Here is a 144,179-nt window from a genome sequence, read left to right as displayed (position 1 = left end):
TGTCCACAGTACCCCAAATTTGAGCCGGCAAGGTCGATTTAAGCGCTAATCCACTTGTCAGGGGTGGAGTAAGGAAATCGATTTTAAGAGCCCTTTAATTCGAAATAAAGGGCTTCATTGTGTGGATGGGTGCAGGTTTACATCGATTTAACGCTGCTAAATTCGACCTAAAGTCCTAGTGTAGACCAGGGCTAAGGTGCCATAAGTACTCCTTTTGTTTTCACAAAGAGTGTCACTCCCCCAACAGGATGACCTGTTCTATCCTTCCAATATATTTTGTACCCTAGTATTACTGTCTCCCATTGATTATCCTCATTCCACCAAGTTTCTGTGATCATAGAAGATTAGCGTTGGAAGAGACCTCAGGAGATCATCTAGTCCAACCCCCTGCTCAAAGCAGGATCAACCCCAACGAAACCATCCCATCCTGGCTTTCTTAAGCCAGGCCTTAAAAACCCCTAGGTAACTCATTCCAGTGCTTCAACACCCTCCTAGTGAAATAGCTTTTCCTAATATCCAACCTAGACCTCTCGCACTGCAACTTGAGACCACTGCTCCTTGTCCCATCATCTGCCACCACTGAGAACAGCCTAACTCCATCCTCTCTGGAACCCCCCTTCAGGTCGTTGAAGGCTGCTATCAAATCCCCCCTCACTCTTCTTCTTCAGACTAAATAAGCCCAGTCCTCTCAGCCTCTCCTCATAAGTCATGTGCTCCAGCCCCCTAATAATTTTTGCTGCCCTCTGCTGGACTCTCTCCCATTTGTCCACATCCTTTCTGTATTGTGGAGCCCAAAACTGGACACAATACTCCAGATGTGGCCTCTCCAGTGTATATATGGCATAACTAGAATGCGTGTTATGCTACATATGCCATGTAACATATCTCTGTAAAGGTTATGGTCTACTGAATCTATTAATCCTATTTGTATGCATGTATCAGTTTTATATACAAAGTTATGAATATTGGCTGCATACTTGTTTGATTCTGAGTAGGTTTTCGTGAAGCAGTTGGTCAGCTTCCTGAGAAAAGACTATTCTCAGTAAGCGCCCAGTCAAGAAGCCCTTAAGCCAACAATGAACTTGGAGATGCCAGTCCACATCTGGGCTTTCCCAGGAATGTGGCTTGGCTGGTAAGGAACTCAGTCATGCATGGACATGTGACTTGCCCAGGTGACTCCAAAACTCCATTTTGTAGCTGGACTTTGCACAGGGGAGAGGAGGGGGAGTCTCCACCCACAAGAGAAAGTCTATTTAAGCCCGTGGGAGACCCCTCCATTTTGTCTTCAGCTGGCTAAAGAGAGCCTCTCCACCCCCAAAGATACCTGAAGGAAACTGGAACAAAGGACAATAACTACAGGGGGCGTGAGTGATTGCTGGACCCAGACTAGAAAGAGACTAGTCTGTAAAAGAGCTTACTGGAACTGGTGAGGATTTTATCTGTATTCAATTTGATTAGACATAGACTTGTGTGTTTTATTTTATTTGGTAATTCACTTTGTTCTGTCTGTTACTACTTGGAACCACTTAAATCCTACTTTCTGTATTTAATAAAATCACTTTTTACTTATTAATTAACCCAGCCTATGTATTAATACCTGGCCGGGGGGTGGTGGGAAACAGCTGGGCATATCTCTCTATCACTGTTATAGGGGGCGAACAATTTATAAGCTTTACACAGGGTAAAACGGATTTATTTAGGGTTTGGACCCCATTGGGAGTTGGGCATCTGAGTGTTAAAGACAGGAACACTTCTGTAAGCTGCTTTCAGTTAAGCCTACAGCTGTCAGGGGATGTGGTTCAGACCTGGGTCTGGGTTTGCAGCAGGCTAGCGGCTCTGGTTCAAACCAGGCAGGGCACTGAAGTCCTAGCTGACAAGGCAGGAAAGCAGGAGCAGAAGTAGTCTTGGCACATCAGGTGGCAACTCCGAGGGGGTTTCTGTGATCCAACCCGTCAGAGGTTTTGGGACAAACTGATAAACTAAACAATAATAAGTCATCCAGGGCCAGATGGTATTCACCCAAGAGTTCTGAAGGAACTAAAATGTGAAATTGCAGAACTGTAGTTTGTCACCTATCATTTAAAATCAGCTTCTATATCAAATGACTGGAGGATAGCTAATGTGATGACAATTTGAAAAAAGGGATTCAACGGTGATCCCAGCCTTCAGTACTGGGCAAACTGGTTGAAACTATAGTAAAGAACAAAACTGTCAGACACATAGATGACAATTTGTTGGGGAAGAGTCAACAAGGTTTTTATAAAGGGAAATTATGCTTCACTAATCTACTATATTGCTTTGAGAGGGTCAACAAGCATGTGGACAAGTGTGATCCACTGGATGTAGTGTACTTAGATTTTCAGAAATCCTTTGACAAGGTCCCTCACCAAAGGCTCTTAAGCAAAGTAAGCTGTCATAGAATAAGAGGGACGGTCCTCTCATGGATTGGTAACTGGTTAAACGATAGGAAACAAAGGGAAGGAATAAATGGCCAGTTTTCAGAATAGAGAGACGTAAATAGTGGTGTCCTCCCAGGGTCTTCACTGGGACCAGTCCTATTCAACATATTCATAAATGATCTGGAAAAAGGGGTAACAGTGAGGTGGCAAAATTTGCCAATGATACAAAACTACTCAAGATAGTTAAGTCCCAAGCAGACTGAACAGCTACAAAAAGGATCTCACAAAGATGGGTGACTGGGCAACAAAATGGCAGATGAAATTCAGTGTTAGTAAATGCAAAGTAATACACAGTGGGAAACATAATCCCAACTATGCATATAAAATGATGGGGTCTAAATTAGCTGTTACCACTCAAGAAAGAGATCTTGGAGCCATTGTGGATAGTTCTCTGAAAACATCCACTCAATGTGCAGCGGCAGTCAAAAAAGCTAACAGCATATTGGGAATCATTAAGAGAGATAGAGAGAGATAAGAAGACAGAAAATATACTGCCCTCTATCTAAATCCATGGTACACCCACATCTTGAATACTGCATGCATATGTATATGGGAATTAGAAAGGTTCAGAAATGGGCAATAAAAAATGATTATGGGTATGGAATGGCTGCCATATGAAGAGAGATTAATAAAACTGGGACTTTTCAGCTTGGAAAAGAGATGACTAAGGGAGGATATGATAGAGGTTTATACAATCATGACTGGTGTGGAGAAAGTAAATAAGGAAGTGTTATTTACTCCTTCTCATAACACAAGTAGTAGGGATCACCAAATAAAATTACAGTAAAAACTTTGTTATCCATCATGTTAGTTAACATGTTGGTTAAAATTCCTGTTAACTAAGAGTTATACTTATCAATGGATTACCAATTTTCAAAGAATTAGAACACAATAAAATGAACAAACTTTTCTCGCCCTTTTCAAGACATGTACAAATATCTATTTTCTGTTTTAATGTCAACAATCTCTTACTCTTCTCTCCTTTGCTTTTTGCTGGTATTTTGGATGCCATAATGGTAGGGTTGTGTTGATATTTTACGATAAACACAGGACAATACACTGAGTAATAAACCGACCGATCACAATGGCGGATACAAACAGAAAAAACAGCATTTGGCTCTTCTTGGCTAACTCAATTGTTGTCTGACTGCTCTAGGAAATACTCAGATCCTGAATAGCTTCAGCATCGGTCACGGTTACTAGACTGAAGATTTGTATTGGAAGATATCAGAAATGCTGGTTTCTAGAACTTTCTGGTTGGTAAAATGCCAGATAACACAGCTTTTACTGTAATAGGCAGCAGGTTTAAAACAAAAAGGAAGCATTTTTTTCTCCACACAGTGCTCAGTCACCTGTAGAACTCTTTGGCCTTCACAACAGCCTCTGGCAAGACTATAACAGGGTTCAAAAAAGAACTAGGTAAGTTCATGGAGGACAGGTCCATCAATAGCTATTAGCCAGGAGGGACAGGGATAGCGTCCCTAGCCTCTGTTTACCAGAAGCTGTGAATGGGCAACAGGGGATGGATCACTTGATGATTACCTGTTCTGTTCATTCCCCCTGGGGCACCAGGCATTGGCCACTGTTGGAAGACAGGATGCTGGGCTAGATGGACCTTTGGTCTGATGCAGTATGGCTGTTCTTATGTTCTGAGTGCCTCCAGTGGAAGAATACACCTTCAGACATGCTGCTGCTTTCTTTTTTCCATGTCCTCCTTTACAGGTAGTAATTCTAGGCACAAGATCTCCCACATCTTAAAGAATCTCAGCCTCAGTAGTTATTGCTACAAGATCTTTGCTACTTCAAGGCTGTGGCATGTAGATTATGGGATAATCTCTCTTCTGTGCTCAAGACCGCTACATTATGCCACAAGGTAAGATGTTGATTCCATGGCTCATGTTCTGTTGCTTTATGCTGGCTATTTGGGGATAGATATAAATAAGTCACTTTTCCCCTCTGCCCTCAAATAATCTACCTACTGAATAAGTATAACCTTCCAGTACAGCCCCACATCTGCTAGCTCAGTGTGTAAGAGCCTGAGTCAGACTCAAATCAAAGTAAAGCAGCTCTGTAAGCTGTACCAGTGGATATGGTCTCGCATGCTACTGTTCTTGAAATGGCTAGGTTACCTGAAATAAAGTTACAAAGCCTGCAAAAAGGTGATTAATTTATCTTTATATTCACTGACATGTATCTTTTCCAATGTATTTTTTTAACAATGCTCAAAAAATACACATTTTGAAGGCTTGTTTCAGTATTACAAATGTCCATGACCTATATACTACAGCAGCACCATGCATGACAGTATAGTTAAGGGACTGTCAATGTTTCCATTACTGACTCTGTTTTTCAAGAGTTGATAATGGAAGTACAGAAATGTGCTCCTGGCTGTAACTTAGTGTGTTCAATATCTTAGGCCTGGTATTTATTTTTAAATATTTGGGTTTAAATCTGTTCATCAGTCATTAGATTCTGATACACAGAGAAGTTTAATTGCTTCACACTTTTTTGGTGCTCCTTTTTAAAAAGAAACATGGATTTTTAACAATGAAAGTGAGTCAATACAAATTAAGATTCCCCCCCCCCCCCCAGTAACACGAACTCCACAAACCATTAAACAGCTCTTCTCAAAAATTTTGCTATTTTGTATTACGATCTATGGATCATAAGGGAATCTCACATTTTTATTGGGATTTTAACAGGTGTTAACATTAATGAAATTATCACACACAAAAAGTAGTTTAGAGTAACGTTAATGGTCTGACAGATACATTAAAACAAGAAAGTTCAGAGTTGACAGATACTTCAGCCAAGATTTTCAGAAGTGCCTACTGATTTTAGGTGCCTCAGTTTGGGCTGTTCAGCTGGAGACACCTTAAAGGGGCCTGGTTTCCAGAAAATGCTAAAAACTAGGCCCCTTGCAGACCTCTAAAGTTTGGCTCCCAAAAATCACTAGTCACTTCTGAAAAATCTTGACCCCCCCTTAAAGTAGGCAAGAAGTGACTAGGTACTGAGGCAAATTTATTAGATATTATGTAAATTTCAGAGACTGCTTTTACTCTCCTGCTGAAGTTTTTAGTAAGTTGAAGCAGTAACTCTTAAGTTTTCTTGCTTATCTTAGCTAAAAATCAGACCGTTACCATAACAGTGTAAATTCATTATAAAGACATACATCTGTGTAGAAGTTCTGCAGCTTTGCTGATTTCTTCAGTTATGTTCTCCTATAGACTGATGATTTTGTGTATCCATCGCCAGCAATGGACATCCAGCCGGAAAAAATTCAACTCCTTGTGTGAAAGGTTTTGCTGAACCAGACGAAGAACAACAATTCCAATATTAGACTCCAGCTGGAATTAACTATTTCATTCAGTTCTTACTATGATTTTATAAGCGCTCTGTACACCTCCAGTCTTTCTGAAACACAAGGCACAAATAGGGAACAGACATTCCAGCAAAGAATGATTGTCTGAAAATAGCAGTCCACAAGAGTCCTCAATCCAGCACTAGAAACATCTCTACTGTCCAGTTCTATGCCACATCCTCTAGATAATCTGCAACATCACTTAACTGAGAAATGGTAAGATCTTGCGTGAGGTCTTCAAGCTAGAAGAGTAAACAAAAATCAACCAGACAAGATATATTTATTTAGATTTCTAAATCTATTAAACTATACAGTCCTGCAAAAAGCATCTTGCTAGCTTACGGCCCTGTCTGAAAGGTATCAATTCCAACATATGAGATACCGTGTGCATTCAACTGCCCATTAAGTTAATGAGAAGTACCTTATAGAATTGGGCTCCTAATGCCACTGCTTTACTTTTCCAACCAAATAAAGAGCAATTGGTTCAAATGAGAAAAAAAATATTTAAAATAAAGTAGATTTGGAGTCACTTGCCCTGTTTACAATTTTAAAAATGCACTGAAAATTTTTGGAAGGCGACCTAGGCAATAGGCTGTTAGCATGCTGTCACCAAAGAACAATTCAGCTGGAAGCAGTACCTATTAATTGTAATATCTCAGAGTTCAACAGAAGCCCAGCAAAAATACTTTAAAGTCTTCTGGTTTAGAAAGGGAATATACTCTAACAATGCAGACAGAGGTACGGAAATTTGATAGCCAGTGCTGAATAATGAAAATATGAGCACAACTGAGGCAGTTAATAAAAACTCTTGCATAAGCTCAAAGATTACAAGAAAACCTCTCAACTGTTACTGCACAGTTAGATCAAATAATTGTTTTGGTTTTTTTTCTTAAAAAGAGTCAGTATAGACTAACCCTAATGAAAACTTATGCTCAAATAAATTTGTTAGTCTCTAAGGTGCCACAAGTACCCCTTTTCTTTTTTAGTAAATGAATGGTTATAAATAGAAGGCAGTTTTAATGAATGGCATGACTATATCCACCTGTGCCCAAAGGGTTTATTACATAATGACAATTGTCCAGAAAGGAGAACCCAACATCTAATCACCACATCTAAGACAAGATTAAAAGCATATCCAGACAATAAAAGTCATACTTTATCACTGGCATTCAAGTCTTCTATTTCCACAGAAATTTCCTCTATTTCTTCACCAATACTGATGTCACTTTTTTCTGAGCGATGACTGGTACTAATGACAGAAAAAAGAATAAAAGGTGAAAATAATTAGATTTTCTTTTTCTGCTGTACAAGAATTCCCACCACACTCACACACCTCTATAGGGAAGAGTGTTTAGGTTAGATAGCGCCATTTTTACAGAACAGAAATTTAAATAAAAATATTTGAAAATACACCTGTAACTAAATTAAGCTGTGAGAAATAAGCTGTGCCATGTATATTGTAGGATCCAGGCCTTAAAATGTTATTGCTCAATTGTCTGCCCTTCATGCTGCCGAGTTTTCTAGATGCAAGATTCAATTTGGACTCATATACAGACAGTTAGCTAAAAATACTAATTAAAATGTATAAAAAAGTAAATGATAAAAATGTATTGTTGAGAAGAGGCTTTTTAATTTGATTAAAAAACCCTAAAGCTTGTCAGCATCCTAAGGACAGGTTTTCAAGACACTCCAGCCTACAGAAAGTATAAGAAAGATGTATATTCACAAATGTATAACAGACAGATGGCAGCATTGTCAAACTGATCATGATAGGATGGAACCTACTTCTGGTTCAATGTAATTAGAAAACTGAATCATGTTTACTATCCATTAAATATTACCCTTTAGCAATATAAGTATTTTTCCCTCTTACCTGTTGAAATCATCAACATACTCATCTTCATCTCCAGTTCCTAAATAATGAAAAAAGTATTTTACTGAACAAAACAGATTCCCTGTGCAGGAAATATGAAGAGATCAAATTATATTTCTGTACTTGTAATGGGGGAACTGAAAAATATATTTTTTTTTTAAAACACAGTGCATGTATTTGTAATCAAAAACAAATATCATGTGAGCACTGTACATTTTGTATTCTGTATTATAATTAAAATCAATATATTTGAAAATGTGGAAAACACCTAAAATATTTAAATAAATGGTGTTTATTATTAATAGCGTGATTAATCGCAAAATTAATCACGATCAATTTTTTTAACTCACTTGACAGCCCTGTTAATAACAACAAGGGGAAGGAATGTATGACAAAATAGGGAAAAAAAGATTAAAGAAGATTTAGGGGAGTTAAATGTATTCAAGTTGGCAGGGCCTGATGAAATTCATCTTTAGGATATTAAAGAATGAAGTAAAGCAATCTCAGAACGGTTAGCAAATTATCTTCGAGCACTCATGGAAGATGGGTGAGGTCCCAGAGGAGTGGAAAAGGGCAAACATAGAACCTATTTTTGAAGAGGGGAACAAAGATGACCCAGGGAATTATAGACGAGTCAACTTAACTTTGATACCTGGAAAGATACCGAAACAAACTGTCAATTTATAAGCATGTAGGAAATATTTTAGAGAAGTTCTATGGCTTGTGTTATACAGGAGAGCAAACTAGGTGATCACAATGGTTCCTTCTGGCCTTGGAATCTAGGGTTATAAGGAATAGCCAGCACGGATTTGTCAAGAACAAATCATGTCAAACCAATATAATTTCCTTCTTTGACAAGGTTACTGGCCTACTGGATGGGGGGGAAGCAGTAGATGTGATATATCTTGATTTTATTAAAGCTTCTGACGAAGTCCAACCTGACATTCTCATAAGAAAACTAGGGAAATGTGATCTAGATTAAATTACTATAAGGTGTATGCACAACTGGCTGAAAGACTGTACTCAAAAAGTAGTTATAGAATACCAGGGTTGGAAGGGACCTCAGGAGGTCATCTAGTCCAACCTCCTGCTCAAAGCAGGACCAAGCCCCAATTTTTGCCCCAGATCCCAAATGACCCCCTCAAGGATTGAACTCACAACCCTGGGTTTAGCAGGCCAATGCTCAAACCACTGAGCTATCCCTCCCCCTAACGGTTCGCTGTCAAAGTGGGAGGGTGTATCAAGTGGGGCTGCAGGGGTCAGCTCTGGATCTCGTACTATTCAACATTTTCATTAATGACTTGGATAACAGAGTGAAATGTATGCATGTAACATTTCCAGATGACACCCAGCTGGGAGGGGTAGCAAGCACTTTGGGAAGAGGATTACAATTCAAGATGACCTTGACAAACAGAACTGGTCTGAATTAAACAAGAAAAACTTCTATAAAGACAAGTACTACACTTAGGAAGGAAAAAATCAAATGCGCAGCTACAAAATGGGAAATAACTATTTAGGTGGTAATACTGCTGAAAAGAATTGGGGGGGGGTAGAGTGGATCACAAACTGAGTATGAGTCAACACTGTGATGCAGTTGAAAAATAGCCAATATTCTAGGGTGTACTAACAGGAATGTTATATGTAAAGGCTTGTCTACATTACGTGCTGCATCGATGGGCAGTGATTGATCCAGTGAGGGGGAAAGGGGAGGGTCAATTTATCGCGTCTAGTCTAGATGCGATAAATCGACCACCAAGCACTCTCCCGTCGACTCTGGTACCCCACCAATGCGAGAGGTGCAGGCGGAGTTGATGGGAGAGTGTCAGCCGTCAACTTACCGCAGCGAAGACACTGCAGTAAGTAGATCTAAGTATGTCGACTTCAGCTACATTATTCACGTAGCTGAAGTTGCGCAACCTTGATCGATTCCCCCGCCAGTGTAGATAAGGCCTAAGATACAGGAGGTAACTGTCCTGCTCTACCGAGCACTGTGCTCAGCTGGAGTGCTGTATCCAATTATGGGTGTCACATTTTAAGAAAGATGTGGAAAAATTAGAGAGTCTAGAGGCGAGCAAATAAAATGATAAAATGTTTAGAAAACTTGACTTATGAGGAAAGGCTACAAAAATGAGGCATATTTAGTCTTGAGAAAAGAAGACCGAGGGGACAGCTGATAACAGTCTTCAAATAAGTTAAGGGCTGTTATAAGCGAACAGCGATCTATTGTTCTCCATGTCCACTGAAGGTAGGATAAGTAGTAATGGGCTTAATCTACAGCAAGGGAGGTTTAGGTTAGATATTAGGAAAAACTTTGCTCAAACCACTGAGCTATCCCTCCCCCCAACGGTTCGCTGTCAAAGTGGGAGGGTGTATCAAGTGGGGCTGCAGGGGTCAGCTCTGGATCTGGTACTATTCAACATTTTCATTAATGACTTGGATAACAGAGTGAAATGTATCACGTCTAGTCTAGTGAAATGTATCACAGTAGTTATGCTCAGGAACAGGCTTCCAGGGAGGCTATGGAATCTGTATCATTGAAGGTTTTGAAGATCGGGTTGGACAAACACCGGTCAAGGATAGTCTAGATGTACCTCAGTGCAAGGGGCTGGACATTGCTATGATTCTATGTTGATACTATAATAGGGAGAATTTCAAAGACACAAAAAGCAATTAGAGACGCCTAAATCCCACTGAAAGCCAATGAGAGTTGCATGCCTAACTTCTACTTGTGCCTTTAAAAATCTGCCCTTAAAAGCCTATGCTACCATTTTCAATAATGATCTTAAGTGAACACTAATTCTGAGATGCATTTCCATGCTGGATAAATTTACAAAGTCTTATATATTTTTGCCATAGAATTGAAAACAATGGTAACTGGACACGGATGTCATCAAGCATATATCCAGGAATATATTACAATTTCCAAAAAAGTAACTATGTAACACTAATAGCAATACGGGGAAATGCTTCATAAAAGCTAGTATCATATGGACTTAAGCTGCTTTACAAGACAAGACATTTTATTTTTTCTTACAGTAGGTTTCCCCCTGGTGTTCTAGTCAACAATACCTTACTGACAAGCAGACCAACTACAAAATCATCACCAAAATTTATGCATGGGATGGCTTGAGTTCCTGTTGTATGTTTCTACCAGAATTATTTTACACACGCAAGTAATTCCTGCCAGTTAGGAATTCTGTACACAGAATAATGAATCAAATCTTGCTTCTTACTCAAGCAAGACTCCTGCTGTCTCCAATGGAACTTTTACCAAAGTAAGACAGCAGGTTTTGGCCCAGTATCAGTATATTTCAGTGTCTCAGTTTCCTTGAGGAGCTGAAATGGAACTCAAATGTAGGCATAACAAAACTAGTATGTTTACGTTCCTTCATACTCAACAACCACTTGCCTAATTCAAGAGATCCAAATTTTGCATTCACCAAGCGTAGATCTTTCAAAACAGAGTTTCTATTTGCATCTGTAACCAAAAAAAATTTAAATCAGAAATACGTTTGTTTATTGTTTGGAAAGAAAAAGAAAAAGAAAAAAAAGAGCACACTTCAATACATCCATCAACCAATTAAATCTAGTATATTTTTCTATAGGCTAAAAATTATATTCCAATTTTAAGAGCCAATCCTGCAAACACTTACAGACATATAATTATAAATGTAGGACTGGAAGGGATCTCAAGATCATCTAAGTCCATCCCCCTTCTCTCCTGCCCTAACTCAAGATACAAAAGGATTTCAATATTATACTTACTGTCAGGCTCTTTTAGTGAAGGTGCTCCAGCAAGGGAGCTTAGCCCACTCCTTAGTGGGGGTGCATCAGAAAGAGATGCAAGGCTTCCTCCTTGTTTGTTGGACTCTGTTTTCCTAAAAAGGGAAATAATTTGTAACTAGATATGTGACTCTCTCTTCTACCATCCATTAAATATGTATGCAACTAGAAACAATACTGTATGTAGCAAAAGATCAAGCGAAGGAAATATTTGCTCTACAATCTAAAAAAGGCCAAAAACTTTCTACTGGAAGTCGGTGGTAGAAGTGTCAAGCAAGACATGCAATAAGAAAGTTATTTTCTCACCTATTCACAGACTTCTGCCTGCCTTCTATCACAAACAGATCTCTTGCATCTTCTTCAGTATCACTATTTTTATCAGATGGCCTTTAGTTATCCCCACAAATACCATGCAGCCAAGAGGAAAAGATTCAGGCATAAATAAATATATCAACCAGTTTTTGAATTATGACAGGTTTCAGAGTAACAGCCGTGTTTGTCTGTATTCGCAAAAAGAAAAGGAGTACTTGTGCTCAAATAAATTGGTTAGTCTCTAAGGTGCCACAAGTACTCCTTTTCTTTTTGAGTTATGATCACTTTTGTTCAACAAAACTAGTAACAGTTGTGTTGTAGAAAGCATGCCCCTTGAGATTGCAACAAAATGGATTTCTTTCATCGCCACATGATAAACTGGTTTAGCTGCTATTACATTTAGGAATGGAACATGAATTAACACATTATTTACAAATAAAAGATGCAACAAGCACATTGAAAGTCAAAGTTTAATCTTCACCATTCCCAGAAAATATCCTCAGTGACCAAGTGGTGATTGGTTTCATGTAATGTATTTTACGCTCATCTAATGAAATGATGTATGAGCAGAATCTAATTTTGCATTAACTTTCTATGGTTTTGGTGAGTTTAATGTATATTTAAACAAGTTTATAAGGACATTATATACATTTATAATGACTCCACATTACATGTATATACACACGAAATTTGATCCACCATGGAGGAAGATTACAAACTATTATTTTACTACACATACAATAAGTCCCCAAAATCTGTAGAACCTTGCTAATTAGCATTTTGCTAATTCATTTACCACAATCTGCACACACAAAGATGCCTTACTATGAAATTGCTATCAATATCTGCATACTACCTAAACCAAATTAAGATATACAAGTCTAAAAACGTATGTAAAATTGATATGGAAATAGATCGTTAGCATATTCCATGTAATTTGACAAACCTTGTTTCTTTTCTGCCATGGAGATTTGTTCTGTATAAGGCAATTTAGTTTTGCTGCATAACTAAGGCTTCTTTTCTTGAACTCTTATCTTTCAAGCATTTTCAGGTAGCAATAAGTATTACCATTCAAGTCATTGGCCTTTTAACAACTGATGACCACTTATGTACTAAAGTAATACTGTAGTAGTAAAATTCCTGAACAGCGGACATAGTGTACTGAGATTTCCAGAAAGCCTTTGTCAAGGTCCCTCACCAAAGGCTCTTACGTAAATTAAGTTGTTATGGAATAAGAGGGAAGATCCTTTCATGGATTGAGAACTGGTTAAAAGACAGGGAACAAAGGGTAGGAATAAATGGTAAATTTTCAGAATGGAGAGGGGTAACTAGTGGTGTTCCCCAAGGGTCAGTCCTAGGACCAACCTATTCATAAATGATCTGGAGAAAGGGATAAACAGCAAAGTGGCAAAATTTGCAGATGATACTAAACTGCTCAAGATAGTTAAGACCAAAGCAGACTGAAGAACTTCAAAAAGATCTCACAAAACTAAGTGATTGGGCAACAAAATGGCAAATGACATTTAATGTGGCTAAATGTAAAGTAATGCACACTGGAAAAAATAACCCCAATTATACATACAATATGATGGGGGCTAATTTAGCTACAACTAATCAGGAGAAAGATCTCGGAGTCATTGTGGATAGTTCTCTGAAGACGTCCATGCAGTGTGCAGCGGCAGTCAAAAAAGCAAACGGGATATAAGGAGTCGAGAAGAAGACGGAGAATATCTTATTGCCCTTCTATAAATCCATGGTACGCCCACATCTTGAATATCGAGTACAGATGTGGTCACCTCATCTCAAAAAAAGATATACACCTCTACCCCGATACAACGCGACTTGATATAACACAGGTTCGCATACAAGGCAGTAAAGCTCTGAGCAGAGTGTTAAGGGTGCCAGGCTGGGGCCAAGGGGTTGGATAAGGAGCAGAGGGTCTCGGGGGCGGTCAGGAGCTTCCCCCCCAGGGTCTGGGAGACAGGAGCTGGGGGGGCACTTCTGGGGGCCCCGCAGTCCCAGAGTGGCCTGGGGGATTAGCGGGGGATCGGGAGAAGCCTGCTCCACTTCCGTCGCTTGGGGGAGGGGGCTTGGGGAAGGGATCCCCCCGCACTCACAGGCAGCAGCGGAAGCTGAGCAGCCCAGCCCCAGCCCGCTCCACTCCGCCAGTTCCCACCCGCAGCTCCCTGCTTCCCGCCGCAGGTGAGTGCGGGACCCCCCTCGTGACACGGCTAGGGCTGAGGCAAGGAAAGCGGAGTGGGCTGGGGCCGCGTTGCTCCGCTTCCTGCTGCAGGTGAGTACAGGGGGAACGGGGGGGGGGCGGGGGTGTCCTTTCCCTAACCTCCCCGGCAGTGGGAAGCAGAGCAGCCTGGCCCCAGCCTGCTCTACTCTGCGGCACTCTGCTTCCTGCTGCAGGTGAGTACGGGGGGCATCCTTTCCCCAACCCCCGCACTCACCAGCAGTGGGGAGCAAAGCGCCACGGCTGGGAGGTGGCAGAGTGGAATGGGCTGGGGCAGTGTTGCTCCGCTTTTGAGTGCCTATCAGGAGGTAGGGGGTGTGGATAGGGGTCGGAGCAGTCAGGGGACAGGGGGCCAAAGCAAGTTCGCTATAACGCGGTCTCACCTATAACGCGGTAAGATTTTGTCTCCCGAGGACAGCGTTATATTGGGGTAGAGGTGTACTGGCATTAGAAAAGATTCAGAAAAGGACAAATAAAATGATTAGGGGTTTGGAACGGGTCCCATATGAGAAGAGATTAAAGAGGCTAGGACTTTTCAGCTTGGAAGAGAGGAGAAGGGGGGGCGGGGAAGATATGATCGAGGTATATAAAATCATGAGTGGTGTGGAGAAAGCGAATAAGGAAAAAAGTTATTTACTTGTTCCCAGAATATAAGAACTAGGGGCCACCAAATGAAATTAATGGGTAGCAGGTTTAAAACAAATAAAAGGAAGTTCTTCTTCACTCAGCTCATGGTCAACCTGTGGAACTCCTTGCCTGAGGTGGTTGTGAAGGCTTGGACTATAAACAGGATTTAAAAGAGAACTGGATAAATTCATAGAGACTAAGTCCATTAATGGCTATTAGCCAGGATGGGTAAGGAATGGTGTCCCTAGCCTCTGTTTGTCAGAAGGTGGAGATGGATGGCAGGAGAGAGATCACTAGATCATTACCTATTAGGTTCGCTCCTTCTGGGGCACCTGGCATTGGCCACTGTCAGTAGACAGGATACTGGGCTGGATGGACCTTTTGTCTGACCCAGTATGGCCATTTTTAATGTCTTTTGTTTTGAATTATTTGATTACAAACACTGGTCTATGAACTGTAGAATTTGCACTCATGATTGTTATATTTAGTTTTCAAGAACGGTAATTAACACAGATGCACTGGATGTGTAAATCTGACCTATGAATAAGATTGTGATTTAGTCACAGAGGTCACAGAATCCGTGACTTCCAAAGATCTCTGTGACTTCAGGCGCAACGGGCAGCAGGGGGGATCCCCGGTAGCTCCCAGCAGCTCCCCAGAGCTCTCGGCCGCAGTGGGCGGCAGGGGGATCCCCAGAGCTTGGAGCCACCAGCAGAGGGGGACCCTGGAGCTCCCAGCCTCTTCTCCCCTGCCCCCCTGCAGCTGCCCAGGCTACCCATTTTGTCATGGGTATTTTTAGTAACAGTCAAGGAGAGGTCACGGACTTCCGTGAATTCTTCATTTATTGCCCATGACCTGTACATGACTTTTACTAAAAATATCGGTGACAAAAACGTAGCCTTACTTATGAACCATGATGTCAGTTAAAAGCCAAACTAATCTGACAAGATAAATATGCTGGAAATTGCAACAATCCTGGCAATCTACCTGCTTCGAGAGACACTATCACCATCTCAGAGTCAATGACTGGAGGAACAAATTCCTTTGAAAGTTTCATTTTAATATTTTAAAGCCGCCAGTTTAAAGATCATGCACAATTATTAGATCTCTGACACTGGTATTCCCACCTATTGATATATCCCAGTTTATGACCTCACAATCAGTTGGCTGTAGAAATTAACATGATGTTAGAATCAATTAGTACACCTCTACCCCGATATAACGCAACCAGATATAACACAAATTCGGATATAACATGGTAAAGCAGCGCTCTGGGGGGTGGGGCTGCACGCTCCCGCGTCTGGCTCCGACATGCTGCTCTGAGTGGCGTGTTAAGGGTGCCAGGCTGGGGCCAAGGGGTTGGATAAGGGGCAGAGGGTCTTGGGGGGCTGTCAGGGGACAGGGAGGGTTGGATGGCTCAGAGGTTCTGGGGGCGGGGTGGTCAGAGGACGGGGGCGGGGTGGGTCTCTGGAGGGGGTGGTCAGAGGACAAGGAGCAGGGGGGCTTAGATGAGAGTGGGGTCTTGGGAGGGGGAGGGTGTCTCGAAGGGGGTAGTCAGAGGACAAGGAGCCGGGGGGAGACGGAGTAGGCTTAGGAGTCAGTCAGGGGGAGGGAAGTGCCTATTAATAATGGAAATGCTCGAGGCCAAAGCAAGTTTGATGTAACATGGTTTCACCTATAATGTAGTAATATTTTTTGGCTCCCGAGGACCGTGTTATATTGGGGTAAAGGTGTACTTAAGCTTTTAAATAAGCAGAAGCAAATCAAAGATGTTATTTTAATTCTGCTATGGCTACTGATAAAAAAAGAAAAAATTACCAAAAGAATAATAGCAGAGTTCTTTGTAATGTAGTTCAATATTTTTCATGAGAAGTCAGCTGCTCTTTAAATATATTATAGGAGCATATCCTGTAATTTTTATTTCCTACTAGATAACAGTCATAAGTAATCCCTTTCTGAAAGGAGTGTGCCAGTTTATTAGAAATAGAGGGGAGAATGATGTGGTTACTTTGTGCCACACCAGGATCCTTCTAGTGTAAGGATGAGCATCTGATATTGAAGGGCCAACATAAGAGGGCTTAGACCTGTGGTTCTCAACTAGGGGTATGTGTAACCCTGGGGATATGCAGGGGTCTGTCAGGGAGTAGATCAAATCATCTAGACATTTGCCTAGTTTTATGAACAGGCTACATAAAAAAGGACTAGTGAAGTCAGGACAAACTAAAATTTCATAAAATAACTTGATTATACTACTCCATATACACTGAAATGTAAGTACAATATTTATATTCCAATTTATTTATTTTATTATATGGTAAAAATGAGAAAATAAGCAATTTTTCAGTAATAGTGCGATGTGAGACTTTTACATTTTTAGATCTGATTTGTAAGCAAGCAGTTTTTAAGTGAGGTGAAATTTGGAGGGGCGGGGGGGGGGGGGGGTACGCAAGACAAATCAGACTCCTGAAAGGCATACAGTAATCTGGAAAGGTTGAGAGCCACTGGATTAGACCACCTCGCTGCCTGTTGCCACTGTAAAAGGGAAAGAGTGGGAATGGATGGGGCAACCTCCTGCTACATCAATCCTCCTCAGGTGCATTTTTGGCCCACCCAAACTTTAAAGTTGTTCTAACACAGCACAGTGGAAATGGTTCTGCCCAGAGGTGCAGCAAGATCAAGGGACTGAGAACGTGGGCTTTGACACCTTTGCACCTTTCAGTCAGACTTGCACTTCAAAATATCATTTCACTCATTGTCCGACACTACATAACCACAAAGTGCCCTAAAATGTTTGGGCCTGCAAAGCTGACATGTTCCAGAAGAACAATTAATCTACTGAAAACAAGTCAGCTTGGACACACTGGGTAATAAATGTGAACACTGATTTGTATAAAGGGAACTTTTTCCAAGAGCAAAAGAGTCTTTCCTAATACTTGTATTGTATGAAGCTGGTGTGTATGTGTGTGTGTGTGTGTGCGCTACCAATATTTTCTTACCTACTCCAGTATTGTGGGTTAGATTCTGCCAGTCTTTATGAAGTTATGCAGAGAAATAAAGGTTCTCCCCTCCCACTTGTGCAGCTACTTTAAGGTTGGCCAGAGTTGCATCTCCAGGGCTCGAGGAGCATAGGGTTTGTACCTCAGATACTCACTCCTAGCATCAAATGGGTTGGAAAGAGCAGGGGTTAACAGAGCCAAGGGCTCCACTGCCCTTCTCCAACCCCACCAGCCAGATCAGTTGTCTTAGTACCAGAAGGGAATGATGCGACATCCCCAAAAGGGTGAAAATTACTCACCAGTGCAACCAGGGAGCCCCAGAAAGTATTGTGCATTTCAAGCAGGGTGTTTTACAGTGCACCTACACACCATCTTTTACTAGAGGCTATGTGCAAATAGCACATCTAACCCAAACCTACTAAGCATAAAATAAATGTGTTAACTATGGAGCACAGTTTACTTACCAGCCATAGTTTCTCTCCGGTTTGGGTATGGGATCATCAAAAAAAGAATCTCCCTCTATGTCATCCTCATCTACAGCCGGATCACTTTCTTCTTTGGTATTTAAGTCTTTGTTGTGCAGTTCAGAAACTAGCTTTGTCTCATTGGGAAGAAAGTAAATGCTGCTTTTGCTCTTTGTTTCTCCTGATGAGATACTTGTATCACTTTGACTGGTTTCAGCAACCTTTAAAAAAAAAAAAAAAAAAAAAAATCAAATTTACAGAAGGGAAATGCCTTTCCTTGAGTGAAGTCATGGAAATAGTTTCTCATGACTGAACTGCAGTCCAATTGTTAATAAAGGACCATCTGGGAACATACACTATGCAAGTTATCCACATAATCAATTTTTCAAATTAAATGATTTAATATTTCTATTTTTGTACCCATACAATTGTATCAACTAAGAAAAAAAAAATCCTATTTCAAAGCCATCTAAAGAGCTCTTTTTAAAATAATTCTATTCTATTCCCTCTGTAGGGTATTATAATATAGGTTATATCTAGAAGCAAAGTCAAATGAACTAAAAATACTGTAGTGCAGAAAAATTTACTCTAAAATTAGTAAAAAGTTATTTTGTGTAGGCAATTTAGTTGCTAACTAGGCATGTTTCAGCCTTCCACTTCTATCTATCTTAATTCTGGTATTTCCTAATTTCTGAGTAATTGATTTTTTTAACCTTGCGAACATAGTTAACAGATAGTGTCGGAATATCGAGATAGAGAGATTAAGTATGGGGGCTCTACAGCTGGATTATTTATGGGACAGAGCTAATGACTTGTATTCTAAACTTGGTTCCAAGACTAACTTGCACACCATAATCAAGGTACTTAACCTCTCTCTCTATTTCCCATCTACAGTATTAAAAAAAAAAAAAAAAAAAGTTTATCAATATTTACCTACCACAGGGGGTGTTGCAAAATAAATGTTTATGAAGATACCATATAAATGCAAGAGACAAGGTGTGTAAGGTAATATCTTTTATTATACCAATTTCTACTGGTGAAAGAGAAGCTTTTGAGCTCCACAGACCTGAAGAAGAGCTCTGTGGAGCTTGAAAGCTTGTCACTTTCACCAACGGAAATTGGTCCAACAAAAGATATTACTTCACCCACCTTGTCTCTCATATTTGGGACCCACAAGGCAACACCACCACTGCAAACAAAATATCAGTGCAAAGTATTCATGTGCAGAACTATGTAAAGTGACTATGCTACCACAGCACTCCATGTTTCCCAATGATTTCCATGACCATATATGCTCATTTTTCCAAGTAAAATGCTGTTATTCTAATTGTTATGGCACAAAGTCAATATAAACTGAGAATTATGTTCCTTCCTTCTTATGCAACACAAGCAGTTAAGCCAAACTGTGCTGTTAGTGACAACTGCACAAACCCACTGGCATCAAAGGGGTTTTGAAAGGTGTAGATGATTGGAACTTAAACAATTAGTTTGATGATGCACAAGAAAGGATGGAATACTGTTTACTCACTCTGAGTTGCATTGGGTCTTACAAGTTGAACAGGAATAAAATACAATCAAAACTTATTAGTTAATATTCAGCAGCTATGACTCTGAATGCATTCAAGCAACAGATCCATTGATTAAGAAATTGCTATTTTTAGACAGTCACTTTTCAGAGTAGAATCGCACTTTAAAGGTAGTCAGTGAAGGCAGGAATTCAGAAGTAGAGCATGGTGGAGAAAGATAATTCCATTTTGTGTAAGTTCCCCCCTCCCCTTTGGAACAAAAATCTCAAAATGTCTATGTTCTCTGCTAAAGAGACTGGAGCCCCATCTCCAATGCAAGTCTACATTATGGACTGCCCCAGAGGGACAGACCTCAGAAACCCTAGGAGCCCAGGCTGCCAAGGAGCTGGGTGAGCAAGTTAGCAGACAGCCAGGCATGTTTCTTGCCTAGGTTTCAAAGGAATTTAATCAAAATGGAACCATCTCCATGAAACTTTTCGATTTCAATTAATCAGCAAATTCTGACAAAAAAGTTTTATACTGGAATTTTTCCAACCAGCTCTATTCAGAAGTATTTTGTTCTCAAACGACACTGCACAAAACACCAGTGATACTTTTCCAGGTGTGCAGAATGAAATAATTTGAAACAGTTACTGGATGACTGGTTATTTAGAGGGTGAGGTTATTCATGAGAAACTCTCTTACACAGTTAGAAAAACATTGAACTACTATCTTTACAACATCCTGCAGACCCTATGTAAGCATTACATGGTCTGACAGACCTAAGTAGCAGCCTCATAGGGAATTCTGACAATTCTAACACAGAAGAGAACGATTATATGCAGCCTCGATTCTGCAAAGTGTCACTAGATTTCTGCAAGATCTTTGGAATAAGGCACATCATTTTGAAAGTTAAACATAACAAAAAGCATTATAGTGATTTCCCCACATCTGAATTATACCTAGTTTTCCAACTTCCCTTTTCAGAAATACTTTGGCCAATTCACTTCAAAGTGGCCAGAAGAGTTACTGTTTGTCCATAGACAAGTCTGCATTGAGTCTGAAGAAGAAACGTCTCTGAAGGAACTTAGAGCAGTAGTTCTCAACCTTTCCAGACTACTGTACCCCTGAAGCAAGAGCCCTGCCACGCAGCACTGTATCTTAAGCTCCTTTCGCCCGGGACTAAAGCATGTAACCTAGCTTTGTGTGGCCCCTGCTTGCCACCCTCTAACACTGGCCCTGCACTTGCATCCCCCCTCAAACACATCCTGTCCTGTGGACCCTGGGGTCACAACCCCCAGGCTGAGAAACCCTGATCTAGATGAGTTGACATGCCCATTGGAAGACCTCTGTGTGCCCCCCAAAGGGTACATGTGCACCTGGATGTGAACCACGGACTAAGAGGAATGTTGAAAATTCATCTTATAATACAAATATTGTTGTAACCTTAACTATGGAGAGAGCTATTGCCATTCCGTAATACCTTCTTTAATGACAAATTTTAATACAGAATTGAAAACTCATTCATTTTACACGTACTTGAGAGGCAAGTCAACTAACAGACATGGGGTTTTAGCATTTATATCATTCTCTCCCACACACTCTTTTTCAAATTAAACATCCTAAAAAGTCAGACATTTTAAATGTGAAGTGGTAGAGAGTGGTATGTGCAGGGGAAGTTGGATCATTTTTGATTTACAGGTTATCTTCCAAAAGTGTTTATTAGCTAATCTCGAACCACATTACAAGGCAAAAGAGTGAGAGTTTGAAAAATTATTCGTTCAAGGAATATATTACAGTGGGAGAGCAAAACACCTCATGTTATCTGGCAATACTGCTAAAACTGAAGTTTTATCAATATTTCCAATTAAATTTATTTTTTAAAGGGATTGTAAAAATTAGTGGAAATCTGATGCAGACAGACAAGGTTGCAAACCAAGAGCAATTTTTTCTAAATTAAAACTCAACTGGCTAATATTTTTATAAAAAGCTGATTCTTAAAGGTTAGTTGTTTAAGATCCTATTCCCAAGCCTAGTAACTAATAAAGCACATTAAAATAAAATCAATTTTGACAATTAATCTATTCATATACTCTAATGCAAAACACACAGAAAAGAACAAAGATCGTAAACTCTGAAACGTGGCTGTGAAATTTTTTTTTCAGAAAGGTCAAATTCACAGCAGTAACTACGAATTATAGTCCTGACTTATACCATCTTTATACAGTAAGAGCCCACTTCCCTTACCAAGATTGAGTGGTACCTTAACCTACAATCACTCCCAGTTTTAATAGGAGAATACAAAGTAAAGTACTAAACATAAATCAGGGTAACAGAATCTGGTCATCATTTAAAGACAAGAAACAAATGCAATATGCAACAAGAGGAAAGGGAGAGGATGAGTAAGCAGGACTGTAGTAAAAGCACATACATAATCATTCCAAATAGTTTTTAAAGGATTTATTTTACAATTAAATATAATTTATCCCTACTAGCTTTCTATCTACCCATTATCACCTGGTGATGTCTTGTCGACAACAAGGTAAAAATGGATCTTAAGGAGGGTTCTGAAGGAGAAGGTTAATGGCTTCTCAGATTAGTTTTGGGAGGGTATGCCAAATTAATGCAACATTAAGAAAAAAAAAACCCTAGAAATTCAAACCTGAAGACAGTCTATACTTAAACTCATGCGGTTGTCATTCCCTCCACCCTTTAACAGCATTAGTTAACAATGAAGTGCCCAACAGAAAGCTTAATTTTTCAGAATTTGTTAATATGATTTATGTAGTAAGCTTTTTATGTATACAATATTCTAAGTATGGTGCCTTAGAGTGCCATTTCTATACCTTTATACTATATTAATAGCTAAATTATAATAAACTTTAGTGTTTGCATTGTCAATTTTATTTTATTTTTTAGTATAATCTGTTTTTTCCTAAAGGAAGACTAAAAGCACCTGCCAGCATCTTCTTCTCTCATGCATTTTACCTGCTCACCAGCCTTGTCCAAGCACTTTTTCTGTTTACGATGTCCTTTATACCTTGGTATCTAAGCATGAGAATAAAATAATAATAGCACAAACAAATGAAAAAAAGAAAAAAACAAAAACAAAAAAAACCCCCAAAACAAAAAATCATGAGTCGTTTAAACCACTCTAATCTGCATTTATATATAGAAAGTTTTTTTAAGCAGTAAAACATTGTAGCTAAATTTTCCCATCTTCAAGGATGTTCTCTCTCTGGCTGTGTGAAAATTTTCATGAGCACATTAATTGCTAGACCTCCTCCAGATGAGGATAGGTTGTTAAAATAATGGATACTGACTAACATCTGTCAGATACTAGTTTCTATATGAACAAGCTTCATGAGGAACTCCCCAGAGGAGCGTAACAGAAGAGTTTTTAAACTAAGGATTGAGGGAAAGCCAACAGGTGTGGAGAAGCACATGGTTTGGACAGATACATCCCTTAGAGAAGGATTTATTAAAGGGAATACTCTTTATCCTAGTAAAAAGGAGAAGATAGAAGTTAATGAAGTACATGTAGAAGCTGAAGAGAAACAATCAAACAAACAAAGTCCCATTCGATTACATCACATGAAGGCAGACAACTAAAGATTGACAAATTATTTTATAAGTGCTTGTACACAAATGCAGAAGTTTAAATGCTAAGATGGATTAACTAGAGTATCTGGTATTAAACAAGGATATTGGTGTAATAGGCATCCAAGAAATTTGGTGGAACAATGATAATTAATGGGACATAGTAATACCAGGGTACAAAATATACAGGAAAGACAGTGGGTAGTGCTGGTGGGGATGTGGCACTGTATATGAAAGAAAGCATAGAGTGGAGTACAGTAACAATCTTAAAATGAATCAAACTGTACCATATAATCTCTATGGACAGAAATTCCGTGCTTGAATAATAAGAGAATAGCAGTAGGAATATACTATTGACAACTTGACCAGGATGGTTACTACTGTGAGTGTGGAAAGCTCTGGGAGATTAGAAAGGCTACAAAAAAACAGACAACCCAATAATAATGGGGGATTTCAACTACTCCCATCTTGACTGGGTTCACGTCACCTCAGGATGGGATACAGAAATAAAATTTGTAGACACCATTAGTGACTGCTTCTTGGAGCAGCTAGACACAGCCATCTTTTAAAAACTGGAAGTCAAGTCCTAGTGAGGAAAACAGTAAGGAGCATAAACTCTGGGAAGTCAAGTGTAAAAGTATATGTAGGCAGACAAAAATGGAATCTGAAGAGCAACTAGGAAAAGACAAAAACTAACAGCAATTTTTTTTTTTTTTTTAAAGTACCTCAGAAACAGGAAGACTACCAAACAATCAGTGGGGCCACTGGATCACTGAGGTGCTAAAAGCAGCGCTCAAGGAAGACCAGGCCATTGTGGAGAAGCTAAATTATTTTTTGCATCCATCTTCACTACAAAGAATGTGGGGGAAGATTCCCACACCAGAGCCATTCTTTTTAGGTGACAAATATGAGGATCAGTCCCAGATTGAAGTGTCAATAGAGGATGTTTTGGAACAAACTAATACTATTCAATTTATCAAGTCATCAGGACAGATGGGTATTCACTCAAGAGTTCTGAAGGAACTCAAATATGAAACTGCAGAACTCTGGTATGTAACCTATCACGTACATCAGCCTCCATACCAGATGACTGGCAAATAGCTAATATAATACTGAATTTTAAAAAAGGCTCCTGAGACGACCCTGGCAATTACAGGCCAGTCAGTCTAACTTCAGTACCAGACAAACTGGTTGAATCTATAGTAAAGAGCAGAATTATCAGACATAGATTAACATGATATGCTGCGGAAGAGTCAATGCGGCTTTTGTAAAGGGAAATCATGTTTTGCCCATTTATTAGAATTCTTTGAGGGGGTCAAAATGCATGTGGACAAGGGTGATCCAACTGATAAGGCATATCTGGACTTTCAAAAAGCCTTTCCCAAGGTCCCACACTAAAAGCTCTTAAACAAAATAGGTAATAATGGGATAAGAGGATAGGTCTGCCCATGGATCAGTTACTGGTTAAAAAAAATGGGAAACAAACAAAGGCTTGGAATTAATGGTCAGTATTCACAACTGAGAGAGATAAATAGCGGTGACCCCCAGGGATCTGTACTGGGACCAGTATTGTTCAACATATTCCTAAACAATCTGGAAAAAGGAATAAACAGTGACGTGGCAAAGTTTGCAGAAGATACTAAATTACTTGAGATAGTTATGTCCAAAGCTGACTGAAAAGTTACAAAGAGATCTAACAAAACTGATGATTGGGCAACAAAATGGCAGATGAAATTCAATGGGGATTAATGCAAAGTGATGTATATTGGAAAACACAATCCCAACAATACATACAGAATTATGTTAGCTGATACCACTCAAAGATATTGACATAACTGGGGATAGTTTTCTGAAAACATCTGCTCGATGAGCAATGGCAGTCAAAGCTAACATTGTTAGGAACTATTGGGAAAGGAACAGATAATATCCTAATGCCACTATATAAATCCATGGTACGGCCACACCTTGAATACTGCATGCCTCATCTCAAAAAAAGATATATTAGAATTGGAGAGTACAAAGAAGGGCAACAAAAACAATTAGGGGTATGGAACAGCTTTAATATGAGGAGAGAGACTGGACCGTTCAGCTTAGAAAAGAGACGACTAAGGGGGGATAGGATAGAAGTCTATAAAAACCATGAATGGTATGTAGAAAGTGAATTGTGAATTGTTATTTACCCCGTCACATAACACATTACTAAGGGTCACCCAATGAAATTAATAGATAGCATATTTAAAACAAACAAAAGAAAGTACTACTTCACACAACACAGTCAACCTGTGGAACTCATTGCCAGGGGATGTTGTGAAGGCCAAAAGTATAATTGGGTTAAAAAAGGAATTAGATAAGTTGATGGAGGTTAGGTATCAATGGCTGTTTGCCAAGATGGTCAGGGATGCAACCCCATGCTCTGGGTGTTCCTAAGCCTCTGACTGACAGAAGCTGGGACGGGACAACAAGGGATAGTTCACTTGATAAATTGCCCTGTTTTATTCACTCCCTCTGAAGCATCTGGCATCAGCAACTGTCAGAAGATAGGATTCTGGGCTAGATGAATCACTGGTCTGACCAGTATGGTCATTCTAATGTTTCTTATGTAAAGACTGCTATCAAAGCAATCAATCACTTTATGTGTACAAAACAAAATTTTCCACAGAAGAGAGAGAAATACTGTATGTCTTTTCTATCAGATTTCTGATCATGCAAAATGATTCCCTACTGTCAATTTACTGCAGCTTTGTCCAGGAACACTTAAAATGGAACAAGAGAAGGCATTTCTACCACTTCCCTTTTGAAATTATTTCACATTGTAATAAACCTAATTGTAGAAAGTTTCTCTCAGAATGCTTACTTTTTCTTATCCTTATTGTGGTATACTTTCCTAAAAATTCTTATTCTTGATGCTTACAATTTTCAAATATTTGTGTACTATACTGTCCCTTTCTTAGCTGTTATTTCCCCCTCATATGTACATTAATAAACAAATTAAGTTCAATAAATACAGCTATATTGCCCACTCACCTAGCTTGATTAGGTCCCTTTGAAATTCCTCACACAGTCGTCTCTAGACTTTATTAACCTAAATAAGAAATGGTTACTAACCTCTTCTGAAACTGTTTCTTCAAGATGTGTTGCACATGTCCACTACATTTCAGGTATGTGTTCACTCAGTGCGCAGCTGCCAGAGATGTTTACTTTAGTGATACCCATCGGGACAACATGTGCACCCTCTGCTGCTTCATGCCATTGCGTGAAGGTACAAAGGTACTCTCTTTCCCACCCCAAACCAGTCTGCCAGATGGTTTTGAACACCCAGAAGGTGAGAGGCCTTGAGATAGACTGAGCTAGTGATACAAAACTCCCACAGCCATGTTACTTCCTGGCATAGCAGAGTTGACTGGGGCCCTCCTGGCCTGTTCACACAGGACATGGCCACTGTGTTGTCTGAGAGCATGAACAGATTTCTTCCTCTGACATAGGGAAAGAAGATTTGACAAGCTAAGCTGGATGGCCCTGAATTCTTTGACATTTACATGCAAAGTTAAATCCTGAGCCAACAATAAGCCTTGAGTCTCCAGGGATCCCAGGTAAGACCCCCAACCTAGGGCAGAAGCATCCATAACTAGGGTCAAAGCTGGTTAAGGAGGAGCAAATAGAACCCCCCACCACACACATTTGAAAGGTCTGTCCACCAGTCTAGAGAGGCCAAGATTTGAGTGGGCACCCAAACCACTGTGTCTAAGGGATGGCAGATCAGAGAGTACACAGATGTCAACCACTCTTGCAACTTCCAGAGATGAAGCCTGGCAAACTGAACTACTTAAGTGCATGAGGCCATATTCCCCAGCAGAATGAGGCCAATCTGTGCTGTCTGGTAGGATGGGCCCTCAGGTCTAAAGCTATGGCCAGCATTGTCTGGAATCTTATCTGTGGAAGGAAGACCTTCCTTCCACAGAGTCCAAGACTGCTCCTATCAACTATTTTTTGTGAAAGAATTGACTTCTCAGTGTCAATGAGCAACCCTAGCACGTCAAATGTTGACTGGATGACAGACATGCTACGCAGCACCTGAGCCTTGCACCATCTTCTCACCAAAACAGTCATTCAAGTAGGGAAATGAACTGAATTCCTCAAGAATGCTGCCACAACCACCATATATTTTGTGAACACCTGTGGATCTGCAGCCAGGACAAATGGTAGTACTGTAACTCCAGAGAGGGATTAATGGAAATCAGTGTGACCATGAAAATTCTAGTATGGAAGCAAATTCTTCCTTTGCTTTCAGGATCAGGAAATAGTGGGAATTAAAAAAAAAAAAAACAACACACACAAAACAAAACCCACCTTCCCTCTGTATAACTGAAGAATTTTCTCTATGGCCCCCGCTAAAGAAGAGATTGCACCTCCCGAAGGAGGACCTCCTCCTCAGAGTGATCCCTGAAAAGGGATGGGAAGAAGATAAAGGGTGTATCCCAACTCCACTATGCTTAAGACCACTGGTCTCTAGTGGGACTGAGACTTAGGCTTAGGAAGTGGAATAGCTGGTTGGCAAACAGTGGGACAGGAGAGGTTGGCACCCTGGAAACTGGTAGGCTGCCCTTGACAAAATGTTTGCTTAGAACTCTTAGTCTGTCTGGATGAACCAGGAGCTGTTGCTGAAGAAAGAGGGAATGGTCTTCTCCTACAACTTCAGCCTTTTTTCCTGGCTCGGTCTTGGTGACAAGATGTGAAAACAGGGAGGCTGCTGAATAGAAGAATTGCTTCCTCTTTGGTGAAAGTGTATGCCCAAAGATTTGTACATCTCCCGTGAGTTCTTTAGACTATGCAGCTTGTCATCTGTCTGCTCAGAGAAGAGCAACAACATGTCAAAAGGCAGATTCCCTATGGTCTGTCAGATACCTTGGTGAAGACCTGATGACTAAAGTCATAAGCATCTGTGGTTTGTAATGGCCAATACCACAGCTCTAATTGCAGAGTTCAGCAATGTCCAACCACATCTGAAGGGAAGTTTTGGCCATTCATTAAACCTTATCCAACATGATGAGAAATCCCCTCCTTGCATCCTCTAGCAATTTGTCTTTAAGTTTTAATATATTGTCTCAGAGGCTAAATCCCTGCAAAGCCTGCTGGTAAACAATCCTAAACTTTAAGCCCACTGTCAAATCAAGTTTTCTGCCAAAGAGATCCTGCTTCTGTGCATCCTTTCCTACTGGGGTAAATGCCTGCTGACCCTGGCGTGCTCTCTCATTAGCTGCTAAGACCACCAATGACCCCAGAGGGGGGTGGGTGTAAAAATACTTAACCCCTGAAAAGGGACAAAATATCTGCACTTGGTCCTTTTTGCTGCGGGTGGGGGAGGGAGAGAGAGAGACACTGCCACAGCACTTTGCTGTGCTCCAAGATAACTGCATTAAGTGAGACCACCACTCCAGATCAGTGGCTTGCAACCTTTCCAGACTTCTATACCCTTTTGGGAGTCTGACTGGTCTTGCGTACCCCCACGTTTCACCTCACTTAAAAGCTACTTGCTTACAAAACCAGACAAAAAAAAATTTTAAAAAAAAGTCTCATAGCACACTATTACTGAAAAATTGCTTACTTTTTCATTTTTACCATATAATTATAAAATAAATCAATTGGAATATAAATATTGTACTTACATTTCAGTGTATAATATAGAGTGATATAAACAAGTCATTGTATGACATTTTAGTTTGTATTGACTTTGCAAGTGCTTTTTATGTAGCCTCTTGTAAAACTAGGAAAATATCTAGAGAAGTTGATATACTCCTTGGAAGACCTCTGCGTACACCCGGTTGAGAACCACTGCTTTAGATAGTCTCACAGAAGCTAAGATGTCAACCAGCCTGTGAGACCTTTCTCCAACCCCTTCCACCTGGATATACAGAGCGGAAGCCACACTCTTACACAGATCCTGGTGAGCCCTGTAATCCTCAGTGGGAGTTGAGGAACCTTCCAACACAACTGCTTCACTGGGTGATGAAGAGGAGGAAGCCAAATGCGGCTGCAGTGGGGTCTCCACTGATTGCGTTAAAGGGAGATCCACTTGAGCAACTTCCTCCCTCTTGGCACTGAGCTCAATAACAGGAGTGGTCTCCCGCTGCAATTGGTATGATAAATCTTGGTGCTCACTCAATGAAAAAAAAAAAAAAAAAAAAAGAGCAGGGAGGGCATAAAGCAATCCTCCCCAAAAGGCTACAGATAAGGCTCCGAAGCCCAATTTCCGCCTGGCCATGGGTCTTTTCTTGAAGGCTAAGACACAGCCTCCAGGAATATCAAGGATGATAGGTGGTGGAAGTGGAAGGGAGTTGTTCCTGGTGTGGCTGTGATACAGAGACAACCTCAGAGTCTGAAGACAAATTAGCCTCTTCTGACTAAGGAGGGGGCTGTTCCCATTGGTGCTGGGGATTAATGTTGGGAGCCCAGAGACAGCAGTAATGGTAAGATCATGGTCAGCTTCCCTTTGGACAATAGAGGCATGCAAAGATGCAGGCGAGAGACTGGAGGCATGCACGGTACCCACTGCTGAGATGATCCAGTTACAGTAGGTGCTGGTACTGGGCAAGAAGACTCCTGGATTGTTAGCAAAGCTGACCCTGAGACACTCAGTAGGTCCCAGGCTGAACATAAGCTTCTGGAGTAGACAGTACTGGGATATAGTCTCCTGTACTGTTGAACCAGACGAAGCCACCTCAGAGGTGCCAATGCTGACAGTCCCTGCTGAGCAGATTACGGTCTCGGAGTGCACCTTGGCCACAAGTTCACTCTGTTTTCCTTGTAAAAATGCTTGCTAAACTTCAGTGCTGAGGACCTCGCTCTCCCAGATACTGAGCCCTTACAGACCATCTTCTGGTCGTTCTTCCCCAACACTTGGGAGGGGGGAGCACTTCTGAGTGACATGGATGCACTCGATACCCACCCCGAGTGGGAACACACTGAGGGTGGACACAGAGCTGCCTCCATGAGAAGAAACTCAAGTCTGACCTCCCTCTCAGTCTTGGTTCTTGGATTAAAGTCCCTGCAAATTTGAAAACAGTCCCTGAAGCGAGATTCCCCAAGACACTTCAGGCAATTGGACTGCAGGTCACTCGCTGGCATCAGTTTCTTGAAGGAAAGCAGGGCTTTAAACCCAGTGACTGAGGCAAAACCCAGCAACGGGAACCAAAATATTAAGGAACATTTCAAAAGAAAACTCATTTCTGTAAACAGTTTAAACTACTGAAATTACTAAGACGAGTAACAACCATATAAACATAGGAAAAAACCTACAACAACAGAACTACACTTTTCAACAACCATAAAGGCCGTAAGAAGAATTGAGAGAGCACAGGGCGCATGTGCCACCCAAATGGGTACCACTGAGGGAAAAATCTCTGAGAGCTGCGCGCACACACACACCCCCGAAGTGAAACTGACACGTGCAATCAAAGAACTGTATCTTATCTAAATTTAGATAACTCCCTGTTCATCCCTTTTCCAGATTATAACTATATTAAACACTGGATACGACATGTAACCTTGAGGCAGCCTCCTGTCAACCTTTTGCTATGGGGAAATTTTTCCTTTTATTTTTTCTCTTAGCCAGGTTATGATCCAAGCCAATACTTTGCCTCTCATCCCATGATTTCATTTCTCATCTTGTCATAGGACCTTTGAAAGTCTAAAAAAAATTAGGTCAACTTTATCCACTACTTTGACATGTTGCAAGAATTCTAGTAGATCAGTGAAATACTATTTTCCTATGCAGACACCATGCTAGTTAGATCCTAACATAATATGATCTACCAAGTGTTTTATTAGTCTATTTTTAACCTATTTAGCAGGTACAGATAAAGGGTTTACTGCTCTGTATTCCACAAATCATCCATTGAGTCTTTTAACATAGGCACGTTTGCTATCCTCCAGTCCAGAAGCTGTTTTTAATGAGAGATTGCAGAGTTTTACTAGTGGCTCAAACACTTCATACTTAAGCTCCTTGGAACTACACCATGTGGGCCTGGTATCATAAAAAGCACAGTGGATAATTAGACACAAAAGATTATTCCTAAATCAAGAACCAGCAGAAATGTCCACTGCACACAAACTGCACAAAAGCTCTGTAAGAATGACGGATTTTCCAGATAATTTTGTCATTTATATGCCTATTTTCAGGGAACAACTCGACACTATGTTCAGTATGTCAAAGTATTGCACAAATTTACTAAGATGGAGTTTGTAGACGTTCAGGAAACAGGAAAGCCAATTATACTGTCAAGGCAATGCCAGCACCAAAAGCAACTGATTATTTGCTTGTTTGCTCTCTAAGAAGCAGTTACCCTGGACGGGCAAATGGCTTGATTTCCGGATGCCTTGGCAATCAGTATGAGATTAAGGATCTTGTATGAATATTTGTACTCCCCTCAATTCCCTTTTAGAATGGCCAAAATGGATATATTTGCTCAATAAATGCTTGGTAATGTCTTATGTAGATTCTAAAACTTCTGAGCAAGAATAACTGGAGACAAGATTCTGGCATCAGTAGGGTCTCATATCTGGTAAAAACTCCAACCTTATATAAATTGCATGGAGATAATTGTATAAAATGGGGATCACCTATGCCACAAGATTGAGCAAATACTAACCCTAACAACAGTCCTTTGAATGTGAAGCTCTATACAAGTGCTCAATATCAACCATCTCCCCTGCCTCTTTGTTTTTGTCCCCACTTTCTAACTATAGCCTGTTTAAGTAAATGTAATCCTGAAGCAACTGAGGCACATACACTGAAGTGTCACAGAATGAAATCCTCCCTGTCCTAAGGGATCTTAACACTTTTTCTTGTCCTTTTTAATAAGATTTTTAAAATATATTTTTAAAAAAAGGTATTACACTTTACTGTATGAAGACACTTTGTACATTTTATTTGTAATGATCACTGCAATACTTCAAGTTTATTAAAAATGCCAATCTTTAATAAGTATGTTAGTTTTCAGAGTTAAAAAACTGTTACTTGCAATTATGAATATTATTTCTTCTACTTTCCTTTTCTGGGGGATTTGAACACCAAACGTTGAACAAAGGTTACTTAACAGACATGCATAAGTGCACAAATTCCTTAAAGAACAAGATTAAGAAACCGTATTTGCTCCTGGTAAAAAACAGTGATAAACTGAGATGGCATCGATCAGACTTATTTTTTTTTATGAGGCTACATTACATGACAAACTGACACTTCCAATAAGCACAGACTTTCCTAATGATCTTCTATAATTTCCTCTCTCAAACAAAAGAAATGAATGAAAAATTGCAAAGCAGCCACTCTTGTTACTAGTTTTCTTGATTCTTTTCTTGCTATGCACTCTGCCATTTCAAACGTGGTTGTTCTTTTAAAAAAAATGTTGTAATATGTTTTCAGTTGTAATGTGCTTTATTCAGATAATTTTAAATTTGAATGGTCACTTATATAAAAGATGTGAATAATTAGTAAGTCTACTTTAGTGGAACGAGTTCTGAAAACTAGTTTTCCCTATTAAACTGAATAAGTATATTGTTGCTTTAAAAGAATTTACTTGTTCAAAAGGTGCTTTGCTGGTATGACTTCTGGCCTAATACAGATACAGGTATTAATGAAAGTTAACACTTTTGCTCTGTTCCACATAGTGGCAGCCAGAAAACATTCAGTGATGTATAGTTTAATGCCAATTTTAATGTTTTGATAATTGAAATAAATTACCAATTTTAAAGTAAGATCTATGCCGTAAAAATATAGCTGGCATATAACCAAGCATCAGTTAAGTGATTCAAGTTGCAGAAACATATGGTGATAATCTTAAGTAATGTTTGGGGAAACTATTTAAATGAAACAGCTGTTAAATCAAGATTATGGGAATTCACCAGGGTGTTCCAATTAAACAGCTTCTACCATAGGAGTTTTTCTGTCCCTTCCTCCATAACAAGCTGTACTATTCTTTCCTATTTTATATATAATTATAGCAATTGGACTCCCCCTTCCTTCATCACAAGGATTTTCTTTTTAAAACTTAGTTTTATTTTTACATACAAAAAATGAATCAAGTTTTTGTTGTTCTCTATTCTGAAGTATTTTTGGGAAGCAAGAGGGTGGTTAGAGACTACCTATATGTGATAGGTCATTCAGAACTGCTGGTACATGTATCAGAGGGAAAAAGGAAACAGTGACTTTGAAACTACTGCTGGAATACAAAACTTCACATACTCCATATCCACATTCCAATTCCCCAAAAGAGTAGAATGGGAAGCAACAAAACTAGTTTCAGTTTTTACGCATCTAAAATAAAAATAAAAAGGACAACCATGTTATTGAGGAGGAACTGAAGTGGACTAACCCTGGATAAGCGCAAGTGTCCAGAGTAGTCTTTTTTTGTTTTGAATAGGAATTGCACAGGGTCACTTTGTTAAACTCTGATGTGTTTAACAGTGTTATCTCATGATGTGATATCATCACTTGTAACAATTAGACCCTCACTTTGTGCCGAACACATTTAACACATGGCTATAACTTGCAATGAAACCATATTTTTTGTTTCAGAGTAACAGCCGTGTTAGTCTGTATTCGCAAAAAGAAAAGGAGTACTTGTGGCACCTTAGAGACTAACCAATTTATTTGAGCATGAGCTTTCGTGAGCTACAGCTCACTTCATCAGATGCATACCGTGGAAACTGCAGCAGACTTTATATATACACAGAGAATATGAAACAATACCTCCTCCCACCCCACTGTCCTGCTGGTAATAGCTTATCTAAAGTAATCATCAGGTTAGGCCATTTCCAGCACAAATCCAGGTTTTTTCACCCTCCACCCCCCCACACAAATTCACTCTCCTGCTGGTGATAGCCCATCCAAAGTGACAACTCTTTACACAATGTGCATGATAATCAAGTTAGGCCATTTCCTGCACAAATCCAGGTTCTCTCACTCCCTCACCCCCCTCCAAAAACCCACCCCCATACACACACAAACTCACTCTCTGTTCTGTTGTGTGAGAACCACTAACCCAGGAACTTATCCTTGCAACAAAGCCTGTTGCCAATTGTGCCCACATATCTATTCAGGGGACACCATCACAGGGCCTAATAACATCAGCCACACTATCAGAGGCTCGTTCACCTGCACATCCACCAATGTGATTTATGCCATCATGTGCCAGCAATGCCCCTCTGCCATGTACATTGGTCAAACTGGACAGTCTCTACGTAAAAGAATAAATGGACACAAATCAGATGTCAAGAATTATAACATTCATAAACCAGTCGGAGAACACTTCAATCTCTCTGGTCACGCAATCACAGACATGAAGACAGGTTTCAGAGTAACAGACATGAAGGTCGCTATCTTAAAACAAAAAAACTTCAAATCCAGACTCCAGCGAGAAACTGCTGAATTGGAATTCATTTGCAAATTGGATACTATTAATTTAGGCTTAAATAGAGACTGGAAGTGGCTAAGTCATTATGCAAGGTAGCCTATTTCCTCTTGTTTTTTCCTACCCCCCCCCCAGATATTCTGGTTTAACTTGGATTTAAACTTGGAGAGTGGTCAGTTTGGATGAGCTATTACCAGCAGGAGAGTGAGTTTGTGTGTGTATGGGGGTGGGTTTTTGGAGGGGGGTGAGGGAGTGAGAGAACCTGGATTTGTGCAGGAAATGGCCTAACTTGATTATCATGCACATTGTGTAAAGAGTTGTCACTTTGGATGGGCTATCACCAGCAGGAGAGTGAATTTGTGTGGGGGGGTGGAGGGTGAGAAAACCTGGATTTGTGCTGGAAATGGCCTAACCTGATGATTACTTTAGATAAGCTATTACCAGCAGGACAGTGGGGTGGGAGGAGGTATTGTTTCATATTCTCTGTGTATATATAAAGTCTGCTGCAGTTTCCACGGTATGCATCTGATGAAGTGAGCTGTAGCTCACGAAAGCTCATGCTCAAATAAATTGGTTAGTCTCTAAGGTGCCACAAGTACTCCTTTTCTTTTTGCATATTTTTTGTAGTGCTTATCTAACAGCATGCAGCAATACATCCTGTGACAATCTTCACAACATTTTACATTAAAACAACATGCAGAAAGTTGTTGAGACATTGCAACTAACTAAATACTTTCAGACTGAGCACCTTCAGATTAAGCATACAGCTTCATATGTGAAGGATGGATGATTAGCACCGAGCAAAGACTATTTAAGAGCTTGGTTAAACATCTCCCATTTAAGGCAGTATTGATAAATTAAAGCAAGGATTTACACAGCTCTTCTATATTTCAAAAATGTTTGGATAGAAAAGCCAGAGCCTCAAACAGCTGAGTATGATGGCCAAAATATTCCTGATACATGAATCAGTCAGCATTTCTGCAATAACCATCCTTTACATTAAAAACCCTTTTTAATGCACTTTACCACAAATTGTTACATTATTTAGCATTTCCTTTTATTTAGCTAACTTACCTTACTTGGTATTGGATGTGTATTTGATCTTCCATCAGGTGATTTTGGTGAAGAATGCATGTCAGACACAACTGGAGCTACCTAAACCAAAGTTTCACAAAGAAACAACATACTTAAGATTCCATAAGACTGTGTCAGAATGCCAAATGACAATGAAGGGTGCAAAACTCTTTGCCCTTCACTACGTACAAATTCTGACAGCGTGCAGCCAATTCAGCAACTTTAAGGCAGAACTATTTTCAAATTAAATTTTCTTCCGGCCAATTTATTAGTGTGTACTCAAACACATTCTTGGTGTAAGTGAAAGGGCTGAATGCACGACTTCTGAAAGTCTAGTAAACATTCTTTTGTTTAAATGACTATTCTGACCAGGAATGATAATAAATGCTATCATCGGGATTTCATTCTCTCTGCTTACAGCACAGACTCCATTACATTTGGAGATCTCTTCTAACTGCACTATATTCATCTCAGTGAATATTTTGTCATACAAATGCTTCAGTTTTCTTTTTAAAATACAACAGGTTTAAGCAGAAAAGCAGTATTTCAGATTAACAGATAGTATGGATTTTCGTTACAATTAGGGATGTGCCAAAAGTTTACTAAACATGAACCAGAGAGACAAAGTGGGTGAAGTAATATCCTTTATACTGAACATAGTACACTGCATAAACACTAACCAGTCACAAGTGTTGTTGACTTAAGCTAAATTAGAAACAAAGTAGTAAATACTGTATTCATCTACATCTCACACCGAATGTTTGTTGATTGCATCAGGATAAAAAAAAAAATCAGAATTCATCATTGCAACCTCTTAACACATGTTGAATACTTTCCCTAGTATATTAAATTGCTGTTATCATAACATTTTATGATGAAGCTCAGTAGATAGAACACTTTTGATTAATCAGTTACACAGAATCTCATTCCATTCCTAATCATAATGGAAAGCTATTCTAATTTTCTATAAAGACATTCTAGTAATTAAATCTATTTTGAAAAAATAAAAAAAACCAAAACAACCCAAGGCTATGTCTACACTGCGTACCTTACAGCAGCACAGCGGTGCCGCTGTAAATTACACAGTATAGTCAGCAGGAGAGCTCTCCTTCTGACAAAATAAAACCACCCCCAAAGAGGGACGGTAGCTTTGTCGGCAGGAGAGCAACTCCCACCGACAGAGCACTGCCCACATCGGCACTTTTCATCCATAAAACTTTTGTCTGTTCTGGGGGTGTGTTTCACACTTTTGACCAAAATATCTTTAGTTTATGCAAGTGACAGGGTTAAGTTTACATATTCAGATTTTCCTATTTTAACAATAATCAGCTTGTATACATGTTTTTTGACTTTAAAAATACAGGCTGTAAGAGATTAATTAAACAAGGAGTCTCTCCAGACAATAAGCACATAGAAACCCACAGCTTTTGGGATTGCTGAATTTGTTTCTGATTGAGCGATGATACTAGGAAGGCAGCAGATGTGAAGCTGAAGTGTCTCACATGAACCAACTGTAAGAAAGGAAGCAGCAACTGATGCCACAGGGAGCCTAGAGAAAGGAGCAGAGATTCCTATAGAACTTCCCATCTTCCCTTAGCTACCATCAGATCTAGCCCTGAAGGAGGAGGGAGAAGTTAGAACTGGCAATGCTGTAGCTGTTTTGGAAAGGAAGCAGTATTTCTTAAATATATATTCAAATATAAATGCTTAATAAGTTATCTCAAAGCAGAACATAATTTCGACCAAATTAACTCAATTAAGACAGACCTAAAGTTGAAGATTGGCAAGATAAGAGGACTTTGTTCTCTTGGTTGGAAGCCATGCAAAAGTTGCACTTCATAAGAATTTACCATATAGAACAGGGGTGGGCAAACTACAGCCTGTGGGCTGGATCCGGCCTATCAGGGCTTTGAATCTGGCCTACGGGATTGCTACCACTGTGGCGCTGCGGGCCCCGCACCACAGCTGGAAGCGGCTGGTACCACGTCCCTGTGGCCCCTGGAGGAGGGAGGGCAGAGGGCTCTGTGCACTGCCCTTGCCTCCAGGCACCGCCCCCTGCAGCTCCCATTGGCCAGGAACAGGGAACCGCAGCCAATGGGAGCTTCAGGGGAGGTACCTGCGGGGAGGGCAGCGCACAGAACCCTCTGCCCCTCCTCCCCCAGGGACATGGTGCCAACTGCTTCCAGGAGCAGCGCTGCTCAGAGCCAGGGCAGGCAGGGAGCCTGTCTTAGCCCTGCTGCGCATCGCTGCCACCCCAGAGCCGCTCCAGGTAAGTGGCGCCGGGCCAGAGCCCACACCCTGAACCCCTCCTGCACCCCCACTCCTTGCCCTGAGCCCCCTGCCACACCCCTCCTGCACCCCCTACCCTGAGCCCCCTCGTACACCCTGCACCCCTCCCACACCCCAACCCCAGCCCTACATTCATGACCCTGCATGCAATTTCCCCACCCAGATGTGGCCCTTGGGCCAAAAAGTTTCCCCACCCCGATATAGAAGGCAGGTTTTTAAAAATATTTTGTGTTTTATATTGTTCTTTTGGACTACTGCTTACAGTAAAATGGACATCTGTGCATACATACAATCCAATACACCAGTGAGCATAGTATTTAAGTGCCATGTATAGTAGGTGTATATGCCATAAAAAACATTGAGAATTTTAAGTTTGCACAATTAAGAACTCAAAGATCAGGAATGAAAGAGCTATAACTGCATATGCTACTGCCACAGCCTGCTTCCGATGTGTCTCCACTGCAGACATCTGCAAAGCAGCAACATGATCTTCACCACATATTTACAAAGCACGGCTTTGATACAACTTCCAGAACGGAATCCTGTTTCAGGCTCTCTGTTCTCCGTTTCTTTGGAAAAGATTTCTCAAGCAAACTCTTGTACCCCTTTTTATTTCCACTCCCCTAAAAAAATTAGTTTATTTTGGAACATCCCTTATTCTCAGTTCACTGATTTTTCTTTTGTACAAAGTTTCTCACTAATTGCTGTCACCTGTTCTAGACTAAAATATTGTTTCTGTATTGGATGATTAAAAAGCCTCGTCATGGGTCTGAACCTGCTCCTATTGAAGTCAATGGCAAAACTCGCACTGGGTTCAATGGAGCAGGATCAAGCCATATATTCATAGAATAGTAAAATAAAAATAAGAGAAAAATCCACACTGTTGGCATTGGCCTTGCTGCTACTCATTGCAGCTTTATCCATTTTTCTTCTTCTTTTGGGACGTCTCTCAAGCTACTTATTCCCCAAGAGCGAGAACCCTGCTCAGATGGTATCTTGCTAAATAAAGAAAAAAATACAAGTAATTTGTCTTCTCTGAAGATACGACCTTGTAGGGCTCTCACTTCCACTCAGAAGTGAAGATTTTTATGGATGTGTCTCAATTTTTATTATTTGTTTTCATTTTTAATTAGAGGTATATTCTTGCTTGTGTGTTCATTTTGTACTGGATTATCATGGAAACTGCCACCAAAGGAACTGACAGGAACATTTAGATGGTGGTATTTATATGCATCAAGGAATGGCAAATGATTACCAGTAGGGTGCCTGCCCATGTTTATCTACCACTGCCCTCAAGGGTCAAAAGACCCTGAGAGGTAAGGAAAATCTCAGACTTGCACTTAAGAGCTAAGACCCAGGAATGAAAATCCTGAAGATGGAAACTCTAAAGATACTATTTTCACACAAAGTATTTAAACAGTTCATCCCTGAGACAAGCAGTTTATAAACTACATAAAAATTTTAATTGTAAAAAAAGTATAATGCATGTTAACAATACTTACTTCTCCACTACTGGAACCCTTTTTCTGCTGACATCTTCTGACCACTTCCAACAATAAGGGGCCACCTACAGTACCTTCTGCTTCTATAATTCCTAAATCTCGGGCTAAATTCTCTCGCCCTTCGAGCCCATTTAGCTGGAAAAAAATTAACATATAATCTTAATCTTCAATGCAAATGAAAGTGGTAAACTTTTTAGGAGTTAGCACAGCAACAATTTGGCCAACCAATCAAGATTTCCCAGTTGTAATCGTGTACATATCAGAACTAGCTGACACTAAACAGCATCTTTATTATATTCCACATTATAGAACTAACAAAAACAAAACAAATAAATATTCCACGTCACTTAACACACAATTAAGATTAAAATAAATTTTATATTCAAGTTATTTTAGTCTATTACCTTTTAAAACTGGGTCATACCATACTTCAACCAATGATTCTGCAACAAGCTCAGCACAAATGGACCACGGCCTCCATGCAGGTTTCAGTGACTTCAATGGAACTGTGCAAGCACATGGCTTCACCTATGTGGAGCAGTATGCAGAATCAAAGCCTTACCTTCCAGCCTCTATGGGTCCAAAAAGTCTGATTTTAACTAACGACCCAGATGAAAATTTTTCCTATTCTTTTTTTCCAAATTCCGTTGTTCTCAACATCAGCAACAAGATTATAGAATAGCTTGTAGATCAGTTCAATAAAAAATGAACAAAGGTAGCTCTAAATTCAACTCTTACACACGTTGACACAAAATGTGATAGCATGGTTTGTCCAGGTTTCACTGACATGAGTACAGAATGGCTACAAATGGCATCCTTCCTCTTTTAAATTCTTAAGGTGACTTAATGGGAGCTGTAGCCCGCTTCAAAAATATAGGGAAATCAAACAAATTTTACTTGTTATGTAGACATCTCATTGAAAACAGACTAAAATTGCCAACATATTTCACATAGGCAACTTGATGAGCCATCACAACTATATACTCATTTAGTCCATAAAGGCCTGGCTTTACTTAAACCGAAAACCTTGAGCTGAAAACATCTATACAACCGTCTAATCCTCTGAATCACTCAATCCCATTAAATTAATGGTCTACTACTACAGAAATAATTGTAAGATTGCACAGTGAATGTATTACTTCACTCTAGGATTGTATAAGAGAGTGTGCTGTGAGGAAACAAAAATCAATAGCAAATACAGGAAATAAATTATGGAAAGTTACTGAAAGATAAACAGATTTCAAAATAGATGATAATCTGAAAAATGACTGTAAATGTGCCATTATGGGATTCTATATTTATTTTATTTCAATACAGCGCCTTTTCAAATATGCTCAGTTTACAAACAAAGATTCCCACACCACAAAAATGCCAGCCCCACAATCTCAATTTGGATTTTCAGAGAGTCATTTTTCTTTTCATTAATCAATATCAAACTATGCTCTTCCTTAAGTTTGCATAGGTATAGCTGACTGCATTTTAGTAAAAAATAAATCTGTTGATAACACAAAGAACTCAGCCTGCACTCTCCCATATGTTGGTTCTGTAGGGCTAACAGAAACAGTGTTGAAACAGCATTTTTGGCTACTGAACTCAGCAGATGTGACTCTGGAGACATCAAGGGAGAAATCTGTTAGTGAGGAAGTACCATTTTCAGAACAGACACTCATTTTATGCAATGAACAGGAATACTTGAAATATTTCTCCAGCATACAAGCTCCTCTTAATGGGAGCTGATTCTGAAGACACATGGAGCTGGGGACGTTTGGCACAGCATGGAGTCTAGGTGGTTTTAGGATTAAGTCAGTTGCAGATTTTTCTGAATTTTTTTTTGTGAAACAGGGCAAAAGTCCTTCCACTAGGATAGAATATGAAGCACCAGTTTTTATCAGTTTATCTAGATTGAATTAACAAATGCCTTATATGTAGCCACTTTTTAAAATGGATATGAAATCAATATTTCATTCAAGTGAAAAAAAATTCGTCCTTGATCAAATTCAAGCTTAAATAACTAGTTTAGCAACACTTCTTGCAAACTAAACTGAAAAGTGACCAATAAGAATAAAAAAAACTTTGAAAAGGAACAAATGTTCTTTTTTAAAGCAGATGAAAAATATTTTCAATGCGAAATAATCAATGTCATATATAAGTATTTGATAACTGAAAAAGTGTATTGAAGACCTAGCAAAATACAGTACTACTTAAAAAAAAAGTTTTCAGTCTCCTCCTCTTGTAACAGACTTTTAGGCCAACACCCCAAGCACGTTACCTTGTTGCTTAATGTGTTGTCTGGATCACTTGCATACAATCACTTGTTTTTCCTCCAGTTTCTCTTACTGTATAATGCCACAAAGTGGTTATGCTGTGAGTTATTTTATTCTCAATTCAGTATTGCTGCACTGATAGAGACATGTAAAATTTGGCACACAGTCCAAAGGAATGTCACCATTTGATTAATAGAATCCCCGACTATTATGAGCACAGATAGCTCCACAGACAAAACTAATTTATTTTAAGCGACAAAGGTAGAAAAGAATTGATGAAGCATGTATGCTTTTAGTCAGCTTTAAAAACCCACCACCATGAATCATCAATTACATAAACATCCTTTTCTGTACTTGTGACAGTCTATGACTTGGGTTAGTGTAGGGACACAGGTATACATTACTAAGTTCCGGCTGATATTTAGAGCATAAATTTGAGTAACTGGTATAGACCAATACAAAATCCAATAAAGCTTCTGCATTTGTTCATTTCAGATTCTAACAGTCAAGTTAGCAAATGATTAAAAACAGTATCTTCCTTACTGTGCTTGATTCAGGCTGAAAAACGGCCAATGTAAAGTCAAGATTGAAAAACTGAAGAAATTCTGCAACAAGACCAGCAACCAAGCAACCTAAAAAGAAAGAGGAAAAAAATAATTTGGTACATTAAACAGAATTAAAATTCTCTTATATTAAGAACCTGATTTTTAAGAGATCCTCAATCCGGTCTCCTCTGTCCCACCCATAATTCTGCAGGTCTGGTTTAGGTATTTAACTACCTAATCCTCAATCCAAATCAGGAAGACATTTAAATTAAACCAAAACTGCTGGAACAAAACTCAAGGCTCCTTCTAAAATTCAGGCCCCGTTTAACCTTTAAAAAAAAAAAAAGTCTAGCTCAAAGACACCTTAATCTTGGTGTCTGTCCCACACACACTTTTAATGCTGTACCTCTACAGTCTACTTTCATATTACAGCTTTAGGTTGCTGTTTCTGCTGCCCTAAAAAGGCTCAGTTGAATTACTGTAAATCAACAAATGACAAAACAATGGAAAAAAAATTTCCTCAGCAATTAATTCAAATACTTACAGAAATCAGTCCTCTCAACTAAGACCATGGCAACAACAGAATATTAGCTTTAAAAGCTCTGGACTGAATCTTAACTTCAGTGTGTGCAATGGTACTTTTGACATTTACTTAATGGGAGAAGGACTGGCTTCTATCTTTACTATATTTATGACCAACATCAGGATCATATTGCAAACACAAGAGCAAACGGATTTACCTTCACTTTTCTTCAAAATATTTGTCAATATCTGAGCAATGTATAAGTTAACAAACAGGGAAAAGCTTACCATCCTTTGTACCTAGAAACTTTTTCAAGCTTTCATTTACCAGGGGTGTTTTGTTCTGTTGAAAGATGAAAAATCAAGGACAATTAATAAGGGTTTCCCTGTACTGCAAAGACATTTAACACCTCATCAAGAGTTTTGGCCATAGAGGCCTCACTAGTATAACAAACAGCTTAAACAACTGATTTTAACCCCCCAAAAATGTACTTTTATACTAAGTGTACTAGTAGTAATTAGTAAAGCAGCACATTTAGATGGTCATAATTAAGGCTTAATATTTCTGTTACCAACCCCCAGGGGATTTTAGTTTGGCTATAAAAACATTATAGATAGGAATAGTATCAGCTGGTTACAGATTTTTATGTTTTTCCATACAGTTAAACAAATTACAAGTTCAGCAGTTGAGCGAAACAACCATTGAAAAATAGAAGTTTGCCAATTTTACTCTGTAGGGCTGTCAATCAGTTAACTCCCCCGATTAACTTAAAAAAAAAAAAAAAGAAAGAAAAACTAATCACAATTAATCAGTTTTAATCGCACTGTTAAACAACAGAATACCAATTGAAATGTATTATTTTTGAATTTTTTCCTACATTTCAAATATATTGAATTATAACACAGAATACAAAATACACTGCTCACTTTATATTTATTACAAATATTTGCACTGTAAAATGACAAAAGATACAGTATTCTTCAATTCACCTCATACAAGTACTGTAGTGCAATCTCTATCATGAGAGTGCAACTTACAAATGTAGATTTTGTTACATAACTGCACTCAAAAACAATGCAAAACTTTAGAGCCTACAAATCCACTAAGTCCTACTTCTCATTCAGCCAATCGCTCAGACAAACAAGTTTGTTTACATTTACAGGACATAATGCTGCCCACTTATTTACAACAACATCAACCTGAAAGTGAGAACAGGCATTCACACGGGACTTTTGTAGCCAGCATTGCAAGGTATCTACGTGCCAGATATGCTAACCATTCGTATGCCCCTTCATGCTTCGGCCACCATTCTAGAGGACATGCTTCCATGCCGATGACGCTCATTAAAAAAATAATATGTTAATTAAATTTGTCACTGAACTCCTTGGGGGGAGAATTGTATGTCTCGGACTCTATTTTACTCACATTCTGCCATATATTTCATATTATACTAGTCTTGGATGATTACCCAGCATGTTCTTCATTTTAAGAAATCTTTCTCTGCAGATTTGACAAAATGCGAAGAAGGTACTAATGTGAGATCTCTAAAAGCACTCAACCCAAGATTTAAGAATCTGAAGAGCCTTCCAAAAATATCTAAGGATGAGGTATAGAGCAAACTTTCAGAAGTCTTAAAAGAGCAACATTCCAATGTGGAAACTACAGAACCCGAACTACCAGAAAAGAAAACCAACCTTCTGCTGGTGGCATTTGCCTCAGATGATGAAAATAAACATGCGTTGGTCTGCACTGTTTTGGACAGTTATCAAGCAAAACCCGTCATCAGCATGGACGCAGCATTGTGAATAAAAAGTGGGCCACACTATCTCCTGTAAATGTAAACAAACTTGTTTGTCTGAGCAATTGACTGAACAAGAAATAGGACTGAGTGGACTTGTACACTCTAAAGTTTTGCATTGTTTTATTTTTGAATGCAGGGATTTTTTGTACACAATTTTCTATCATGAAAGTTGAACATACAAATGTAGATTGCACTAAAATACATGTATTAGGTGAACTGAAAAATACTTTCTTTTGTTTTTCCAGCACAAATATTTGTAATAAAAATACACTTTGTATTCTGTGGTGTAATTAAAATATATTTGAAAATGTGAACATCCACAAATTATTTAAATAAATGGTACTCTATTATTGAGTAACAGTGTGATTAATTGCGGGATTAATTGTGCGATTCGTTTTTTAAATTGCTTGACAGCTCTACTATTTTGCACTCGCTCTGTTTTTTAAAATAGAATTTGCAGATTCTTCAGGCAAAATATGGACTAAACTATTCGTTAACATGGGATTACTAAATGATAGTTTTATTTTCTATTTTTTGCAATAAATTCCTGTAAGTGTCTAAGTGTTAATTTCCCCTACTAGATCTGTTCTATTTAACTTACATAGTAAAATCAAGAACAAATTAACTTGCAGTTTTTGGTTTGAAAAATCACTGTATAATTTAGATAATGCCAAATTCACCATCATACCAAAATATCACTGTTCATGCATCAGTCTAATAACGATGTCTGTACATCTCCAGGAACAGCCTTTGTCTGTGTTAACTATTGCTGCAGAGTCACCAGAAGCACAAAAATTTGCAAATGAGAAATATTTTTTTTTTAATTTATATTTAGAATTCAGAGGCTCTAATTTTAAATGTAAGCTTATACATGAGTAAACTGATAAAGTTCCTTTCAAATTTTTTTTAAAAATGCAGAAGTACTTAATTTTTTTAAATTATTTTTTCATAATGTGCTTTTTGAAAGTATTTCAGAAGTCTTTTATGATCGATAGGATATTGATGGGGTCAATAAGAAACATTTTAAAAGAATTTATGAACACACTTGATGAACTGGAGTATCTTTTTTAGATGTTTGTAGTGTTGTTGCAGCCACGTCGGTCCCAGGATGTGACAGAGATAAGGTGGGGGAGCTAGTATCTTTTATTGGACTAACTTCTGCTGGTAGAAGAGACAAGTTTTTGAGAGTCATAGAGCTCTTCTTCAGGGACCTGTGAAGCTCAAAAACTTGTCTCTTCCAGCAACGAAAGCTGGTCCAATAAAACGTATTACCTCCTCCACCTTGTCTCTTTCCTATCCTCCTTAGAGTCATTCTGGACAACATGCTATTTCAAAACTACCCAAGATCAATATTTACCCAAGAGAGCTAACCAATTGTAAATGAGATGTTATGAATCTAACCAGATCTTATAAAAAGGAAAAGATAGAAAACAGACAGTTTAATATTTTTCAGGGATATTTCTGTCATATTTAAAGCTTGACCCTGTTACCACTGAAATCAGTGAGAATTTAAGGATAGCAACATAATTTTGGCAAAGTGACAAAAAATGAACTTTTTATTTGTATTTTTGTACTTTTTATTGCATTAAACATTTACTGAAAGCTGAAGTAGAAATTACATTCTTTTATCTCCTTACCTCTACTTTTTCTTGCTCTTCAAGTGCCAAAAATACAGCTGCTCGTAGTTCTGCCTACCAAATTAAAAAAGAACCCGTATTTTTGCGGTCACTGTTTTCTCCCCACAATTCAAATACAACAAGCAACAAGTAGCCTGCCAGGTATTTGTTTAAAACTGACCCCAGCTTCTTCCTGAGGTACTTGTATTGAATTTAATACACCTAAATGCCTTCATTAAACTAAAGCTATATGCAACGTGGCTTGGGGCTGGGAAAGAAGAATTTTTAATCTGAAAAAAAGGGAAGAAACAGGAATGTGAACTACAGCAGAACCTCAGTTATGAACACCTTGGGAATGGAGGTTGTTCATAACTAAAATGTTCATAACTCTAAAAACATTATAGTTGTTCTTTCAAAAGTTTACAACTGAACATTGACTCAATACAGCTCTGAAACTTTACTATGCAGAAGAAAAAATGCTGTTGTTCGTAACTCTGAAGTTCCACTGTACATGGCCCATTAGGTCATTTCTGCTGTCAGGGTGGGATTTTTTTTTAAAAAACACTGCCTAGGGGGACTGGACACCTAATTCCTATTAATTTTGAATACAAGTGGGACATTTAAGTCCCTTAGGTGTCTTTGAAACTCACACATTTAATATACAATTCTATGATAAGGAAATGTACACAAATAACATACTCAAAACTAGGAAAATGTTAATAGTAAAGTACAGATATTTCTTCAGTGTCTGGTCAGGAGACATGCAACAGAAACTAAACTCAGGAATCTGAGCAGTATTAAAGGTATAAAACTATTTCTTTATTTTTTGGATTCATTGTGCTCATGGATCTCATTTTCATTCATCAGTTTTTCTTCTTGAACATTCAAATGTTAGTCTTGCATGAATACTTCCTTATGTTTGAGTTTCCCTATGTCCCTCATATATTGTGGATAGTTATCTGAAAACATTCGCTCAATGTGCAGTGGCAGGAGAAAAGCTAACAGCATCTTAGGAACCATTTGGAAAGGGATAGATAAGACAAAAATATCATAATACCACTACATAAAGTAGCGGAATGCCCACATCTTGAATACCATGTGCAGTTCTGTTCACCCCATCTCAAAAACAATATATTAGGACTGGAAAAGGTCCAGAGAAGGGCAACAAGAATGATTAGTGTTATAAAACAGCTTTCATATGAGGAAGGATTAATAAGATTGGGACTTTTCAGATCGGAAAAGAGACGACTAAAGGAGGATCTGATAGAGGTCATGATAGAGGTTCATGATCATAAAATCATGAACGGTGTGGAGAAGTGAGTAAGAAAGTGTTATTTACTCCTTTACATAACACAAGAACTGGGGGTCACCCAATGAAATTAATAGGCAGCAGCTTAAAAACAAACAAAAGGAAGTACTTCTTCACACAATGCACTGTCAACCTGTGGAACTCATTGTCAGGGGATCTTGTGAAGGCCAAAAGCACAACTGGGTTCAAAAAAGTATTAGATAAGTTCATGGAGGATAGGTCCACCAACGGCTATTAGCCAAAATGTTGAGGAATGCAACCCCATGCTCTGTGTGTCCTAGCCTCCGAATGCCAGAACCTGGAAGTGGACAACAGAGGATGGATTACTCAACGATTGTCTGTTCTGTTTATTCGCGCTGAAGCACCTGGTTTTGGCCTCTTTCAGAAAACAGGATACTGGGCTAGATGGACCATTGGTTTGACCCAGTATGGCCATTATTGTTATGAAGTATCAGGCAGGAATACTTGAAGATAACAGTGGAGCAATAGCAACAGCAGTTAAAGTTATGCCAGTGTTTTCAATTGAGCAAGGGTGACAATGTTTTCCAAGAACTGTGTTTTGATTTGTAGAATTAAATTAAAATAGTAATTCCAGTTTTTAGAGTGCTTGAATTTTCTAGGACACTTAAAGAAAGAGAGCTGATCTTAGTTATCACTGCTCCAAAATGAATCATTTGGGAATTAACTGGATTCTGACCTTCTCTTCAAGTTCTCTTTAAAACCTCACAAAGCAGTACAAGATATGAAATTAATCTAATTCTTTAGTAATAAGTTGTTCATGTCCATATTCATTAAAAGCTTCAATTTATACTGTTGCTATTTTTTAAGGTAAAATATTAATATACTGACACTAAACAGTACTTTGTCAACTCATCAGCACTTCTATACACATATTATAATTAGCATGAAGGTGTTAACATGACACATTGTTACTCAATATATGTTTTCTGAGCACAAGTTAAGACGACAGAACATTACTAGGGTTTTTGTCCCTCACAGAAGTTGAAATGACAATATTTCAGGCACAGCAGTTACTATAATAAAAGTTTTCTAGTAGAAGGTTTCTTGGGACACAATATTCACAGCAAAGATTTCCCTTCAGTGGGATGTTCAATGTTTACAATTGCATTTGACGGTAATAGTTCACGAAGTGCTTGATTTTCTCAGGGAATGCTGTAAAACAGCCCTTGTGAATCAGTCAACTTTTTTTACAAGCTACATTTTTTTTTTTCAAAGAAATCAACTATGTAATTATAATACTATTTTTACAAATTTAAAGAGTATGGTTAACTTCCCCACCTGCACCTAACATTTAAAGTTTACCTCATTTTGTTTCTTTACAAGCCAACTAACTTCCTGATTGGTTTCAAATGGATTTCTCTCTCACTCTACTAATGCCATTGAAGCCAGATGCACTTACAGCAGGAAGGGAACAGCCGGTTAAACGAAACATTCCCTGATGAGACTGAACACTTGAAGTATTCTGTTAATTGTTTATGAATGGAAGACAGGAACTGGTGCATAAAGGGGTACGCAGTCTCTGCTCCTTAGGTAGGTTAAGAGGCAAACTCAGTGGTTCTTCATGATAGAGAGAATTACTCATCCTGGACACCTTGGTACTCCTTCCAAAAATCCCTTAAAGAAGAGAGCCTCTGGTGACACCTCCTCCTGAGCCACATACAAAGTGATCCCACAGTCCTATTAGAAGTCTACATTACATCAATGCAAATAAGTGTCCCTGCTAAGATTCTATCATAGTGATTTAGTTCATGTACCACAAGCAGATCTGGCTCTCATGTCATTAACAAAGTAGGAGATAGCCACTTTACAAATAAAAAGAAGGGGACCCTTGAAATTAGCTCAAGCACAAATTTTAAATTTAAAATATGAACAATTATTTCTTAAAAATACTCATTTACTTCAAAGAAGCTAAAAAATGTTAAAAGTATAGTAACTTTATAATGGTACCTAGACAGTCATTCCAGTTTAATGAACAAGCTGTCCTCCTGAAGTGAAGCTGCTTCTGTAACCATACATGCAAGAGCGAAGGGAGGGGAATATAGGTGCAAGTTGCCCTGAACTGTGACAGAAGGGGCTGTGGAAACTAATTAGTTCTTTAAAATAAAGAATCAACTTTATACCATCTTAACAATTAATATAATTTTATTCTTTTTTAACCCTCTGTTGTGGCAATCCTGATAACTGCCCAACAGAAACAGTTTTTAGGCTGAACTAATAAAACTGACTTATCAAGGCTGCTGTTAGCTTTATGTTGTCAAAGAGTGTCTTGCTCGCTTATTGCTACAACCAAGAGGTGTTGCAAGTGCTGCAAACCCCATGTCACGAGTGACTAGGGAGACCAGACGTCCCGATAAAATTGGGACTGTCCCGATTTTTAGGTCTTTGTCCCATGTCCTGACCGATGCACGGTCGGGACGCCATTTGTCCCAATATTGCGGCTTTGGCCACTCTGGCTTTTTTATTTTTCCCCCTCCTTCTTTCCCCTTGTGTCCTGATATTTTCTCCATTATATCTGGTCACCCTACTAGTGACATTTCACCCAACTAAAGGAATATAAAATGATTTTGAACAAGTCATAGCCAATCAGAAAATAGTGGTTGTAATGCAGGATATGGGGGAGGGGGAAGGGAAAGAGTAGAGGCAGCCCGAGCACCTGCTCCCCACGGAAGGTCTGGGCTGCACTCAAGGCCTGAGGGGCCAGAAGAGACAGGAGCTGTGGGGAGCTGCTTTGGGGGCCCCCCCACAGGCCCAGAGCGGCCCAGGGGATTAGCAGGGGGCCGGGAGCAGGAAGTGGAATGACCCGGCCCCAGCCCGTTCCGCCCCCCCACACTGGTGGCAGGGAGAAGGGATCCCCTCTCCCCCCCAGCAGTGGGAAGCTGAGCGACACAGCAGGGAGCCAGCAGAGTGCAGCAGGCTAGGGCGCTCTGCTTCCCACCACTGCCGGTGAGTGCAGGGGTAGGCCTGACCCCCTGCTGCCACCGCCAGGCCCCCCCGCTAATTGCCTGGGCCGCATCCGTCGCTGGGGGAGGGGGCTTGGGAGAAGGGGCGGGGTGGGGGCAGAAGGAGGTGGAGCAGGGGTAGAGGGAGTTGTCCCAGAACGCACATGGGGGGCCAGCTGGGGAATGGGGCTGGCCGCTGGGGGCGCTGCCACCTATGAAGCACGCAGCTGTGTAGTACACCATGAAATTTGGGGAAATCTGGTGCCCCAAATTTCATGGTGCCCTACGCAGCATGCGTATTCTGCGCATGCCTAAGGACAGCCCTGAGTAGAGGCCTTCCTTTTTCATATGAAGACTGTCTCCCTGAAATAAGAAAAGAAAAAGCACAAGCTCTTCAGAACAGGGCCCAAGTCTTCTTTTGTGTTTGTACAGCACTCACCACATTGTCAGTCTTAGTGGAAACAAGTAATAAAAGAGTATGAATGTGAAGAACAGGCTTTTGTAGAAACATGTCACAAGAATACATGAAATAACAGGAAAGAACACACACCTGGGTAGTTTCTGAATGTTAACTAGTTTCATGCTCATGGATTATGAACACTATTATATATTTCAGTTTAAAAGCAAAAGAAGAAATGTGTATCAATTGCAAGTGGATATCAATTGCACTATATACACATATATATATATATATATATATATATATACACACATACCAATTATACATGTTTAAGTATTTGCCAGTGTACAAATTAAGATTTTACTCATTCTCTTGTGCTCAAAAACTAGTAAATAAAATATAACACTTCTAAAATAACTGCCCAGCATTACTCTAAACATTAACAGTTTTAAAGGATAATAGACATTTTGCATTGTCAAGTTAATTTACGCAAATGCCAATGTGCACAAGATATTAATACACAGAAAAGCCAAAAATCAAGCAAACTACTATTATTATTATTATTACAACCTCATACAAACTACTGTAGGACAAAGATCTCACTTTGGTTCCTTCACAAGTCTCTGCAGAAGGCCTAAAACTAACTAAATAGGTTTTGTATATTTTCCCCAGTTTTATTGCTGGTCACCCTTACAATACATCTTCTATTGATAATATTCTATGTTAACTAGAATCCTTCCACATTTGTCTCTTCTGACAAGTTCACGTTCTCTTGACTTCATCTGCATCAGACTCGTATACACACCCTTCTTAGAGTTTGCTCTCATTTATGTCTTACTGATCTCCACAGGATACTGAACACAAATCCGTCTATGCCTTACTTTCTAGCTTTTACCCTCACCCATCCTTGGAAAGTACTGTTTAATTTTGGGGTATAAATCCTACATAAATATGCAATATCAGAGTATAGCTTGTTTTCCCTAACAGGTACACAATACTCAAGCAAACAATACATTGAGCATCCTTACATTTAAATGTATTGTAAGAAAAATTCCTTATGCATGATATAAACCAACTTGAAGGGCAGATGCCTAACAAAATCGATTGGATCAATAGAATCATAGAATATCAGGGTTGGAAGGGACCCCAGAAGGTCATCTAGTCCAACCCCCTGCTCGAAGCAGGACCAATTCCCAGTTAAATCATCCCAGCCAGGGCTTTGCCAAGCCTGACCTTAAAAGCCTCTAAGGAAGGAGATTCTACCACCTCCCTAGGTAACGCATTCCAGTGTTTCACCACCCTCATAGTGAAAAAGTTTTTCCTAATATCCAATCTGAACCTCCCCCACTGCAACTTGAGACCATTACTCCTCGTTCTGTCATCTGCTACCACTGAGAACAGTCTAGATCCATCCTCTTTGGAACCCCCTTTCAGGTAGTTGAAAGCAGCTATCAAATCCCCCCTCATTCTTCTCTTCTGCAGGCTAAACAATCCCAGCTCCCTCAGCCTCTCCTCATAAGTCATGTGTTCTAGACCCCTAATCATTTTTGTTGCCCTTCGCTGGACTCTCTCCAATTTATCCACATCCTTCTTGTAGTGTGGGGCCCAAAACTGGACACAGTACTCCAGATGAGGCCTCACCAATGTCGAATAGAGGGGAACGATCACGTCCCTCGATCTGCTCGCTATGCCCCTACTTATACATCCCAAAATGCCATTGGCCTTCTTGGCAACAAGGGCACACTGCTGACTCATATCCAGCTTCTCGTCCACTGTCACCCCTAGGTCCTTTTCCGCAGAACTGCTGCCTAGCCATTCGGTCCCTAGTCTGTAGCGGTGCATTGGATTCTTCCATCCTAAGTGCAGGACCCTGCACTTATCCTTATTGAACCTCAGAAGATTTCTTTTGGCCCAATCCTCCAATTTGTCTAGGTCCTTCTGTATCCTATCCCTCCCCTCCAGCGTATCTACCACTCCTCCCAGTTTAGTATCATCCACAAATTTGCAGAGAGTGCAATCCACACCATCCTCCAGATCATTTATGAAGATATTGAACAAAACCGGCCCCAGGACCGACCCTTGGGACACTCCACTTGATACCGGCTGCCAACTAGACATGGAGCCATTGATCACTACCCGTTGAGCCCGACAATCTAGCCAGCTTTCTACCCACCTTATAGTGCATTCATCCAGCCCATACTTCCTTAACTTGCTGACAAGAATACTGTGGGAAGTAGCGCAACTCCCATAAACTGCCACTACCTATCAAAAGTCTGTGCTTACCCCCATTCAGACAGCTGCTACTACATGGCCATTTAGAATACTGTGTTTAAGATATGAAAACTGAATTTCAGGGAAGCATGGCATCAGTGGGAGCCACTGGCAAAAAGAGCGCTATCAGCAGAAGCTACAGGAGCCATTTACAAGTCTCAGTAGGGCACCCGGACCAAGTGAGGAGCAGGATGTAGCGTATACTTCCAGGAGTCTCTCGCTACTTTTATCTCAACCAAGGCCAACTTAATTTAACCACATCAGAGTGGCAGCCGCAATGGTCTGGATCAGCAAAAGCAATGAGGACTCCTTGTGGCACCTTAGAGACCAACAAATGTATCTGGGCATAAGCTTTCAAAAGCTAAAACCCATTTCATCAGATGCATTGAGTGGAAAATACAGAGGCAGGTATAAATTCACAGCACATGAAAAGATAGGAGTTGCCTTACCAAGTGGGGGTGAGGCAAGTGCTAACGAGCCAATTCAATTAAGGTGGAAGTGGGTTATTCTCAACAATTAACAAGAAGGGGTGAATACCAAGGGGGGAGGAGAATCACTTTTGTAGTGCTAATGAGGCCAATGTAATCAAGGTGGCTCATTTCAAATAGTTGACAAGAATGTGTGAGTATCAGCAGGGGAAAATTAGTTTTTGTAGTGACCCATCTACTCCCAGTCTTTATTCAGGCCTAATTTGATAGAGTCTATTTTTGAAGTATTGCCACTTTTAAGACTGTTATTGAGTGTCCAGGGAGATCGAAGTATTCTACTGGTTTTTGAATGTTAGAACTGTTGGTGTCTGATTTGTGTCCAGATATTCTTTTGTGTAGAGACTGTCCAGTTTGGCCAATGTAGATGGCAGAGGGGCATTGCTAGTACATATCACATTGGTAGATGTGCACGTGAACAAGCCCCTGATGGTGTGGCTAGGTCCTATGATGGTGTCCCTTGAATAGATATGTGGATAGAGTTGGCAACAGGGTCCGTTGCAGGGATTGGTTCCTGGGTTAGTGTTTTTGTTGCGTGGTGTGTAGTTGCTAGTGAATATTTGCTTCAGGTTGGGGAGCCAAAAGTGGTAGAATTCAATTTTTTTCAAATGATTTTGACCCATAAATCCAATGTGTATTTTTAAAAAACTTTATTTTCCAATGTTTTATACATTTAATTTTCCAGATTTGCAAGAAATTATGGGTGATCAGAGAATGACAGTAAACATCAGGATATAAAAGCAAAGCTTTATTACCATTAAAACACAAACAGTCAATGTCACGTGTCAAAACATATAAAGTAAACATCCTAAAATCCAACTTTAAGAAGTTCTCAAGCAGCATTTTTCTTACTTTGCCTAATTGTTAATTTCAACTATTGATGAAAATATTTCTGTGTTGTTTGTTTCTATTGGTGAAATCAATAGACACCAACATTTATTGATAAAAATCAAAAACCTTCCAAGCCCAATTATAACTTGTAGAACATTAGAATGGGAGGATTTAGGTAAGGATGTGTGTGTGTGTATTTTACACACACGGGGGGGGAGTGGAATTTTACATAAGAAATTAAACTGAAATAGCAGCAAAGAGTCCTGTGGCACCTTAAAGACAAACAGACGTATTGGAGCATAAGTTTTCGTGGTTGAATACCCACTTCGTCGGATACATGCACGAAAGCTCATGCTCCAATATGTCTGTTAGCCTACAAGGTACCGCAGGACTCTTTGCCGCTTTTACAGGTTCAGACTAACACGGCTACCCCTCTGATGACTTGAAAGAGCAGATCCGCTCCAGCTACTCCTTTGCTTTGCCAGGAGCGCCACGGGCCCGGAGCTGCCACACTAGCGTGGGGAGCAAACTCGCCCGCAACGCAGGGAGCGCAGCGGCAGAGCGATCCCTGACCGGGCCGGCCAACCCCCCGCGCCATCAGGGACGTTTCACGAACACTTTGCCCCGGGTGGGCCGGAGGCGAGGGCTGCGGCGCTTCCCGGGCGCGGAACATCCCATAGGGCCTTCGCGCAGGGCAGAGGCTCGCCACGGCTCCTGCGTAACCCACGGTGCCCGTAGGCCAGACAGGCGCCGCCATCGCGGCCCGGACTACCGTGGGTAGGGGCGGCACAGGAGGAAGCGAACCGAGTCCCCGACCCCGCCTCCCGCTGGCGCGGGGCGGAGTGGCGGTTAGGGCCGTTAGTGCAGCTGGTACCACCTCGCGCTCTGTCCGCCCCCCCACACCACTACGCGCGCATGTGTCTCGCGCCCCAGGGGACAAGCCCCTCCCCCGCCAATACCTTGATTTTATTGAGCACCCCGCTGCTCTCCAGCGTCTGCACAAGGAGGTCCCGCAGCTCCGTGTCCTCCTCCGCCGCCGCCGCCATCTTGTTTCTCCCTGACAACCGCCCAAACTATGTTAGCGGCGGGAGCGGCGGCGCAGATTCGCGGCGGGGAAGAGAAGAGGCGCCGACGCCAGGGCAGGCTCGAGGGGACGGGGCCAAGCGGCCGCGGCGACCGACTGGCCACCCAAGAGGCGGCGGGGCGGGACCGGAGCTGCCCAGGACCTGCCTCGGGCCCGGCGCGCGGAATGTGCGGCTGCGAACGGGCAGCGCCGCGATTGGCTGGCGGGCGCGGGAGGTTTAAAGGGAATGGGCGGGGCTAGGCCCGGGCCTGGGTCGGGGAGCGGCGCCCGGGGAAATCGCGGGGTTCTCTGGAGCTACTCAGGGGCGGGGCGGGCTTTCCCAGGAGGGGTCCGTTTGTGGGGCAGCGGCTCGGACTGGCGGCTGCCTGGTGTCCTGGGCTCAACGTCGTCCCTGCTGTCGGGGGGTGTTGTGGGAACCCTGGGTGGAGAGCGCGGGCCGGGGTGCAGCTGGAAAACCCGCTAGGAACGGAAGGGGTCAGACAGAGGGCCGGGACCCGGTCGTTCCTGCCCAGGCTATTCACGCTTAACAGCTCCCCAAGCAAATTATTTCACTGTCTGGCACCTAGCCAATGCCCCCCCAGCGAAACTGCTGCCTCACGTGGAGAACGTGAGCAATCCTCTCCCTGCTCAACAAAGCGCTCAAGGAGGCAGGGTCCCATGGACCTCAAGGAAATCAAGGGGGGCGGTTAAGCATCCCTGGAAATCCAGGGAAATTGTGCACGTGCCTGAAATTAACCCGGTGTTTGAGTGTTTTGTCAAATAAGGATGAGTTTTGTGCTTAAATTTAGGTACATGCTTAAAGTGCCTTGCTGAAATGGCCTGAATGCGAAATCCGTCCAAAGAGTGCTTCTTGATCACGTCCCACTCTTTTGCTGATCAATTTACACCAGCTACGTAGTTTAAATCACCATCTGAGTTTGACTCATAACAGCAAAATGGTGTAGAAGAGTGGTTCTCAACCCCCCCATGGACCACTTGAAAATTGCTGAGGGTCTCGGTGGACCACCTCATGATCTTTCCAAATGTTGTTTGTACCGTTAGCTAACTATTGTAAAGCACTTTGGATAAAAGTGCTATCTAAAACCCCCTTAATAATTATTAACTTTTTTTGTGCTACAAATAAAAAGCACACAACTCATTTTAATATCAATAGTCTTACCTTTCTAATGCGATGGATGTGCCCTCTCTCCCCCGCCACGGCAGCCCCGAAGCTGGGAAGGAAGGGGGTCTCCCCCCGCCACAGAGCTGAGCCTGGGAGGAGGGCCATCTCTCCCTGGCAGCCACAGCCCTGGAGAAAGTCACTTCTTTCTCTGGCCATCACAGCTCTATATGTCCCATATTCCCTCTTCTCACCCCACTGCCCCTTCCACCTACCCCTTATTCCCCCAAGGCCATCACTTCACCTGTGTGTCTTTTCCAGGGTCCAGGCACCTAATTAGTGGAGCCATGCCTGTGTATCTCCACTAATTAGGTGGGTGACCCTTCTTTCTCTTGTGTGCGGCCACCTGAATGGAGGTCGCAGACCACTGGTGGCCCATGGATCACAGTTTGAGAAACTCTGGTGTAGAATAATTAGGATAATGGGTGGTTCTGCTGTGTGAAAACTGAAAACATAAATTCAGATAATTAAAATTGCTTTTATCTTAATTTGATACTTTCATATATTAATTATAGCTGGTTGAAAACAGATAAGTATATTCAATGAAATATTTAAAAATGAATTTTTCGCTTTCAGCAACTTCCTATGAATATTTTTGGGGTTTTCAATACTTTTTTCCCCCTACATTTCAGTTTTGTGTCAGTGGGATCAATGCTTTTTTTTTCCTGCTGGGGGGGAAAAAGAGGAAGGAGTAAAAGAAAAGGGAGAGAGTGAGTGGTATTTTTTCTCTACTTTCACTCTTTTATGTCCCCACATTGCTTTTTTCAGTTGGGGGGAGAGTTTAAAAGTTTCAGAAAAATTTAGTTTTGAAAAATTTTGATCAAAATTTTAAAAAATCACTAAAATGTAATCATGTATTTTTCATTAAAAAGTTTGTGAAAATGTTTCTGATCCGCTCTACTGTTAATATAACTGAGTAGTTCTCCCAGTTGTTTCAACTTCACTAAGTAACATTCATTTCAGTAGACTGTTTCACAGCAAAAGCAGCAGAACTTTAGGAAAAAGTTTTTTTTTTTTTTTTTTAAATAATTTCCCTTTTCTGACTACTGTGGTGGTCAGCGGACACCCTAAAACTGTAAACATGAGATTTGATGCAGATGAACAGCACATTACCCACAGCAAAATTGAGAATCACTTTAAAAATGTTCTTGGGACCAAATCCTGCTCTGCTTAATTACTCAATTTATGGGACTATTTGTGTGAGTAAGCCAAACAGGAGTTGGCCTGATCCAACACCTGTTGATAAGTGTAACCCTTCTGCCCGTCAGAGTTGGCAGCAACAAGGGCCGGGTTCAATATCTAGGGGATCCATTCCAATAACAATGCAAACCGGCTCGAGCCCCCACCCAGTGACCTGGGACAAATATATACCACCCCCGCTGGGCGCCTCCAAGAGGCAATACTTCCCCTCTCGCAAGCACATAGTCTGAGTGTAGCAAAAGCCTTTTAATAACAGAGAGAAACAATGTGGCATTATGTTGGGGAAACACCACCAACAGGATTCATAACACAACCCATGAGCAAAAAAAAACCCACCCCAAGCAAATTGCGGCATGCCCTTTTCCCTTTGGTTCTTGAGTCCAGCAACCCCAAATCACCCAAAGTCCCAAAAGTCCAATGCCCCAAAAGTCTCTGTCCCTGTCAGGGCAGCCCCAGAGTTCGAAAGTTTATCTGCGGAGCTTTACCTCCCAACCTGGGTGGAAACGGGACGGGGGTAAGAGGCACCTTACATGATCTGAAGCTGACCCATAGCTCAGATATGCTCCCATAGCTCCATAGCAGCGCTCCGCTCTGCCAGCCACCCCACGAACTCCTTCGCTCAGCTGTGCTCCGCTCTGCCAGCCTCCCCACGAACTCCTTCGCTCAGCTGCGCTCCGCTCTGCCAGCCGCCCCACGAACTCCTTCGCTCAGCTCCACGGCCCACAAGCAGCTCCTGCCATCCACAAACTGCTCCGCTTCGAACTGCTTCACCAGCCATCCTGCAAACTGCTCCACAATATATCTTCAGGCTCCCCCACTACTTAACACAACACTCAGTGATTTCAGCACTTAGGTGAATTCAGCTTGTAGTAGGGGAGCCCCAGTACTGGTGCACTGTCAGCCCAAAATGAGCTCAGCAGCCTATAACTAGACTTCTAATGAAATCAAAATTAGCTCTGATATTCCACAGTGGAGAGAAGAAGAAGTGCAATTAGCATGTAAGGCCCTCACCAAGGGGCCCATACCACCAAGTATTAATACTTGTCCCCAGCCTCTCTCTATTCACACAGTTTTGGAACCCATGACCCTTGCCTAGCGAGTGCTACTTAGTTGATGGTGAATCCCTCCATCATAACAAAAGGCCACGTACAGTTCCAAGCACAGTTCCCATAATCAGGGTAATAACAATTTATTCTTCCTGCCCCAATAACAGAGACACTGGGGATCCCACAGCAGCCAAAGTGACCATTTGGGCAGCTATGGTCTCATTCTAGGCGTGGTGGGTGTGCCTATGCAAATGAGAACGGCCCCTGAAGTTCTTTTCCACAACTTGCCACACCTCACCACCAGATGTCAGGGTGGAGCTCATCCTGACACTGCTTACATAAGCAAACATGCAACTAAGGGAGGGGGATGCAAATTAAATTCTATATGCAGAGTTACCACAGATTTAAAACAAAAAGGAGACTGAGGATTCTCTAAATGTTTTAACATTTGTTAATACTGTTGAAAAAATACTGTTCGACCAAAGAAAATGAGGGAGCAAGTGGTTTGGATGAAATTATGTTTGGAATATTGTTAAGATAAGTATTTTATAGATGACTATTTATCTACCTCAAAGAGATTTTGTGAAGATTAATTAATTAATGGTTGTGCAGTGCCTTGAACATGTAAGGCATTACTAATGCTATATATTAAGACATGCAAATGTTTTACAGTATGTGATTCTTCTTTGCAGTATGTTTGTAAAGAAAACTTTGTATCTATTTGTAGTAAATTATAGAAATGAGGGGGAAGTTCAGGAAATGAAGAAACCCCAAATGAAATATATAATTAAAAATTTTAAAAGATGAGTTAAGAAAATTCAAAGTGGTTAACCATAAGATGCAGATACTGTACACTAGTATACATGTATTATTGATTGGTATATTGTTTCCAGAAACATGCAATAGGTGGCACTAATAAGCTACATACTATTTTCCCTTAACACAATTCAACGTTAAGACTATTTTAAAAAGAAATCTGAGAAGTCCGATTTTAGCAACGCCATGGCCTGTTTCACCATGTTAATATTTCTCTGTCCTTCCTGCTGCATGTATTGCTGAATGATTGAGCTCATACCTAGAGTGATGCAAAGAATGTAGTATTGCAGTCTAAAGTCCTGATCCTGAAAGCTGCTCTGCGTGGGCAAACCGTTACCGTAATGTAAAACCCCATTAAAATCAATGCTTAAACTTACCTTTTTTTCCCCTTCTCCTTCAAAATTATAAAAAATGTTTTTTAACCTAGTTTTGCAAAATATTGCCATAAGCAAAACACAGAATCCAAAAATGTAGCGCTGGAAGGGCCCCTGAGGTCTATTCCATCCTCCTACATTGAGGCAGGATTAAGTAGATCTAGATCAGGAGTTCTCAGACTTTTGTACTAGTGACCCCTTTCACATACCAAGCCTCTGAGTGCAACCCCCCTTATACATTAAAAACACTTTTTTATATATTTAACACCATTATAAATGTGGGAAGCAAAGTGGTGTGTGGGGTGGAGGTTGACAGTTTGCGACCCCCCATGTAATAACCTTGCGACCCCCTGAGGGGTCCCAACCCCCAGTTTGAGAACCCCTGATCTAGATCATCCCTGACAGATGTTTGTCTAACCTGTTCTTAAAAACCTCCAAAGATGGGGGCTCCATATCCTTCCTAGGTAACTTGTTGCAGTATATAATTATACTTATAGTTAGAAAGATCATGTTTTCTAAACTTATTATTTTTGTTGCTCTCTTCTTGAGTCTCTCCAATTTGTTTACATCTGTCTTGAAGTGTTGTGTACACAGTACACCTGATACCTCACCAGTCTCCTATGTCTTACATATGACTCTACATATGACATGTCTTTTTTCACAACAGCATCACACTGTTGACTCATATTCAATTTGTGATACGCTATTAGCCCCAGATCCTTTTTTCAGTTCTACTGCCTAGTCAGTTACTCTCCATTTTGTATTTGTACATTTGATTTTTCTTTCCTAAGTGTAGTACTTCGCACGTCTTTATTGAATTTCATCTTAGTGATTTCAGACCAATTCTCCAATTCATCAAGATCATTTTGAATTCTAATCCTGTCCTCCAAAGTGCTTGCAACCTCTCTCAGCTTGATGTCATCTGCAAATTTTATAAGCATACTATCCCCTCCACTCTCCAAGTCCTTACTGAAAATATTCAATAATACCAAACCCAGGGACAGACCTTTGTGGGAGCCCACTAGATACATCCTTCTAGTTTGGCAGTTAACCATTAATAACTACTTTTGAGAATGGTCTTTCAGCCAGTTATGCATTCACTTTTATTTTTCCTTTATGCCATTTTCCTGGTGAGGGTTGTGGCAGCAGCATGTAGAGTGGAGAGAACCAGACTTCCCTTTCTTCCACAACAGGTTCCAGCTCCTCTTGAAAGCGAGGGAGATATTCCCCAGCGTTTCCAGGCCAGCCAGGAGATATAAGCCCTTCAGCCTTAGGGCTCCTCCCAGTGAGACGTGCCCGGTAGAGTTCCAAAGGAAGCTTTCCAGGGGGCATCCTTATCAGGTGCCCAAACCACATCAGCTGGCTCCTCTTGATCCAGAGGTGTAGCAGCTCTAGTCCGAGGCTTTCCCAAATAGCTGAGCCCCTCATCCTGTCTCAGACAGTAAGCCCAGCCATCCTGTGGAGAAACCTCATTTCTAAGGCTTTTACCTGCTATCTCATCCTTTCAGTCATTACCCAAAGTTCATGACCATAAGTGAGGATGTGGACATAGATTGACCTGTAAACTGAGAGCTTCATCCGAGTACTCAGCTCCCGCTTCACCACCACAGATCGGTACAGCACCCTCATCACTGCTGCTGCCGCAACAATCTGCAGGTCAATCTCACGCTCCTGCTTACCATCACTTGTGAACAAGACCCCTAGATACTTGAACTTGTCCACTAAGGGCAGCTGCTCCCCCTTCACCTAGAGAGAACAGTCGATTTTCTTCTGGAAAAGGACCATGACCTCTGATTTGGAGGTGCTGATTCCCATCCCAGCTGCTTTACACTTGGCAGCGAAACATTCGCGTGTGCATTGGAGATCGCAGTCAGAAGAAGCAAGAAGGACATCATCTGCAAATAGCAGAGATGCCACCTCCAAGTCCCCATACCGGAGGCACTCCACAGCTCAGCTGCGCCTTGATATCCTGCCCATGAAAATCATGAACAAGAGCGAGGACAAGACACACTGTTGGTGCACTCCAACACCCACCTTAAACAAACTTGACTTAATGCCAAGAATACAAACACAACTCACTCCGAGAATAGAGGGACTGGATAGCACGCAAAAGCGGCACCACGCCCGAAAAACACTTCCCACAAAATAGCTTGAGGAACGCAATCATATGCCTTCTCCAGGGCTACAAAACAAAAAGAGACTACATTAGCAAACTCCAACGACCCCTCAAATATCTGCGAGAGAGCAAAGAGCTGGTCCATTGTTCCGTGGCTGGGACGGAATCTGCATTTTCCCTCCTGAATCTGAGGTTCAGCTAATGGGCATAGCCTCCTCTCTAACACCCTGGCATAGGCTTTGCTGGGGAGGCTGAGGAGTGTGATTCCCCCTGTAGTTGGAACACACCTGCTAGTCTCCATTCTTAAAAATCTGGACCACCACCCCGGTTTGACAGTCCAGAGGTACTGCACCTGCCTTCCGTGCAACATTGAAGAGGCACATTAACCACAACACCCCAACATTGTCCAGTGGTTTCAACATCTCTAGATGAATCTTGTCCACCCCTGTTGCCTTACCACTACAAAGGCACTTTACTGCTGTAGCGACCGCTACAATAGAAATAGATCCAATCTCACTGGGGGATTCCAGAACTGCCTCCTGAAAGGAAGGTGTGTCCACCGGGTTGAGGATTTCCTCAAAATGCTCCTTCCACCTTTCAACATTCTCCTCAGTTAAGGCCAGTGTTTCACCACCCTTGCTGGGAACAGCCTGAGCAATGTCCCACTGACCTCTCCTAAGGTGACAAATGGTTTGCCAGAACACCTTTGAGACCATCCAGTAGCCATTCTCCATGGTCTTTCCAAATTCCTCCCAAACCCAGGCTTTCACTTAAAAAACCACCACAGCCGCAGCCTTCTTAGACAGCCAGTACCTCTATTGTACCGGGAGTCCAGTTCACAAGCATTTACCTTCTAGTAATTTTATTTAGATCATATTTCCCTAGTTTGCTTATGAGACTGTCATATGGGATTGCATCAAAAGCCTTAATAAAGTCCAGCTGTATCACATCTACTGCTTCCTGCTATCCACTAGGCCAGTTACCCTGTGTAAGGTAAATATGAAATTAAAGAATTAGAGTTAACTTAAGGAACTATATATGTGTTGTAAAGAAAGGACCTGACTTGGAAGTAGAAGGAATGCCTTGAAAATAATAATTTAAAAGGTCAGAAAGAATAAAGCAGTAAGGATATCTGGTTCCAAGAATAACTAATGAAATAAGAGGAAGTTTCTAAAAAGAAGGCCTCTGACCAATAAGGGTGACTGCAGATGGTTTTAAATAAGACAAAATAAATCTGTCTCTAAATGATCCAGCATGGTCATTCCCACCACACATAGCAGTGTTATCTCAAAAATTAGGGCCTGTGTGAACCCAAGTGCAAAAGAAAACCTGTTGGTCATCAAGAAGGAGGGGAGGAAAAGCCTGGTGAGAAAGGAGATTGTAAAACCTTATCTGTGTTAAGACTGGAAATAAGAGTGAATGGTCTCAAATTGGTTTTTAGCTGGAGTCAGTAATGGGAGGTGACAGTATGTGTTTGTTAAAGGATATAAAAAGTAAGCTCTTAAAGGATTCATTTTTAATACCTGCTGCCTGACCACGCTGGAGCCAACCAATATGAGTCTAAGCACCACTAGGTTTAGCCTGTTTGTAAGTTTCTTAATCAAATGCTTATAAATGTTTTGTTACTGTTTAGACATAGTAAATTGCTCATTATTTAGGCTTTTTAGGTGTTTAGAGCTATTCTATAAGTAGCATTTGGCCTTTAAATTTAATAAAGGAATTTATGGTTAGATTAATGTTTGATGGTTTCCCATATTAATATGAATAATTTCAAATAATTCCAATACCCTGTCAAAGAAGGAAATTAGGTTGGTTTAACATTATTTGTTCTTGGTATTTGGCTATTACTTACAACCTTATTATTCTCTAGGTTTGAACAAATTGTTTAATAATTTGTTTCAGTATCTTTCTAGGGATCAAAATTTGCTGATTGGTTTATAATTTTGTACATCCTCCTCTTTCCCCTTTTTGAAGATAGACAAGGCCACGTTATTCTCATTAGCAGAAAACATTTGATATATTAGCATTAGTATATTAACTCTTGCTGCTATATTTGCTCTCCATACTCACCCTGCTGAAGTCAATACTTTCATTTATGTTAGAAAGGCAAGCAGGATTTGGCTCTTCGTGAATTATCACAACAAAGGAGCTGAAGTTGAAAAAATAATTTGACTTCACTGCACTTTGTGGTGATAAGAGTGAACTTCAAAGCAAAAGACTGTGTCTCTTTCTGATTCTTTATGATGTGTAAAGACTACCTCAAAAGTTTGTTTTTTTTTTAATAATTTCCCTTTTCTGACTACTGTGGTGATCAGCTGACACCCTAAAACTGTAAACATGGGATTTGATCATTACTATCTTAGCATAAAACTATAGATGACACTGTCCTAAAAATAATTCTACCACACCACAGTTGTTCTGTCACTACTCCAGACAGCCTTCATTCCTGACACCATCTACCAACCCTAGTATTTTCTAACAATAGAGAGGAAACAAAAGGATTCATCAGTAACATTAAGAATATCAGAGGATATTACACTGTTGTAATTTGTTCTCCCATATACACTCAGCACCGTCCCTTGGTTTATAGTCATTTGTTGCTGTGTTTATATGGCACACTCCTTGGAGCAAAGACATGTCATTTTTATTTGTCTGTAAAATGCCATGGACCGCTTTTGGTAAAATTCTGCAATAACTTCTAGTTCTTGAAAAGACAAAAGTAACACAGATGTTTTAGAAACAATAGCCAGGAAAGGCCTGATTACAAATATGGGAACTCAAAAGGAGTTCCTCTTTGAGCTGTTCAGGAAATAATGAGGTACGGAAAAAAAAATTCAATTACACCTTTAATGCAAAAAAGCATTGTGGTAGGCTTGAAACAAGGTGCTATATCATCATGTTTCAGTCTTGGCTGTCATATACAATTTTAATAAGTAAGTGTATATAGGACATAGTTACTTTCTATATTTCATATAATTATATGATCCTTCTTCTTTTTATCATGAACAGAAGAAACAAAATATAACTCTTTCCTGCATAGTAACAAGTGCCCAGGGGCCACAGGGACGTGGGGCTGGCCACTTCTGGGAGCGGTGCGAGGCCAGGGCAGGCAGGGTGCCTGCCTTAGGCCCACAGCGCCATGGGGCTGGCAATCCCGCATGCCAGATTCAAAGCCCTGATGGGCCGGATCCAGCTCGTGGGCCGTAGTTTGCCCTCCCTGTGCTATAGTGTACTTGGACTTTCAGAAAGCTTTTGACAAGGTCCAACACCAAAGGCTCTTAAACAGAATAAGCAGTCATGGGTAAGACTACGAATTTGTCACGCAGGTCACAGAGACACCTGAGGAGTTCAGTCAGCCCCTGGGCCAGCCACACCAGACGCTGCTGAGGCAGTCTTGGGCCACCGGCCCCTTTGCCTCCCCCTGCCCCAGCAGCAGGATTTTGGGTGCATGTAGAAGGGGGCTCAGGGCTGCGGGTTGGGGCGCAGGTGGGGATGAGGCAGGCTCTGGGCGGTGCTTACTTTGGGAGGCTCCCCGGAAGCGGTGACATCCCCCTCCCTCAGCTCCTAGCAGACCCCTGCCTCTGCCTGCAGACACTGCCCCTGCAGCTCCCATTGGCCCTGGTTCCCAGCCAATGGGAGCTGTGGAGCCGGCGCTTGGGGTGGGGGCCAGCGCACAGAGCTAGGAGCTGAGGAAGGGACCTGGTGCCACTTCCGGGGAGCCGTGAGGAGCTGGGTAGGGAGCCTGCCCGCCCTGCCAACCCCTTCGCCCCCCAGCATCAGTGGTGGCCTGTCCCCCGCCCTCCGGTACTAGCGGGGTCCCAGGCCACTCCTGAGCACCCATGGTGCCCTCCGGCTGCCGCCCTCTCCCCCCACAAGATTTAGTCAGTGGTGTATAGTACAAGTCATGGACAGGTAGTCAAGGGCTGTACATTTTTGTTTACTGCCTGTGACCTGAACATGACTTTTACTAAAAATACCCATGACTAAAACGTAGCCTTAATCATGAATTAAGGGGGAAGGACCTCTCATGCATCAGTATCTGGTTAAAAGGTAGGAAACAAAATATAGGAATAAATGGTCTGTTTTCAGAATGGAAAGTGCTCAGTAGTGGAGTTCCCCCAGGATATGTACTAGGACTCATGCTATTCAAGTTATTCATAAATGATCTGGAAAAGGACTAAATAGAGAGGTGATGAAGTTTGCAGATGATACTAAATTACTCAGCATAGTTAAGTCCAAAGCTGACTGAAGACATACAAAGGCATCTCACAAAACTGGGTGACTGAGCAACAAAATGGCAGATGAAATTCACTGTTGACAAGTGAAAAGTAATGCACATTGGAAAACATAATCCTAACAATACATACAAAATGATGAGTTGTAAATTCACTGTTACCATTCAAGAAAGAGACCCTGGAGTCATCATGGATAATTTTCTGGAAACATCTGCTCAGTGTGTAGCAGGAGTCAGAATGTTAGGAACCATTAAGAAAGGAATAGCTAATGAGACAGAAAATATCATAATGCCACTATATAAATCCAGGGTATGGCCACACCTTCAATACTAAGTGCTGTTCTGGTTTCCCCATCTTAGAAATGATGTGTTAGAAAAGGTACAGAGAAAGACGACAAATCTGATTAGGGGTGTTGGACTCGTGTTCCATACAAGGAGTGATTAAAAAGCCTGGGACTTAGGAAAGATAACTGAGGGGGGATAGGATAGAGGTCTATAAAATCATGAATGGTGTGGAAAAAGTGAATAGGGAAGTGTTATATACCCCTTTATATAACACAAGAATCGGGGGTCACCTCATGAAATTATTAGGCAGCAGGTTTAAAATAAACATAAGGCAACATTTTTTCACAAAACACACAGTCTATCTTTCGAACTTATTGCCAGAGGATGATGTGAAGGCCAAACTGGGTTCAAAAAAAGAATTAGATAAGTTCATGGAGGATAGGACCATCAATGGCTGTTAGCCAAGATGGTCAGGGACACAACCCCATGCTCCAGGTGTCCCAAAACCTCTGACTGCCAGAAGCAGGGACTGGAGGACCGATGGATCACTCCACAATTTCCCAGTTCTGTTCATTCCCTCTGAAAGACAGGATAGTGGGCTAGAGGGACCTCTGCTCTGACTCAGTATTGGCATTCTTATGTTTTTATAATGATGAAGATACATGTGTGATAATGGCACTGTGACTTCTGTGTGGCTTGCAGTTTGTATGCTGCTTATCAAGCACCTAAGTATGCATTTTTGTTACTTCCCCTTGACTACTGTGTAAAGATGTCTTTGAAACAAACTATGATCCATTTATTTAGCTGTCTGGCAAGGAATATAGCATTGAGTTCTATAGATTTTGTGTACTCTGTTTAGTGATGCCTTCAGCTTCTAATATGCTAATCACTAGGCTCTAGATCATTCCCACAGGCAGGAAACCCCAAAAAAGTTTCTTCCAAATGTTTCTGTTGAGGGGGTAGAATTTAAACACACTCACACAGGATAAGCACACAAACCCTGCAGGATCCCTTGAGATCTGTGCAGATTTTGGTGATCCTGAGGAGCTCAGCTTCATCTGCATGGAGGTTCTGTGTCTACACACCTACTCCAGGACCCTCCCCATTCACTCAGACTCACTGGCAGCAAAGTTTCTCCTTCCAGCAACTGCCTTCAGAGCTGTTTTAAAAGGAAGGGAGAGGCTAGGGAAGGGATACTGTGTGTCTGCTCAGTCTTTGCATTCCTACTGCCTTGTTGCTTGCAGATCCCCAGTCCTGTCCTCTGTGGCCAGGGGACAGTGTCAAAGTCTGTCCACCCCTCATTCCCACCCCACCTCACCTCCATACTGACTGGAGCAGATCCAGATGTGGAGGTTCTCTGCACATGGGTCACAGGGACAAAACGTGGTGCCAGGATTGTGAGTGCTTCCTCAGGTCTTCTACCATTTCAAAATCATCAGTCACACGCCACAATTTAATAATATACAAACCATCATGGGATTTGTGTGAAGAAAAGCACACAGCATTCAATAAGGAGCTAAGTTCCCTCTATCAAGGGCCGCGCGGGGGCGGGAGGGGCCTCTGCCCTGGCCCCGGAGCTGCCACAGCTGGCAAGGGGCGCCTCTCCCCCGGCCCTGGAGCTGCCGCGGCTGGTGAAAGGTGCTTTTCTTTCTCCCCTGGAGCTGCCACGGTCAGCAAGAGGCTCTTCTCCCCTGTCCCCGGGCTGCTGGGGCGAGTCCTCTCTTCCCACTGCAGCCCTGGAGCAGCCTGTACTGCAAAGCACTCATCCCTGGCCCCACCACAGAGCCCACTCCCCCAGCCAGAGCCCTCATCCCCTCTACACCCCAACCCTCTGGCCCTGATCCCCCTCCGGCACCCCAAACCCCTCGGCCCCACTCCCGCTACACATCACCTCCATATTGGTGCACATAACAAAATTAATTCCACAGGTGGATGTAAAAAATTAGAGGGAACATTGACAAGGAGTTTATCTTTTTTAATATATACAGAATAAGAAGTATATCTTATTTATACAGGTTTTTCAAACGCTACCTAGGAAATTTGTTACAGTTGCAGGTTCATTTGCAAAAATCATAGAAGTAATATTAGACATATTTTAAATGATATTTTCTACTATAAACCGCAAAACACACTTCAAAATCTTGTATCTAATGATGAGGGAAGGAAAAAACATTGAATAGGCTCTATAATAAAGTTTTTAAGATGAATAAGGCATTTTCAATGTAATCAAGTGACCCTGTTTCAGCTATTTAACGTTAGGATAATGAAGACAGAACTGTATTATTTTTCTGCCAATCAGTTATCAAAGTTTTATTTGCTGGAATGTCTACTAGTACGAATGCTTTGCTATATATGAGTAAATATATGTATTAATATATATGTATTTTTGTATCATGTTTGTATAATTTACAGTTAATTAACAATAAAAGCCATATCTAATTTCGAAATTTGAAGAGAGTGTCAGAAAAATCAGACTGGTGTCTATAAAATCATGACTGGTGTAGACAAAGTAGATAAGGAAGTGTTGTTTACTACTTCTCATAACACAAGAACTAGGGGTCACCAAATGAAATTAATATGCAGCAGGTTTAAAACAAATAAAAGGAAGTATTTTTTCACACAGTGCACGGTCAACCTGTGGAACTCCTTGCCAGAGGATGGTGTGAAGGCCAAGACCATAACAGGGTTAAAAAAAAAGAACTAGGTAAGTTCATGGAGGACAGGTCCATCAATGGCTATTAGCCAGAATGGGCAGGAATGGTGTCCCTACCCTCTGTTTGCCAGAAGCTGGAAATGAGCGACAGGGGATGAATCACTTGATTACCTGTTCTGTTCATTCTCTCTGTGGCACCTGGCACTGGCCACTGTCGGAAGACAGGATACTGGGCTAGATGGACCTTTGGTCTGACCCAGTATGGCCGTTCTTATGAAAAAAATAGATCTAACATTTATATCTGAAAATCTCAAGCTACTTTACAAACATCGATATATATTTGTATCATGTTTGTATAATTTACAGTTAATCAACAATAAAAGCCATGTCTAATTTCCAAATTTGAAGTCAGAAAAAAATAGACAACATTTATATCTGAAAATCTCAAACTACTTTACAAACGTCGATAAATTGCTCCAACGTGAACAGTCTCCGTGTTGCATGTCCCATCTGTGCTCTCCCTCAGTACTCCAGCAGCACCAGCAGCACAGCTCTTGGCCCTGTCATGCTGCCACTGGCAGGCACTTTGCTGGCTTCAGTCTGCTTCCCCCTTCTGCAGCCAGTTAGAATCATGCAAGGGTAGTTACTCTGCCAAAGCCAGAACTTATACTGATCTGAGAAGGGAACAGTCCACATGCAGGAACTATTCCCCAGACACCTGTCGGGATCTAGCTAGCCACTTCCCCACATTTCAGCTGTTCTGCAAAGGAGCTGTGCTTGTAGAGATTGAAGCAAAGCAGCTGCTTTTGCTCCTTTCTACACTTTGCCCCCCACCCTCCATTTCAGACTGAAATTGCTTGCTTGCTACACTTCAGAACCAAAATCATTCCCTCCAAGATTCCAAGCTCCTGTCTAGAATATTCTCCTACCAATCCCATTTATGAAGGGGTGGGACTTCTTCTCTAATTCTCTTCTGACCGCTGTTACAATTTTATGAGCTCCCATAACAAACAGAAAAGGAGTACTAGTGGCACCTTAGAGACTAACCAATTTATTTGAGCATAAGCTTTCGTGAGCTACAGCTCACTTCATCGGATGAGCTTATGCTCAAATAAATTGGCTAGTCTCTAAGGTGCCACAAGTACTCCTTTTCTTTTTGCAAAGACAGACTAACACGGCTGTTACTCTGAAACCTACCCTTAAACTCTTAGTCTTGTATTTTTTGTATCTCAGGCACCACAGATCCCTCATCGTATTCACAAAGTAACTTCTAAATTTCACCCCAATAAATGTGCAGAGCACTGGGTTCAAACAACAATGGAAGAAGGCCAGGGCTTCTGTAATGTACTTTGCAAAGACTATTTGCTTTTCACTATCACACTGTTTATTTAATTTACCCATATTTATGGCAGTCACAAGAAGAACCATGTTATATGGTACTTGACAAACCAGGAAAACAATGACAATTAATATAATCAGACATATTGCTTTGTTTCTTTTGGAATTCTGAGCTTTCACCAAGGTTTTGACGATGAATGCATAGCAAAATACCATAAACAGCAGAAGGATAAAAAATCCAAATGCAAGTCTCAAAATGACAGATGTGTTTGAAGGAGTCTGGAGAACAGCTGAAAAATAACTCATAGACTTTAAGGTCAGAAGGGTCCCTCGTGATCATCTAATCTGACCTCCTGCACGTTGCAGGCCACAGAACCTCACCCGCCCACTCCTGTAATAGACGCTAACTACTGGCTGAGTTACTGAAGTCCTCAAATCATGGTTTAAAGACTTCAAGTTAAAAAGACTCCACCATTTACATAACACGGTCCCTAATCTTGAATGTTGTTTTCCCATATTTACAAGTCTTTCTTCTAGCATAGTGTATTCGTTGTTTTTCTTGCACTTTAGCAATATTACTAAGAGCCAACGAAATGTCAGCATTCTTTCTAGCATTCAAATTAGTGCTGTACTCCTTGTAATATTGTTCATTGAGTTCCTGGAAATATGGTGGCTAATGAGCTTAATAAAATTATAACTGAACTATAAGAGGTGGTGATAATCTTCTGGAATAGTCCACAGAACTCCGTACAAAAACTTCAGCAGGATATCCAGTGACAACACAGTCTATGAAACATCACATCATCACAAATAACTCTTATTAGCCAATCAGTCCCAAGGTCATGACAATTTGTCCAGTGCTTCATAGAACTCCCACTTCCAAATCAATTGTTTCATTGGTATATTAATACACTTCACCAATACACTGCTTACCCCATTCATTTTCGTGATGTGCTTCCTCTGATGAGAAAAGAAATGGTGAGGACAGTTCTGGTGTCCTCAGAGTCCCTGTGCAGGAGGGAAGTGGATTGGATCAGGAGAGCAAAACAGGAAGTGTCAAGAGAGCAAAACAAGAAGTATGCAACAACAGAGAAAACCAAGACTAACAAAATTCATCAAAATACACTGTTTTCACTGAGATATTCCAGTTTTGATGAAGTCTTCGTTGAAAAGGTAGGAAGTTTTTTGAGGCAGGGGAAAGTGAGTCTGATACAGTATTCTAGAGTCTGGTGGTTCGAGCATTGGCCTGTGGTGTAGGAGACGCAGGTTCAAGTTCCTGCTCTGCCAGATTCAGAGTGATCTGGGATAAAAACTCTGCTGTGAATCAGGGGGAGCAGAGACTTGAAGCTGGCGTCTCCCCCACCACAGGCCAGTGCCCGACCCATGCACTCTCCCTTGATGTTTGAAAGGTTTTGCTTTCATGCCAATTCAGAACAAAAAGTAATTTCAACATCTCAGCAAGTTGCCGCGAAACAGAATTGTTCTCTGGTCAACTGTAATTGAAGGTGATAGTGCCTTTGAACTGAAATTGAGTGTGTTTGTGTTGGTGAGGAAGAGCGGTAGTGGACTAACACTTGGAGACTGGTATTAGTTGTGTGAATTCTGCCTTAACTTACAATTTCTTTGCTTTTCAGTATTTGCATTGTTGTGAGGAAACACACACACTCAACCTTAACTCTAATTTAACAAACTTTTTTCTATAGGAATTGTTTGGGTTTAAAAAATTTTGCATATGGAGCTGTGGGGACTGCAGACGCATTTGTGAAGGGGCTGGAGAGAGAGGCTAGTCTGTGTGTGGGACTGAGGAGATGATCTTCTCTGTTTCAGACTTGGCACACCCATTAGAGAAAGCTTGAACCAGTGCTCCAACTTCCTTTGCCTGCTTCTCAAAGTTTTAGTTGTGAAACTGCAGTAGCCTGGAAGCCTGAAAAGACTTGAGCACCTGGTGGAAGAAGCTTGAATACTATTTAAAGCTCTTTCTTGGAAGTATAAAGTTTCAAACCAAGCAGATGTGATTGTTTAACAGGCTCCACTGTTTCCCCAACTCTGCTTCCTGGCCAGCTCCACTCTCAAGATCCTCAAACAGTCTCTATCTGCTCCTTTAAGTCTTGAGTAGGCACTTTCTGTCTTCATCCAGCTCAAATAAATTGGTTAGTCTCTAAGGTGCCACAAGTACTCCTTTTCTTTTTGCGAATACAGACTAACACGGCTGTTACTCTGAAACCTGTCATCCAGCCATTGTCATTTGTCCAATCTCCATTGTCCCAGCTGATTTTCTTGTTTGTTGTAAGCTATCAGCACTCACATGCAGGACAGCTGCTCCTTTCTATGGTTTTACCAAGATGCAGGAGACAGGCTGTACCTGAGTCCTTGTTTATAGTTCAGCCAATGAAGCCTTGAATTAACTAGATGTAAGACAATGCTATCTCTGTCAATTTCTCCCTAGGTGATTTACCTTGCAATTATATATTAAAACCACACACTCTGTCACAATGAATCATTGTGAAATCAATTATTTGCCACAATAGTTGTTGTAAAATGCATTTAACAACAAATAAATTGAAAAATTGCATGCAGTGTAAATAGAAATAGTTATGGCTCAAAGTATTTACAGACCATACACATCAATTTAAAAAAATAACCCATGCCTTAGATTTTGGAATAATCTGCAAGTGAGTCTGTTTTCAATTCTCAAACTCCAGGGACCCTAAAGACCCCCAGCCCCGTGCCCCCCAGGCAAAAAAATCAGAGGTGGCAATTGTCACAGAGTCACCAGGCAATGGTCTGGAACTACTCCATAAGTAGCCAGTCAGGACTCTGGGGGAGCATGCCTCATCTCTCTGAGTATACTGTCTCCAGGGCAAGAAGTTTACACAGCTTCGACCTTCCTGGGTCTGACCTTGGAACATTCAGCATCCCCTTTTCACACTGTGTGATTCCTGCAGCAAGTCCGCACAGGTGGGGCTCCCGGGGAAGCCAGAGGGCCCTGCACCCCAACTCCGCAGTCAGATGTGACTCTCAGCCAGCCGGTAAAACAGAAGGTTTATTGGTCAACAGGAACACATCATAGAACAGAGCTTGCTATTACAGACATCAGTGACTTTCAGCCAAGTCCAGACACCCTGGATTCCCCCTCTTCCAGTCCCCCCACGCAGGTGGCCTACTTCCAGCTACCCGACCTCCAACACCCTCCTTGATGCTCCTCCTCCTTCTCTTTGTCTCACTTCCCGGGCAAAAAGTGTCACCTGGTCCCATACCCCCTCTTGGGTCTCAGGTTACATAGGTGCAAACAGCTGGGCAGCCTCACCTGCCCTGAGGGCCTCAGCAAAAATCACACACCCAATTCCCACCACCTATGTATTGGTGCAGGACACAGGGAAACTAAGGTACACACAGTATTAGTATAGGATAGTAAGACTCACATGCAACATTCCAAGATGAATATAACCCCACTTTGTCACAGCAATATAAAGTTCTTTTTAGTGGCCTCTTAACAGGCATTTGGTTAGCGTGCCTGCTTCTGGCTCTATTTTTCTATAATGTATTAAGTAATTATCAGGGGTACATTTTGATATTGATCCACTAAAAAACGTAAGTTCTTTAATAGTGCTTATATATATATATATATATATATATATATATATGTATATACACACACACACAGAGTCTATACTAGGGTGGGCAAACTTTTTGGCTCAAGGGCCACATTGGGGAATAGAAATTGTATGGCAGGCCATGAATGCTCACAAAATTGGGGTTGGAGTGCGGGAGGGGGTGCGGGCTCTGGAGTGGGGCTGGGGATGAGGAGTTTGGGGTGTAGGAGGGTGATCCGGACTGGGATCAAGGGGTTTGGCGAGCGGGAGGGGGATCAGGGCTGGGACAGCGGGTTGGGGAGTGGGGAGAGGCTCAGGGGTGCAGGCTCCGAGCGGTGCTTACCTTAAGCGTGGTGCGGCTCCCGACACAGCTCCCCGGTTGGAGCGGGACCAAGCTGCGTGGTGCGGTTCTGACCCAGTGCCCTGGCTGGAGCAGTGGAGCGGGGCTGAGCTGCGTGGTGGGGCCCAGACCCAGCGCCCCGGCCAGAGTGGGGCCAACCAGCATGTAGTGTACGGCCCCCGACCCGGTGTCCCAGCCAGAGCAGGGTCGAGCCACGTGGTATGGCACCGACCCAGTGCCCTGGCTGAAGCGGGGCTGAGCCTCATATACGGCCCCCGACCCAGCACCACAGCCAGAGCGGGGCTGAGCCACTTGTATGGCCCCTGACACAGCTCCCAGGCCGGAGCAGGGCCGAGCAGTATGGTGCGGCCCCGAACCAGTGCCCCGGCTGAAGCACCGGAGCGGGGCTGAGCCGCGTGGTGTGGCCCCGACCCAACACCCCGGCCGGAGCAGTGTCAAGCCATGTGTACAGCCCCCGACCCAGTGCCCTGGCCGGAGCGGGGCTGAGCTGAGGGTGTTGCAGCTCACGGGACCGGCTTAAAACCCACCCCTGCTATAGAATATTCAGAGGATTCCCTCAGTCTTCCCTGTTGAAGCTGTTCCACTGTGTACAAATAATTAGTCATTGGGGAAGGAGACTAGCTCCTGGTCTCCCACCTGCTCAGTGGATGCCCTAACCACTAGGCTGTAGAGTCATTGTCCTCTTTGATCCAGTGGCTGTAATTCTTTAGCCAAAGTGGAACAACTTCAATAGAAGAGACTGAGGGTGGATCTCCCCCCGCAATCAGACTAGTCTATAGCTCAGTGGTAAGTGCACTCTCTTACGAGATCCCTGTTCAAATCCTACTTCTTTTCTCCCCATCAGGTACAAGGGGGAATTGAACCTGGGTCTCCCATATCCCATGGGAGTGCGCTAACCACTGTGTTAAGATTGATAAGATGAGTAACACCTCCTCCTAAAGTTATGTTGTGGGGAGTGAGGCAAACACACAAGTAATTCTCAAAAGAAACAACTTAGGCCCCTAAACAGCCTAGCAGAGATAGGCACCTCCCTGCAGCCCAAAATTAGGCATTGAATTTTGTGAGCACTGCTCTCTCTCTAACCTCTCTGTTGTTGAGTTCGCTCTCCGACCACCATGTGGTCTCTTTCCTAGAGCCCACCAGTCCCACTCATTCCCTGTCCTCTCGGCCTTTCCTTGACTTCCAGTCCATCAGCACTGATTACTTCTCATGTGCTCTCAGCCCTTTCTTCTGTTGATATGGTTGTTGATTCTCTCCGTGTTTCATTCTCCTCTGCCTTTGATCCTTTTGCCCCTCTCTCCCATTGCACGGTCCACCCTGGGAACCCCCAGCCTTGGCTCACACCCTACCTCTGCTTGTTCCATTCCTGCTCTTACACTGCAGAGCATCTCTATTGGAAATCCTGTGACCAGGCTGAGTTCCTACACTATACATTTGTTTTCTCCTCCTTCAGTTCTGCCATCTTCCTAACTAAATCATTTTACTACTCCAACTTAATTGAATCCCACACCTGCAATCACAGCGGCCTTTTTGCCACCTTTGACACATTCCTCAAAACCCCCTCCCCCTTTTTTTCTTGTCTTCACTTCTCTCTCTGCGCAGAATCTCACTGATTTCTTCCAAGAGAATACTCACAAAAGATGTGACCTTCCTCTCCTCACATCTTGCCTTTTCCTCTCACTTCCTCTTCTACAGTGCTCTTCTCCTCCTCCTCCCCTGTCACAGTTGAGGAAGTTTCTCATCTGCTATCCTCCTCTAACCTCTCCACTTGTCTCAGTGACCTGATTCTATCCCCTGATCTCCTCATGCCCACTCTCATCCCCTCCTTTACTCTTCTCCTTAACATCTTGCTCTCCTCTGGCTCTTTTCCCTCTCGAGTTACTTTCCTTTAATTCCATTCTAGAGCCTCTCCAATCTGGCTTCTGGCACTTGCATTCCACTGAAACCGCTCTTGCCAAAGTCTCTGGTGACTTCTTCTGAGCCAAATCTGAGAACCAGTACTCCAGCCTCATCCTACTTGACCTGTCACCCACTTTTGATGCCATCAGTCATGCTCTTCTTCTTGAAATATTGTGCTCCCTTGGTTTCTCCTTCTCAGACTTTAGCAAACAGAAGATCCCCATTTTGATTTACGATTTTTCGTGGACCCCCAAACCAGCTTCTATTTTTCCTCGAGGGTGCTCAACCCCCACTCAGCCCCAGACCCTGCCCCCATTCCACCCCTGCTCCCAAGACCCCCTTCTTCCCACCCCTGCTCCACCCTGCCCCAGAAAAATGGCACCTGATTACTCAGTAGATCTGCTCACTAGGTAAAATTCACCCATGTGGAAAGTGTGGGCACAAGTTCTGTGCACCAATTTGAGTCAAATTTAAGTCTTCAAAACAGTGCAGAGGAGAAATCTTTCTTTAAGGAATTATAATATATATAGCCCATATAGGAAATTAGAAACCCTGGAGTTACAGGAAATAGTGAAGAGTGCTAAAAGACCATACAGTGACCTAAATAATCATAATAAATTGTGGGGCAGTAAGACAACTAATAACAATGGCACATTCTTAGAAAAGTTAATTGATGAAAACCGTTTAATGGTTTTAAACTGTGGCACCCCAACTAGATTTAATGCAGCAGATGATAGTTTTCCTTGCTTAGACCTTGGAATTATAACAACAGACATTGTAAGTGGATGCAGTTGAGAAATATATAAGGAAAAAAATATATAAGGAAAAATAAATCCCTATCCTTACTACTTTTCAAGGCCAAGGTAAGGTTGAAGGTAATAGAAAATTACCCACCTGGAATTTTAAGAAAGCTAATTAGACACTATTTACAAGTAACAGAGTAGCAGCCGTGTTAGTCTGTATCTGAAAAAAGAAAAGGAGTACTTGTGGCACTTTAGAGACTTTGCTATTCACAAGTAAGTGTACTGAATTTGTGAATGTTCATTGTATATGATGACATAGAGAATTTCAATGGCAACATAAAAAAGAGATTAATAGCAACAGCTACAGTAGCTATACCTAAGATATTGAAGTACCCCAAAACTAAAAACTCACTTCCATGGTGGAAAGAGGACTGCAAACTGGCAATTATAGAAAGGAATGAAGCCTATAAAAAGCAAAAAACACAATGAATAGTAAAGATCTAACAAAGTATAAAAGAAGTAAGGCAGTCGCACAAAGAATTATTAAAAAAACAAAAACAAAGAGAGTTAGAGGAAATACTGTGGGTGGATAAATAAAGGTACCAAGACATCAGAAATGTACAGGCAAAATAGAAGAATGAATAAAATGTAAACTAAGCATAGTCACATCACAGGTCTTATCTGGACTGATAAAATAAGTTCTGATTATGAGAAAGCAGAAGTTTTAACACAAATTTTCCAAGGGGTTAATAATGATGAAAATCAAAGTGCAGTTTTTCACCAAATTAAAAGACAATTCATTGAACAGAATCATAAGCTATTATGTAGGTGGGGTAAATATGAAGATACTGTACTGAATGAATGGTTTTGTGTGCAGGAACTTGAGAAAGCTATTGATATCAGCAAGAATACATTTCCAGGTAAACATAATATATGCAACATAATATTTAAATATCTCTCTCAAACCAATTTGAGAATTCTCTTGGAATTATATAATATTATATGGGGAAAAGGAGCGATACCAGGAGGGTGGAAACATACAGTAGTAATTCCAGTACAAAAACCAGACTATCCACAAAAGTAGATGCTTATAGACCTATTGCCCTTATGTCCTGTTTGAGTAAAATTATGAAGAGAATGGTTAATGTAAAGTTTGGTTGCCTATTTGGAAAACAAGGTGCGGAATGGTTTTAGGAGAGGAAAATGCACCATTGGTCACATTGTAACTCATATTTTTTATTTTTTCCTACTTTAACAAAGGTTTCATGATAGCTGACTTTCTAAATATTGCAAAGGCATATAGCATGCTATGGAGGGAAGGATTGTTGTACAAAGTAGGTGCACTAGGGATAAGGGGAAGAATATATGAATGGATTAGAGACTTTCTGAGTAAAAGGACCATGTAGGTCAGAGTTGGGAAAGTTATGTCAACTATATATAGTATTAAAAATGGTACATTGCAGGGAATTGTTATCAGCCTGACCTTATTTAATATTATGATAAATGATATCCCAAAACAAGTAAATGTTGAGGTAGGTGTCACTCTGCACACAGATGATTGTGCTCTGTGGGTTGGGAGCAGGAATACTGGGGTGGCAGAAAAGAGAATCATTAAAACGTTAGGTGAGACCTCTGACTGGGGAAATGCATGGAGTTTCAAGTTTTCCATTGTCAAAATCAAAGGACTGATCTGTATAAAAAAGGAAAATTACAAAGGAATGTAAACTGTATCTGTATGGAGGACAAATATATATAGTTAAAAGATTTACATTCTCAGAGGTAATATTTGATACTAAATTACTTTGGAAAGATTGTATAGACTATGAGTACTTGTGGCACCTTAGAGACTAACCAATTTATTTGAGCATGAGCTTTCGTGAGCTACAGCTCACTTCATCGGATGCATACCGTGGAAACTGCAGCAGACTTTATATACACACAGAGAATATGAAACAATACCTCCTCCCACCCCACTGTCCTGCTGGTAATAGCTTATCTAAAGTGATCATCAAGTTGGGCCATTTCCAGCACAAATCCAGGTTTTCTCACCCTCCGCCCCGCCCCCCCCCACAAACTCACTCTCCTGCTGGTGATAGCCCATCCAAAGTGACAACTCTCTACACAATGTGCATGATAATCAAGTTGGGCCATTTCCTGCACAAATCCAGGTTCTCTCACCCCCTCACCCCCCTCCCAAAAACCACACACACAAACTCACTCTCCTGCTGGTAATAGCTCATCCAAAGTGACCACTCTCCCTACAATGTGCATGATAATCAAGGTGGGCCATTTCCAGCACAAATCCAGGTTTTCTCACCCCCCCACCCCCATACACACACAAACTCACTCTCCTGCTGGTAAGCTCATGCTCAAATAAATTGGTTAGTCTCTAAGGTGCCACAAGTACTCCTTTTCTTTTTGCAAATACAGACTAACACGGCTATTACTCTGAAACGTATAGACTTGTTAAAGATAAACATACAGGAAGGAATAACCTTCTTAAAAGTCTTGCTGGGAATAATTGTGGGGCAGATAAGAAAACACTACTGATGGTATAGAGAGCCTGAATCAGACTGGTTATTGACTATGGCTTCCCAGCTTTTGGGTCAGCATCAAAACCAGAACTTGAAAAATTAGATTTAATACAGGCCCCGGCACTAAAAATTGTGTGTGCAGGGCATTTGTTACATTACATGGATGCTACAGATAGCATCTAGTGAAATGCCAGTTATATTATGAATGAAACTATTGGATCGAACTTCCTGGTCCAAAGTTAATGGGTATTGTGTTGAGGAAAGTATCTAACAAATATATGAAGATTGTTGGGAATTTGATGGGCAAACTATAGTACATAATGTTAGAACTCCACGTGCCATTCAAGTTAAAATGTGAATGCAGAAGTTGGAAGATAAGAAAAGCTAAATGGCATCAAAAGTTTTAGTCATGGGAAAGTCAGATAACCAAACATGGATTTAGATTTATTTTATAACCTTAAGGATAAAAAAGAGACAGTAGGTATTTAAAATGAAGTATACCAATATATAGATGAAAAGTGGAGTCAGTTTGTGTCAGATACATACAGATGGGCCTGAAAAAGAAAAAGCAGAAAGAATAGGAGCAGCATATCGTATACCAAAATTTCAAATGAATATATCTAAAAGAGTGACTGATTTTGTAGCTGTTATGACTGCCTAACTGGTAGCAATAATGCTAGCACCACATTGGATTTGGGATGTACTCCCAGCAGCAGCAGTCATTTTTTTGGATTCAGTCTCAGGTCTCATGGTGATTAAAAAAGCGTCTCAATATATAGAAGTGATTTAATCAGCACAATTATATTTCTAATAGCAGAGTTAGTATAGATTGGGATACATGTAGCATTAGCTTGGATCCCAGTGCAGATTGGGATAACAGGGAATGAAATGGTGGACAGAGCAGCTAAAAACACTGTAAGGAATGGAAAGATTGACAAAGAATACCCTTGAATAAACACAAATTTCCAAGCCTAGACAGAAAAATGTAAAAGAGGAATGGTAAAGAATCTGGATTAATGAAAAAACAGGAAGAAGGTTTTTTGAATTGTGCCCTTGAGTTGAGGATAGTGACATATGTCAGGGCCTGGCTGGAAAAAATGAAGTGATTTTGTTTTGAGCATGAATTGGCCATTGTGGCTTAAACAAAAACTGTTTTCAAATAAATAGACACAGAGATGGACTATGTGTGTTCTGCAAAATGAAAGAAACACTTGATCACCTTTTGTGGGTATGTAAGGGCTTTGATAAAGAAAGGGAAATGTCTTAAGATAACAAAAATTACATTATGTTGTTTAGTAAAAATATCAGGGAAATGGGGTAGTACTATGTGGTGTTATATCCCCTGAAGGACACAAGGCAGAGTGAGAGAGTATAAGTATTCCTAAGTATCTAGGAATTATAGCTGGCGGCTATAGACTATTCAGTCAAGCCTGCTTTGCCATTAAAGAAAGAAAAGAAAAAGAATTAGGAGAACTTGACATAATTAATGTCTAGGAATAACCCAAAAGACAGTGGGCATCTCAAACCTTAGTCCATACCATAAATAAACATTAACTTGGGCTGGGATTTCAATACTTTGCTGTCATACTGATGACCGATACTCTGGCCAAAAGATGGAAGGGAGTGGGGAAAGTGACTATTATTATTTGTATTAGGTAGCACCTAGGAATCCCACTTATGGACTAGGACCCAATTGTGCTAGGCACTGTAGAAACACAGAACAAAAAGACAGTCCCTACCCCAAAGAGCTTGCAGTCTAAGGCTAGCCTATACAATTAATAATTTGAGTTTCTTGAAAAGTCTGTAATGTGGGGATTGTGGGGATTTGCAGGCACTGAATTTCAATTTGGCCTGATAATTAAAAAAAAATAAAAATAAAGCCATGTCTCAGACTAGGGGGAAAATTCGTTTTGAAATTCATTTTACCATGCCATGAAAAAGGTTAGAGGCGACAATGGATTCTAAAGGAAAACACCTTATTATGAATTCATAACTAATATTTCTATAAGATTCCTAAGAGTTTGCATAAACTCCCCATAGATATTTTTGTCATGTAGTTACTGTTTAAAACTCTTTAATTTCTTGTCATCCCAGGATGACTTTCCCTGTAATTACAAACCTCATTTTATACTTATAGGACCAGATTATCCCACTCTTACTTGTGTTGAAGTCAATGGGGCTATTCATGGAGTAAGGTCCTACTCAAGCTGAATAAGGGTGGCAGAATCTGACCCCTAGTGAACCTAAGTGTCATACACTGTTATAACTGAGAATTAATAACTAGCTACCATTTTGCCTGGCATCTACGAGGTAAGCAAAATCAAGCAGAAGTGGAAACCTTTTTATTGATTTTGGTTAACTGGTACAGAAAGTCCCATTCCATGGGTGTCCAACTGGAAATGTGCCAACGTAGACTATTTGCATTGGAATAATGATCACAAAGTACAAGGGTCATATCACACCAAGTCATACAATTTTGACAGGTTTCAGAGTAGCAGCCGTGTTAGTCTGTATTCGCAAAAAGAAAAGGAGTACTTGTGGCACCTTAGAGACTAACCAATTTATTTGAGCATAAGCTTTCGTGAGCTACAGCTGCTGTAGCTCACGATAGCTTATGCTCAAATAAATTGGTTAGTCTCTAAGGTGCCACAAGTACTCCTTTTCTTTTTTCATAACATTTTGTTAGTGTTAATTAGCTAATATGTGTAAATCACTTAAAAATTACAAGAGAAATTCCTGCATTGTACAAATACATGGCTTTCAGTTGTTTTACACCGAGGATCAATTTGTCCCAACAAACATTATGTAAGTGCAAAGAAATTTTTATTCAGGAGCCAGAGAAACAAAGGAGTAAAAATCCTTCACATTGTTAATACAGCGGTGGGAGTCCAAGGGGAAAAACAAAGCAGTAATCAAAGTACAACAGCATTTCATGCTAAAGAAAAGAAAAAGCATGCTAAATTCAAGAGCCTCTGAAAAGCATAGTGTGTTTAAAAACTAGAGTAGTAATAAATAATTTTGAATTAGGAAGAACCTTACATTTCAGGCAGCAAATGAAAAGGTTTCAATGCTAAACTGAAGTTATACCAATTTACATCAGAGATTGGTTTCCTGGATTTTCGGATATGGTTGTCTGTAAGCTCACTCACCATTAATAAAAGGACAAACTTTTCATTTCAGAAATGATTACTTGAGCAAACTCAATCTTGTATTTAGCTTTTTATTTTTTAAGTTGGCTTCTACCACAGAAGTTGACATTATTGAATTAATGGTCTTTAACAGCTGTATAGTTTCCTGCCTTAGTACATCATGTATTGCAACACATAGAAATAAAGTGCAACTTGTCTTTATTCCTCATTATAGAGCTCAGCATTTGCATCAGATGTGGTGATTGATTTAACTGCTGTTATTGATTTGAGACAATATGTACGAAGCTGGTTTCCTAAGAGGTACTTTGGCAGGCATTTTGAAGCTTCCCTGGGGAGAAAAACCCATTGTCTACTGACAGGTTTCAGAGTAGCAGCCGTGTTACTCTGTGTCCGTAAAAAGAAAAGGAGTACTTGTGGCACCTTAGAGACTAACAAATTTATTTGAGCATAAGCTTTCATGAGCTACAGCTCACTTCATCGGATGCATGCAGTGGAAAATACAGTGGGGAGATTTTATATACACAGAGAACATGAAACAATGGGTGTTACCATATACACTGTAATGAGAGTGATCAGGTAAGGTGAGCTATTACCAGCAGGAGAGAAAAAAAAAAACCTTTGGTAGTGATAATCAGGATGGGCCATTTCCAGCAGTTGACAAGAACTTGTGAGGAACAGTGTGGGGGGGAAATAAACATGGGGAAATAGTTTTACTTTGTGTAATGACACATCCACTCCCAGTCTTTATTCAAGCCTAATGTAATGGTGACCAGCTTGCAAATTAATTCCAATTCAGCAGTCTCTTGTTGGAGTTTGTTTCTGAAGTTTTTTTGTTGAAGAATTGCCACTTTTAGGTCTGTCATTGAGTGACCAGAGAGATTGAAGTGTTCTCCGACTGGTTTTTGAATGTTATAATTCTTGGTGTCTGATTTGTGTCCATTTATTCTTTTGCGTAGAGACTGTCCGGTTTGGCCAATGTACATGGCAGATTTGGCATGAACAGCAGCAGAAAAATCTTGCAACCTCCACCATTAATGCAGTACAACCCACTTCATTTTGGAATAGCCTTCCAAGGGAAGCAGTGGGGGCAAAAGACCTATCTGGCTTTAAGATTAAACTCGATAAGTTTATGGAGGAGATGGTATGATGGGATAACATGATTTTGGCAATTAATTGATCTTTAAATATTCATGGTAAATAGGCCCAATGGCCTGTGATGGGATGTCAGATGGGGTGGGATCTGAGTTACTACAGAGAATTCTTTCCTGGGCATCTGGCTGGTGAATCTTGCCCATATGCTCAGGGTTCAGCTGATAGCCATATTTGGGGTCGGGAAGGAATTTTCCTCCAGAGCAGATTGGAAGAGGCCCTGGAGGTTTTTCGCCTTCCTCTGTAGCATGGGACGGGTCACTTGCTCGAGGATTCTCTGCTCCTTGAAGTCTTTAAACCATGATTTGAAGACTTCAATAGCTCAGACATAGGTGAGAGGTTTGTCGCAGGAGTGGGTGGGTGAGATTCTGTGGCCTGCATTGTGCAGGAGGTCAGACTAGATGATCATAATGGTCCCTTCTGAACTTAATATCTATGAATCTCATCAATGTACCTTAATGTTGACCTGAAGACATTATCCATGTCCATTCAGTCCTTCTGGGACAGTTGACAAGGATTTCAGTTCTTTGGAGGTGGCGTGATTTTTTTATGTGGATACTTGGTGATGCCACTCATGGGATTTACAGAGCTCCCAGAGACTTCCGTTTTTACCACTGTTAAACTCTGAAATTTCCTGTACTGACCATTGGAAGGGGCAGAATACTAAACTAGATAGACCTCTGTTTGTATCTAGTATGACAATTCCTGTGTTCCTATACAAGGGTGAGGAGAAAACTACTTTTGCCTCCTCCACTCTCCCATGGTGCAGATGCATAAACAGGAGCATAACATCACCAGAAAATCTCACCCAGACAATGAGAATGTGACATTGAACAAGAGCCTAAATAGCAAGTTTATTGAAAATAAGTCTACCCACAATTTTGCACTTGTATTAACAGAGGATATTTGAAACTTGGCCCAGTGTATTCATAACCATATAATAAAAATTAATCATGCTTAGTATTCAGGCTGCATGTATCAAAGGAGAAACACATAACTGATTGTTGGATATTTTTCTGATTTATTACAACAGATAGAAAGCTCCTAACCAAAGTGATGTGTGACAAATTTTGTGGTTCATTCCATTGGGTTCTTTCCTGCTGGTTTCTCAGAACATGAATGTGATCTTTTGCAACTTCCCTTATGACACTGTAGAAGAAAGAAGTACAGCTCAAACCATACATAAATTCAGGTCTCAGCGCTCATTTGTTCCTCTACTATGCTTACTGTACTCCATAGCACATTATTTGCTATTTAAGTACTGTGTGTAGTTAATAAAATTATTTTAAAGCACCCCCACTGCCTCACCAAAAAGCTCATTGTATTTCACAAATTATTAATATGTAGTCAAAATAATAAACAATAATTAAAATATAGAACACCCTAAATACTAAAAGAACGACAAAGCTGTATTACAAAAATGGAGTATGTGGGGGTGTCTTATGCATGGATATTAAAAAAGGGGAGCAGTAGACCTGAAAACAGGAGCAAGTTACATATACCCTAGAGCAGAGGTGCTCAACCTCTTTCTTTCTGAACCCCCTTCCAACATGCTATAAAAACCCCACTGCCCGCCTCTGCCACAACAACTCTTTTTTTTCCAGATCCAGTAGATTAAAAGCCAGTGCTGGCATTAGGGGGTAGCAAGCCCTGGGGCTCCATGCCTCAGGGGACTCCGTGAAGCTAAGTTGCCTAGGCTTTGGCTTCAGCCCCGGGCCTCAGTGAGTGTAATGCCAGCCCTGCTCTCTAGTTTATTTTGATGGTCCCCCAGAAACCTGCTCACGGCCCCCCAGGAACCCCCGGATCCCTGGTTGAGAATCACTGCCCTCGAGATCACAGCTACAATAAGGGCAGCTGACCTAAATGGTGGAACCCCAAAAAGTTGGGAGGTGAGTAATGGAGATAGCCTTGGGGCTCCAGAGGGAAACATGGGCAAATAGGTCATTTTGCATCATGGGCTGAGTCTGAAGAAGAGATTCTTAAGATTTGGATAGGAAGAGGTCATCAGTAACTTTTGTGAAGGTAATTTCAAGAGTTGTGGATTTTGTTCTGTGTTTCGGTGCTCAACTCCCTGCACCTCTTTACACTTTATTTTCATGCTTTAGTTTATAACAGACACGTTGGATCCCTCTGTTGTTTGGTGCATGGATACAAGCAGATATATGCATATATATGCACAGGGCTGTCAAGCTGTGTCATCTTGAATGAGGGAGGTAAGATAGATATATGAATGCAATCTTCAAATGTCCCATCTAACCCACACTGCAAAATCCTTCTCAGGAGAGCTTTTGAAAAGAATGCCATCTTAGTGCACAAAGAAAGTGTCTCCAACAACACAAGTGAGCCTCAGCTGGTGGGTGCTAGTGGAAAGGTGGGGTGTGTGAACTTGGGGAATGGTGCATTAGGGTAATACAAACACATTGTGAAGCCTTAGCGTGGGCAGACTGTACCTAATTCTGCGAGATACAGGAAGGTGCAGGCTGAGATTTGCCAAGGAAGAAGCTGGACACCCAAACCCCCCTAAAAAGAAAAGGAGTGCTTGTGGCATCTTAGAGACTAACACGTTTATTTGAGCATAAGCTTTTGTGAGCTACAGCTCACTTCATCGGATGCATTCAGTGAAAAATACAGTGGGGAAATTTATATACACAGAGAACATGAAACAATGGGTGTTAACCATACACACTGTAACAAGAGAGTGATCAGATAAGGTGAGCTATTACTGGCAGGAGAGCAGGGGAGGGGGGACGACCTTTTGTAGTGATTATCAAGGTGGGCCATTTCCAGCAGTTGACAAGAACCACCGAGGAGCAGTGGGGGGGAATAAACATGGGGAAATAGTTTTACTTTGTGTAATGACCCATCCACTCCCAGTCTCTATTGGAGCCTAAGTTAATTGTATCCAGTTTGCAAATTAATTCCAATTCAGCAGTCTCTCGTTGGAGTCTGTTTTTGAAGCTTTTTGTTGACGAATTGCCACTTTTAGGTCTGTAATCCAGTGACCAGAGAGACTGAAGTGTTCTCCGACTCCAAGCCCCACTGAATGTCAATGGGAGCTGCTGGGTGCCTAACTCCCTTTGAGGACCCCGGCCTCTTTCTAACACGTTGCTTAACGCCCCCAAGAGGCAGCCCCCGCCCATGGGACCCCACTGCTCCCAATGGTGCCTCGCCTGTCCGCGGCTCAGCCGCCCTGGCTGAAAGGGCGGAAGGGCAGCGCAGGGGGCGGGGTTTAATGCCGGCTCTGCGCGGAGGTGTTGACGGAAGTGGCCTCTTGCGCTGAAGCGAGGCGGCTGCTGCCTGAGCGAGACCCTGGCTCTGCGTTAGCAAAGGGCCAGGTAAGGGGTGCGCGTGGCTGGGTTCGCGCCTCTCCGCTGTGGCTGGCGCCGACGGGCAGGGCGGGGGGCAGCTGAGGCTGGATGCCTGGTGCCTGCTGTGCCTGGGAGCTGCGCAGCTAGAGCGGCACCCGCCGGTCTCACCCCGGCGCTCCCAAAATCAAAGCTTTGTTGGTGTGGCTCGCCACGCACAGCTGCTCGCCCGGGTGCCTGTCACAGCTGGCTGCAGTGTACTGAGCAGCTGCCTGGTTTGTTGCCTGGGCTCTAATCCATTTGCCAGTGTTGCCCCTCTCTGATTTGGTAGCAAGTTGCAGCAGGATGCAAAATGTCCCATCCCTTTCCTTTCTCCTGGGATTATGCAGCTTTCAGCGTGCCCCGCCAAATTTAACACACACAAAAATATGGCTAATGGGCCAACGACCAAAAAAAAAAAAAACCTCCTAATTCTTAATCTAGCCAAAGAGTCCCCCCATTCAATCCTTCCCCTCAGAGGAACCCTTGAAGAAGAGATGTGATCTCTGGTTATAAATTTAGTTAGTTAATAAAACCTGCAAAGGGGGTCGGGGATTGTCTCTCTAAGGTGCCACAAGTACTCCTTTTCTTTTTGCGAATACAGACTAACACGGCTGTTACTCTGAAACCTGTTCTCCTGAGTGTCATCATAGCAACTAGTACAGAGCAAGACAACACTCTCTGGATACTCTTGCAAATTAATTAAGTGTCCCTGAAGGTCAACAGATCCAGACTTGGTGTGTGTGTGAAGTGGGGGAGTCAATTCCAGAGCTAAGGACTAGGGCTCTTGATTAATTGCAGTTAACTCATAATATTAATTGAGATAAAAAAATTAATCACAGTTTTAATCACGCTGTTAAACAGTGGAATACCAATTGAAATGTTTTAAATATTTTGGATGTTTTTCTATATTTTCATATATATTGTATTCCGTGTTGTAATGGAAATCAAAATGTGTATTTTTATTACAAATATTTGTACTGTAAACATGATAAACAAAACAAATAATATTTTTCAGTTCACCTCAGACAAGTACTGTAGCGCAATCTCTTTGTTGTGAAAGTGTAATTTACAAATGTAGATTTTTTTTGTTACATAACTTCACTCAAAAACAAAACAACATAAAACTTCAGAGCCTACAAGTCCATTCAGTCCTACTTCATGTTCAGCCAATCACTAAAACAAACAAGTTTGTTTACATTTACAGGAGATAATGCTGCTCTTTTCTTATTTACAATGTCACCAGAAAGTGAGAACAGGCATTTGCATGGCACTTTTGTAGTTATCATTGCAAGGGATTTACGTGCCAGATATGCTAACCATTCTTATGCCCCTTCATACTTCGGCCACCGTTCCAGAGGACATGCTTCCATGCTGATGATGCTAGTTAAAAGAATTATGCGTTAATTAAATTTGTGACTGAACTTCTTGAGGTAGAATTGTATGTCCCCTGCTCTGTTTTACCCGCATTCTGCCATATATTTCCTATTATAGGAGTCTCGGATGATGACCCAGCATGTTGTTCATTTTAAGAACACTTTCACTGCAGATTTTACAAAATGCAAAGAAGGTACCAATGTGAGATTTCTAAGATAGCTTCAGAACTTGAGCCAAGGTTTAAGAATCTGAAGTGCTTTCCAAAATTTGAGAGAGACGAGGTGTGGAGCAATGCTTTCAGAAGTCTTAAAAGAGCAACACTCTGATGCGGAAACTGCAGAACCCGAACCACCAAAAAAGAAAATCAACCTTCTCCTGGTGGCATCTGACTCAGATAATGAAAATGAACATGCATTGGTCTGCTCTGCTTTGGATTGTTATCTAGCAGAACCCGTCATCAGCATGGATACATGTCCCTGGGAATGGTAGTTGAAGCATGAAGGGATATATTAATCTTTAGCACATCTGGCATATAAATACCTTGCGATGCTGGCTCCAACAGTGCAATTAGAATATCTGTTCTCACTTTCAGGTGACATTGTAAACAAGAAGCGGGCAGCATTATCTCCTGCAAATGTTAACAAACTTGTTTGTCTGAGTGATTGGCTGAACAAGAAGTAGGACTGAGTGGACTTGCAGGCTCTAAAGTTTTATTTTTATTTTTGATGCAGTTTTTTTACATAATTCTAAATTTGTGCATTCAACTTTCATGATAAAGAGATTGCACTACAGTACTTGTATTAGGTGAACTGAAAAATACAATTTCTTTTGGTTTTTTTTACAGTGCAAATACTTATAATAAAAAAATATAAAGTGAGTACTGTATATTTTATATTCTGTGTTTGTAATTGAAATCAATATATTTGAAAATGTAGAAAACATCCAAAAGTATTTAAATAATTGGTATTCTGTTATTGTTTAACACTGTGATAATCATTCAATTTTTTTTAATCACGATTAATTACAATTTTTTTAAATCACTTGACAGCCCTACTAAGGACCCTTACATTGAGACTATCTCACCCCAAGTTTCTACCTGTTTGAAACAGGAACTCATATGCAATTGTAGTGTGATGATTGAAATCACTGCAGAGAAAGTAATCTCTCTGAACTGGATCCTGCAGTCATACATGGGCTTAACTTTACCCATGTGAGTTGCCCCACTGGCTTCAGTAGGATAATTCTCATGCATAAAGTTAGGTTTACCATGTGTAGTTTTGCAGGACTGGGGTGGTAGGTAACTAGGACTCCATAAAGTACTTCTGTAGGTCAAAACCTACACCTTATACTCCCTCCTGAGAACAAATCAGAGGGCAGGGCAAGGTTAGAGAGCCCCAGTGTAATATGCTGTCTACCAGAAGTGCTGCATAATTCTTTTCTTCCTCTCTTTTTGATGAAAAGTGTTATGTCTGGTAGTTTGAAGGAATATCTTTCAACAACTCCTTGGTAAATTAGACAGGGGAGTAGAAATCGAAAGATATTTTATATCTCCCTTCTGTCACATTACATACACAGTCATACCTGTTTGTGTCTCCATGGTGCTGTGTACTTTGCAATTTCAGTGTTATTTAATAAGAAAGTTATACATTGTCCCCATGGTATGAACTCCTCACAAATAACAGGAGTACTTGTGGCACCTTAGAGACTAACCAATTTATTTGAGCATGAGCTTTCGTGAGCTACAGCTCACTTCATCGGAGCTGTAGCTCACGAAAGCTCATGCTCAAATAAATTGGTTAGTCTCTAAGGTGCCACAAGTACTCCTTTTCTTTTTGCGAATACAGACTAACACGGCTGTTACTCTGAAACCTGTCACAAATAACAGTGAATTAAACCTTGCAACACTCCTGGAGGTGTGTAGAGTTAATCCCTAGCTGAGGAAATGGAGGCACAGACCAGCCCAAGGTCCCACTGGAAGTGAATGGTACAGATGGGAACAGAATGTAGATTGCCTCATTGACTGCCTTATGCCCTAACTGTAAAACCACCCTTCCTCCATTTCATGCAGTCTGTATGGGGTGATAGTCTGCCTGCCTTTTCTGTGTTTTACTGTGGTACAGTTGGCTGCTAGTGAGCAGGTTTTATTTAGGACCCTGGAAGCAGTCTAGCCCATTGTAATGATCTGTTGTATAATTTTTTTTCTAGTTATTTAAGTATTATTCAGACTTGGAAAGGGTTGTTTGCTCTGCTGTTGTGGAGACTTAATGTTGCTGAAGCTAAAAAGCATTGTTATATCAGAATTTAATGTGTGTTGATCAGGTTTTTGGATGAGGCCCCTTACTGCTTTGCATTGGAGGAAGTATGTGCTTTCTTGCTTGAGATGGCACCTGAAGCTTAGGTTTCAGAATAGCAGCCTTGTTAGTCTGTATCCGCGAAAAGAAAAGGAGGACTTGTGGCACCTTAGAGACTATCAAATTTATTTGAGCATAAGCTTTCGTGAGCTACAGCTCACTTCATCGGATGCATGCAGTGGAAAATACAGTGGGGAGATTTATATACACAGAGAACATGAAACAATGGGTGTTATCATACACACTGTAAGGAGAGTGATCACTTAAGATGAGCTAATACTACCAGCAGGAGAGTGTGGGGGGGGGAGGGGAAGAAAACCTTTTGTAGTGATAATCAAGGTGGGCCATTTCCAGCAGTTGACAAGAACGTCTGAGGAACGCGGGGGGGGGAGGGGAAATAAACATGGGGAAATAGTTTTATTTTTTGTAATGACCCATCCACTTCCAGTCTCTATTCAAGCCTAAGATAATTGTATCCAGTTTGCAAATTAAGTCCAATTCAGCAGTCTCTCTTTGGAGTCTGTTTTTGAAGTCTTTTTGTTGTTTTAATGCGACTTTTAGGTCTGTAATCGAGTGACCAGAGAGATTGAAGTGTTCTCCGAGTGGTTTATGAATGTTATAATTCTTGACATCTGATTTGTGTCCATTTATTCTTTCAAAAACAGACTCCAATGAGAGACTGCTGAATTGGAATTAATTTGCAAACTGGATACAATTAACTTAGGCTTGAATAGAGACTGGGAGTGGATGGGTCATTACACAAAGTAAAACTATTTCCCCATGTTTATTTCATGCCTCCCCCCTCCCCCGTTCCTCAGACGTTCTTGTCAACTGCTGGAAATGGCCCACCTTGATTATCACTACAAAAGGTTTTCTTCCCTCCCCCCCCACGCCGCTCTCCTGCTGGTATTAGCTCATCTTAAGTGATCACTCTCCTTACAGTATGTATAACGCCCATTGTTTCATGTTCTCGGTGTATATAAATCTCCCCACTGTATTTTCCACTGAATTCATCCGATAAAGTGAGCTGTAGCTCACGAAAGCTTATGCTCAAATAAATGTGTTAGTCTCTAAGGTGCCACAGGTACTCCTTTTCTTTTCACCTGAAGCTCAGTGCCCATTTTTGCACATTCTTATGTAAGGCTGACTGCCATGGTTTTCCCCTTTGGCCATCATTGCAGGGGTTCATTTCCATGTATAGTATGTTGTGAGAAGTTATAACACACACATGAGTTAATTAAATAATTTAAGCAGTTATCGCTACTCGGTTTCTCAGCATTCTTTGGATGTGTTCCTTAACTGAAGTACAAACTGGAGAATTATTATAAATTTGAGTTTTATAAGCCAGCCTCTCTTTTAAAGCAAATAAGAAATCACAGCAAACTAAATGTGGTTAAATGATAGTGTTTACAACATCAAAATCGAACTCAACATGGAACGTTATGCTTTTCATGAGATAATAAAGCAGATCAATTAATTCACAGTTTTAACATAATCTTGTTTCAAAGGCAGACTTCCCTAGTTTTACACTAGTCTGGGCAGGTGATTTTTGGTATCAGTGTGAAACTATGGTTCTTTAAGCTTGATTTGAGATAACTCCACTGGCAGATAAATATAGATCCTTAAGGGACTATTGATGTAATTTCAACTAAACAATTCTAAGTGGAACTTAAAAAAAATTTAGATAAGCTTCTTAATTACCAAATTGTTTTATCCAGGTGACACTCATAGACAAGCTTTACCACAAACACACACACAAGATTATCAAATTATTAAATATTAAATATCAAATATAATATGCAGGTAATTATCTGGAAGCTTTTGTAATTTCTCTGGAATTTCACCAACACTGAAAGCTCTTGCCTTAGTTTAAACAGCTGAAATAGTGGTAAAATCTTCAGCTTGCAAGCCAATTCAAAGCTTTTTCCTCTTTTAAGAAGCTGTAAATTCTCTTGATCACAAAATCTGTATGATTTTTAGACTGAGCTCTCAGAAACACTCTGGATTTTGCACAGCTAATTTTTGCTTTAGGGAAGCATAGTTTCCTGTTCTAAATAGTATGAAGCTTAGTTAGTGTAATGAGTTTCTCCAGCATCAATGCTTTCTATTGAGTTAGTGATTCAGTATAACTAAACTAAACATGTTCGTGAAATACAAGTGCACGTTATACATTTTAGTCATTCAGAGGGTTTTAACTCAGGTTTATGCTTTCTGAGAAGCACATAGTCTAGCCATAACCAAGTCATCGTTGGGTAAACAACACATTGTGTTTTTATAAAAGTAATTTTGCTGGTTTTCAGTTAGAACTGCGGTGAAGCTCAGTTTTCTAGCTCAGCTTCTCAGTTGTCTTTCTCTGGACTTATAGAGTTAATTCAGGTGATTCACTGTAGGGATTATGACAGCTATGGTCTTATTCTTTTTCCAGCTTTCACAGTGGTATTCCTAGGATAGGACTTTAAAAGACAGAGTTAATAGAATGCTCAGGATGGACAGGCTTTTAGCTGATACAAAGCAAGGGGGCACTCTAGCTAGCCAATGACAGTCCAGTTTACAGTCTCTCTCAGCCAGGTGTTTTGGCTTTGGGAAGCAGACCAGCAGATTGAACACAAGGGCATCTCCACTCTTCCCCCCCCCCCCCCTTTCTGCTGGGCAATGGTGCCTGGTTCTCTTTTTGGCACAGACTTGAAATTTCCACCCAGGATATGAGTTATGTCCTTTCTGCTCATCCAGGGAGAGAAAAAGGCATCACCTTCATGGCTTCTTGCAACTTTGTCTAGAAAACTACAGTTTCGTTGTTCAAACCACCTTGCACTATACCGATTTGTGTAATAGGAATTTGATAATAGGGAGGTTCATGGAAGTAATTAGGTCATTGTTTTGCCCCCAATTTCTTTTTGTAATGGTTCTGACACTTCTCATCTCCAGCAAGGCTCATTTCTCTTGAATCACCTTTTTTTGCTCACACTGGGTTGATCTGCAGCTGACACAAGCAGTTTACCCAAAACAGAACAGATTTTGCTGATCAGGAATTTGGTTGTATGGGAAGAAGCTGTAACCACTGGAGTTGCAGATTGGCCTCTGTCAGGTGACATGATATTAAGCTTTGTTTCACTGATCTAAGTCAGATGACTGTAACTAGGAAATGAAATTTGAGTCTCTCACCAGCACAGCGTGTTACAGTGCTGATGGGGAAATGGTGGGAAAACTACATCAAAATTATCTTATTTTTTCAATTCAAAATTTTGTTTGAAAACTTGTAGAAAAGTTGAAATCTGGGAAAAAAAAATTGATTAGCAGTAGGATCACACTCTTTTCCGAGAAATCATGAAATATCTCTCTGTTCCATAGCTCCAAACTTTCAGGATCAGATTTTCAAACTACTTTTCCATTTTGGCAAGCACAATTTTCCACTTGCAATTAATTGTTCCCACAACTTTGTACCTGTAATTCATTTAAATTTTTTCCCGGCAATGCATTGTGGGTGCAAAAGAGAAAGTCTGCTTTAAAAATCAGGCCCTCCATATGCCTTTGATCTTACTTGAACTGTGTGGAACTCTTTAATTTCTAGTTATCTTGGGTGTTACTTTTTACAATCTCACTTTCAGATAGATGTGAGTTCTAACTGGATGGTATCCCCTTAATAAGCACTCAAGGTAAAACTCCACCCTGTGCAAAGGGCCAGCACAAACATTATAAATCACTTCAATGCCACTTAACCTTATTGTGAGGGCTGAACTGTAACTATTATTAAGTAGAACATAGGCCTTCTGCATAGGTGGGAATTTCACCCATAGAAAATAAATGAAACTTTAGTCCCAATGAGTTTTCATGAAGGTTCAGCTTGGATGGGCCAAATAGAATATTAGTGTTAAATTTGAGTTTCCTAAATTAATCACTTTGTGCATTTGAACTCAACAGTAATGTAAGTTTATGCAACATAAAGCTTATTTACATATAAATACTATGGTTCAGCTCTCAATATATCTCAGGGGCCAGCTTTCCAATGGTATAATGTGCTGTGCAAGTAAGAGATAAGCCAGTGGTTTCAGCCCGGATTCGAGTGAAATATGAAATTTCATACTTTAAACAAAAAAATCATGTACAACTTTCAAAAGATACTGTATATTCATGTGTTAAAATAAGTTCTGTTTTAAATTTCACATAGCATTGATAATAACTTCTGTTGTTTCTGTAGTGTCTGCAGGTTGGTTAAGTTTTTATTTCTGACTAAACATCTGACTGGTAATTTTTACAGGTTTCTTTTTCTCTTTATAGATATATGGTAAATAAAATGAAGCTGGCTACAGCACGTTATTTGATTCTGGGTTGTTTTTGTCTGGCTTTTTATTCTGGGTGTACTTCCTATAAATTCCTGGAAAGGTAAGTTATCAGTTGGAAAAGTTTCTAATATCTTACCAAGTTTGTTTGTTTGTTTAAGCAGAACTTAAACTTCTGGAATATGATTGGGCTTTTATCAATGTGAAATTTTTGTTTCATCTTGTGCTATTTTTGATGCACTATATTTTTGTCTCCGTCTGCATAATGATACTGTATGAGTGAAGCTGCTTTTTTATGCCTAAGAAAAATTGAGGTTTACATTTATTAATATGGCAGAAGAAGGGAGGAAACTTGTTGCACTTAAAAACATTACAGTTTTGCTTCATAATTAATTTCAATCTAGTATTTGTTTTAGGCAGTGCCTATAAATAATAAATGGAAAACCTGCTCAATTTTGTGTTAATTTAGCTAATGAAACTGACAAGTTTTTAAGCATGGCCACTGTGACAAAGTGAAGTGTGTAATGAAAATGTTTGTTAGGCCTGAGAGAGACCCATTTTTTTGCTGTGTTAGAGGTGGTGGTAGATGTCATCATTTCAGTTAGTAAAGGTCCAAGGTGCTTTTGACTCACTAGCTAAGCGTATATTTACATTTAAAATGCTACAGCAACGCAGGTACACCATTGTAGCACTTCAGTGAAGACACTACCTACACTGACGGGAGAGATTCTCCCATCAGCCTAGGTAATCCACCTCCCTGAGAGATGGTAGCTGGGTCCACAGAAGAATTCTTCCGTTGACCTAGTCCTGGCTACACCAGGAAATAGGTCAGTAAAGCTACATTTCTCAATTGTGAATTTTTCACACCCTTGAGATACTTAGCTTACCAATATCCATTCCTAGTGCAGGCCAGGCCTAAAAGATGCATAGTTCCAAGTGGCAGGTGATGGCTCAGTTTTTCTGCAATTTTTCTAGAATTGTCTGTTATGTGAATAGGTCACATTCAGAGAGGGAAAGTATTGTGTTATCAAGCCTAAATCCATTGTATGGTTTCTGATATTCTGGGGGAGAGATTCAAATTCATGACATTTTCTCTGAGAAGTAGGTTGATAGTTCTCCAGAATGGGAACCGTGTAGGTTCCAAGTGAGTTCCGTTACCTACAGGGTTAGGCGGCCGGGGGCGAGGGAGGGTTGTTTTAAGCACCTAAGCCCCTTTGTGGATCTAGCCCTAAGTTAATAAAGTTTTTGAGTGTGTGTGTGTATAGGGGGTAATGTTTAGTTTTGGAATAATTAGTATAGTAGTGGAACTTCTGAATTTTAAGTCCAGAAAAAGAGAGTTTTGGTGGGTGTGTTCTTCTAAAACAATCACTATGATCACACAGGAGTTGTGAAAATGACATGACTGTAAGGGCAATGCACTTACACAACAGATTCACATTGAGGAGTAACGCCAGGGCTTGAGGCAGTGAAGCAAAACTCTGAGGTTAACAATTTTAGGACTCACATAGCACAAGGACATCTTTTAACTGTTGCAAAATATTATAAGATCCAACAATAACTGCGTAATATAGGGCCAGTTAGTGATCTCAATAGGAAAAATGTTGATGGTTATTATTGTGGCTACGCCTGATTTGTTCCACAGCAGTTGAGTATAATGAATTAAAAACTACACATAAATCTGACTGTCTGTTTAGTTGGCTACATTTTATCTCTTAATAGTGCAAAACCACAGATGGACAGATTCAGAATTTGGGATAACTTCATGACAACTTAAAACCATAAATATATTTTCCTGCTTCTTCTTGCTTGGGGAAAATTTACTTTCTCAAATAATTGCTCTATTTCCTTTTTCTCTTTCACATTTGTTCTAACAAAGAGCATATGACAAATTGGCTGTTCACAAGAGGTTAACAGCCATTTACTCTGTCCGTTCTGCAGAACATTCTGTTGGCTTGAGCAAATGGAGGTTTTGTAAGGTTTTAATATATACTTTATTTAACAACTACTGTTATACATGACAACCCTTTTTCCGCATTATTTTCGCCCCCTGTTTCTCAAAGCATCTGCAGCTATCCAGTCTCCTTACTCCACTCTTTTCCTATCCCACCCCCACCCCAAATTGTTAACCTAGGAGTTTTGCTTTCACTGCCTCAAGCCCTGGCATTACTCCTCAATGTGAATCTGTTGTGTAAGTGCATTGCTCATACAGTCAGTCATTTTCACAACTCCTGTGTGATCGTAGTGATTGTTTTAGAAGAACAGTTACAGTTTCAAGAATGCTGTCCACATCCTTTTCAAATAGCACAGCCATGAAGAAAATTAAGAGATTCCTGACACCCTCTAAATGTGTTTTTATTGCCATAAGAAAAAGTCCAAGTAAGTGCTCTTCTAAATCTAATAAAATTATTCTCATTCTCTGTGTATTAAATAGAAAATCTATAGGGAGATGAGCTGCCATCAGTGGAATTTGTTTAGCAATAAGTAATATATTAATAACAATCAAAACCCACTATTTCTTTGTGCACTGCCTTATACAGCAAGTCCCTACTTCTTGTTTGGGGTCGTTAGGTATAGCTGCGATAGAAAGAATAAATAATAGTTGATTAAAACCAATGTGTGTTACACTACTTAGCAATGTGTCATTAGTTGGAGGAGTTTTGCTTTTTGAAATGCATGAGGAAAATAAATGTCTCGTCTCTTCTTCTCCAGTAAGCACCATCCTCACACTTGGAAAAAGCTGTTCCTTGTTCATCACTGGCCCGTGACCGTATGCAAGGTGAGCTTTGTTTTGTTTTTGGTTTTTTAAAATATATCATTGTAAATGTAACTGTGTAGATCATGCTGTGTATATAGCTGAAAATGAGATGAACCTAGTATTGTAGCAAAATCCCTGAAATATTTAAACCTACTTACATTTTGGTAGGTTTCAGAGTAGCAGCCGTGTTAGTCTGTATCCGCAAAAAGAACAGGAGGACATGTGGCACCTTAGAGACTAACACGTTTATTTGAGCATAAGCTTTCGTGAGCTACAGCTCACTTCATCGGATGCATTCTGTGGAAAAAACTGCATGCATCCGATGAAGTGAGCTATAGCTCATGAAAGCTTATGCTCAAATAAATTTGTTAGTCTCGAAGGTGCCACAAGTCCTCCTTTTCTTTTTACATTTTGGTACTCTCACTTCTCTGAGTATTGGTTAATATCTGTTTGTCACATCTGTCAGTGGCTCGAGAGCAACAGTAAAGAACAAGTGGCTGGTGCCATATCTATAACAGTCTATAACCTAAGAGGTAGCAAATAAGCCTGAATAGTAAAACATACAATGAGCAATGTCTCCTTACAGTCTTAGGCTCATACAGCTATGTGACCCTACCTCAGTTTAGTGGGCAGTTACTCACATGAGTGATTTCACTGAAGTCAATGAACTATTCATGAGAATACCTGTCTACCAATTTGATTAAGCTTCACAATATTGGCTCTATTGTTTTCATGCTGCCATTAAATATGGATTAAACTGAAAAATTCAATATCTATCACTGATATGTCCTAGCAGGAATCCTAGAGCAGAGTTTCCAGTTATGTTTGTAAAGTACTTAGCAAATAAATGTACTTCCCTTCAGTTCCAATGACATTAAATTCTGATAAGTGGTGTGGGTTTTTTTAGCGAGGTAGAACACACAACAGAGATCTGCTTTTTTGCTGTTGACTTCAAATTTAAGTGTACATTTTTGGGGGTTCTTAATCACATTGGCTGAGGCAGGGCCATATCATCCTGTGATTAATAAAGAGAAGCCTCAGCTAGGGCAAGTGTTGCTGCTACACATCTGGAACTGCAATTCTGAGAGAGACACGTTTAAACCTCTAACTGTAGCATTCAGGGACACGGTCTCTTGTTTAAGGACAGCTTTTTAGGCTTGTCAATCCTGTTTCAGGAATCAAATTAGGGAGAAAAGCGGCAACAGTGAAGCATATACAGTGTTAAACTCTTCTGAAGGGAGCAGGATTTGTGCTCTACAGTATTCTAAATTGGGAGGCAATGATAGTGGAGAACTTAACAGTCAATTTTTCAAACATGATAGCTGATTTCGGGTGTCCAATTTGAGGTGTATTAGGTCTGATTTTCAGTGCTATTGGGTGCACACAGTTCAGTTACTTCAGTTGGACTTCTGCTGGTGTGCACTTGTGAAAATCTGGTGACAAGTCAAGCATGCAAACAGGCAACCCAAAATCAAGGGCCTTGCAAATCTGTGGTTAAATGAATGAGACATGCAGACTATCAAAGTAAAATATTGTACTACTATGCATTCAGCCTGGCTGCTGCTTTTAATTCTAGAACTCTGATGTTGGCTGAAATGTTATATAATTTTGTGAGCTAAAATGGAGAAGCTGCAAGCAGGATAACTGAAGACTTGGCAAGCTACCAAAAAGGCAGGCTCTCTTAACAGTAATCCTTACAGTGTCTCATGTGGGGAGAGGAATCAAAATGGATACAAATGTATCTAATGGACTAGAGTAACTCTGAAAGAATATAATCGTTAGGTGACATTTTGCACCGTTTCACAGCCTTGAGTGCTTACAGAAATCTTAACTTCAGTTCCACCTCCTATGCTTTCAAAACTTACAGATTCCTGTTCATATCATATAATATATGGAAGCAGGGTTCCAGAATGCAACTGTAGTTGGTTTAAAAAAATATAGTCTTTTAAGCTGCAAAACAATCTGTTTCTTAACTGTCTTTCAAATGATTTCCATATTAATTTCAGGAGGAAAATATCACTAGCATTGTGCCTTCTTTTTTCAAAATGATTAATAAACTACTCTAATGACTTTTAAAAAAATGGATACAAGAGATTACAACACAGATTCCATCATTCATGTTTGTAAAGTGCTTTGATGATAAAATACTCTATGCAAATGCTTATTATTATTAGGATATATTTCGTGACGGGGTGGAGTGGGTGGGTGTGTCTGTCAGTCAGTCAGCCGCTTTGCTTATATGCAAAGCTGTCTCCAGGAGGTTGAACTCTTGCTTGGTGTGCAGATGATGTTCGTCTTTATTCCTACCGGCTATGATTGTTTGTGTGTACAGAAAAGATATTCAGAAAACTGTAACTCTTTCTTTAGTAAATTAAAATGAAATCTGCTTCATGATCACTTTGAAATTCCTTGAGTAGAGTGTTCATGCTAGAAATAGAGAGCATACATACCTTAGATGTACATTTGAAGCTATTACTTTATTGTGTATGGTAACTTTTGAGTAAGTCTTTTCTCTGACTTGGCTAGATTGGACATTGTATGTTTAGGTTTTCTGTTAATAGAGTAAGGCCAGAAGGAACCATTAGGGTCATCTAGTCTTACCTCCTGCATAACACAGGCTTTAGAATTTCACCTAGTGATTCCTACAGTGGAGAAAATTGTTCTTCCTGCTCCATAAGTGAACATTATTGAGCCCAGTAACTTGTGGGTGAACTGAGACCATCTCTTTTAGAAAGGCATCCAATCTCAATTTAGTGACTCTCAGTGATGATGAATTTACCGCTTCCCTTAATAAATTGTTCCAATGATTTATCAACCTCCCATAAAAGTAGTACTTTGTGCAGTGAATTTTTTTCTGTCAATTTCCTATTACTTAGCCTTTGAGTCACTTGTGACACTTGACTGCTATTTCTAATACAGAGGTAACGTTATAAACTACTTAAAAGCCATGCAAAGCCATGCTAGAGAACTCTTTAAAGGAGGGGTGTGCTGTTACACTTGACTTGTCATCATGGCTTCAGTGGTGGTGAGCTACTTTATGATTCTGTAGGAGTTAGAGACCTTTGGGGAGGGTAAGACTTGGACTGTTCAATCCTAGGGGATTGTGAACCCTGTTAGATGGGAACGGGAACAGTTGAATAGGAAAAGTTGTGTCCATCCGTCGTCGTCCCCCCCCCCCACCCCCCCCGCTGGAGAGCGTGGGCTAAGGAACTGGCGGAGGGAAGGTTTAATGACTGTGCCTGTCTTTCTTGGAGTTGATTAGGCTCTGTTTTAAGTGCTGCCTGTTCTGGAGATACTTATTCTCGCACACAGTAGCAGTAGCTGCCTTGCCGTCCATTGGGAATATGGAGGCCTGTGGAGAGGGGGAATCTGTTGTAAAAGTTTGGTCATTCAGTCTCTGTCTCGGTGAGCAAAGGGAGAACAGGAAGGAAGATAAAGGCCAGATTCTCAGCTCTGCCTAAATCTGTTTTGCACCACACATAGCAACTGAACAAATGAGAGAGCCACCTAGGAGAAAGGAAACAGGGAGGACTGTTCAACAGAATGCATTGGTGACACAGTGGTGCTGCAAGACCACGTACACCAACTCCAGGGCAGACCACTAAAAACCAGGGCACAAACCCCTATTTGGCTGTGAGTTTTAAACATAAATTTTACCAACTAACTGCACCAAGTGCAAACTCCTCAGATACTTTTACAGCCTTAACATGGAGTCCCCTTGGGTACTCCATCTGTCTTGCCACACAGGTGAGTCCATCTCTGTGATAGATGGTCCCTTACACTGAGAATCACAGGAATAATCAGGTTACTCCTAATCCCAATGGACCAGTCACTTACCCCAGGTCAATTGTGCTTTAGATCTCACACCAGAGACAACACTTGTAAACTATATGAAGTCCTATTAAATAGGGAAAGGAAACTAGAGAGTTATTTACGAGGATAAAGCAAGCAAATATAGGCTCTGTCTACATTGCAATTATACACTCATGGCTGGTTCATGCCAGCTGACTCAGGCTCGTGGGGCTGTTTAATTGTGGTGCAGATGTTTGGACTTGGGCTGGAGCCCGGGCTCTGGGACCCTCCCACCACAATTAATTAATTAATTAACACCACAGTTAAACAGCGCTGACTCAGGCTAAGTGGCTGTTTAATTGTGGTGTTAATTAATTAATTGTGGTAGGTTTTTAATTGCAGTGTAGACCTATCCAGACACACAAATGAGTTAGTTCTAGGTTTCAAAAGGTAATATAGACGTCTATAATCAGCAAGCTCTGTTTGTCCTTCAGGGCTAACCCGGGCTAAGCATCTGGGGAATCTCTTGCCTAGACCTAGAAACACCTTGTCCCGCGGAGTCCAAGCAGCATAGAGATCCTTAATTCCTTTAGTTTGGGGGTTTTATCCCCCTCCTGTCATGTACTCTCAGCTGGTGGGAGGAGTCCACTTGCATGACTGATCTTCATGAGGAGGAGAGCAGAACAACAAGGAGTATCTTTAGTCCTGTTGACTGTTGTTGACTCTTTCTCACTCCAGATGTAGGGAGTTTCCAGTTGTAAGATCCAACCCTAGCTCACCTGATATCAATAGGTCTTCTCTTTCAGGAGGGATGTAACAATTTCTGTAGAAGAGCATCTCTTCACATTAATTAATGTCCCTCTCCTGTATGCAGTCACAGAGGCTCACAATACAACTGCTCATAGTATTACATTACAGTTTGGAACACAGATATTACAAATAAGGTTAGTGCATGCAGCAACTCCCAAGCATTCAATAATCTAAACACTTTTGCTTGTAATTCGAACAATTTCACTTTCTTCTATGTATTACCCTCCATATTTGTGTCCCAATTATTCTATCAATTTTAACCCCCAAGTAAGCCAGACAGATTCCAGCTATGTATTTATCAGTGTTAACTTGAGACATGGGGACCTTAGCATGAGCTGACGCCTGGCCTGCCAGCATCACACATTTCATTTAAGAATGAAACCAGTTTTCAATAATAATGATGTGACCAAAGACGTTCCTAGCTACAGGGTTTTAGTTGTGACTGCATATTAAAGGTTACAAGGGAAAAGAGACACATCAAATAAAATAGAGTTCAGCAATCAAAGAGATTATGGTGAACCACTGCTGTTTTGATCTGTCATTAGACCAAAAAGTCCCTTGCTTATGGACACCAAATAAAGTTGTTCCTTTGTTCCTCTGTTAGTCATGTGCAAACGTTGCTGTTTCTAAAAATGAGTTGGCTTGATGGCCTGCAATTTTGTCAGTTATGCCTTTCATATTTCCAAAATTATTTAACTGTACAGTTGCCTTTACAATATGTTCCTTCTCTGAACTGGATAGTCTCATGTTTGTACTGGTATTACCCAAGAGACGTGTCCCACTATAGATACATTTTATCCCGAGCACTAACATATTGTATTCTTCTGAAGAAGCTTGTTCTAAAACCAGGTTACCTCAGAGCAATTGTGTTATAGTTCTACACATCTGTGAGTATTTCCAGCAAATGTTTGCTTGCAAGTGGCCTGTGCTACATATTCATGAGAGTCTGGTACGCATTCTGAAGCAAGACAGCTCTTTTCCCATACGGTCCCCATAAACAATCCGTTTATATTGTAACTACAGAAACCAGCCTCTAGTTTCCATTTTCACGGTTGCTTTGGTGTTTATCCTGGATGAACTTATTTTTGTAGGATCTATATAAATGAAGTAGATTTTCATTTAAATTAGATCTATTTATTGTAGGTACTTATATGGTCTCCAATACCATGGTCTCTGAGCACCTCACAGTCTTTAATATATGTATCCTCACAACACCTTATTAAGTAGGGCAGTGCTATTATCCTCATTTTACAGACAGAGAGCTGATCCACAGAGATAACTTGCCTGGGATCACATAGGAAGTATGTGGCAGAACTGGGAATGAACCCAGGTCTCCCAAGGATAGGGCTCTAACCAACACACCATTCTTCCTTTCATTATAAGAAGTGATAAATGGGCCCTCTGGTGGCTTGCATCTGCATTCTGTTTTTTCTAATACAATTTGAAAGATGGCTTATCTTACCAAATTGGACTGTGCTATACAGTCTGATTGCCAAATGGTTGTCAAAATGTTCAAAACCATATTACTCCTCTTCTTCCACACCAGCTACAATATCTCAAAGAACCACAAATCTGAAGAAGAACAGGAGTACTTGTGGCACCTTAGAGACTAACAAATTTGTTAGTCTCTAAGGTGCCACAAGTACTCCTGTTCTTTTTGCAGATACAGACTAACATGGCTGCTACTCTGAAATTTGGAGGGTAATATAGAGAAAGTGAAATCTGTAAAAGGTACTGTGCCAGCCGGTTCCGTGTGGTGGGCCTGATTCTCTGGTGCCTTGCACCTTGTCCATTTACGCCCTTGCAAAGTTTGGTGTAAAATGCTACCAGATCAGAATTCATCACTTGCTTGCACTCAGTGTGCATAGGTTTCAAATGATTACATAAAGTGCAAGCCAATTGAATTTCAAGCTTGGCGAGTTTAATCTATGTTCATACCAGTCTAAGAAGGACTTCAATTTGAAGGACTGTCAGCCTTTGATGTTTGACTTTCTAGGAATTTCAAAGCAAGGTCTTGATCCAGCTTGCACTGAAGTTAATGGAAGTTTTGCCATTTACTTTGATGGGAGCTGGAGCAGGCCCCAAGTGATTAGCAAACTTAGTGGTCCGAGCTATTTAGGTGTAAGACAGTGTTCCAGGGAAGATGTAACTTACTGGATAGTTGTTAATTGACTGTATTTCTGGTTTAGCTATCTGAAGTGTTTTGATTTCACAAAGCCTGCCTCCTTTGAGGAGCGATGTTGTTTGTCTAATTTCCCTTCTGGAATAAAACAGACACTGGGTTTAATTGCAGTCTAGTGACTAGACTATGTAGGTGGCAAGATCAGAGAGAAAGGAAACTGACACACATGGAAAGCAAATGTGAAAAATTAAGCATGCTGTTTTATGCATGACATAGGACTGTAGAAGCCTAGACAATTAGTGAGGTTACAGGTCTTATTCTGTCCTTTTGCAGTGTCAGAGCTACTGCTCTGACAAAGTGAATCACACTAATTAGGGCAGAAAGGATTAAAAGAGAAGCTAGTAGGGAGTTTTTGTTTTTTAATAAATATTTACATTAAACTATTTGGTGGTCACCAGGCAGAATACTGGGGAAAGTACAAAAAAAAATAACACCGAGTCTGACAGTCTGAGCATCAAGTTTAGTGACTGATCAGGAGCATATAACCTACACTAAAAACAACATTTTATGCACAGAGTGCTCTGCTCTCCCTATGTAATCAAGGGCTTTGCTTCCTTTCAGGCAGGGAACCCCAACCCTTATAGAATAGTAATAATCCATGCTCAAGCAAGTAGTTAAACTGAAATCAGTGGGATTAGTGTTTGCAAGACTGGGCCCCCATATTATATTTACTGAGCTCCTCGGAAGTTCCTGTATCTACTGTTCTGCCCTTTTTTTAGCAGTTAATGATTTGCATAGGTAATTATTTGGGCTGTGAATGCTGGTGTGGTTCTCTCCCTTAATCATTGTATGTCTACTTGGATTTTGCAGCCAATAGAGTGCTGCATACTGCAGCAATCTGGATTGTCTCATTTTCTTTATACCAGCAGTAGAATTGCTCATACACATGTACAAACTGTTGCTGGTGTCAGGGCCGGAGAACATTTTCGTTCCCCCAAGAGTGGCTTAGCTGGCTAACCAGTGGAGTGGGGGAAAAAATGGCACAGTGGAGTGGTGCTCCCCGGGAAGTTGGCGCCCAGGGCAACTGCCCTGCTGGCCTGCCCCTAAAACTGGCCCTGGTTGATTTCACTAACACACAATTGATGGCTTCTCACAGTGTTTAAAATCTCTTTGTTTTGGGAACTCTGAACTCAATGAAAAGGTTTGTTGATCTCTTAAATAGGAAACTGCTGGGAGCTGCAGGCCAGATCCTCATTAGATCTAAATAAGACTTAGTCCATCTAAGTGAATGCAGCTATGCTGATTTACACTAACTGAGAATCTGCCCTTGATCTTTCATATATTTGTGCTGCTCATTCAGCATGTTTGTGGTAAGTCCCTTAGCATGCTCTAATGCTTTTAAACCCAAAATGGATTAGGTGATCTCTGACTAAGCAATGTATTTAATAAATGTTATGGACTTTTGCTTTCTTTAGATGAGTGAGAATGACTGCAAAGATCCTCCCCAGTACTGGACAATTCATGGACTATGGTAAGAACTTAAAACAAATCCTTTTAATTTCAAATTGGAAAAGAATGCCATGTTGGTCTAAATTCAGTGCTGGCGTAAGCAGGTACAGCCTCATTGACTTCAAGTGTAAGGGCCTGATTCTCCTCCTATTTACACCAGTGTAAATCAGAAATAACTTCATTAGAGACAATGCTGTAAAATGAGTGTGAGGGAGAGAAGAATCAGACTCTTAGACTTGGGGTCAGTGGATCTGTAACCACTTAAAGCAGCACTGAATCTGGTCTATATCCTTATTAAAAAGGACACAGTTGTGCTTCTCTGCTGCGGAATTGTAAATCTGAAAGAGTCATGGGACAAAATTCTGGCTCCATAGAATCCTATGGCAAAACTCCTATTGACTTCAGAGGAGCAGAGTTTCACCCATGGTGTGTGATTTGAGCACAGGACTGGAAGCCAGTGTGGGCTCTAATCCCATCTCTGGCATTGACTCCTGCAGTAGCTTTGGGTAAATAACTCAATGATTTTTTTTTTTTAATCTGTAGAATGGGGATGATAGTATTTAGGCATTACAGGGATTAGTTATTTGATTCTAGACAGGAGTTTGAAGAAGAAAATGTTCATATTATGTTTCATAAGGATTAATACACAGACTTTCAGCAACTGTAAACAGCTCCAAACTGTGGTCTGTAATCCAACTAAAAACATCACCAGCCTTGATACAGAATGTAACTTCTCTAAAATTTGTCTTATCAGTTTTATTTCTGCTTTCACTGCAAATTTACCCAGTAGTATGCATATTAACATGCCTAATTTATAGTGTGTTTCTCCTTGAGTTGCTTGATCTTATAGTTTTATGTAGGCATTTTCAGTAGCATAGCTCACAGAGGTTTAAGAGCATGACATATGACTTCTAATTTTGATAATAAAGTCACATCAATTTAAGATATGTTTTCCCCTTTTCCATTCCACCTATGGAAGGGAAATTATGAGAAACTTTTGAAGTGTGTTTCTAATCTGAAAAATGACTTTGTAAACATGGGATTGAGGGTTACATGTTTGTTGTGTCCAAACAATTCCCTTATTAAATGTGCTCATTTACAAGTACAAATGCTGTTTTCTATCAGCCCTACAAATTCACTTGGGTTCTGAAGGCCCAATTGTCTACTTGTGTAAATCAGCTAAAGTCAATGGATTTACATGAGTGTAAAACCGGTGCAAGTTGAGAATCAGGCACTGAGAGTCAAGATCGGTTTTTTCCTTCTCCAATAATAAAAATCCCACAGGTCCAGTTAAGCCCTCTGTATTCCCATTCCATTGTCTTCAAATTATGCTCTTGTTGGTGCCTCAGCAACCAGTTACCATCAAAGGAATCTTCGCAGATACAACTGGTCAGATCTTAGTATACAATACTGATGATGATGCATCCAAAAACAGACTTCAGTTCATTCTCTCTTCTTTGTTCTGTTGGCTCTGCAGAATTAAAAAGAATAATAATAAAAAATATACTTTGTCTGCTGATCTGACTTTGAATACATACAAGGAGCAGACCTGAGGAGGGAGAAGTTATCGTGTTTTCCACAGGCAGTTTTCAGAGCAAAATCCCATTTATCACTGAATCTGTGCCTTTGCAGGTTCAAGTCAGACCTCTGACTTACCAGGATGTTTAGTTTTTTGTGCTGGTGGATGCTCCACTGAGTCTTAGGAATGTGTAGCGTATTGAAATATAAGAACCCTGCTCTAGCCAGAGACCAAAGTTGTATAGTTCAGTACACTGCTGACATATGATCTCACATGCTTGGTGATCATGTGCAGGCACGCAAATCAAATCGCAGAATAAGCTCTTTTTTAAAAGTCTATTTCCAAAGTTGCTAATGTAAAGGAGTATAGCTTCCTCTTTTTCTGAGTTCAGAGCACTTGTTAGTGTCTCATGACTGAGTGTGGCCTCAGGAGTCTAAACCTGTTACAAAAAACTCATAGAAATTTGTGAAAAACATGTCTGTCTCAAAGGAAACAACTGGCTGGAATCTCTGTGAAGATGTAGAGACTTTTCATTAAAAATATAAGTGATTGCAAGAAAACATACAACAGATTGGTAGCCTATCCTCTATAAAACTGTCAACAGCATCACAACTAGGGTCCAAGGCAGCTGGAATTTGTGTGCGTCTGGGAATCATAAGTTGAGTGACTCAGTTAGGGTGGAATTGACTTCATTGGAGAGGACCCAGGCAAAGTCCTCCACACCACTCAGGAACTTTATGCATAGCTAAAGTGGTGTGAAAGGCACAACAGGGTCCTCTGCACTTAGAAGAGTTCAGACACAATTAGCACATAATGAATTTTAATGTGTTTGTGTTGGTTAAAATGCTGTAGAGATTGACTTGGGTGCCTTGGATTTTTAAACTCAAATTTCAAAGCTATAATCTTGTAACTTTGAAATGTAGCTCCGTGACATGACTTTTTCCACCCAGTACCTAATAGTGGGCATTCTGTTTTCATTTGTATATTTCTTCCCTAGGCCTGATAAAGTAGACGAATGTAATAGAACATGGCACTTCAATGTGACTGAAATTAAGGTAATTTAGTTTATTTAAATTAAAATGTTAATTCTGAGCAGGATTGAACACAATTACGTTTTCAAATCCCAAATATATATAACTTCATAGCATATCACTTCTGATTTAATTTGTGATCTGAGATGGTTACGCTTTTAAAAATTCCCATTCCAACATTCATTAGGTGCTTTATTCCCTTATTCTAAGTCTCGATGAAGTTCAACAACTCCCTCAAATCACCACTGGTTTTGTATATACACATGGCTTGAGTCATTCCCTTGTCTTTTCAAGTAGAAATTGGCAGAACACTGGCTCTGGGCCACCCGGGGCAAAAAATCTTTCTGGAGGGGAGGGTACAACTAGTGCACCCCTTGCAACTTCTGTACTGCTGGGAGGCCCAGCACCTGGGAGTGCATTTTCCACGTAGCATCCAGTAGTAGGACTCCTGTTGAGCGTCATCTGTTGCTTAAAGCTGTTCCCCTGATGGAACCAATAAGGGAATTGAAAGCAGTGGTGGCTGCAGCCTGTCCTTTCCCAGAGGTGAGGTACATCTGCAAGCTGGGATGCAGAGAATGCAAATTAAGGAGAGCTGAACAGTAAGTTCTATGATCAATTTGACTTCTTTCAAACCATAAAGAACGGAAAAGTCCGTTTTTCAGTCAAACATTGCTTTATAATACAGGGTGGGGGATTAAAGTCTGGAGATGAGTAAAACAGGAACTATACAATTTTACAGGATTTCTGTAGGGTTGCAGAAATTAATCAGTTAATTAAACAGTTACAGAAACATATCTTATTTCAAGAAAGGAAATATTTTTGTACAGTGTTTCAAAATCTAATTATACATTTGCATCTGAAACAGCCATAAGGATACATTTTCACCATATCAGCCCATAAAACCTCTTACTCACCTAGCAATAATTTTTTTCACTTATATAATGGGTTTCAGCCAAGAATCTTTAAGTAATTGGGCAATCTTTTGAAATTGTATCCATTTATGTATGATGAGTATGAAGTCACTTTTCAGGGTAGATACATATTTTTAATTTCTAGGATCTCTTGCCAGACATGAGACACTATTGGCCTGATATACTCCATTCATCTCCTAATCGCACCCAGTTCTGGTGAGTTCAAGCTACAATGGAAAATAATTTTGGATGTATCTTATAGTCTTTCTGAATGACTATCTGAAGGAGCCTTTGGTACCAGGCTTCAGATGCTTGCTGGAGTTGCGTGGAAAACCTTGGAAAAACAACTTTAGAAATGATTCTGCACTTTCCTTCTGTGTCTCTTATTCTTTGTCAATATTAATATTTACATGAAAGCAGAATCTCTGGCCTCAGTCTTCCAAAGGATTACCTGTGTCGGCCCTTACGCCTTTATTGTGTCCCAGTGACTACCATGACAGTCAGTGCAGTCATCTAGACCTGATAAGTGTCATATGCAGACCTCCTGTAGGTGTATCACACATTCCTACAGGACTGGTAAAATGGCACACATTTAGAGAGGGAAGGAGAGAGAGACATTCCTCCTACAAGAAGTATATGAAGGTGCAGAGAACAACCAATCAAGAACCTGTGAGTTCTTGTCAAACAAACTTGATAGTGTTCTTTGAGATTACAAGATTGGTTGACAAAGGTAACCGTGTTGACATCCTACACATATAATTCTGTAAGGCATTTTGATGTAGCTCCACACAATATCCGGAGGTTTCTTGTTTTTTTTTTTTTCCTTTTTTTTTTTTTGTTTTGTAAAAGCACTATACAAAAATCAGTGCAGCCCATATTGGATTTATTTAAAAACTGGTTAACTGATAGATCTAAAAAAACCTCCCCAAAACCCTAAATGGGAGTCATCATCCAATGTTGGTGTTTCTAATGGTTTCCCACAGGGACCTGTTCTTTCCCCAGCTCTATTCATTATCTTTATCAATAATCTGGAAATAAATATAAAATTAGTGTTGCTAATATTTACAGATGGCCCACAAGTTGGTGAAGCAATAAATAATGATAAAGATAGGTTTGATCCATATTCCTCTATAGAACTTACTGTAAAATGTCCTCACTTAACAACATGCATTTTAGTACAGCTAAACACAAGGGCATAGTTCTGGGAATCAAGACTGTAGGTCACATTTATAGGACGGAGGACTGTGTTCGGAAAGCAGGACTGCAGTTAGTAACATTAGTAATATTACTAACAGGATAAACATGATTCTTACTGTGTATGGTATTCTGCAAGGTCTTTGGTGTTTGCAGTAGGCTAAGCTCGTTACTATGGTTTCCATATCTTCTCTGTGTTCAGTCAAAGAAGGGAAGATAAAAACTATTTTCTTTCTTTCTCCCATTGCAAATTTTGACGGGGCAAGGCCAGATGGCTATAGTAAAGTAATGGGAGTCAGCTATATTAGTCACAGGCTAAAGAAATCCCTGTTACCAGAATAAGCAAATGGCAGCTGCTCCAGGTCAATTAAGATCTTTCCAGAAGGCAGGGAGGACAACTAGGTTGATTGGGACACCTGAAGCCAATCATGGGCTGGCTGAACCTAGTTAAAAGCCTCCCAGTTAGTCAGGTGGGCATGCATGTCAGGAGCTGTAGGAGGAAGTTGCGCTGTTGGAGAGACTGAGCAGTATACACCATATCAGGCACAAGGAAAGAAGCCCTGAGGTAAGGGTGAAGTGGATCTTGAGGAAGTGTGGGTTGCTGTGGAGAAGTAGCCCAGGGAATTGTACGCATCCTGTTTCTAAAAAGTCAGCTACCATAGCTGATACTATTAGGGTCCCTGGGCTGGAGCCCGAAGTAGAGGGTGGGCCCGGGCTCCCCCCTTTGCCCTCCTGATGAATCACTGAGACTGGGAGACAACAGAGACTGTGCAAGGGAGGATAACTTCTCCTCACCTCCCTCGCTGGCTTATGATGAAAATGGCTCAGTAGGCTGTGACCCTTGCCTCTAGAGAGAGAAGGGCTACGTGGAGGGTCACAGTGAGCCTCTGAGGCTAGCAAAATCCACCGGGAAGTGCAGGACCCACGGAGACAAGGACAGAGCTTTGTCACAAAATGTATTAATTTTTCATATCTCCTTGATAAATGCTTGAAGTTGCTGGCTCACTAGAGACATCGTAAGTCTGTTTCACACCACGGGTTCCCTGTATAGATGTGAAAAGACAATAGAGCATGCCTGTGAATGAAGAGCCTTTCCTGCCCAAAACCTCAACCCAAAAAGTTAATGGACTCATTCAGTATTTTATTAGATTCTCCCAGCTGCTGAGTTAAAATCCTTCACTGACTTAGTTTCTGAGGTGCTTTCCATTAGGATTGGGTAGTTTATCTCAACCTATCGGACTGAAAATTCTCCAGGGGAGTATCATAAAGCAGGCAGGGAGAGTGGCTGTCCTTTTGACCCTGCCCTCTTCCTACACAGAAAGCCCAATCCCCGCCTAGTTCCAGGGCAAGACAAACATGTCACAGAACTGGCACTTCCTGCACCCTGATCAACTGCTCTTTACTTCACTTTGCTCATTGAAACAGTTGGGAGCTTTTGGCCTGAAGAGTGAATGTAGGAGCTTGTTTCTTTTTTCTGAGGGGGAAAGTCAAGATATGAAGTCATGTTAGTGGACAGCAGATCCTGATAAACATAAGTGAAATATTTTCATACAAGTTTGTTGGTGAAAAACGGCTATTTGATCAAAATGAAAAAAAAAATCCTTCAAAACTTTGAATCCGCTCTAGTCCCATATTTCATCATGGCTACTGATGCTATTTAGCATGTCTAACTCAAAAGCTAGCCAACAACAGTCTTGCCAAAAGTTGAAATAACCTTGGGATACCAGCAGTATAAAAGCAATATGGCAGTTGGTTTTGATACGTTTTAATTCTTTTTCTGTGACCAGTATTTGTTGACTGTGTGAGAAATCCTTCCCTTTAATACTGGGAGCTGTTTAATAAGGGACAGTGTTGCCTTAAATATGGCTCTAATTATAGATTTTTTTATGAATCTACAAGCTTTTAGCAAACCTAACACCGCTGAAATGCTTCCACATTTTTTACTTTAGTTAAAATAGTTCTAATGAAACAAATAAGCATTCCTTGTAAATATTCCTTTTTAGAATATAAAACCCTGAAAATTCAGCATGAAGACCTAAAAGTGAAATGGACTAAATAGATTTTTTGAAAGCTAAATGAAAGAATTATATTAAAGAGCATAGAAAGTGACAAGTAAATGGATTTTAAAAAATCCTTCCACTTAAGAATCTAAGATCTTAGTACATAGGAAAGAGAAATGTATGTATTCTACAATTTATCATTTTTAAATTGAAAGGTTCCTTGTGGAGTAATTGTTTAGGGGGAAATTCTTGAAAAGATTGTTCAGCCCAAACGTATAAGGCTGTAGGCTCAACCCAAATGTGTACAGCGCAGAAGAAAGAATCAACAGACCTGGCAACTATCTGCATCTAATCCCCTTTGAGTACTGCAAGTTATGGACATCTGTGTGTTACAGCTCCTCATTATTCCTCCCTCAGTATCTACATGCCTGTGAGCCACTGCATTTGTTTAGTTCTCAGACCCACCTGATGTGACTGTAGCTTTGTCTACCATACACACTCAGGCTTCAGTGCTCCTGTAAAGTGGAGCAGAACTTTGCAGTGCTGTTTGGACACCCCATCTTCCGTCTACAATGGTGAGCATAACAATTGTTGCTGCATTGTGGGCATTCTGCAGCTCTGCGTAGTGCAGAGGCAGAATTACTGATGTCAGCACACGGTAAAAAGTGATGGAGCAGGGCAGGTTGCATAAGTGAGTCCCCTTGCATGCCCACTAGCAGAAGGAAATCAAAAGAGGGGACTGTCTCACTGAGTACTCCATTTGAATGCTGAGCCTTTGAACTCGTGTCCTCAGACACACCTGTTGTGCAGTAATGCCTTGCCTCTTTTTTTTCCCCCCATGCTGCTGAGGGTCAGGGAGATCCACAAGAGGTTTGTTGTTGGGTAGTTTGTTTATTTACTCTTTTCTGCCTGTACAGAGGACTGTCTTGCATCCATATTCGGCACAAGCATGAGCTGATGCTCAAGTGTGGTGACCTTGCCTCTCTTGCTGTTTGCCACACAAGTGTTTTGAGAAATCAAGGCCTTCCTGAGCATTAGAGAAGAAAGAAATTGGTCTCGTATTTTTCACTAGGGATCTCTGCAGTTTCCATAGTTTCCTTAGTTGTGTTTTGTGTTAAGTGGAAGAGGTGAAGGTAAAATGCCACATTCCCATACTCAACAGTTAAAAAGAATGAATTATTTCTACATCTTTTCTCTTCTCTTCTTTCATGTAGCTGTGCTGTACAAAATAGGTAGCTTCTCTTTAAGAAGGGTTATCTTAATTTTTTTGTTACAAGCTGGGGCAAGCACCCCATCGTGGACACTCACCATGCTCTCGTGAACCCAAACTTTGGGTCCCATGAGTTCTTGCTGTGCTGGGCAGAGCTCTTGGCAGTGGAGACACTACAGTCCGGTTGCCCAGGCCCTGAAACTATCAGCAGTTCTTCCAAGCAGCTGCTGCATGCTTCTAAAGTTCCACCAAAGCTGCAGACCCTCTGGTTTGTAGTTTGGTATGGATACATACAGATAGATTCTGATCTGTCACATTTGTATTGACTCTAAAGAAACAAATCTATAGCAATGAGAGAAACATTTTCATTCTAACCCCCTAATTTCAGTACTTCTACAGTCTTCCAGGTACACATAACCACCCCCAATCCCCAAATCTTGAACTCGGTCTTCGTACTCACTCCCAGCTCAAAAGTAAATGTCGTTTTTTCCAATTCCAAGTATTTAATAAGAGTTTTCATACTTTAAGTTCTTTAACTTTTATTGTAAACATATAACTCAAAGGCATCCTGAAGAAGAAAAAAAACTGGACTTGTGCCCCTTCTTTGTGATGTATAAAGGGGGCATCACAAGAGTCAAGGGATTGAAAGCAAGGCATCCCAAAAGTGAAGGGATTTTTTTAGTCATTCATGACAAGCTTTTTGTGTTTTGTGCTGACATCTATTTAACCCCAGTCACTAATGAACATTTTGGGAAAAGGATGTCCGTGTTAAAGATTCCACACCTGCATCTTTCACAGTAAATATGCCTTGAGATATAGCTGAATCTCCTGCTTTGTATGTGTTAGTCCACTGGCAAAATAGAGTATGGCCTTTTTTATTTTTTTTTTTTTTTGCATTACATTCTGGGATACTGATAGCCTTGACATTATAGTAAGAAACCAGGTTTTCAGACATCTTCATTGTTTTTAAAATTCGATTTGATGCATGGCCTGCTACCGTAGTGTACAAGACCTCACTAAAGTTTATACTAAAAGAAATTTAGAAATGTTAACACTTTAAACAAATTCTCACAGTTTAACTTTCTGAACATGACTCATTTCTCATAATACATTTTTTATCACACTAATATGACTAAATTTTGTCAAGCCGTGGCTAACTTGGGTATGTTCTGCTTACCTAAGTTAGCCCACAATGCATATTTTTCACATGGTTTTCTGTATCTGTGTAAGCTATTTATATGGCTCACCATCACCATAGTTCCTGGGCACATCGCAATCTTCAATATGTTTATCCTTACAACACTCCTGCGAGGTAGGGAAGTATTACTTATTCCTAATTTACAGGTGGAAAACTGAGTCACAGAGATACTAATCTATTTGCCAGGGTCATACAGAATGTCTGTTGAAGGATAGGGAATTGAACACAGATATCCCAGGCCCAGACTAGTACCTTAACCAATGGACCATCCTCTTTTTCTCTCTTGTATAGTTTATAGGACAGTCTGAAACTATCTCATGCAGTATTACTGAAAAAAAATGTTCCCAGTTCACCAGCCAGATAGAACTCTGTTTCTGTACTAAATAATAAAATCTCATGAAGGCAGGGCTTTTGTATTGTACGTTCTACTGTATGTGGCACTAAATTGTTATCAGACTTGAAAAATACATCCTGTTACTGGATGGCTTCGTAAGTCTTGTTACAATTCAGAATCCACAAAACCCTGAAGCCCAATGTGTAAAATGTAGCTGTTCCTAGCTCTGCCACTGACTAACATTTATGGTCTCAGTCAGTGGGCAAGTTAGCGTCTCTCTTCTTTTGATCAAACGATTATCTCATCCTGATATTTCCTTAGCAATTTGCACTAATAGAACTGTGAAAATCTGCCTTCCTACAGCAATGTTTTCTCTTTGTGTTGTGTGCTCTACTACATGCTAGGGTTCTCTGCCATATCACATCTAATCCAGTCTCAGTCTGAGATGCTGGCACCGGGAATGGGAGGCTTCTCATTTTTCTCACCTGGCACCTATGGCAAAGTGAACAAGATATATTTGTAGAAATCAGTATCTCTGCTGACTTGTATTGAGGTGCAGGGCGATACAGGGAGAGGATATGGGGGGTTTGGAGTGGGATTTTTGCCTACGCTAGCTGATTGTATGTGCAGTTGTTTGTAAGAGATGTGGTGGTTTTCTCCTGTTTCAGTTATTAACTTCATCTGTCATATGCTTGTTCTTATACTAATATTTGGATGAGAATGCTTTATCTTAAAGGGACTTTCTCTTAGCTCTCTGAGTATACCTGGGCAGATTCCATGTCTCCTAAAAACTGAATTTAGCTTTGTTCCCATAGGAAGCATGAGTGGGAGAAACATGGGACCTGTGCAGCCACAGTGGAGCCTCTTAATTCTCAAAAGAAATATTTTGGTAGAACATTGGATCTCTACCAAAAACTTGACCTCAACAGGTATGGAAATCTACCCCTTCTGTTGGTTTATTATTTTAGTGGTGCAAAAGGCTTTTGATGTACACTTAACAACAAAGAAAAAAACCCTAAAAATGTCATTCTGCAGTGGAAAAATGACTGTTGATGCCAGTTGTCTTTAATAATGTACTCTAGAGCCAGAGCAAGGATTATTCTGCTACCATTTTAAGTTGTAGTACAGTCTCCTTTTCTCATCACACGATACTAGGCACCAATCCAACTTCCATTTCAGTCAGTAAGTTTCTTCATTGTCTCTGAGTCCAAATTTGCCATCCTTTTCAGGTAAAACTCCCATTGACTGCAATGAGAATGGCAGGATTGGCCCTTGAGGTAGATTCATTTTTAGATACCATAGGCTGCCATTTGTTTACTGAAGCCCTGATCCTGCACACACTTACACATGTGCTTAACTTTACTTCTGTGAGTAGCCCTTCTAATTTTTATGGGATTACTCACAGCAGTAGAGTTAAATATATGCAAAGGCATTTGCAGGATCAGGGCCTGAGATGGTTGCATGGTGTTATAATAGACAGTCAAATTGGAAGTCAAGTTTTGGCTACTATACCTTTTAGAAGTACTGTTATGTAACCAGAAACATTCTTGTAGATTTTTAAAAACCTATATACAACACTGTGCTTGAGAAACTAAATTTTACAATAGGAGGGCCAATAAAAAATATTCAGGACATTTAGAAAATAAAGTGTGCATCCATCGTTTCTCTTAGTGGAAAAGGACAAGTCAAGTGCAAAACTCTTGTTCAGCTTCTGAGAGAGAGAATAATAGACTAGGACTTAGGAACTATAGAGGAAGGATCCAATAGAAACAGAGGACAGCCTGAAAGACCAAAGTCAACCAATGCCAAAGCCCCCACCATGCACTCATAAGCAATTAACTGTGTTACGTCTTCCTATTCCTATTGGATGATCCCATCTCACTGCTCCAACACACTGGTGGCTACACAAAAAAAACTTTTAGATGGGATATAACAACTTGTCCCAGCTCCTTAGGTATACATTAATTAGGAGCACTTTTAAAAATGCCCCCCATGTAGTGACTAGCAGGCTGTCAGCTTCTCCATTCCCTGCTTGAATGTGCAAATTTGCAGCATACAGATGTCTCATGTGAAACCTACATGAAATTATCAGCCTGGGAGACCCCGGGTCCAGTCCACCTGTTCCAACCATTCTTTCATTATTTATCCACAGTGGAACAGCTTTGTCAGGAGAGCTTGAGAGAACCCCACATCTGAATACCCCTAGCTCAGGGGTTTGAGCACTCTGAGAGGTGGGAAACCCCTGTTTTGAATCCTTCCTCCCCCTTTGACGGAAAGGGGGGAGTTGAACATGGGGTCTCCCGCCTCTCAGGCGAGTGCTTTAGACACTGGGCTAAAAGTTATAAGGTGGGCGGCAGCACCACCACCTCGTCCTCCTTTGGCAGAATTTTGAATGGGACCTTTTGAGCACACCTACTGGATTGGGCACTGCCTCTACTTAGGTGGGCTAAGGACTATCTTCCCTTGGTTCATGGATCACTCTGGGACTTAGGCAGGAGACAGATGTCAGAACACCTAGAGGAAGACAGCAATGAACATGCACAGAGGCAGGAACATAGGTGCCTACAGAACTTTTACTATGGAAAAATGTAGGTGCTGAGTGAGCGTGGGTGCCTTCAGGGTTCAGTGGGAGTACTGAGGATTGCAGTGGAGGCAAAAGAGGGACTTGGGTTCCTAAAACATGGACTCAGATGTCTAAAACAGGGATCCACTAAAGTACTTTGGCTCGTCCCACCTATCCTGCTTAGCTTTATTGAATGACTTATTTTAAAAATATGCTTTTAATATTAAATTAACTGGAAAACTTGTTTGATTATTCTCAGCTGACAATGGTTCTGAATCCTGAGCCACACTCCAGTTGCTTTGTGCTCTTCCACTGGTATAAAGTGACCTTAAATTTGGCAAATCTCCCTGTGTACAGGGATTTCCAGTAGCACACAGTGACCACAACAACTCCTATTCCTCTCCCTCCCTCTGGTCAGATGAGGAAAAAGAGATGTGACCTGCTGCTCTAACCTGTATCACGTGACTGACACACCATAGCCCATGGATTTGGGGAGTGCAGAGAATGCCGTGGGCCCCTCTCCCAGCTACAACTGAGGATCTGGCTCTAATGGTTAAAGTTGATTCCAGCAGGAGAGTTCTCACTGCACCAGCCAAGGAGTAAGGGGAATGCTAGTTACTCAAGCTCGGGAAAGGAGAGGGAGTTGAGCTTCTCCCATTCCCCTTGCTTTAATCTGTCTGTCTAGCTCCCTCACTGGGATTTTCCATTTATCCATTGGTTAGCTGTAGCATATCTACATGCAGTGACTCCCATAAAATGTAAGATGTATTACTCCACAAAAGGCATTTTTTATTCATTTCAGTTGTCTCCTGAAAGTTGGGATAAAGCCAAGCAGTACCTATTACCAGGTAAGAAGCTGTCATACTTATAAAATCATTTTAATGTATTGCTGCTAAAAGGAGTGGGTAGCTTCAGACCTGCTGCAGATAAGCAATCTCTTCTAACTGTATAGCTGTTTACAGTAGTTTTTCATGCAAAAAGGCTTTTTGTGACGGTACAAATATGGGATTTGTTGAAGTGATGCTATATGCCTTTCAGCGCTCTCTGGCTTTTAAATCTTCAGATGACAGCCATAAAAGAAGCCCTTACAAGTGTTTATGGAGTAACACCAAAGGTTCAGTGCCTTCCTCCAGAAGAGGTAAAACTTTCTTTTATTATTTCCTTTATTGATTGAAGTAGTAGACAAAAGTTTACCTTGATGAAACTAAATGTATTAACTTCTGATGATTTTTCCTCTCTCTTTGGCTTCTATGTTGGGATATTCCAAGTATCCCCTGAAATATATTTACCTCAAAGCATACAGTACTCAACTGTCTCTACTTAGGCCAAATTTTAGCTCTGTCCTACTAAAAATAAAAAGACTTTGCCTGATAGCACATGGGGATTAGGCAAATTCAGAGCCTTACCCAGTGTCCCAAAAGAATTTCTGTTTGGAGAAGTTTTATGGCTTTTCCTATGATTCGGAAAGACAGAGCTAAATGATCTGTCTTCTCCAGCCAAGGCTGCCTAAAAATCCGGTTTCATTTTCCCTTTCCATGCCAGCAACTGATCTATAAGTTAGCATGCAGTAGAGAATTTAGTGTGCACAATCAATACATTATGGCACAAATACAATTCTACCAAAGTAAAATAAACTATATATTTAAGCTACAAAACAGTGCACATGGCATTGAGTTTAGTTAGCTATATAGGTTGTGATTTCCCCCTCCCTTTTAACTATCACTTTGTGATGTGACCTTTCCTGAAAAGGTCACAGATCAGCTCTAACAATCACTAATTTCCCTATCACAGTTTATTAAAGCTGTTTTGCTGGAAAACATTTGGCGGAGTTATCCCACCTGTGCAGAAAGCTATTTCATGAAAACCATTCCAAGTTAAAATTGCTTTTAGAGTTGAATATCTTTTTTTTGTGTTGTCAAGTTGATTTGCTTTAGCAATATTCTGAGTCTTTTTGTGCTCAGCCTTTCCTTTTTCACATTTAAACCCACTAAATCATAGACTCTAAGGTCAGAAGGGTCCATCATGATAGTCTAGTCAGACCTCCTGCACATTGCAGGCCACAGAACCTCACCCACCCACTCCTGTAATAGACCCATAACTTATGGCTGAGTTACTGAAGTCCTCAAATCATGATTTAAAAACTTCAAGTTACAAAGAATCCACCATTTGCACTAATTTAAACCTGCAAGTGACCCATGCCTCATGCTGCAGAGGAAGGCAAACCCCCCCCCCCCCAAAGGGTCTCTGCGAATCTGACCCAGAGGAACATTCCTTCCTGATACCAAATATGGCAATCAGTTAGACCTTGAGCATATGGGCAAGACCCACCAACTATCAAAACCAGTTGCCGCCCTTTTAAGGGCTTTTTAAACAACAAATGAAAATTGGAGTTGTGCCATCAACTTCAATGGGAACAGGAATTTGCTTCAGTGCTTTTAATCAAGAGAGGCTGTATGTGTGGAACAGGTTAAAGCCTGGTTATTTCTATTCTGGAAAGGAGGAATAGGGGAGGCAATGATAGTGGTGCAAACAGTGATTGCTGTCATGGAGACTGCTCAGGTGTGCATGCATTTATTTTGTTACAAAAAAATCCAATACATTTCTTCTTTTTGAAGGGTGCCCAAATACTACAGTGATGAGAAATCTCTTTATCAGTATAAATTAGAGCTTCGCTCTAGTAAGAATCTTAAAAAACGATAGCCAGTATCTTAGGTATTGTGACAGGGTCGGCCCAGAGAACTACAGGAGAGTGATAGAAGGCAGATATATTAGCCCCAGGTTAAGTAGGTCCCTTTTCCCTGGGTAAGGTAACAGGGAAGGTTCCAGAACAATCAGGAACTTTCTGGAAACAATTAAGGCAGACAGACTGATTAGAACACCTGCAGCCAATCAAGAAGCTGCTAGAATCAATTAAGGCAGGCTAATCAGGGCACCTGGGTTTAAAAAGTAGCTCACTTCAGTTTGTGGTGCGCATGTGAGGAGCTGAGAGTGAGAAGGCGTACTGCTGGAGAACTGAAGAGTACAAGCAGTATCAGACACCAGGAAGGGAGGTCCTATGGTGAGGGTAAAGAAGGTGTTGGGAGGAGGCCATGAAGAAGTAGCCCAGGGAGTTGTAGCTGTCGCACAGCTGTTCCAGGAGGCACTCTAGACAGCTGCATTCCACAGGGCCCTGGGCTGGAACCCGGAGTAGAGGGTGGGCCCGGGTTCCCCCCAAACATCCCAACTCCTGGTCAGACACAGGAGGAGTTGACCTGGACTGTGGGTTCACGAAAATGGTCGAATTGAGGGCTGCTGTGAACCTCCAAGGCGACCAAATCCACCAATAAGCACAAGACCCACCAAGGCAGAGGAGGAACTTTGTCACAGTGTCCAAATGGATTCACTGACCTGCACACTTTGTGAATTGCATAAAGGGAACAAGGTGTCATTACTATGAACTGTATGCAGTAGATACTTCTGTAAACATCATCCACCCATACCTTTACAGTGACTTATCTTCAATATACCATAAGAACAAGCAATCTATATCTAGAGCAGGGATCTCAAACTCAAATCACCATAAGGGTCACATGAGGACTACTACATTGGCATGAGGACTGCATTACTGATACCTTTTCATACAAAGATACAAAAGCCCCCCGCTCCTGCCCCGCCTCTTGCCACCCATTCCCCACCCCCATTCCAGCCCCGAGTCCAACCCCTTCCCCAAATCCCGGCCCCGGCCTCGCCTCTTCTCTGCCTCCTCTCCTGAGCGTGCTGTGTCCCCGCTCCTCCACCTTCCCTCCTGGAAAGTCCTAAGCGCTGCCAAGCTGTTTGGCAGCGGGAAGCGCTGCGAGGTAGAGAGGGGAGCAGCACGCTCGGGGAGAGGGGGGATGGAGGTAGGGAGGGAGCAGGGGGGTGAGGGGAGCTATGGTGGGCTGCAGGAAATAACTCCGCAGGCTGCCTGTTTGAGACCCCTGATCTTGAGGATTAGCTTATTTTCTCCTCTACAACAAGAAGCCTCAATGAGTGCCTTCAAAAGCTGAGTATCTCATTTTTACTGTTTCTAGGGCGAAGAAGTGCAAACAATTGGTCAAATTGAATTCTGTTTTACCAAAGACTTGGAGCTGAGAAACTGTACACACTCAGAGGCTGAATCCTACGTAATGCCAAACAACTGGCATTTTGGACCTGAGGAGTTGTCTGTCTGTAATGATACCCTGACATATTACCCTGCACAGGTTCAGTTTTACAACTGAAGCCTCCAGAACTTGAAATACTTGGTAACAGATACCTTTTTAAAATGAGATACTTTGCAAAGCAATGAGAAAAGCTGTTTTGAGTAAGTGATACTATGCTCGCCTACCTCACGGGAGTGATGTGGGAATTAATGTTTGAAGTGCTATAGGTATAAGGTGATTCTTTTGTATTAAAGAGGCAATGGGCCAGATTCTAATGTCAGTTCCATAGGTGGAAATCTATGGTAATTGCACTAGTTTAACTAAGGTCAGAAGCTGACTGGTTTTTTTACTATAGGAAACACTGTTTAAAAGAGAAATGGCTTCTCAAAGTTCAGAATTGAATTAAAGTCTGATTCTTTATCTGGGCACTCTTTTTTTTAAAATTATTATTTGTGTGTTTTTTGGAATTGCAAACAGAGCATGAATTCGTCCCTCAGCCCACTATAAAAATATTCTATCTCTCGGAGTGAGATGAGTTTCTTGGGAGAAAAACTTATTCAGACATGAAACTAAGGGTCTTGTTCAGAGCTCCTTATGCAGGCAAAACACTGATTAGCTTCAATAAGAATTTTGCCGGGGAGTGCTGAATAGAGGCCCTGTCTTATGTGGTGTTAAGCCCCTTTTACACCCATTGAAGTCATTGAGCATTGTGTGTAACTGTTATCTCACAGGACTGGGCTTGTTATCTTTGTGTTGTCTTGTTTGGCGAATGAAAAGCTAAGATGCAAACTCCCAAATGTGGCCAGTGGCCACTGATGATTTTGGTGCCCCAGTTTTTGGCTGCCCTTTTCAAAATGCCAAGATTTCCCTCTCCTCCAGATGCTGAACACCTGTAGTTCCCATTGATCTGACTTGTGAGTGCTCACTAGTCTGAAAATTACACCCAAGATGTCTGACTGGGCAGCCAAAAATAGAGGCACCCATAAGCAGTAGCTAGTTCTGAAACTGCTAGCCTGAATGGCTCCATATTCTTCTGACATATCTGATATCACCAAACCCAAATGTTTGAAAACCTACTACTAGAAATGACTTGGTAGGTCAGGAACATAAGAACAGTCATACTGGTCCGTCTAGCCCAGTATCCTGTCTTCCGAATGCCAGGTGCTTCAGAGGGAATGAACTGAACAGGTAATCATCAAGTGATCCATATATCGCATATGAGGAATCTTAAAGGGCCAGGACTTTTATAATTGTTGCATCACTAAAGAATAAATCACATTATTTTGTAACACTTTTATATTGTAAAGGAGACCGACTTCAAAGGATGCTGGTATTATCTGGTACGTTTCAGTGATTCCTGTGTGGGATGGCTGAATACACTACTGAATTTTACTAATAAATAGTAAGAGACAAATTCTGTTCTTTGTTTTCGAGGTGGGGGCTCCAGCTGAGTTCTGTGGGCATTTTGCTTGTATATGAAAGAACACAGATTGGCTCAAAGATTAGAAATAATTCACTGCTTATCAGTATTACTTTGGACTGAATCCAGAGAAAGTCAGTGAAATTTTCAGGGATGGTACTTTGTCTTCTGGTAATGCTGTGAGCATCTGTAGTTCTTTCATCAGGACTGATTTAGTAATGAACACGGTATGAAATTATCAGTAGTAAGAGGAAATCTTTGTCTTGGGATCTTTTAAAATTTCAGTATGTATGTTTGTGCAATAACACATCTGTTTGTAATGGTGAGTGCTAGTGCAGGATCCCTTAATGCAATGATTGTCAGTAGAACCGTGTTGGTATTGTTGAATAACTTCTCAATGCACAGTAAAGAGTTACAGGGACATAACCTGCTACTGGTAGGGCCCAAAGTTACATTTACATCAGGCTTTTGGAAAATACACTTTCAAAAGCCCGATGAAAATGTTTGCATGAAACTAAATATTTTTGCTGACTAATTTCCTGTGAAGTTGTGAATCCAAACTACAGTATTGTGTGAAGTGCATGAAACTCAGAGTGAAACAAACCTTCATCCTAGAAGCTTGTACTACATGCAGAGTGCTCATTAACATTCCATTTTAGGTCCTTAAGCTTTCCTCAGTTCATGCCAGAATTTTCCAAGCAATGGTAACTGTTGAGACTTACCGAAAATGCATGAAATAATGAGAACATACTTGCTTTCAACAGAGTCTTTCTGAAATCATTAATATGGCTTTTTTCTTCTAATTATGGGGAGCTATCTTTGACAGTAGGGAGACTGGCAGAAAATTAATCCCTGTTGGGTGAAATTCTGTTCTGTGCAGAAAACCAGCATAAAGCCTATGTGCTTCTTTAGTACCATTTCAGTTCTCATCATAGGGCTTCAGTGGTGCATAAGCTTTGTTCTGGTCCTTTACACAGAGGTTGATTTAATTCCAGTATGAACAACAACCCCAGGGATTTAAAAAAACAAACTATGAATCAGTCAGCGGGGTTCTTTTTATTTGTTTTCTGGGGCTGGATCCATCAGGCTCTGTTTTCAAGCTTTGCTACACAACCGCGAGGGCTGGAAACATGTCGTCTTCAGTGAAAGCTGTGATTCTCACATAACATGAATTTAGGAGCCAGGGTTTAAATACCACATATAGTGAGACTCATGGTAAAATCATAGGAGTTGGCAACCCTGATAAGCCCTCCCACTTCAATTATAACTGGGGCACTTGAAAGTCTAAAGCTACCATTTATAAGTTAGTGTACACCTAAAAGGCTTCAGCAATAAGTACTCTAGGGTACTGTTTTAAACTGCCTTCATTTTATTCTGCTATTGGAAACTTATTGGACCAATTTTGACATTTTGGGATATTGTCCATTATCAAAGCTACAGGCAGCACCTTTCTTTCATAATTCAGGATATAATGATAGAGTTTAACTAGCCTTTTGAAAGGGTATGTCTACACTGGAAACTTCAAAGCGCTGCCGCGGGAGCTCTGGGAGAGAGGTCTCCCAGTGCTCCTGGTAATCCACCTCCACGAGGGGACTAGCTCCGAGCGCTGGGAGCCTGTCTACACCAGCACTTTAACACGCTCGGACTTGCTGCACTCGGGGGTGGTTTTTCACACTCCTGAGCCAGCAAGTTAGAGCGCTATAAAATGTAAGTGTAGACAAGTCTTTTTGAAAAACACCTAAGTTGTAGAATAAGGGCTTGATTACATTTGGAAGCTATTGCGAAGTAAACTAGAGTGTGAATTTAAAGTGCAATAACTATTCCACACTAAATTCCCATTTGGACACACTTATTCTGCACTCAGGGTGCCTTTTTGTGGTTTAGCTTAATCTACTTTCGGTTAATCAAAGTGCACAAAGGTATGCTTAGTGTAGAATAAGTGTGCCTACACAGGGAGCTATTACGGAATAGCTATTCCAAACTATTTCCCAGTCTAGACGAGCCCTAAGAGTCACTTTTGCTAGCTGTAGAAAACGCTTATTAACTGGGGATTGGCTAAAAGGGTATCTGATCTGTGTTCTTCATTGTCCCAAGAACTTTCCAGATACTACATCTTAGCATCATTGTTTTTATGGAGCAAAAACAATGACATGCTTCAATAACTGCAATCTCCCAAGAATCTCTCATGGAGCTCTGGCTTAACATTTTCTAATCGCTTCTGAGTTTTATTATTAACTCAACTGTCGTTAACCCAACTAAAAGAAAATAGAATGCTCGAGACTTGACAGTAAATATGGCTTCCTTGGAGCCTACATTTTCTGCAGGCCTTTGTTTAGTACTAACAAAAGTGGATACAGCATGGGGGGGGCGGGGAATCACACCAGCAAATGCCGGATGCTGTACTGTACAGTTATCAATTTGTTGTTTTGCTGAACTTCTGCAACTTTTTCTCAGTCATACTCGTACCTGGCTATCAACAGCCAGGAAGGTTTCTTAAAATTGAGAAGTGGCAATAGAGTAGTTGATTCATGTTGTACAGTTGTTTAGTGGACATTTAAATCAATAACAGCATTTAGCTTTCTTCTTTTCTTCCTGTATCACAGGATGCTGATAAAAATATCTTTATGAATAATGCCAAACAAAAGTTGGGGGGGTGGGGGGTGTAATGTTAATACCTATAGCAACTCTCTGCAAAGACTAGAAATCTCTAATACAAACCAGTTTTAATGAAATCCTAGGCAAAACAACCGAGAGTGCAATTATGTACTTTAAATGCAGGGAAACAAGAAACCAATTGTCTAGATGTGACAAGCTAACAGACAACCTTGCCACAGTGAAATATGCAAAGATAAAGCCAACTCTTCCCAAATACAGAACCAGTGAAGATAAACAAGTATCATCTGGGAAGTATAAAGCACATTGCCAACCCAGAGAGGAATAATTGCAACTAATGTAACAGAGAAGAGATTGTGATTGACAAGCACTTGCTAAACTAGTGTACAAGCTTCCCAGTATTGTGAAAAATATATTCTATACTTTATCACAGATGTGAGACTTTTTTCATTTAAAAAACTATATAACTGAAGGAGAAAGATGACAGAGACAGCGTCGTGCTAAGTAGCAGCCTGCTATGGAATATAGAAAAATTAAAAATGAGTCAACACAGGAAATTAAACACCTAAAACACACTGAAGTCCTGTTCTGTGCACATGCATTTACCTTAGAGATCCCCTCCAAGATCTTGGGTTCGGTTACACTTTGGCCACACTTTTATGTATCTCATTAAAAAAAAAATATTTTGAATTTGCTTTGCCGCTAACAGTTTAACAAAACACTACAGCTGTTAAGTATAGTACCTTGGTTTTGGACTACACTACCTGCTTAATGTCAAAGTCCTGCTGCAAGCCACAGAGGTACGAGCAGGGCCGGCTCCAGGCACCAGCGTTCCAAGCAGGTGCTTGGGGCGGCAATCTGCAAGGGGCGGCAGTCCATGTGCCGTAAGGGCGTTTCCGTGGCGGCGGCAATTCTGCGACAGCCTCTCTTCAGTCGCCCGTGGTGGCAAATCGGCGGCAACTTCCATCTTCAGCTGTCCGCGGCGGCAATTCGGCAGCAGCTTCTATCTTCAGCCGCTCGCGGCAGCGGCAACTCGGTGCGCTGCTTGGGGCGGCAAAAACTGTAGAGCCGGCCCTAGGTACAAGGATTCTTCTTAAAAAATGAGAATTTTTGTATTGGAAAGCATTAGGCAACCTTAATATTGAGGTCTTTGCTGCTCACCCTATAATCCAAAACATTACAGAAATGCAGGTGAGTAGAAGATATACTTAAGTCTGGGCTAACATCTGACAAGCTCTCTCAGATTTATCCACAGATATCTTAACACTAAGAACACAAGAACGACCATACTGGGTCAGACCAATGGTCCATCTATCCCAGTATCCTGTCTTTTGACAGAGGCAGATGCTACATGCTTCATATGGAGAGAATAAATCAGGGTAATTTACTGAGTGATCCATCCCCGATCATGTAGAGCCAGCTTCTACCAATCAGAGGTTTAGGGACACCCAGAGCATCTTTTCTGAGATGGGTCGACCAAAATGGCATGCAGTATTCAAGGTGTGCGTGTACCATGGATTTATTTTGTGACATTGTGATATTTTCTGTCTTATCTATTCCTTTCCTCATGATTCCTAACATTTGATTAGCTTTTTTTACTTCAGCTGCACTTTAAGTAGATGTTTTCAGAAAACTAGCAAGAGTGACTCCAAGGTCTCTTCCTTTAGTGGTAACAGCTAATTTAGATCCCATCATGATGTATATAAAGTTTGAATTATGTTTGCCAGTGAGCATTACTTTGCACTTCATATTGAATTTCATCTGCCATTTTCTTGCCCAGTCTCCCAGTTTTGTGAGATCCCTTTGTAACCCACTGCAGTCAACTTTGGACTTAACTAGTTTGAGTAATTTTGTATTGTCTGCAAACTTTGCTTCTGTCAGCCAACAGGGATGAGGGCAGGCAAGCCTAATGGCTGGAGCAGACAGTAGACTTAGTGGCTGGAGTCAGTCAGTTGTTGGGAGACACAGCCACAAGTAAAACTGGGAGGCAAAAATGGGGTGCCAAAGCCACGGGTCGAGCTAGAGTCCATAGTCAGGAGCCAGAACCAAGGGTCAAACCAAAGGGCAGGAACTGGAGCGAGCATGGTAGTGGGCAAGAAAGGGTTCAAGGTAGGGGCAGGACAGAGGCAAAGCTGGGTTCAAGGCAGGAGCAGCAGGAATAAGGTAACACAGAAACTGGCACAGTGATGGGCATGAGTTTAGAAACCAGCAAGCTGCTGCTGGCTTAAGAGCCAGCCTGCTAGCCTCTGCAGCCAGTCAGGATGCATGGCTAATCAGGCAGTCTGCTGCAGACCAACTGCACTGATGAGGCTGCCTGGAGACTAGCTCTGCTGCAGGCCCTGCTTCCTGACAGCTACCTCTCTATTTACCCATTTTTCCAGATAATTTATGAATATGTTGAAGAGCACTGGTCCCAGTACAGATCCCTGGGGGACTCTGCTATTTACCTCTCTCCATTGTGAAAACTGACCATTTAGTCCTATCCTTTATTTCCAATTGTTTAACCAGTTACTGATCCATGAGAAGTCCTTCCTTCTTATGCCATGACTGCTTACTTTGCTTAAGAGCCTTTCGTGAGTGACCTTGTCAAAGGCTTTCTGAAAGTCTAAGTACATTATATTGACTGGATCACCCTTTTCCACATGCTTGTTGACCACCTCAAAGAATTGATATTGGTCAGTCATGGTTTCCCTTTACAAAAACTGTGCTGACTCTTCCCCAACACATCGTATTCATCTATGTGTCTGATAGTTCTATTCTTTACTGTAGTTTCAGTCAGTTTGCCTGGTACAGAAATTAGGCTCTACCAGCCTCCAATTGTCAAGATTGCCAGTGGAGCCTTTATTTAAAACAAAAAGAAAAAAAAAAATCAGCATCACAAGAGCTCTCTGCCAGTCATCTAGTACAGAGACCAATTTAAGTGATAGGTTATATACCACAGTTACTAATTCTGCAATTTGGTATTTGAGTTTCTTCAGACCTCTTGGGTGAATACCACCTGGCCCTGGTGACTTATTACTGTATAACATATCAATATATCATAAAACCTCAATCTGGGACAGTTCATCAGATCTATCACCTAAAAAGAATGGCTCAGGTGAGGGAATCTCCCCCTCATCCTCTGCAGTGAAGACTAATACAAAGAATTCATGTAGCTACTCCACAACAGCCTTCTCTACCTTGAATGCTCTTTTAGCACCTTGATTGTCTAGTGGCTCCACTGACTGTTTAGCAAGCTTCCTGTTTCTGATGTAAAATTTTTTTTTGCAATTATTGTCTTTTGCTGGCTGCTCTTCAAATACTTTTGTGGCCTGCCTAATTATACTTGACTTACCAGTGTTTATGCTCCTTTATATTTTCTCTAGCAATTACCTTTCTAAAGAGAACACACCACCGCCGTCCTCAGTCATATCTGCATTCTTTAAAAGAAAAAAGAATCTACCGTCAGCCTTGCAGAGCTAACACAGCTCCAGGAGAGTGAGCTGGATTCTTTTATGGCTCATGCATCATCAAGAAAATCAACTAAATTCCAATAGCAAGACCACCTGTGCTACTTCACTGATTTAAAATTATATGCTTAGTTCCATCTGTGCCACCTCATTGAAGCTGGTGTGGAGAATTGTTTTTATGAATAATGATGCTGTTGCCCATTCTGACACCAGTGGCCTGTTTGGACGTCAGTGGTGCCCCTCTGCTGAGCAGTAGGTGTTCAGGGCCTTGCAGGTTAGTTTCCCAGTGGGGAAAAAAAGATGAGTGATGCTGAGTCTGGTTTTACCTTGTGTAACTTGCGTTACTTCCACAGAAGCACCAGTCCAGAAATGAGATGGTCAAACAGCATGCAGGGCAAGCCCTTCATCCAAGTATCTCAGCCCAGTACCAATGCCCAGATCCCATGGTGCAACTCTGCCTCAAGAATGGCTTTGGACACTGAGTTAGAAAGCAAATTCTCCTGCTGTTTGCACAGCTTTCTCTATCCCAAAGCCTTGTGTAATCCAAAGCTAACACCACAGCATGTTTTGTCAAAAGTTAAAACTTCCTCTCAAGCTAAGAAAAAGAACCTGGAGGATTGTGTAATAGTACCACAATATCATTTCCAGAGAAAGTTGTTCAGGCCAAGAATTTAACAAGACACTTACCCTGGTAACAAGAATATCCAGAGTTGTTATAATTAATATCAAATATTTTGGAAGGGATATTAAACCTCGTGCTTCAAGGCTTGAACCAGGCTCTAACTAGTAGAGACTAGGATGAGACCTAATGTGTGGCATGCGCAGATTTCCCTACATCTTGCCTGCTGCATAGCTCTTGTATCTTCCTCTGAAACATCTGGTACTGGTCACTGTCAGAGACAGACCACAGGACTGATGGGGTGTGATAATTCCTATGTAACTGGTGACATCAGCTTTAACAATACATTAAGCAGATAAAAACCCCACAGCTTTGAAAATTTGTCGGAAACAAGATTCCATTTGCAGGGCTGACAGTTAACTCCCCTTTTACCTGTAAACTGAGCAAATTTGATATGAAAATTGCTGACAAATGTAAAATAATTCTATGGTGTTTGCATAAAGTCACTTTTCAGAGTAGAACCACATTTTGTAGAAAACAGGTGGCTAGTTTCTATGGTTCCCACAATTGTCCTTTGCCGGTAGGGCTTACGTAAATCAGACAAGATAGGCCATAACAGAATCAGCAAGAGCTAAAAGCTCATCAGTTATACTGTAATGATTGCAAACTTCTTAAACATGTCTGATATTCCAATAGGCAGCTTCTATCAGATCAGCTAGTCTGCCAAATAATTATTAAAGTTGCCATCATCAGCTTCTGTACCGAGAGAAACTGTTACATATTTCCATCACAGGCATAAAACTTCCTCTTGTTGACCCATGTGGCAGTATTATCTGGGTAAAGTCTCACTTTAACCCAAAGACTCTTCCACAGGTTAAAGTGTTAAGGGTTCTTTCCCAAATCGGGAGAGTTGCACAGGTTATAACCATCATAGAAGTTGTGTTTGTCCAGAAAGCTTTTGCTGTCAGTCCCCCAGGACTAGATTCTTGGAGGCTAGTGTTAGAGCAGTCTCAGTAGATGGACCCTGAAATCACTTTGTGGGATAATCAAAGCTAGAGTTTGACAACAGCCAAGTTGTGTTGCAAATCCTTTTATTTTAGGTACTTACCAGATGATGGAGGCATACGGTTTTGCAAGATTTGTTGGCTACCAGGTAGGTTGATTAATAGTGTGACTATTCTGTTACCTAATGTGGGAAACAGCATTGTGGCCCTTAGGGTGCTCAGATACTTTGAAATTGTTAGGACAATAATAACAATTAAAAAAAATACCACAATTGTTGGACAATAGCTTCACTTTTATGTAAATAATGGTTCTTGCTGCTTTGTGTTTGTCCTTAGCCTTCTGAGAAATTCTCATAGGTTTCATTCTCTAAGTTCTAGAAAAGTCAACACCTGACTCAGCCATTATGGAACAAAATTCAGGATCTTGGGGACCCATTGACCCTGGATACAAACTACCCTGTAATTTTCAAATACAGTAGAACCTCAGAGTTACCAACACCTTGGGAACTGAGGTTGTTCATAACTGTGAAATGTTTGTAACACTGAAGAAAATATTATGGTTGTTCTTTCAAAAGTTTACAACTGAACATTGATTTAATGCAGCTTTGAAACTTTACTATGCAGAAGAAAAATGCTGCTTTCCCTTTATTTTTTCAGTAGTCTACGTTTAACTCAGTACTGTTCTTGCTTTCTTTGGGGTGGGGGGGTCTCTGCTGCTGCCTGATTGCGTACTTCCGGTTCCAAATGAGGTGTGTGGTTGACTGGTCAGTTCGTAACTCTGAGGTTCTGCTGTATGTAGTTTTGTTTTCAATTAAACCCACTTCATTATCTACAATGACTTCAGAGAACCAAATTCTTCAATCAAGTGCCAAAAAATTTCATACAATCTTTCAAACTCGTGAATGTTCCTTAGCAGTGGAGTTCTGAGAGAGCCTGACAACTGGATCCCTTGAAATTCTGAGGAAGGTACAGTATGTGTGCCCATTAATGGCTCTTAATCCTTTATTTGTGTTTCCCTCCTGTTCTAAAGACTGTAGCTAAAGAATGCTGACTGATAGCATTGGTTTGTTGTGGGGCATCTTACTGACTCACAAGCCTCCTGACAAGATCACAAGTATCATCATCAGCATCTCCAAAAACTAATAGGGGGGAAAAATGGGAAAAGCAGATAAGAGGCAGAGCGGGCACGTTCAAATGGTACTCCCACTGAGGGCATCCAAACTAAGCAATTACACCACCTATCTGCCACTTTAGATGTTTACATACAAAATTTAGGTCCTCAAAACTCCTACTCAGGTGCTGCCTAACCATGTAGGCACTTAAGTTTCCACTGGTAAAATCCTCTGGGTTCCAAAATGTCTACTGGTGGGCATGCAAAAAGCCAGCTCTGTCCTGACATGCACGTTACATCTAAGCCCTGGCAGGATCCTCAAACTAGATATATTCCTGCTTATCTTGTCTGTGGGGCCTGATCTGGTCAGGGTTCTTGGAGCACTCCTACAAGAACAGGGCCAGCACAAAACAATGGTGGTGGTGCAACCACACCTCACATCCAATAGCCCAGTGGTTAGGGCATTCACCCAGGCTCCAGGAAACCCAGGTTAAAAACCTCACTCTGTTTGAGTTGAAGCAGGGACTTGAACTTAGGTCTCCTATTCCTACCTCCTACGTAAGAACCCTAATCACCGGAAGAGTTCATGGGTGTGGCTCTCTCAATCTCTCCTGTTGAAGTTCCACTTTTTATAAAATCCCTGACTAGTGAGTGAGTGTGATTCTATAGGCCAGTGATCAGGGCACTCAGCTGGGAGACCCAGCTTCCAGGCTCTGCTCCAATAAATATTTCATACAAAGTGGAATAGCTTCAACAAGAGAAATTTTCCCCAGCTATCTTATATCCTAGTGGTTAGAGCAGTCATCTGGGAGATAGGATACCTGGGTTGTCAGTATCTGCTTCAACTAAGGTGGATTTGAACCTGAGTCTTCCACGTCTTGAGTGGGTGCTCTGGCTAGTGAGCATAAGGGAGACACTACCACCTCCCTTTTCCCTCAGGAAAGGACTGATATGGCTTAGGTGCTGAACTCTAGGAGGTGTCTCACAGCTGAGGATCCTAAATGGAGGCAGGCACCTCCTGTTAGGCACTTAGCTCCTTTTGAGGGTCAGGGCTTAGGACCCTCCCTTCTTCTTGGCATTTCCTATTGGCTATCTTAGTTGGCTCCCTGCTGAGCATGCTGGCTTTTGTGAATCCTTTCCTTAGGGACCTGATTCTCCCCATCTATTTTATAGGGTGCCTGAGCACCTAACTCAGAGCTGTGGATTCCATCGGGGGGCAGGGCACCTGAAAGTTAGATGCTGAGTCTAAGTCCCCTTTTTGGGATCTAGTCCTTTTGAGGCTGATTATCAGAATTCCTGAGCTCCTACTTTCCAGTTGACTTCCACTGGAAACTGCCAGTGGATCTAGGGACAGAGGTAGGAAGTTTTCATGTATTGGCAGTTTGATATAATCCCTCATGTGACAGATGCAGCCAAATATACATATATTTGACAATATAAACAACATTTAATTCAGATTACACAATCCCTCCAGGTTTGCAAATCAGTAAGACAGTTAATAGTTTTTAGTCTGATACATACTGCACATTCTAATAACCCATTGTCATTTTGAACGGGAGATGGTGATTAAGCATTCAGTATACAAGATAATGGAGACTCATTACAGTCACTCAGAGTGAGAATGTACCTGGGCTTAAATTAGATATTTAGCATCATACAAAGATTATTTTATTAGATACTTGGAAAAAAAAAACTATAGCTTCCTTATTATTCTGCAAAACTAATGCTTGCCTTACGATGGTTGGTTGCTCTAATCATTTCTCATTATAGTAAAAATCATTGATTGAAATCGGACGTAGGATGCCAGAATGTGTCATTGTAAAATGAGATACCTTCATCAGATAATAGTGAATACAGTTTCCTGCTGAAATACCAGCTTTTAAAAAAAAATTCAAAAAACAACAAACCAGGTATTAGCTTTTGTGATGAATTGAATTAAAATTCTTCAACGTGTATGTCTGGTCAGAAATGTGATGATAGAAAAAAAGCAATTTCTTACCAAACCAGATCTGTTCCTCCAGAGTTCTCCTTTCTGTTGACTTTTTGACTAAAACACATTTTTACTACTTTTTACTCCTGTGGACACCAAGGACTAATTCAGCATTGTGAGAGGGAGCTAGATTTTATTCTGACTCTGCCATAGAGGCCTGATCCAGCACCCACTGAAGTAAAGATCTCCACAATGGGTGTTGGATCAGGTCTGTGGCCTTCACACGTGTTCTCAATGCATGCATGTAGTCCTTTTGAGTTACAAGATGTGGTCAGCCACCATGGGTCAGTCAATCCTTGTAACTCCTAAAACTGCTGCTAATGATAATGCCATGCACAAAGACACCTGCGCATACTAGAAGTGAATTGAGACCACTCTGGTTAAGGAACTAGCTTAGCACTTGGGGATCCTTTTAAGGTTCTGATCCTTCAGTTGATAGCATGCAAAAGGACTGCTGTGCCCCTATGGAAGGAATAGATCTTTGTGTTGGCTGTGGCGGTTTCCCAATGCACTACCAACTGTGGGATTAGAGCCAAAGATTGTAGCCCTCTTCCATTGTAAAACTCTGTAACTATGGCTGGGGAAACTTGATTTGCCTGAAAGTTGTCGTATTTCCTCTAAAGGCAAAGGAAAATGTTTCCAGAAAGTTTGAAGAAAATTCAAATCGTGTGAGAGTTGCAGGTTATATGTATAATTACCCTGATATGAAACCTCGACTTTCGTCTAAAGTATTTTTGGATCCCTTTAGCTCAAATTTGGCTTGTTAATTACCCTCCAAACTTTTTATATTAGTAAATCTCTCTGAAAAATATCATGTCAACTCCATGTGAAGAAAATTAGTTGTAAGCAAAACTATGAACGATTTTTTTGTAGTTAGTTTTGGACCCAATCCTTATTCCCACTGAACTGAATGGGCGTTATGAGCCCAAGCCCCTCCCAGCTGGGGCCAGTGGAAACTTTTGCCATTGCCTTTAGTGGGATTAGGTGAGCATGTTGTCTTATAGTGAATGATTACAGGTTAGAAAGAACAGAGGCATTTTCTGTAGGCAACCACGATCTTCCTTTAGCACATGCAGTAAAGGCCTGTGGGTTTGGAGCTGTTGGCCCAAGGTTACAGATGTGTGTGTTGTTTTGTTGTGGAGACATATTTAAGGTTGTTGACATGGTCCCCTTATAGACTTGACCACCCTTGTGACTACAGGAAAGAAAGAAAATCTTTTGTATTTAGCTTGTGTTTGATTAATGTGGAAAATTTTGAATATCTTCCAGTATTAAAGGGCTCTGTGTCCCCAGTGAAATGAGGAATTCTAAGTACATTTAAATACAAACTGACATTCAATTTTTCTGTGACTTCAGTTTTACTCTCAATTTTTTGTAACATTTATACCGTATTTATCATCTTTTTAAATGTTTAGCTAAACCGCTAAAAAAATGCTATCAACCGACTATCAGCATCTGGGTAGGAATAATAAATTGCAGCCAAGGAACTGGGCTCAGATTAGGCAAGGCTTTCACAATTAAATATTATATAATGAGAAAACAACCAATCTAGAAAGACAGGAATAGATTGGGGATGCTTTTCCTAACTTGTTTAGCATTTTTGTCTAACCTTTTATAGTGACAAAAACCCACTGCTATTGGTTCTAGTTCCAGGATTAGAGGGCTGGACTGCTTTAAATCACAGTTTTGTTATTATTTGAGTGTCTCCAGTCAGACTCTACTAATCAATAATCTCTGCAGCAGGAATGGTTTACAGTAAAGCTCGAGCTCAGATTCCTTGTGTTCAGTAACGACTCCCTCTTCCAAGTGATTTGGCATAGTTCATATTTATGCTGATCATCAGCCTCATTTTTCTCATTTGTTCTTTACAGAGACATTATTCCTATTACCATTTCCCGAAATCTTCCCACAAGCCACTCAATTTGAGTGTCATTAAGAGAGCTGGAAACCTTACTTGAGTAATATAGCAGAAAGCTTTGCAGGGTGAAGCATAGTTATGAGGTGTTATTGTCTTAGAGAAGTATTCAATTTCTTGATTCCTTGTTGCTGTTATCTCTAATATCTGGTTTCACTTTCTGCACCAGTAGTTCTAGTTCCTCCATTTTGTTACCCAGGCTCCTTGCATTGGTGTACAAACATCTTAGTTGTTTCTACTTGGCTTTGCAGATTCCTCACCCAACTGGGTACAGTCATTCTACTGCCAGTATTGCCTACCTGACTGTTAGCTACACTGGTATCGGCACTATCTTTCCTCTTAATGTCCATTCCTCTACCCACTGCTTTTCCTTTCACCATTGCTGTATCCTTCTTCCTTGATTTTCCTCCTGTTCAATGGTAGAATCAGGCATGGAGATTATATGAGCATCTCCCAGCCATCTTCCCTGAGTTCCTAGTTTAAAGCTCTTTTAATCAGTTGTGCCAACCTCCATCCTAGGAGTCTGTTTCTCTCCCTGCTCAGGGGGAATCTATCCCATGAAAACAGTGCTCTGTCCATGAATGCTTCTCAGTGGTTGAACATCCCAAAGCCCTCCTTGTAGCACCACGACCTGAACCATCTGTTGATCATCATAATCTTATCTTGCCTTTGTTCTCCTTCTCTAGGGACAGGTAGAATCCCACTGAAGATCACCTGAGCCTCCATTTCTTTAAGCATCTTCCACAGCCTTGCATAGTAGTCATTGATGTGTCCCAGCAAGAATCAAGCAGTATCATTTGACAATCAGTGGATTCTTACCAGCTCCCATTAGGATCCTCTTCAGCCTCAGGTCCACATCCCATACCTTAGCTCCTGGCAGACAGCACACCCTTCTGTTCTCCAGATCAGCTTTGGTGACGGGCCTGTCTGCTCTTCACAGTAGAGAGTCCCCAGTCATGTAGACCTGCCTTTTTCTGGTGTTGGTGTGATTCTCTGGCCTTCCTCCTGTTTTTTTTTCTGGCTGCAAGTCCTCTCTTCTGTTCTTCCTGGCAATTTTCTGAGAGTCAGCCTGTATCCTCCTGGGGCTCCAAACTCTGGCTCTCTTCTTATAGCCGCTTTTCTCTTCTTCCTTGCCCTCCCACTTCTGTTACTGCCTGCGGTGCCCCTTCTTCACTTTCCAACACAGCAAACCTGTTCCTAAGCAATATTTCTCCTTCACTAGCCGGTCTTTTCCTCTGCCTGGTTCTCATAATCACATGCTTCTACTGGCCACTTTCTTCACCCAACAATCTCCCCTCACAGTTCTCCAGTAAAGCTTGCATCTGTGAATCTTGACTTTTTCCTTCAGCCTCCTCTTGCCTTCCCCCCTCACCTGCTTGAACCCCCTTCAAAACTCAGCCATCGTTTCCACCTGCATCTCCAAACCTCAGATTTTCTCTTCCATCCGCTCTAACAGGTGGCACTTTATACAAATAAAGATTTTTTGGGTACCTACCCCAGGGTAATACACATCCTGCAGTTTCCACATCCGGTCATCTTCATGGTCTTTTCCATTCCTGGGGTCACTACCACCCCCGCCTCTGTATCTATCATAGCCTTTTTGCCTAACTTCCTGTCAAGGAAAAGAAAAAGACCAAAAAACAAACAAACAAAAACCAACCACCAAAAAGCAAAACAACCAAATACCACACATCCCAAAACTCCTCTTACTCTGACTCTCCTGTTTGCAGATCTGTTTGCTGGCTCCTGTTCAGTGTATTTTAGTTAGTCTATTTTGTTGCATGGCATTTGGGAGGACTTGGCAGGAAGAGCCTGTGTGAGAGAGGGTTTTATGAATAAAGTTGTTTTGGGTGTATGGGAGTTGCTTGATAAATACAATTATTATTGCAGAAGAAATGCAGAACTCTGACCTCAAACAGTTGGCAGTTTACTGTTGAAGTGCATTTATTTGTAATTTTAAGGCTAGTCACATATTCTATTAATGATTTCAAGATGTACATTTTTAAAGTATTTTTTAAAAATCCTTTCAGTTCACCTATAGTGTTTTATCTCAGGCATTATACACTGCATATATCAGTGTTTATTTGTGTTGTCCTTTAAATCTTACATATTAGAGCTGAGGAGTATTTTCATAGAAATATGTGGTCTCAAAGTGTTTCCTGGAAATATGTCTGTTTCAATGACGTTTTCATCAAGGTGTTTTGGTTCAGAAAGATTTCTCATGCTCGATAGCCTGGTTGGGTAGTGGGAGATGGTCACAGAGTGGTTGGACCCTTTAAGGGGAGTCAGGGGCAAGGCAAAGTCTACTCCTGATAGGCTTCTTTAAGAACAAGCCCATCTCAGCCCACCTGTAGTAATTAACTGCCTAGGGGACCATTTGGCAACTAATTGACAAATGAGTATGTGGGCTTGTTAAAAGGCTATCAGAGCTCAGTGGGGTGCTCCTAGAGGATGTCTCTGTTTCTCCAAGTCTATGGGGAAAGGAGTAAGTAGGGGAAAAGAGGCTAGGTGGGTAGAAGCTGGATGAGGCCTACAGCTGGCCTGAGTTACCTCCCTGCTCTGGGAGGAGGGCTGGGGATTCCTGATTCAAAGAGACAGTGACTATTTGCCACTTAGCTCTGGGAGGAGGGCTGCTGGGAACTCCTAGTCCAAGGAAGAGAGTGATTGTTTACAACCCAGCCCCAGGAGGAGGGCTGTAATATGCCTGAATTATCACACAGGCCCAGATGGAGGTTCTTGGGCTCCTGGATTTAGGAGAGGTTGGAAGCCTGTTTTGATTAACACCCAGGCTCCCAGAAGAAGGGTGGATTTGAGGACTGAAGAGTTTGTTCCCTGTGTCTCTCAAAAGGATCAAATTTTGATTTAAGTACTCTGGTCCGATAGTAAATCATTGCAAGGCCCCAAGCCAAAGAATCCAAAGTGGCACCAGGCCTATGCTGTGGTACAGGGGAAACGTGCTAGGCCACACCATAGAGACCTGTGTTCAAATCCCTGATCTCCTTGAGTGAGTGGTCTAGGGTTTAAACAAGCCCATATTCTGGAGCAGGGAATTGAATATTGGTCTACGACAAACCAGTGCCCCCACCCATAGACCATACAGTATGACATACAAGTATGTCTGGCCTGCCCCTCATGTTTTGATTTAAAACCAAAACAAAACTAGACACTTCAACACAACTTCATTTTCATGAAAATGTTTGAAAGGGTTTGTCAAGGTTCCTTCCCCACTCTGAACTCTAGGGTACAGAGGTGGAGACCTGCATGAAAGACCCCCTAAGCTTATTCTTACCAGCTTAGGTTAAAAACTTCCTCAAGGTATGAACTTTGCGTTGTCCTTGAATCCTATGCTGCCACCACCAAGTGTGTTAAACAAAGAACAGGGAAAGAGCACACTTGGAGTCATCTTCCTCCCAAAATATCCCCTCAAGCCCTACACCCCCCTTTCCTGGGGAAGGCTTGATAAAAATCCTCACCAATTTGCATAGGTGAACACAGACCCAAATCCTTGGATCTTAAGAACAATAAAAAAGCAATCAGGATCTTAAAAGAAGAATTTTAATTAAAGAAAAAGTAAAAGCATCACTTCTGTAAAATCAGGATGGTAAATACCTTAGAGGGTAATCAGATTCAAAACAGAGAATCCCTCTAGGCAAAACCTTAAGTTACAAAAAGACACAAAAACAGGAATATACATTCCATTCAGCGCAGCTTTTTTACCAGCCATTTAAACAAAAGGAAATCTAACACATTTCTAGCTAGATTACTTACTAACAAGTTCTAATACTCCATTCCTGTTCTGTTCCTGGCAAAAGCGACAGACAAACAGATCCTTTGTTCTCCCCCACCCAGCTTTGAAAGTAACTTGTCTCCTGATTGGTTATTTTGGTCAGGTGCCAGCTAGGTTATCTTAGCTTCTTAACCCTTTACAGGTGAAAGAGTTTTGCCTCTGGCCAGGAGGGATTTAAAGGTGTTTACCCTTCCCTTTATATTTATGACAGGGTTTGTTTTCATTCCAATATGGAATGAGAACAAATTTGCAGTTGCTGAAAAGCAGAATTGTCATCCTCTGGCCAGCTTTATTGGAGATTTTTGCTATTAATCTGAGAGCAAGTGGCTGGTACTGGGAATTCTTCTATCACCTCAGTGGTAATTTTACTTCTAATTCTAAGCCTTTGGTACCTGGTTTCAAGAGCTTGTCTGTTAATGCAAAACTGACCAATTAGAGGAAATCAGGAGCTAAATGAGTTCTAAAAGAGCACAGCAGATATAGGCTTAATTCATGAAAGCTAATGAAGTAATAAGAGCATTACAAATAGGCTCAGTGATGGCTAGGCTGGGTATTTTATACCCCTGGGAAATCTATTAGTGTTGGAGTTTGTGCTCTTGATCAGAAAGTGTGTCCACTTTGGTTGTCGTTAACTAGAGCAGGGATTAAGGGGAAAAGTTTATCTCTATCAAAAGCATCTCTGGTAGGATTAGTAATTGTATATGCACTTTAACTCAGTTCAACTCGCTTCTTCTTAGATGGCTTTTAGCTATGTAGTAACATTATTGCAGGATAATACAGTCACGGGGATGGTTTAAATTGCTTCAAATAAATTCTGGCTCAATCAAGTCACAGAAATCCCACAAGCAGAACTGCAGCCAAATTTATAAAACGTTCTGCAAACATAAGACAAACCCCTGGGATGAGAAACCATATTTTGATAGTCCTTGTGACATTTATACTCACTGATTATTCTTCAATTTCTTTATCTTTGCCACCAGGATAGCCTTGTGGTTTAAGGCATTGTGCTGTAAGCTTGGAGACCAGGGCTCTTTTCCCAGGTCTGCCACAGACTTCTTGTATGCCAGTAGAGAGGTAATGGAATTTCTGTACCTCCCTTTCACTTACAACACACTGGGGATAATAACACTTCGTTATTGCACAGGAGCATTGTAAGGGCTCATTTATTAACGTTTGTAATGAGCTTAGAGATCTTCTGATGGAAAGTGTAATTAATCACTGGAGTGAGCAGATACTGACCCTTTTCCTGGACCCAGTCTCTTGACCTGGCTCAGGCTTCAAAGATTAATCTGAGATTTAATATCAATTGATTTCAGTGGCTACTCTTACAGAAAGCAATATGTAAGTACAATCGTTTCCTGGAAATCTTTGTTAAACTGTCATTGAATTTGAGAGAGTTTAAAGGGAAAAACCAAAAAATAATTTTGCAAGCAAAAAAACCCAAACATCTGAAAGCCAGAAAATTCCAAGGTAAGGCTAAACTTTAAAAACAAACCAATCCTGAAAGTATGCAAAATCACAATTAAGGTAACCTAAACAACCTTAACTCTGCCCTTCTTAGACCATATTCAGGTCAATCACTGTTAAGATGGCAAATTTAGATAATTTATGGCCAAGTGTGTTTTAATTTTGCCTAGAAGGTGGCTAAAAGCATGAATTTCAATATTCACTGTAGTACAATTTACGAGGCAGCATTTGCAAAATAATCTTTGCATAATAGTTAACTCTTGGTTAATTGTCAAAGGAAGGGGATGGGAAGAAAGGAAGCACACTGATAAGGGTACACAGCACAAAATGTGTTCCAAATTTCTGGTGACTAAACAGAACTTTGAACTTCTGTTGGTTCCATTCCTTTGCCAAACTTCTATCCCCAAATGTTAAAAACTAGTTTTCTCATTTCTAATTAAAAAACCTGACAGGAATATTTTCTGATGTATATAGAGGGGGTGGGCAAAATCAGTTCCTGAAAAACGGGTTGTGCCCTTTACTATGGGAGGGACTCGTGTCTCTCTGGAACATATATGCTTATGTGGTGACCTCTGCACTTGGCTGGAAAGGATTAATGCACAGTGAGAAGGGGGCCAATTAACCCAACAAGTCATAGCTGAGGGGAATCAGGTGGCCTGGTAATCCCCTGACTGAGTTAGGGTGCTCCCGCTGAGGAGAAACCAGCTGGGCTGGGACAACAAAGACAGGAGATTGGAAGCAGAAAGGATGGCTGGGAAAGTCTGCAGTCACCCCTTGGGAGAAGGGGTTTAGAGGCTATAGAGATAGGTAGCCTGTAGTTACTCTCTGGGAAGGGGGAATTAGGAGGCTGGCAAATCCCAGAGAAAGGCGAGTGCTGGATGGTAGGAGAGGGCTCAGGGAAAGGCAGTAAGCCCAAAAAGGGAACAGACCTTGACTGCTGGCTAGAGAATCCCTGAGCCACAACCTCGAGCAGAGGATGGGCCCATGTTCCCCTGCCAGCCACTGAGGCAGTGGTACAGACACAGTAAATGGGAAGGCTGCTTAGGACTACTGAAGGAAGCCTTCCTTACCTCAGAAGGGGAAAACAAATAGGCTGACTTGGATGGAGGGTAAACTCACAAAGAGGAGGCTATGGCTCATGCAGCTAGAGAGGGGCTGCAGATCCAGAGAGAGAAGCGGAGAGGTGGCGTGCAACTGTAGGAATGAGTGTTCACCTCTGAAGCTACCCCCCAGAAAGACCAGGAGGGAATGCCATCCTAATGGTAAGTGGTGCACCCATCACAGCTCAGAAAAATAAAAGGGCCAAATTCCACTCTGTCATGTCTGTGCAGGGGGTAGCAGAGCAGAATTTATCCTGCAAACGTAAAATTGGATCGATGCCATTTGTAGAATGTTTCTGTTCCCTGCATAGTAGTCTCCGCCTTGCTATCCTAGTTATGGATTGAAACCTCTGTATGCAGAAAAAGCTAGTTGCTGAAGTAAAAAATGTAAGATGTATGTTTGTTTGTTTTGGTTATCTGGGGAAATGTAAATTCCTTCAGCGCACTCTTTATTTGCAGAACAATTTGTGTCATTAAATGCGCTCTCCCATTTTTAAATAGCTAGAGCTCTCTCAAGTCAACCTCCACTAGAGAACTGTCAGGGGACATCACTTTTGAAAAACAAGAAGTGACTGCAGGAAAAGAGAACTGACCTGGAATTTCATCAGGGTAGAAAAAGCTCTGCTCGTGTCTATATTAACAGCAGCTAATTGCTAGGACCCAGCAAATAAAATTGAGGGAGTCAATGTAATTTTCATACCCTTTCCAGCCTCCCTGGACCTTCCAAGCTTCCCCCAGTCTCTCGCCATCTGTACAGGCCCCTGCTCCCTTATCAGCCCCTAAAGCTCTGCTTTGTGCTTTTCCCACCTCTGCCTAGAGGATCTCAGGGTTCAGTTGCTTCTTTGGGACCCCAGTGATGCTGTGAATTCCACCAATTGTGTGGGCTCACTCAGAAGCTTCTTTTGGATCTTCTGTGGCTGAGGCACCTACTTCTGTGTCTGCCAACATCCTCAGGGGTCTCATAAGGCTGGGGTAGGGGAGTAGTGGGGCCTGATGAGCATCCTAAGGCTCATTGAGGGA

General features: G+C 41.0%; 2 protein-coding genes across 5 annotated transcripts; one reads left to right on the top strand and one right to left on the bottom strand.

The window, feature by feature from the left end:
- Window positions 1-4,623: 4,623 nt before the first annotated feature.
- CEP43 (centrosomal protein 43) lies at window positions 4,624-55,728 on the bottom strand. 3 transcript variants are annotated; one of them, XM_077813331.1, is made up of 13 exons: window positions 55,454-55,728; window positions 46,260-46,313; window positions 43,109-43,163; window positions 42,297-42,385; window positions 39,490-39,624; window positions 35,699-35,779; window positions 22,608-22,667; window positions 18,115-18,335; window positions 11,459-11,571; window positions 11,103-11,171; window positions 7,694-7,733; window positions 6,976-7,069; window positions 4,624-6,062 (listed from the first exon to the last, which is right to left on the bottom strand). In XM_077813331.1, the coding sequence occupies exons 1-13, from the start codon at window positions 55,538-55,540 to the stop codon at window positions 5,988-5,990; spliced, it is 1,173 nt and encodes a 390-aa protein (XP_077669457.1). In that variant the 5' UTR covers window positions 55,541-55,728; the 3' UTR covers window positions 4,624-5,987. The 3 variants fall into 3 exon arrangements, with proteins under 3 accessions (XP_077669457.1, XP_077669455.1, XP_077669456.1); XM_077813329.1 differs by lacking the exon at window positions 22,608-22,667; XM_077813330.1 differs by lacking the exons at window positions 22,608-22,667; window positions 46,260-46,313.
- Window positions 55,729-71,908: 16,180 nt separating this feature from the next.
- Window positions 71,909-123,127, top strand: RNASET2 (ribonuclease T2). Of its 2 annotated transcripts, none has more exons than XM_077813328.1 (10): window positions 71,909-71,972; window positions 95,575-95,679; window positions 98,286-98,352; window positions 106,531-106,586; window positions 109,081-109,138; window positions 110,171-110,241; window positions 116,777-116,890; window positions 119,327-119,372; window positions 119,563-119,662; window positions 122,574-122,739. In XM_077813328.1, exons 1-10 carry the CDS (start codon window positions 71,953-71,955, stop codon window positions 122,603-122,605), a joined length of 669 nt encoding a protein of 222 aa, XP_077669454.1. In that variant the 5' UTR covers window positions 71,909-71,952; the 3' UTR covers window positions 122,606-122,739. The 2 variants fall into 2 exon arrangements, with proteins under 2 accessions (XP_077669454.1, XP_077669453.1); XM_077813327.1 differs by having other exon boundaries at window positions 71,938-71,972; window positions 119,588-119,662; window positions 122,574-123,127.
- The last annotated feature ends 21,052 nt before the right edge of the window (window positions 123,128-144,179 follow it).

Source organism: Eretmochelys imbricata, chromosome 3 (assembly GCF_965152235.1).
Source record: "Eretmochelys imbricata isolate rEreImb1 chromosome 3, rEreImb1.hap1, whole genome shotgun sequence".
Lineage (NCBI taxonomy): Eukaryota > Metazoa > Chordata > Testudines > Cheloniidae > Eretmochelys > Eretmochelys imbricata.
Note: the sequence above shows the minus strand (reverse complement) of the source record. Positions and strands in the feature narration are given on the sequence as shown.

Excerpts from the sequence above, each read along its gene's own strand:
- CEP43 (XM_077813331.1), bottom strand. The coding sequence starts at position 55,540 with ATGGCGGCGGCGGCGGAGGAGGACACGGAGCTGCGGGACCTCCTTGTG. Across the intron at positions 43,164-46,259 it reads AAGAGCAAGAAAAAGTAGAG|AACAAAACACCCCTGGTAAA; the intron begins GTAAGGAGATAA and ends ATCTTTCAACAG. Across the intron at positions 7,070-7,693 it reads TATGTTGATGATTTCAACAG|TACCAGTCATCGCTCAGAAA; the intron begins GTAAGAGGGAAA and ends TTCTGTCATTAG.
- RNASET2 (XM_077813327.1), top strand. The coding sequence starts at position 71,953 with ATGAAGTCTTCGTTGAAAAG. Across the intron at positions 98,353-106,530 it reads GGCCCGTGACCGTATGCAAG|ATGAGTGAGAATGACTGCAA; the intron begins GTGAGCTTTGTT and ends TGCTTTCTTTAG. Across the intron at positions 116,891-119,326 it reads CAAAAACTTGACCTCAACAG|TTGTCTCCTGAAAGTTGGGA; the intron begins GTATGGAAATCT and ends TATTCATTTCAG.